Source organism: Falco biarmicus, chromosome 8 (assembly GCF_023638135.1).
Source record: "Falco biarmicus isolate bFalBia1 chromosome 8, bFalBia1.pri, whole genome shotgun sequence".
Lineage (NCBI taxonomy): Eukaryota > Metazoa > Chordata > Aves > Falconiformes > Falconidae > Falco > Falco biarmicus.
In genome coordinates this window covers 61883703-62011001 of record NC_079295.1, presented here as the reverse complement: position 1 = coordinate 62011001, position 127299 = coordinate 61883703, and the positions used below count along the sequence as shown (strand labels likewise).

Below are 127299 nucleotides of genomic sequence, written 5' to 3'. Positions count from 1 at the left end.
AGGAAGCTTTGTGAGCAGCAGCATGACACAGCCGGATGCCTTCCCAGGACCATCCTGTCTTCAGCTCTTTCCTCCCTAAACTGTTTTTGAGTTTAAACAAACTTTTCATCCTTTTTTTTAAAAAAAAAAAAAAAATTATTGGTTTTATTAGTCTGTAGGAAAAGCAGGAAGGCTTTGGGGGGCTGAGTCCTACAAATAGTATCTGCAGTCTTAAAGTTTCACATGCTTTAGCAAAAAGTTTGGTATAAACAGCTTCCTTGCAAATGTTACCAACTTTGCAAGAGGGGAAAAAAATACTACAAAAGACGCATGTGAATGTTGTAGTGGTGGGTGCATTTTCTCCCTGCACAGAAGCGTGGCCCCTGGCAGCCCCGTGGCATTCCGCTTGATGGCTCGGAGTCGAACTGGGTAGAGGTGGAGAAGGAAGGGCTCTGCCAGCATGGCTCCGTGGTGGCCAGGTGCTCACCCTCCACCTCCCTTGAGCCTGTGGGAGCGTTCCCCTGAGCCATCCGAGGTGTCCCTGGAGGTGGATGGGACGGTCACATCGATGGGACAGTCACCTCGCTGCTGGGAGGGGACAAATGGGCTGCCAGGTCAGCATCTCCATATGACCTTGTGCGCCTGGGGGTCTCTTCCCTGCAAACATGGGGTGCCCCCTCTGAGCCACCTCTTTCCACCCCTGCTTATATGCAGACGCAGAGCCAGAATCTTTATATTTATGTTTTCCTTTTTACTCCTACAAAATAGTATCTTTCATTCTTGGAAGTTTTCTCTTCTGCCCTGAAGGTGCAGTGGTTCAGCTCTGGGCTGGGGCCGTTGCTCGTGGTCACCGTCCAACCACTCGGTGCTGGGATGAATCTTCTGGGTATTTTACAGGTGGCGTGTGCTCGCACGCAGGCTCGGGAGCACACAGAACTCCTGCTTTTTGGCTGGCTGGCTGAAGCCGATTAGAAACTGATGAGAAGCCCTGAGAGTAAATCAGATGTGCTTTCTGCAGCTCTGTGTCTGGCTTCATCTTAAAAAGGGTAAATTGCCATATGTAATCCTTTAATTGCAAAAGAAGAGCTGATCCTTTCCCTTTTTTCTGCTTAGTTTGGAAGAGCATTTAAAGTCTTCAGTTCCTTGTAATTTTTCCTCATTAACTTATTTTAGTAGTTCCATTGTTTTTATTTGTTTTCTTTTTCTTTTTCTCTTTTCTCCCCCTTCCCCCAAGGTTTCCAGCATGTAGTGATTTTTGTCACTGTTTAGCATGCAAGGGTAGTGGTGCTGCAAGGGCAGACACAGAGCCCCTGACATGCCTGGAATTTAATAATAATAAACCTTTGAGTGTTGCAACTTCCTGGCGTGTTTGGAAGCTGGGTCAGCATCGCTGGCCCTGGTAGCATCATTGGGACAGTTCTGGGGCTGGAGGGCCTTTGCCTGCTCCTGTCTCACCCTCCCCTATAAGCACATTTTCCCCCAGCTAAGTGCAAGAGCAAGACATTTTCTCTTCACAGGTGCTGGAGACTCCTGGAGCCCCAGCTGACCCCAAGAAATTTATCGATGATCGTGGTGACTTGGTTCTGGCCTGAGCTTGGTCCAGTCTTGCCATGGTGTGAAATAAATAGCGGCATAGACTGCCCAGAGCTGCAAGAAGGGAGAGCAGAGCCTGGGACCCTCAGCACCGCACCGCTCTGCTGCTGCTCGCTGGGCTGGCAGGACCTTCAGCCAAGCTGCCACCAAACACGATGCAGTTCTTAGTGGGAGGGAATCTCTCGGGGTTCAGCCATGCTGTGAAAGGCTGGAGCCTTTCCCCATTTCCAGACTGGTAAATAATGCATGATCTCTCTCTTATATGCTTACACAACCCCTACCACGATAAATATCAACTGAGGGAAATGAAAGTGGAAAGAAACATTATCTTTCTCAGTAATGCAACCATTTACAATCTGCGTTATGATCCTTCTGCTCTTAGGAGTGAGCAGCAGTCGGGGGGATGTTTCTATTAGCAGACCAGAATGCAACAAATCATGGGCTGTAACTTTCCAGTGCCGCATAAAAGCAGCCTTAAAACCATATAAAGGAAGGAAAATAAAAATAATGTACAGAGATTATTTCCTTTTGTAATCACTCCAAAGGAAAATCCTTATTTCCAGGTGCTCAAGAATCAGATATTAAGGGCTATATTTTCAAATGCGTGGGCATAAGACCAGGCGCCTCAGCCGGGGATCTTGCCTTTGGTGCTTAAATATGGAGCTGATGCCTGAAGAAGTTGGCCCAAGTGCAGAGGCATCTTGCAAATATTTTGTTTTGAAGGAGCTTGTGTGTGCTATTTAAAACCAACTTCTAACATTAGGTTTCTTGGGGCATGTTTGCACCAGCTGAAGCAGAAGTATTTAGAAAGTTTCCAGAGAAGTCCGTGAAAAAGGGAACTTAGGTGCATTTTATCAGGTAGGGCTGCATCCCAGTCTGTCATTCTTCTCTGGGTTGTGAGGAGCATCACGATTGACCAAGGCATGCTGTATTGGAGGTCGGGGAATAAGCACCCTGGCACCCCGGTAAGCTTTACCGCTGCTCAAGTGGATGTAGGGAAATAATTTGGGCTGTTTGGTGAACATTGGCAGCATCCTAGCTTCCCTGCCCTCCCATCACCCATCTAGCATACTGCAGCAGCTTGACAGAGCCTCCAAGGGGTTTTGCAGTACTGGGAGCTTCACCCTCAGCAGAAAGCTTCGTGTTCTTGTGTGGTAGATATGTGGTTCCCTGTATGCTGAAAAAAAAATCCTTTTCACTTTGCAGTGGCTTGCTCGGTGTATGCGGAAGGGAAAGCATGGCTTGGTAAGAGTTTCACGCAGCACTGTGTGGGTGGGCATCCAGCGATGCTCCAGGGGATGCAGCATCAGTGCATCCACACATGTAGAACGTGAGCAGGAAGGTGTGTTGGAAGTAAGACTAAAAGGTGTAAGTGTAGAGAGCGGTTGTCTTTGGTACCCCCTTTACACTTAAACCGATTTCTGGTCATGAGGCACTGGTTTGTGAGCTGAGCTGGGTGCGAAAGGGGAGGAATAAGCTGTGCTGGGCTCTGCAACAGCCCAGCTCTGGGCAGGAGAAGGGCTTCTCCCAGGTCATCAGGTGTGTGTCAGCTCGATGCTCAGCAGACACGGGCTGTTGCTCTGTGGGCTGCCGAGATGTGTTAGATTGTGAGTGTAGAGTCCTGTCTTCAGCACACCGGTGCTGCCTGGGGCTGGTTCCTGGTCCTCCCCTGGTGCTACCCAGGGAGACACGTCCCAGAGCAGGTATGTGCACTGACAGGGCTGGGCGCTGTAGGCAGTGTCTGTAACTCCTAGCATACAACTCCAGTTGTTGAAGGTTGAATTTTAGTAAAGAAAAGAAGGGATGAAGTGTTCCAGCTCACTGCGAGGTTTTGGTTTTGAATACGTTTTGCTTCTGGTGCTAGCAATGCCTTACCAAACTGCGATATGAATAAAAGCAATTCTGCCCCATCCTGAATGTGCTCTCTGGGGATCAGAAGCCAATTTGGGGAGGCTGTGGGGGATCTGTGCTTTTCATCTCTCTCCTATTCATGTCTCTTCTCAAAGGGAATAAAATGAGTCTTTCTCCAGGCTGCTGCACAAAACGCATCCCACCTGCATATATAACCCTCCTGCCTGTTCAACCGGTAAGCTTTAAAACTTTGTGTTTAACCTTAATATTAGTTTCCTTGCGGGGAATTGAGATCAAGAGGGGCTGGGGGGTCCACGTCATCTTTTGAGAAAATGCTGAACACTCAGCTAGAAATTGCTCTGCTTCTCTCTGCCTTAATTTTCCCAGTACTGGGTGTTTAGGGTGAGACAAGGACTGTTTTGGAAGCTTCACAGATCACAGGGTTCTTTTATTAGCAGAGCCTGTCTTTATTTGTGGCTTCTTGCTTGTACAGCTCACCTGTCTGGTGTCAGAAGTTTTTCCTCCTTTCTTGCAGGCGTCTGGGCATGGTCTGTCAGTGATGGGAAGGTGTGACTGCGTCTATCAGACAGCAGATGACAGGCTGGGTAGACACAGTTCCCCTTTCTTTCCTGGTTATTGATTTTTGCTTTTTTTTTTTTTTTTTTAAGGTCTGTATTGACTGTGAATTTTCAAGGGAATCAACACCAGGTAATGAGGGTGAGTTATTAAACCTAGGTGATCCCCTAGACATGTGTATGGAAGTTTCTTTCAGAGACCAGGGGCACTCTGCCCCTCTGCATGCCTGCTAAGCCTGCACGTCTCTCTGATCAGGTTCTGTGCAACATGGTGATGACTTTGCAGCCTCCTTCCCTGTTTGAAAAATGGACTTGATAATGCTTCCTTACCCGGCAGGGGTCTGGAGGATTAATGGCTGAAGGTAGCAAGGTGCTCTGATGTGGTAAAAAGGACTAAAGAACCAGCTAAATCAGGGTGGCAGAGGGAGCTGAATAGGTTTCAGCACTGGAAGGGTAAACCTGTGTCCCGTTGCTCTAACACAGCACCTCTGCCCCAGCGAGCAGCATTTCAGTTTGCTGCCTGTGTGCTTCCCTGCTTGTGTGAGTTAATAAAGCAAATGTGTTGCTCACGGTGGGTTATTTATTACTGGTCTCGGTGTGAGCTCAGCTCTGCTTGCAGCGTGAGCTCAGAGAAAGAGCGATCATATAAACAGGGCTGCCTCACAGCTCCTTGGGTGCCCCGTGGGGAGAGGAACAGATCAGGTTAGAGACCGAGCAGCACACCACCCTTCTCAGACTGGGCATAAACTTCAGAGTTTTACATAAAATTTATTTGGGGAACTAGCAGACTCTCAGTGTGGCTGGCTGGCACTTTAAGGCATATTTTCATCAATGACTGCAAAAAAATTAAAGGAAAATTGAACACAGTGTTCCTCAGCAGGCCAGGGAATTGCGGAGGTTAATGGTTTGTGTGCTGCTTGATAAAGAAAAATGGTTTTGTGATTTCTGATTTGTCATTCATAACAGCTTGACTCAAGAAATCCCACTGCTCGTTGTTTTTAACTCAAAGGTAGTTTTGGTGTGAAGATAGAAACCTTCTGCAGAACACATGGAGCATCTCTGGAAGCGGGTGGCCTGCCCACGGCAGAGGGTGGTCAGTCCTCAGCAGAGCCAAGGTTTCCATCAGCTGAACTGTTGTCTCCTCAATGGAAGTTAGTTATCTGTACGATGGCAGAACAAAAGGATTTGTTTCAATTTTGTTGATTAAATCCTTTGTTAAGAAAAAACAGCTCTTCCCTTTTTTCTGCTCTCCAAAACCACCTGCAGATGTACAAGGAAAGGGTAAAGTTGTCGTTTCAATTCCTACAGCAGAGCTGGTCTGAAAGGCTGGCACTCTTCACTGAATGTATTTGTCCCAAAAAAGGGGAAAAAGGCTCACAGACCTGTACTTGTCAGGTTTCCATGCCTGTTTATTCCTTATTCTGTGGTGGCATCTGAGTCCTGGAGAAGGACTTGATACATATTGTCAGTGCTCTATATTTAAGTTCTGTTTAATTATATAGTGAATATGAAATGATCCCGCCTGGGGCAGACCCAGCCTTGAATCAGGTGAAATCAAAATCTTCTTTTGTTCCAGATTTCCAAGCCCTGCCACAAACCTAGAGGCACCCTCCCCTTGTTTCCCTGGGGCGTTGCTGGTCAGGCCTTTCTGGAAAGCAAGGTTTGCTTTAGGTTATTTGGGTGTTGGTATAAGCCAGGAGAAAGAGGAAAGCCCAGCTGCCAGGCAGGGTTGGGAAAAGGGATCTGTGAGTGGGAAAAGAGCTCTGCGAGCGGCAAGCCCCGCTGGCGGTGTCTACTGCAGGGGAAACCGCTCTTACTCATCTTCTGGGTTCTCCTGCCGGCATAACTTAACCTGTGAGTCCTCATTAACTGATTGCTCCATGTCTTTGGGTCTCATTGCCTAAGCCTGTAACTATTATTAGGCAAGGTTTGCCCACAGTTGCCAGATGGGATGGGACTACATCATGCTGGAGCATCCCTTACTTCAGGAAGCCTCGGAGGGATGCTCCATCATGGGGTGGGGGCTCGTCCATGGGCATGTAGCCACCGGCCACCACCCAGGGAAGCTGGAACATGCCCTCAGCAAAAATGGTCTGAAACTTGTGCTTATCGAATAAATTTAGAAAGAAAATCTATCAGCATGTGACAAGGGTTATTGTAATAATCTAAAATCTTATTGCTTCTGGAATATCTGCTCTTTCACGGAGCTAACAGATTGGTTTTAATTTCATTGCTCTAACTTCATGGAAATAAATTTGAGAAGCTCAATACCCAGTATCAGTTAGGGTAACAACATGTCTTTTCACATCTATAACAGTGCTCGCAAAAGGAAACCTGCATGAAATATAAAGCAAATGGGAGTACCTCCGATCGCAGCCCCTTGAAATATTTGCAGCTAATGCCTCCTCTCAGTGAAATGAAACTTCACCTGACTTCTAACTGTGCAGAGGAAAGCAGGGTTATCGAGTGCTGCTTCTGTTTGAGATGATGCAGAAAGATGTTGTTACTCAGGCATGCTCCTTGCCTAGAGAGAGGCAAATACATTCCCGATGTATTTTAATTAGTTCTCAGCCTATCCTGGTGAGGAATACAGTACGGTATTGTTATTAAAATTCGTGCTTTATGATCAGTACAGTTAGTATGGTCTCTGAGAACTGCAAGAGAAAGGACTTCGGTTAATAGTCAAATTATCTAACTCTTGCTATCATTTAACCCACTGCTAAATTTTTAAGTAGAGAGAAAGGTTGTGGCCATAAAGAGAAATTGTTCTGTTGAGATCATAAAGAGAAAGGTTGTGAACTTTCTCAAAGGCTACATCAGGCCAGCCATTAATTATGAATGCTCATTAATTATAACAGATTGTCTGCCATAAAAGCTTTTTAACTGAACTTTTGAACTGACTTTCAGTAGGGCAATTTTGACAAATATAGGAAGGACTTTCCCTTTTAAAATGCTGGGGGTTTGTCTGTTGTGGCATCCAAACTTAAAATTGAGCAAAAATGACTAATGGAGTTAAGAAACTCATTCTTTAGAAGATCAAAGTAATAAAATTCTGTTAATTCCCTGTAAGACAAAAGTATGAATTATAGCTAAGAGAAGGGTTCTTTTTCATCTGTAACTTTTTACTGCATTTTAAAACTCTCTAATTGTTCCCCAAGACAGTCTTCCTTTCTATTTTGCTGTAATTTGCTGAAGTGTCAGGAACCTAAAGAAAAAAAAATATCTGGGACAAACCCTATCATATATTCTTCTTAATATTCTTCTTAAGAACCAGAGTAACATCCTATTCCTCCTTAATAAAACCCAGGACAGGCTGTGTGCTTTAGCAGAGTGTGGTGCTGGTGGTACAGTACACACAATCCACTCTCCCGGAAAAGGGGGATAAATCTCGCTATTGTGTAGCGTTTATACTTCCCGTCTTCACCCGGAGCTGCCTCGGTCTTCTCTTTTTGTGGTTCAGGACTGTTTGCTGAATGTTTATAGGGTAAATTTCAGCTGAATTTCTTAAAATGAGCTTTCCCAAGTGGATTATTGTGTCCCCATTCCTTGCAGAGAGGGCTGGAGCCGTTTGGCTTTTGAACCTCGTGGGCACAGCCAGCGATAGCCACGTGGTTGCGATACAAAGAAATTTGGCTGAAGTTTTTATCTAGCTTTAACTGGAGTTTTTAACTCTTCCAATGCCAGGTTATTCCCGAGCCACTGTCATTGCTTTGCCCTATACGTTATTGCGTTTGGCTGCAACATCACATTTATGTGGTACCCACTCTGTAGCCTGGAGGTGCGCATCTTTTCATTTACTGGCAAATTTCTGTAGAACTATTTTTCCCTTTGATATTTGAGAAAAATCTCGTGGGATGAAAATGTTGCATCAATATTTTTAATGGTTATTTAGAGAGGAAAGTGTTTGGACATGCTTGAAAATACCGCTGGGCACCTATTTGCATGTGTAGGTGCCTAAATATCTGAGAGAAGCGACCATCTGGTGTCTCTGGACTTGGAGCCTCAGAAAAATATGTAGACTACTGAAATGAAGAGAATCTAGGCACATGCATTTCTTTTGATGATTTGTTCAACTCCTAATGTCCCTATCTCTAATGTGCAGGGGAAGCATATACAAAAGTCTTTGAAAGGCTCCGACACCTTTGTGCTGTCTGTGTGTGTTTTACAGATAATGTTATGGGGGATTGGCAGGAAAAAACCCATATATTTTTTACAAGTATTCTGCCATCGGCTTTTAACATCCCTTAGAGCTCTTAATTTATAAATGAAATAACTGCTTACCTGGTGCCTAAATAGCATTGCCAATTACTGCAAAGTCAATTAATTTCTGAAATAATTTTGAGCTACCTCAAACTGCTTCTCCTCCTTAAAGGTAGTTTTTTTTGTTTGGGGTGTTTTTCCTTCTATCCTTTTCTAATTTCAGATTTCTTCTTTTAATTTCTGTGAAACTTCTGGGTTGGTTATAAGAGAGGATTTGGCCTCAGCATGCCTGAATGCCAGCGGTTCTGATGTCAGAAATCCGTCCTGCTCTGTGCACGCCTTGACTTGGTGCAAAGGACAGAAGCGTTTGTGCCTCAGTGCAGGCTGCTCTGGTTCATGCGTGGTGTCACTGCTGCGGAGCGATGTGAAACCCTCTAATTCAGAGCAGAAGACCTTGTTTTGCCAGGTTTGGAGGGAAGTTCTCCCTGAGATCTGAGTAATATCCGAGTGGGTGACTGCCAGTATTTTGGGGGTTTTTATGTTTGGTCACTAAACTAAATGGATGCTCAGAAATGCTGGCAAAAAAGCACTCCTAAACCCAGTAGTTGTTCCAGCTTCTGCAGGGGGAAGCCTGGGACAGGGAATTAGTAAAATTGCTATTATTTTCATTGCTCACTCTTTAAATATAGGACAATGTATTGATTCTGAACCTGTTACATGACCATTTTCCTGCAGTGTTGGCAGTATTTACTGCCAAAATTAATTAGATACTCATTGATGCTGGGCCAATTCCCTGACTTGCACATTGTCAATCAGGCAGAAATCTAAATGTTCGCCCACTCTCTAAACCGTTTTATTTCTCTCTGACACCACCAGAAGCACATGACACATCTTGTAGATCATGTGGAAGAAAATCAGATATTCTCTCCTTTTCACTCTGATGGAAAAAAGCACCCCATGATTCTCAACTCTATAATCGTTTCCTATAAAATAAATTACTTTATCTGTCTTAATACTGTCACAGTTCTGTTCTCCAGTGATCTACTTCTTCCATCTGTGTGCATAACTGTAATCTGTTCGACACCTACTCTATGTACTCTCAAGTGTCAAAATCTAGGCTCAGTCATTCCAGTCATTAGTCTCTTGTGGCTGACGGGATAGCACCCGAATCGTCACGGTTCCTCAGGCCTCTTTGGCTCATTGCTGGGCTGGCTGTGCAGTTTACACGAGCTATCCGAAGAATGACATCACTGAGTTTTGTTTCGGTTTGGTTCTTGTTGCCTGAAACTTTCCACTTGTTACTCTCAAAACAACTGGGTATTTTTATTGTTCTGAGTGTCTTGTTTCCATCATGACTGCTGCTGCAGCTAGGCATAACTTCAGGAGATACCCACTTTACCCAAATCCTATGAAAGTTGACTTGCTGGGTTTTATTGAGGAATTCTGTGTGACTCATGCTTTGTTCTCCGACATAATTTTTTACACTCGTTTGCAGAATATTGTTCAGGCAATTGAGCTTGCTTACTCAAATCACCACCTTTTGTAGTGAGACAGTGCAATCACTTTCCTCTTTCACAAAGCTGTTGCAAGAACAATGGTGTGACCCATAAATTATGACCATCTTGTTTTCCTTAAAATACGGATTATACATGGCTAAACAAAGTAACTGCAGAAAAAAAAAAAACAACCAACCTCTTGGAAGCTTTGCATCTTCATAGCTGAATGTGACAACGTGCCGCTCCTGCTGAGCTGTGACCTACTTTGCTCACTAAATGCTTTCATTACCTTCCCCCAAACATGAGACTGTTGGAGTCTCAGGAATTCTTCACCTCGGGATCCGAAGTGTCAATCACTAATGAACGGTCCTGCAATGGTTTCTTTGTGGATCAGTGTGTCAGGCACTGCGCTGCTTATCAAGTCTCGTGTAAATAGCCCTTCTTCTGCTACTCCTGCTGTTTGTATAATTTCTTGTCTCTGCTCCAGATTCCAGACTGCCCTCAGCATCCATCCCCCAAATTCAGAGCTGTATAAATTTTGCCGTCTCTTGAGAGATAGTGATACTTTTCTGGACTGTTTTTTTATCAGCTCAATTAAAATGTTTTGCTCTGGTAGTTCAAAACTTTCCCCCTGCCTGCCCCTCCCTTCCTTTTTTATTATTGAAAAGGAATCTTTTTCCTCTACCCAATATATTATGTGCATCAAAACTTGGTAGGATGCCTGCTCATGGAGAAATAGGAGACAAGAGATTAAGTGTCAACAGCCGTGGGAATGACCTACAACATATGGGACATCTGGTAATTATCCAGCCTATATCATGTAGGACATAAAATCATGTAGCTCTGCTAAAACGTGTAACTAGAGAGAAGGAAAATTATGGCAAATGACTGCTCCTAAAGATGAAGATCCTTAACTGTATGGTCATATTTTTCAGCTCTTCAACAAATGTCTAAAATATGCTTGTTGAATTCATGTTCGTTGCAGTGCAAAGGCTTGGCTTTGAAAGGTGTTTATTGATAAAAGAAGAGATGTTTGCAGCATAAATATCCACAGCTAAGAATGATTTGCAAATGTGTGGCTGCAGGGAGTGGCTGTAAAAGGAAGCCTGAGTGGGTCTGACTGCTCCCATCGGAATCAGGGGAAAATTTCTGATGCGTGTCAGAAGATAAAAGAGTAAGCTGTGGACTTTCAAAAATCCTCCCACTCTCTCTGTGTGGCATTTTATGTCCAAATGAGGCAGGCACTTGTACTTCCAGAGGGGTGAAGTCATCGAAGTAGAGCAAACTTACAGCAAGGAGATCAGTAAAGTTGCGTACAGAATAGATCTCTTAGTGATGAAAAATCAGGACGTTTTGCCCTACTAACAGTCGATGTTGAGTTGGAGACTACGATACCATGAATGGGACGGGGCAGGTCTGCAGAAGACTTGACATGTAGCCATTTCCACTGTCACCAGTTTGGTCAGAATTTCTTTTCAAAGAACCTGATGGTTGCTGACCTCCTCTGACAATTTGCCCTGCAGCCCTCAAACACTTATTCAAATTCTTGCCTTAGTTAAGCCTCACAGTACCCTGGAGTTTGTCCATCGAGCCGTGCATTTGCAACTCACAACGGAAGGTCCCGATCACAGCGCTCGCGTCCCCGAGGGAATGCCAGGGGACGGGGCTCCCCGAGAGCACAGTGCAGCCTCCCCCCGGTTGTACCGGCAGTCTCGGTGCCTGTCTTGGTGCTAGGGGCAATAGCTGAGGCTGGTGGAAAGACCATCCACTCCTGCAGTTTCTATGGGGAATTGTTTCTACCCCAAATTGCTTAATGCTGTTGAACCGGGTAAGGCATTGGAAAAGCCATTTGCATGCATAGTGATTTAAGGACCCCAAATTAATTTACAAACTCCCTCTGGGGGCTGCTACAGTGTGTAATTTCCTCCCTGAAACTAGAACATTAGGTTACATTAAAAAGTCTTGTTGCACATTTATCAGCTTCAAATTTGGATACTGCTATATTGCTGGGAAGTAGAGCTACCGTACAGTAAGGTGTACCCTTTTTTAAAAAGGTGTGTCTTTGTAATTAAAGAAGATGTGTACAGAAGCGGCAGAGTGAAGTTCAAGGTATTATAGACCACGTTTAACAATACAGCCCAAAAGGTCAGTCCTGGAGCATTCTGTTACAACAAGGTAGAGCCTTCCATGTTTTAAATGATCAGAAGTCCCCTTTGCAGTAATTCTCAAACTCTTTACTTAGTACTTTTGTTTTGTGTTATGCTTTGCCTGCTTATGATGTTCCTTTCCTTGGATTTACAGAACTCATCCTTGCGTATAGAAGGAAGCTGTCTGCACTGCATCTTAGAATAAAAGGCTGTAATCTGCTGTACTTGGGCTAATAAATATTTTATCGTTCACAGTTTCAAATATTCTCCTGGTGAATCTCGGCAGCTGTACTTTCTGAATATAATGCCTGATTCAAGGATGAAAATTGTCCTCCAAGTGATGAGAAAGAAACACAACCCAGCGCTGCCCTTCCTCAAGGAACCCCCAAGCAATTGCCGGAGCATTGCTGCGTTCCTCTTCTCCCTGCGGTGTACTTCCACCCGTTGCCATGTATTCTATCGAGATAACTTTATTTGTAAGAAATAAGTGGCATGTAATAAATAACTGCTCTCTGAAAGCATCTTCCGTGGCAGCAGAGTGAAGTGGTGACATCCCGTGCTGTTCTCACCAAGGGATAATCGGGAGCTCCTTGGCCAGGAGGGAATTGCAGCGCCAGGATAGAGGGACAGTGACCCGGTCCCTCCCTGTCCCGCTGCTTTGGGCTCCCAGGTCGGCTGTGAGGGGTGAGAGAGGGTGCCACAGGAGGGGGTGTGGGGTAGAAGAGGAACTTCTTCCTAGCACCACCCAGGGCCATCTCGACCCTCAAGAAAAATAGTCCATCCAGCTGGGTTAAGACGTCTGATGTGATATACAGAAAAAAAAAAGGAGAGAGCGCTGGGTTGTAGCTCGAACCACAACCTACCGCGTGAGTTCATTTATCAACAGTGAGCCCGATGCTGCTTGCCTTCCTCGTTTCGAGCTGTTCCTTACTCTGCAGGTAAGTTCATTGATTCCATCAGGGCTACTCACACTATTTAGTAAAACTGATGCAAGTAAATGTGAAAGATTCATACCCTAATCCCTAAACTGTGTTTCAGACCTCTTTGTCCATCCCCTAACATTTTGATGCCATCTAATCAGAGTGAAAAAATGAATTGTGTCAAAAATCTTGGGCTTAGATAAAAGGCTTAAGTTGCTTTGTGTTTGGTTTTGTGTTTTGTTTTGTTTTGTTTTTTAAAAAAGATGAAACTACCTCCCAAAATGCTGCAGATTCACTTTTCAGATGTGCAATTTTCATTCTATTGAATTTTTTTGACATATGGTTATGTAAAGCATCTAATAGCAAACTCTATCCATTTAGACCTTCCAGAAGGCAGTAACTTCAGGAGTTAACATGGGATTATTTTTAGTATGTATTCAAGTTTATTCATGTTGAAAGGTGGTACTTATCTTTTGTAATTTTAGAGTAGTTATTTGAATAAATACATGAGTATAGTTCCATTTTAACTGCCATGTGACATTTGGGAGCTGGTTAAATCCTCTCCCAGGATGCGAAAACCTCTGCATTTTGTTCTTTTTTTTTTTTTTTTGCAACAGCTCAGCAGTATGCACAATAGCTGTGTATGTGTTTGGACCTATGTCGGTAAATGCATAAAATATGAGTAATCTCCTATATGCTAAGAGAGTATTATACCATAAACAATGAAAACATCCGTCGGCCAGAAGAAAATGCAGTTTTCAGTGTTCTTTGTAGGAAAAGCTTGTTGAAGTTCAATTACCGTTTTGACTCCAAATTCCATATTAAACTGTCACCAGAGAAGCTGCTAGATAAAAATCTGTGGCTGAGTATTTTCCCTAGAGCTGGGTAAATATTTCTGTTAGCCAAGTAACGGAGCCCTTTCTCGGTTCGTAGACTATCTGTGCAGAGGCTGCAAGTTTCTCATGTTTTGGGGTCACTGTTTGGACAAGCCTTTAGTTGTTGTTTCTGCTCTTTAATGGAACAGTGAAAAACAAGGGGTCTGCAAAATCAGCGTGTAATTTTGGTGGAAGGAGTTTGTTTGTCCAGAGGACATGCAGGGGTTTGGCGGGGGCAGACTAACATGAAGGCAACAGTGAAAGGTCAGCAAAACGTATTTTGCAAAATTTTCTTTGTTCCAAGTTTCATTTACAAGAAGAGGAATATAAACCTCTTATTTAGAGATAACTGCAGGTCTGACACTGGAAAAAGCTATGCAGTAAAAATAATAATTGAGTCATGATGATAATGAGGCTGAGTTATGCAATACCAAGTTATCCTTGTTTCCTTTGCAGACTGCATGATTGTACATTTTGATATTCAAGGTGATCCGCATTGCTCCTGCTTTGGGGCCTGTGTTGATGCCTCTGTGCAGCACCGTATTGCAGAAGAAAGTACAGCATAATGTCTTTCGCAGTCTCTTTGCCAAGCAAACGTACCATGAAAGCATTTGTGCTACTGGCTTCATCGACAGTAATGTTCAGAGAGGATTTGATGATGTATTTCTTCTCCCAGGTACCCACCTGTGCCCCTTGCTGGAAGCCCAGCACCCTGCCTGACTGCGGTGCCCGCAGCTCGGCTCCTGCAGCTGGAACAGCGGAGCTAAGCAGCGACCAAAGCATTATTTATTTGCCCCTGGGCCCTCCTTGTTTTGCTAATCTGTTCATTGAATTAGTAATTGATAAATTGAGGCCATCTCCTTGCTTCGCCTTCCACCCGCATCCTTCCTTTCCCTCAAGGGCTGCGTCACTGTTCCCACATCACCAGTCACAGAAATTGCTCAGCTCCTGCTGCTGGTCTCTGCGTTTGGGTTGTCTGTGTTTCTAAAGTGGAGTTGTGAGAGGAATTACCTAAATCTGGAGAAATACCACCATGAATCAGACCTATTAGTTCCCTGAATGCCTTATTCTTTTGTTCGACCCTCTTTAAAGTTATTTGGTGGGAAGTGCCAGGATGAGACAGATCCAAAGAGTCAATATCGAAACCTCCGCAGCTAAATTCCTGGTGCAGCATGTAAATTCACGCACGCTGGGGAACAGGCTCTCGCCTGCCCCTCTGCTCCTGGCTGCTGACAATTTAAAATCTGCCAGGAGTGGAAGCATGGCAGGAACTTGTTACAAAAGTCTCAATACAGAAATTCATGGCTTTGTCCTGGGTGGGCTGCAGGCACATGGCAGTGGCAGGAGCTGCTGGCAGCAGGTGAGTGCCAGCTCATGGGCTTTGGAGAGCTACAGCGCATGGTGCTTTGGTTTTGAGCTTCAAGAAAGCAGGAGAACAGCCCAACTCCTGCTTTTGCAGTGCGAATGATAGGAAGCTCCTGGCTGCAGTGCCAGGATGTTTCTAAATTGATTCTTCTTCCCTCTACCTTGTAAGTCTCATGAGAAATAAATCAGCATAATTTGTTTGTGGATTAACGTAAGGTGGCTATAGAGATATGAAAGGTTTAGTCCATTTACAACTTGTGAGCAAATAATTTAATTGGTGGGAAACATTTATACTAAGTGCATGCAAAGGCTGTTAACTAGATCTTATTCCAGGCTCTGCAGCAGCCCTGGAGACCCCAGCCTGGGCTGACACAGGGTGAAGGGCCATGGTTTGCAATGTGTCCAATGCTTCCACGGACACGTTCACTCCTGCTCCCTAATCTGGTGTCTGGTATGTTTGACAGCTCCATATTTCGAAGGTGGAAAGTGATTTTTATTGGTCTTTATGGCAGCATCTGCACTGCTCCACAGGAATGACCTGCCAGGCTGGGCTGATGGCTCAATTGCACGTTTTGGCTTCTCCAGGGATGCTCGGAGTTGGCCGATGGGTGGTCCCGGCTGGCGGGGAGGAGGATCTGCAGTTTGGGCTGGCCTCCTTGGCTCCAGCAAGCCAGGCTGGTTTCACAGGGGCCACTTGCATGTGGCTCACCCAGGGGCTGTGGGAGCTCAGGTCATGCTGGGCTGCTGGGGGTGGGTGGGTGCCTGGTGCCCCGGGACCCCCAGCCTCACCCGGTGCCCTCCTGCCTCTCGGCCATGTCTGGGATGTGGCAGGAGGGGTCTGAAAACAGCAAAGCAACTCTTTTCAGGTAGGGATTTTTCTTTCCTCTATAAAGAACCCAAACACCTCAGATGTTTTAGGGAAAACAGAGCTGATCACAGTGTTTATATGCCTCTCTCGTAAACTAAAAAAGAATGGCACACACCCCCCCACCCCCCCAGCTTTTGTGAGCATTTTTGGGGTTTTTTTCAGTCTCTCTATCTGGCTTTATTTATACAATCCATCAAGAGGTATCTCACCAACAACATTATTTAAGCTGAAATACGAGACTCACTATTAGTCTTGAAAATTCATAAGATAAACAGATTTTGACATCTAATTTGTTGTAGCCAGTGGAAGAATAAATTACTGAGCAAACATTGTGCAGAAAATATTTAAGCAAAGGAGAAATCAGTGTTCTTTGTATGGGGTTTTATACCAGGACCATATATTTTGCATGTCCTGTTTATTTTTGTATTGGGTAAGATGAAGTGTGCAGTTTGCATTGTTTGCTTAGGGAATAATTTAAACATAGCTAAGGATGGAGCATCTGTCGAACAACTCTTCAGTTAGTAAACAGTATAAGATATATTTTTATTAAACATACCCCAACCCTCTCCCTTTACATCCCTGCTGCTGAGAGCAGTAGGCACATGAATTATGTTCAGCAGAAGGCATCGGGCTTGCCTGTGCGGGAAGAAATGGATCCTTCATTTCAGAGCTACGCCTGCATCGAAACGATTTGCACTGCGAAGCAATGCAATGAGGGCTAGAGCTGAAGCAGCTGGGCTCCAGGAAAAATTATGAACGTCACATAAGTGGATGCCTGAGGTACCATCCTCCAAAAGAAAGCAGACAGTGGGATTGGGCTGGTGGATAATAGGTTTTCCGTAGTGTACCCAGGCCCACCGTCGCACTGAGCTGATGTAGGCAGGCCGATGATATTGGTACAAGGGCTGATGCATCTCCTTGGGAAATGTGCTGTGCACCCCTGTCTGCTGAATCCATGAATGGCAAATGCAAACAGAGCCCGTGCAGGACAGGTTATTCCCCAAGGGGGCACATGTGGAAGAAACTTAGGAAACGGCTGGATCTGGCATAAAATGGCAGTTTTGGGCTGTTGGGGCTTTGCCCTCAGCATCTGGCTGTGCTCGGAGCCGCCTGGCCCCAGCCCTGCCCTCACCTGCCCTGGCTTGGGGCGCTGGCTGTTCTGTGCCAGGAAACACCCTAGCCTCAGCATCTGTGACAAACCAGGCACCAGGGGCACGAATTTAAAAATCTTTTAATCTTTCCTTTGAAATCTCTAACTGTTAAGAAATTCTGTTTAAAAAAATAGGTAAGGCTGTTAGAGGTGAACATACTGCTTCTGATTTTTTTTTTTTAATTTTAATAGCTTCTGTTAGAAAACTGCACTCATAAAGGGTTGTTCAAGTGAACGCATGGTATAGACAATGGAGAAGCTTTTCCTGCCTCGCTGTTTTGCTCTCCTTTGTATTTATTCGTCTGCAGGTCTCGCCTACTCCTGACCTGCAGCGATGAGATCCTCGGGTGAGCTGCTGCTCCTAGCTACTTCTACTGTGCAAATAATAAATGCATTGAGAAGACATAGTCAAAAGATATTTACACACACAGCAGAGCTATTTTGATTATTTCTAATGATGCACATGGAACTCTCAAGTTTGGGTACCAATTAATTAATTAAGTTCTTTGTTTGCTCCGATGGGAACCGTGGTACAAACAAGGGAGATGAGGCTGGGGCTGAGCAGCCCTCGCTGCGAAGCAAATATGGAACAGCAGATGCTAGAGATTTTGCTGAGAGATTGCATTTGATTAACTCTTCTGCATTGTGAGTGCTATAAATTTGGGAGCTGGGTGGGCCAGACTGAAGAAGAGAGGTGACAGATGGGATGAGGGAAAGGTGATTAATAGAAATGTAAGCAAACAGCCTTGTATGAGCTCCTGCTGTGTGTTTTGAAGTGTGCGGACCGAAGATGGGAGTAGTAGGAGGTGGGGCAGGTGGGAAGAGAACTGGGAGAGATGCAAGCTAAAACCCCAAAAGGGCAAGTCCTCAGTGCCGTTGCTGTTGGGTCTGGTGGGAGGCAGGTCTGTGTCAAAGGCGCTGGCCGAGGGTGCAGCTCAGAGCAGAGCTGCCTTCTCGGTTTGGGTGTTGTGGTCTGGAAGGCGTAGTGCGAATGGAGCCTGAGTAGATGCTAAGGAGAGCTGAGGAAGAGTTTGCAGTGGTGTGCTCTGAAAAGTATTTGGCTTTAGTTCTTACACAGTGGAACAAGCAGGAGGGGTGTTGAGAGGAGCATCTCTGGTCTTGGAGCCGATCTGCTTCTGCGGTCACGTATCATGTGTTGGTGTTCAGAAGCACTTGACTGTCCTTGTTGCTTACAAAGTTGGGAAGTGAAGCAGCAAAGGAAATAAAATTAAAAAAAGAAAAAAAGAAAAAAAAAAGGGGGGGATAAACAGGAGCATAGTCCCCAACTCCCTGGAGCAGGCTGAGAAAGAGAGGCAGGGAAAGAGGAGCTGCAGCAGAAAAGCATTAGACAGACACCCAGACAGGCATAATGATAGAGACAAACTTTTAGATCAGTAAGAAAATGTGAGGACAAGCCCGTTCAATAAAAAACTGATGACAGGGAACCACAGGGACAGCATGCACTAAATGACATCATTTACCACTCTGCTTGTTACCACTCATTATACTGCATTATGCTGTAGATCCCATTATACGCTGCTTAATGCAAATCTGGCCTCTGCTGTGCCGGGCACAACACACAAAAGGAACAAAATCATTTCTTGCCCCAAGGAGCTCATGATGCAGAGTTAGGATTATTCCTATGAAAAATTGCATCGTCAGTTCTGTGTTGGAGGCTGTGGGAGATAGTGACAGGTGGGCAGCGTGTTTCTTGGAGTTCACAGTTCTGTGACAAAAGCAAATTATATATATAAAGTAGAAGCTGCTGTTGGCTGAGTAGATTGCAAAGAGAACCTTGGGAGGTATAGCAGTTTCAATTTGTTGAGGGGAAATGATTTATGTTAGTGATACAGAGATGCTGCAGATTTCACTTGATCTTAGATTTTAGTAGGCTACAAATCTTCACCCGTTCTAACTCAGATAAATCCTATGTGGTTTGGTGGTATTTGTGGCTTTCATTTGAAACTCGACAAGCCTTGGTAACTGCTTTTGCTTTGACATGGGGCCTTCTTCCAATGAAGAACCCAAAAAATTCAGCAGGTGATAAATGCCAGAAAAGAGAAGGATGCAGGCCAAGTCTTGTGGTCCAAAATGATCTCTATTTAAAGAGCTCCAGGAAACCTGTGTAACGAAACGGCAGCCTGAGACTGAGGGAGGAGCAGCAGCCAGCAAGGAGCGATGGCTGGGAGGGGGCTGCAGTCAGCCCAGCCCACCCTGGGGGTATCTGCACCAGTGGCACGTGCGGACCCCTCCAAAGGACCCTGAGAAGGACCCGTTTAAGGTAACAGGGCAAACAGCCACTGCCCCTGGTCTCAGCAAAGAACAGAGAATGTGCAAGAAACCAGCCACAGAGAGGTTAGCTGGGTTCAGGGTAAGCAAGAGACTTTTATTCACAGCCCTTGGTAGGAGGGAGCCTGAAGACATGCAGTTGGTTTGAAGCAAAAAATTGTTTGCTTTGGCTGGCAGGGAGCCTCACTTGCTAGTTGTTAATAGAGATGTATTTGATGATAGCAGGAAAGTGAATTTTCCATGAAGGAATGATTACTACCAGCTGGCTCACAGCTACAGAAGGATGCATCCCAAGCCTGAGGTGCCCTTAACTACCCCAGACAACCTGTACAGCACAAAATTATCCTGTGACCCAAGAGAGAGGAAGGTTCTTCTAAATTCATCTGCTGGGGGAAGTGGGGTTTGGGTACTCTTTGCAGGAATGGCAGGGTAAGATACGAAACTCAACAAATTTCAGGGTATAAATTAACCTGCATAAAGCCTTGTCACACTTCTCCATATATAAATGTATGGATAATTGATACATTTAATTGAGCAAGGCCAGGAACATGTAGCAGTGCAGGGCTACGCTGTCCTGGCCCTGGCAGGGACTCCCTGCTACAACCTCCTGAAGGCAAATCCAAGCCTTAGGCTCTGCCATTTGTATGCTAAAATATATGTTGGAGTCAACCATTGAATGGGTTCGAAAACAGAGCAAATAGTTCAGGGTAAAGGACTTTGATTGGAAATACATGCCAGCCCTGCAGGACCTGGCCAGGAGAAAATACCCACTCAGGAGACAGAGGCTGAGCCTAGAGTAAACCCAGCACTTAGTTCAGTCACAAGGAAATTGCTGTGACTCAGTTTCCTCAACTTAGGGTTAATTGGTTTTATTTTGAAGAATGGGCCTTATTGGACTTGCCCTATTCCATTCATTTCCATAAAGTCCCTATCAGCTGAAATTTCCTCTTTTGTTTCATTGCATTTGACAATAAAAGAGAAATTTCTTCTCAACTGGCAGAGTAACCATTATAGTTAGTGAAAAATACTGTCCAGCAGGGTTAAGTCATTCCACTTAGATGGCTTTGACTTTGCTCTGGCACTTATTAATTTTCATTAATTTCAAAATATGTTTTATGCTGATAAAGCTTCTTAAAGCGTTTCCTCTAAAGCTGTATTAAAGAAAGTGGCGCTTGCATGAGTCCTTTGGAATGCCTAATGTGCCACGGCTTCTGCTATAAAGATTCGCCAGTTCATTATTTTCGCGTAACTTCAGAAGTGGTTAGGTATTGATTATTTTACCAGTTACAGGAGAAGAGTCTTGGGTACTTGGATACAGTTTCAATAAGCTGGCAAAGCAATCTGCTGCTTTCAGGATGGCCAAGTGGGCAATTAGTTTCCTAGATCTCCTACCTTCTGTTTCCTCTTGAGTTTTTGTATTTTTCTCTTTTTATGTTGGAAATTAATTTGCTGCCTGTAAAAGGCACTTTACTGACAGGATTGACCCAGAAAACACTCTCCCCCACTGCCAAGTCTAGAAAGGTTTGTCACACCAGGGAAGAACTTTGAAAAATGTGAGTTTTTGGTGGGTGTTGTGGCTCCTGGCAGCTGGGTGAGAGTCGAGCTGCCCCACAGCAGATCCCTCCTCTGCGGGTACACCAGATTTAATGATGGAGCAACTTCTCGCACAATTTGCCCACATTGTCCTTGTTTATTTTTGTCTCTGACAGTCTCGCTTAAAATGCCTGCAGCCTCAGTGTGACACACGCTGGCCAAGCATCTGCAGCAGGCTGAGAGTCACTTTGGGGTCTTTGTCCGCACAGTGACATCCAACTTAAATATTCTGACTGCTAATTGATTCCCTGCTACTATCTCTAACAGGCCCAATAAAGCAAGGGAAGAGCCGTGAGACTGGTGTGCTTTAGGCACCTTGGAGCAAATGTAGCGTGCTGGCTGCTAATGAAACGGCTGTCAGCTGAAGGACGTCGCGCGCTGCACCGGTGACATGCCATCAGCTCTGGGGCAGTTTTGTTTGCTGCTTGGCTGTTTCCCCCTGTCATTTTTCACAGAGGAATAATTCCCAAGGTCTCATGTTCTGTTATAAAAGCATATAAAATCATCTTTCACTGACAAAAAAAGACCCAACACCATGCAGGGTCTTCTCACCTCCTCCGTGGTTCGGGAGGGTCACAGACATCCTGGGTGTGACCTCCAGTTAATCCTGAGATTTCAGAGAGGAATATTTCCCTTATTTCTGAATATCAGAAAGGAATTTGCTAATTAAGGAAAAACCGAGGTCTGTCACCATGGGGAACATCCTAAGACATCAGAAAAGTGTCATTCTTCTATGAGAAATGACACTTGGCAATGATAAAACACTGTTTCGTAGCAGCAGAGGTTATTTGCTGCTGGTGTTACAGAAGTCGCGAGCTTTGAAGGACTGCAAAATCTTGATATGCATTTTCAGCTTTGTAAGGGAAAAAGAGGAAAAAGTAAAACATGTGATTCATTACTTAAAATAAGATAGCGGGTGGGAAGTGAGGGAAGATGACTCTCCTACATCCAAATGGCAATATGTCCAAAGCCCCATCTGGAATGTCGGAAAGAGCAGGCAGAGCCCATACTGCCGAGTTGCAGCTTTTTACACTAATTTCCACCACAACACCTCTCCAAAGTTACCTCCATGTTGCTGAGCTCAGTTCAGTTTGGGAGCTGGGTTAGGCTGAACTGGGAGAAATTAATTTGAGAGGGGAGCAGGAGGATTTGATGTGAACGCTTGTGGCACTGATAATTCACATCCTGGATGTTTTGCCCTGATTTCTCGGTGGAGACAAGCCCTGGAGATCTGACTTTGATTATCTGAGTCAGGCAGCTCCAGATTACCTTAGCGTTGTGCTGACTTCATCTGGTCCGCTCGTGCAGGAAGGGTGCATTAACCACGCAGCCAAGTGTGGCCAGAGGCAGCCGAGATCGGATCAGCTCCAGGTGCTTGGTGAAATCCTGGGAAATTGCCTAGTCTGGTATGAAACTGCGCCAGAGGAGACTGCAACAGCAGCATTTGCTCATGATGGATGAGCTCTAATTTATTTCCGCTGTAAGTGGTTTTGGAGACAAGGTTGCCCTATAAATAATGTTTAAATTGTAATTTTGTTAAATAGCCTTCTCCTGCAGGAAAAAATAAATTGCTGCGTTCTTTCATTATTCCAGGTAATCAGTAACACATCCTCAGGTCTAATGCTATCATTTATTTTATACAATATATCTGTATTTTTTTATAATACATGTATGGACATGTCTGTGTGTGTATACATATGCACACACGTAACATATATATATTATATTTTATATATATGTTTATCAGGAGGAAGATAATTCATGGAGTGATGCTTGATCCAGCTAAGATCTTCACAGGTCCATCAGAGCCATGGACAGCCATCACAGCCGTACCTGCTGCAAGGTGACCCATGGCACCATCCCTGCGGGACAGCGTGTGGCATCTTTGGGAACGTGTCGTCATGGCATTTGCTTCTAAGAGGATTTCCTCTGGCTCATAAGAAGTGAGGAGATGCTTTCTTCCTGACAAACGATGGACAAAAAGTGACTGAAATCAGACATCAGAGACACCAGTGTGAGAGGGAAGGGGACAGCCCTGGACGTGTGTTCCTGTTTCCAGGGCAAGGTGCAGTGTCGGTGTGACATTAGCAGCATGCCAGGCTGCATGCTCGTGTTTGATGTGGCATGTGAAACACGTGAATTCCTGTCTGAACCTTTTCCTAGAAAGCCTCAAATATGTGTCTGGTCTGGTATGGAGCAGCAGGAATGTGGACAGATGACTTCCCATCCTGACTCCCTGATTCATTTTGATTCTCTCCACTGGGGGCATGGAGCAAATTCAAAATAGGGGCCGTTGCTGACAGATACTGTGGCATGTGCAGCACAGGGACTGCTGTTTCCCAGAGCTGCCTGTCATTTGTATTCTCTTTGTGCTGGTGATGTGTATGGCTTCATTACTAAGCGGCTGACCTTTACTGAGCAGCTTGTCAGAAGCAGAGGTTTCAGCCTCACAGTTGCTGGCTCTGAAATGTTACCTGGTGACTTGCTGGGAGAAAGGCAAGCGGCAAATGCAGCCCTTGGAGAGCCCCCACCTTGTTCTGGGGGTGTTTGCCTGAGTGGCTCTGAACTCTTCTCTGTTGATGCCTGAGAGTGACAAACGGTGGCTGTTTCTTTTGAATGTGCAATTATTGATGCAGGAGCTGGCCCTTAGGTTTCCCCAGCAAATGGATGGGACGTTATTGGGTTTGATTTAAAGGTTAGATTTTTAATAGAAATTTGGTGCTTGATGCTATCATATTGATTTTCAGGACAGCCCATTGCGACAAACCTGCATATATTTAAAAATAATTATTCTGCTGAAGAGCCTTACTCTCCTGCTGTATCCTCGTTACTCAGATGTGATTCCTAACAACAAACAAAACATTTCTGCTATCGTGCAGCAGTAGGACTTCAGCAGGTGAGCCTGCCTCAGTCCAGAGGGATGTGGCAGCCAGCAAAAGGCCAACTGATGTCTCAGATCCAGGCTTCTTCTCTTAAACAAGGAGAAACATTAACCTTGGATCAGGACACAGTTTGTCATCTAAAAGAAACATAGGTATTTGTTTAAGTCTGCCTTGAACAAATTCGTAGAGAGGTTAGAAACTTTTCTGTCTTTGAGCAGGTTTGCTGGAGACCGATGCCCGCTTGCAGCAGTCCTACGAAAGCAGCATCACTTGTTTCACAAGCGGGTGTATTGCAAACCCTGTCTGCAAGAACTGTTCTGAGGGGTATCATTTGGAGGCGGTTTGGCCAGGGTGACTACCCCAGGGTTATGTGGTGCAGGTTTAGCGACGAATCACAAAGCAACCCAGCTCGTTTGCTGGGTTCATCCCAGAGGCAGCTGCCAGGATCAGACGAGCCCACGCTGCCTGGGGTGGGTTGGCCCCGTTACCAATGCTCACCCCAGCATCTCTCCAGATCTGGCCTCTGCCAGGCTTGAAGGTAAGTCTGCAGGGTCATCTCCCCTGGGGAATTTCTAGCAGCTGCGGTACATGGTACCTTGCAGTGAAGCAAGTCTGTCTGCTTTCCCTTGCTCAGGTCTGTGTCTCCTCTTGGGTCAGATTCGGTCAGTGAACGCTGGTTCCCCCATGCCCTCAGAGACAGAGGCAGTGAGGGGCTGGGTGGGTATCTCCTGGTGATGCCCACCCTGGAACTTGCGTTAATAATCGCTCAGGGCCTCTCCTGGCAGCCTACCCAGTGCTCAGAGGACACAGAGGCACCGATGCTGCGATGTGCCAAAGGTCACTGATGGGGTTACTACATGACGATGGTAAAAGTCATGTAAAACACCCCAACTACTTACCTGCCACTGGGAGATTATACTAGTGTATTTGTCCAGGGAGTGGGGAAATGCAGGGTGCTGCTATTTATACCCCATAACTGGATGCTTGCTGTAGGAGATTGCTTCCATCTTTAGCCAAAAATAAAAAGTCCCTTTCCAAACAATCTAAAAACCTTTATAGGGAGGCCAAGGAATTACTGGTACTAAAAGAAGATGTTTGCAAAGGTTAAACAAGTGAGTTGTGCTGCCCTAGAGAGTCAGAGGCACTTCAGGTTGGGTCACAGCTGATTTTTGTGCATTGAGGAAGCCTGAGATGGACCCTGCCCTAGCCATGCCACTCAGAGGTGGGAGAAGGTTGTATCTGCACAGGGTCTAGGGGATCAAGCTCCCCAATTCCCTGCAGTTATCTAATGGGAAGACTAACCTGAAGGATGGGAAATAACCTTAATTGTCAATTCACTTGGCTTGAAAGTGCATTCTTGCCTCTCTGGGGTGCTGCTTCAGATGAGGGAGACTCACCAAGGAGCAAAGTGCAGAAGTTTGGAGCCAACAGGTCCCATTACTGCCAGGTTAGAAGCCTGCAAGGTCACAGGCTGCAGGAGCAGGCTGGCTTAGCCTTAACTACAGCTGTGCTGCCGTAATTGCGGGTGCTGTTTATATGCAGAGCCAAGTCTGTTGGGGGACTTTTTTTTGTTGGCTGGAATTAATGAAGGAATCCAGCAGCCCTGTTGACTGAGCAAATCAGCAGCCAGTTAAGTGCATCCTGTCAGCCGAAGGTGATTTTAATACTAGCCCAGTGGTCTTTCACTAATTAAAATAAACGTTTATTATTTGGTTTTGGGATTCTTTCCAAGAAGGAAAATACAGTTTGGAAAGGCTTTCAGAGCTGATTGCCTTCCACAGCCTGGGCTGTGCATGAGACCGACACGAGGAGGATCTGGGAGGGGGAAAGGAAAAGAAGAATGAGGAGGAACAAAAGGTGTTGAAAAGCTTGTATGAGCCTCAAAGCTGGAAAAGAAACAAATCAATGTCAAGTATTAGAGAAAGAATAGTCAGGGAGAGAATAGAAATAGGAACAGAACAAAACTGAAGAAGACAGACAAAACGTGATTGATTGGGAGGGAGGGTGGCAAAAGACAGCTGAGTGACTGGTGGGGGTAACGGTGTTGATGTGGAACTGGGGAAGTGGGTCTGGAGACATCGTCACTGGGATCAGTAAGGGTAGGCTGGAGAGACCTTTGCCAGGAGTGACGTTGGTGTGGTTGTTGCTCTTTGGGGTGGAGATGGGGGAGATGACCCCTGGAGGTCTCCTCCAGCTCTGGTTGGGGTTAGGTGTCCCACGGCCCCCACCCTCTGCCTTCATCCCACAGCAGCCTTCTCCCCTGAGGGGCTGCAGGTCTCAGAGACTTCACGGGTAATATCTTCTCCTGGGTATCTTGCCAGTCAACGCAGGAGGTAGCCAGCTGAGGTACAGGCTTGGAGACTTCTGCCTGGCCAGCAAACCGGCCAACACCATGGCCATACTAAGCACACATGCAGAGCCCGTGGCCAACACCAGCACGGGCTGCTCCTGTCCCACTGTGGTTGTCTGGCAGCAGAGAAACATCTTTCCTCTGGGAACAGGGAGGAGCTCCCCGGTATCTCCATCGTGAATAGAGTTGACAGTAAAAGAGCTGTCCATAAAATATCTGTGTGTGCAGGGGATGTGAGGGGAGTGCTCTGACCCCAAACCCACAGCCCTCGGGGGCTTCCCCAGCTGAGCAGATGAGCTTTCATGGTGGCTGCTTGTCCTGCAGGGACCTTGTGTCTTCTCCCACGGCTGTGCTAGAGACAAGCCTGCATTTAGCCAGTTTCTGCTCCCTGTTTAGTTCCCAGCAGAATAAAGAGTGGCTGCTCTGTTATGGGAGGTGTCGGGCAGATCTGAGGGCAGAGGGAGGAAAATGTAATAGCTCTTCACGCCATCTCTGTAGGAAGAAAGAATAAAGCAACTCAGTAAAATCACAGTTTTTCTTATTGCTGGATGCGACACCTATAGAAATCAGAGGAGAATCTACCATTCAAACCAGATTACATGCTGATATCAGCATTTTGGATTTGATGTTGTCCAATAACATCAAGCATCATCCAGGCTAGACCATAGGCAGGCAGTGCAAGGTCTGTAGGCAGAGATAATGTCTTTTTTTTTCAGATGATCTAATATTACTGGAAAATTAAGAGAGCTTTTCTTTGTGAATAGGAACAGCAGCCTTCAAAACTAAACAGTTGAGAACACTTGTTGAGAGTGTTATTGGACACATGCTCGTTGGACCACGATGGGAAGAAGCAGCAGGTGTAGCACTTGTGAGCAGCTGGAGAGACAACCTGTCTTGCGAAGGCTCCATGGCTCCTGTGTTTTCCTGAACGTGTCTCAGACTCCCACAGCCTTTGTGCCTGCTGCTGGCTGGCAGGGCCGGTCAAGGAATGGGGCATAAGCCTTGATTTCCCCTGAACCTCGGGCACCTCTGGACTAACCCAGAGCAGGCAATTCCAGGTATTTGGATGGGCACGGGACCGTGCATCGTGTGACCTGGTGGATGCAGGCTGTGGCTGCCAGCTGTCAGCTGTGGGCAGCTGCTCCTGCCTGGAGGTGGGCGGAAGATGTGCTGGGGCTCAGCACACTCAGGTGATGGGATGGCTGGAGGGCCTGTAACCAGGAGCAGATTTGGGTTTGGGACCCACAGCCCTGAAATGGTGGGATGCTTCACGCCTTCCGAGTTCCACCTGCTCATTCTTGTTCCTGGGAGCCCTGGGACCTTCGTGCCCAGGGAATCCTGTGGTGCGGACACATCCGTGTCACATCTGAATAAGTTTCCATAGTTTTCCACTGCTGGAGAAAAGCCCTCAAGGATCCCTTGGGATTTCCAGGTGAGTACAGACACAGGGAGAGCCTGAGCTCTGTGACCCACATGCCATTTGATAAATGTTTAGATGAATTCCTTAATGTTATTTAACTCCTATGGAATTTCTACTTTTTGCTGTTGAAGCTAATGGCCAGCAGTAGCAAGGAATCACCACGATATATTCAAACGTGAGATTAAAGGTGTGATGTGGCTTGTGTGCTGCAGACTAGTGACTATTCTCGTATTAAGGCATTTGCTCAAACCTCCTGTTGATGGGGGAATGTTTTCCTCCCTCCTGTAACTGTTTGACACTGTACGGAAATCAAAATCTGCTTTTGAAACAGCTACAGACACTGCCTATTTTTAATAGGGTGTTCGTGGAAAGGTGCTCACCACCTCCTACGTGGTTCTCTGCTCTCATTGAGCAGTCAGCACCGTGCAGGATGAGGCCCTGTGTTGGCATCAGTTACCGAGGAAACTGCCTCTATAAGAAATGGAGCATCTGTTTCTATTAGCAACAGCAGCTTCTGCGTTGAAGTGTGTGTAAGTGCATTTAAGCTCTTATTATTGGATTGTGTTTGTTTGTGAGCTTTTGCAAATTTGGGGGCTGCAGAGTGAGAAAGGGGTTGCCAGAGGAGAGCAGGTTACTCTCAGTGGGACAGATGGTGCGGGGGGAGAACACAATTCCTGCAGTCACCCATGTAAGAGCTGGGCATCTTCTTCAAACCCGCATGCAGACCTTCTATAAAACACGGCGCTCTGAGAGCCAGAGGTGAGGTGTGCCCGACGGTCTGCAGAGAGTGAGAGCAGAGGTGAGTGTGGCTGAGCACTGTGCCCTGCGCCACCAGGGAAGCCCAGGGCCCTTCCGTGTGTCCAGCGAGTTTCGCCCAGCCAGCGAGGACAGACGGACGCTTGGGATAGCAAAGGAGTGAGGTAACATGGGAAAGCTCTTGCGGGGCAGGTCTCTCAGAAACAACAGGATGCTGCCAGTATATTCCTGTAGCTATTCCCGTAGGTACACGGAGACGGAAACGATTTCCACCGTGATGACTAAAGCAGCTCATGGGGAACCGGCGCCTTTACTTTTCGCTGTTGATAGTGCCGGGCTCAAAGGTTGCGGGCGAGCCTGGGTGGGACTGAAGCCAAGCTGCTCAGCCGCTCCGGTGGGCTGGGGCGTCAAGCCCAGCATCTGCTCTGCCTCCCCAGGTACCCGCACATCGGCCGCCTTGCATCCATCTCAGGGCAGCATGGAGAGGCTGGATGTGGGAGGGTGAAACGCTGCAGAGCAGGAGCAATGTCAGCAAAGAGCCGCTCTGCGCTTTCGTTCCATGCACATAGAGCAGCCAAGAGGAAAGGCACAGCTTTCACTGCACAGCCGCCACAAAGCGCTGCTGAAAGTTTTTTCCTGTTTACCTGGAGGAGTTTTGTAGCGTACTCAAGGGGACTTTTACATGTCCTTTGGAAACCAGGCGGCAATCAGCTGGAGAAGTGGTGTGTGAAAAGACTAGGATGGGAGTCACCAGCGAGATGAACATCCCAAGTGAGCCCCAGACTATACGAGCACATTTAAAGATGTGAACATTTTGTTCTGCTGCGATAAAGCTTGTATCTGTAAAATAACAGTGTTTTCTTATTAATGAAAACAAATCCATGTAGCTCAGAGGGTGCATGAGATGAAAATACGTTGAGGTTCGTCTCAGGTTCTGACCTTTCCTTGCATTACAAGCATTACTCCTACAAAGTGGAACTATCACTTTCTGCAACAGAAAAACTAAATTCTTCTGACTCAAAAAATTGTGCTGGAATGACTAAAACTAATCAGGCAGGGGGTTTTGGTGGCTTATAGCAAGTCCTAAAAGCTGAGCCAAGCTTATAGCAATTCAGCTAAGTAGATTAACATGTATGAATCTCTGAAGCTGTCGATCCCTTGCAGAGGATTTGTGTCAGGCACTTTTGGACACTTCTGGTGAGTCCCTCCCTGCTGATGCTGCTTGCTCACCACCGGATTCACTAAGCATGCAAACCTTTCTTCTTGTGGTTTTGTATTTCAGTTTATTTCCCTGAGAAAGGGGAAAGGAAACACGTTTACACATTTACGTGTTGCCATGGTTGCAAAATCTGGCATCCCAAAGGCAAATCAGCTCCCTTTGTATGTTACTGGGTCAGCTGTGATGAAATGAGGGGCAAAGAATGTGTCTGATCCCTTCAGCTTTTGAATGTTCAATGAGAAAACCATTTAGAGGGTGCAGCCGGGAGGTCTGCTGTGATCTCGCTGAAACAGCTGCAGAAACTACCCCCACTTGATGTTTGCTCTAACTCCTCCGCTGATGATAACCACTGTCGTAGCCAAAGTTGACAAAAACTGCATAAGGGCTGGTATTTCTGCACAAAACCAGCTGGCTGATTTTAACAACCTTCGTTGGTACAATTAGTGAGCTGAGCTAGCAGGGAGGGCAGGGAGGTGTGCTGGGGGTACCTGCATCTCCAGGTGACAGCAAGCAGCCCTAGGCTGGAGTGGAAGGAGGGGATGCAAACAACACCTTAAATTCCTCCAGGCAAGTCTCCTGTGGAGGAGTCTGACAAAACAACAGTGCTTTTAACGTGTTTGAGCCAGCGTTTAAAAATGGCACACTACCTGCTGCTGTTGGGAAGCAGCCGGCAGCTGCCTCCTGCGGGTGTCCTGGTGCTGGTGTGCTGCCCAGGCCTGCTCAGGGAAGTTTCTGGTAGGGTTGCTGACAGAGCTTACTACTTTTGCATGGTGTTACAAAGGAGTTGAGAAAAATAGGAAAAGCTGCCGAGGCTGCTCATTGCAGTTCTCACCCACTCTTGCCTTGCTGTTGCTTGCTGTTCAAAACTGAGTGTTTGCTGGTTTTCTCTCCCAGTGCTAATATCGTACCTTAGTGCTGCCGTGTACGTGATTGTTATCAGCAGCCCCTCCAATGGATGCTGTTGATGCTCTGCCCAATGCAGCAGCTGGTAGTTGGGAAAATAAACTGCTGTGGGGTCCTGCTCCAGAAAAATACATCATGGGGCTGTACAGGTCCCCAGGGCCAGCAGTAAGGGCTGCCCTCGGTGGTGGCTGTCTTCAGCGTTCAATGAGGTTGGAAGAAAATGGGTTAGGCTGGGAGCAGAGCTGGCAGGGTCATTCCTCCCAGCTATCCATCTCTAATCGCCCTCCCCTTCTGCGGGGAGAAGACACTGTTGTTGAAACCTACCTGCCTGAAGCGAGCGTCTCCTGAGCAGCCTAATGCTCTGCATCCTGGGTGAATTATTATAAATGTGTTTATAATTATTTACTTAATTGCAAGTGCTTTCACAAATGATTTTGCTAGCACTTAATGGGACTAAAGCAACACCTGAAGCTATGGTAATGAAAATACAATGCAACTTGATAGCATGATAGCAACACCAAAAAGACTGATGTGAGTTGGATCAGTGTCTCTGGATCCCAGCCACAGGTGGGTAGTTAGGGCAGGCGGGGGCTCACGGTGGGGGAAGCTGCTCTAAAGACTGTGAACAGGCAAGGACGCGGGGAGAAGATGGTAGGGACATTGTAGAAAAGAGGAGAATGCAGGGCACCCGGAGATGAGGACCCTTTTTTAGAAGCATGGTCAGGCTGGGGGTCATGGGCACTGTCAGAAAGAAACCGTGAGTGAGTGGGTATTTGTCTTCATTGGGCAGGTTTCCTGCATTCATATTTTTCTTCCCCCCTCCCCGTGACAGGTGATCTGAATAAGACATCCTGGTATGCTTTGTCTTTTTTATCTACGATGATGTGAGAACTGGAGAGCAGATATTCCTGAATCAAGACAGTTTCAGTCTAGAACACAGAGTCCATAGAGGGGGATTATCCGGAGAAGGTACAGAGGAGCAGGGATCCAGCATGACCACCGCAGTGCAAAGCCCTTTGCAGGTGCCCATCCCCAGCAGGGAAGGCAGGGGGCTTATCCCCTTGTGGGATGAGTTCAGAGGGATGGTGGAAGGCGCAGGGGTGATGTTAACCAGGCAATGAGGATGCTCAGCCTCTGGCTGAGAGTACTTTTGTTTATAAATCCACTTCCCAGGAAAATATTTTTGATCTTGACTTCAGACATCCTCTCTCTGAGAACGGCCCAGCCTCCTGGCTTGCCCAGGAGACAATAGAAGGAAAACAAGCACAATAGGTGCATGTGCTAAACACTTTAATGAGCACTTCCACACCATTCTCCTGTATTTCCCCACATCCCCATGAGTCAATAAGCACCTCATGCAGCTTTCTAGATAGTGCGTAATAAACTGATACAGCTGTGTCCCAGCCCAAACATTAGTTCTCATTCACTGAATAACTGATAGAAATGTGAACTTACTTTGTTCCGTGTATATTGTCTCAGTATAATATTCCTTGTAATTTCTTGGCCTGTGTAAGCTTTCTACAATGAGATTATGCTTAAAATATTTCAGATACAGTTATGCAAGTCTGTGCAAAAGGCACTGTGACAAATTTTGCACATGTAGAAATACACAGTTATTTTATCTGCACCTGCAAGCAGAAGCAGGCCTTTGAATTTGTTGCCCTGTGGCTCTGGAGGATGTGTATCTCTGGGTGTCTCCGGTTCATTTTGAATAGCCAGTTAATGACAGTACACAAATTGCTGGTGATTACACTTGGGTTTCCATTGTCACCCAACATAATGTCCTTCTCCAGCAGCACTTTGTAATGTTGCTCTGTGATGCACGGAGTATTCAATAATAAGTGCTGTAAGTTCTGTATCAGAAATTCAGCATTTATAGTAGTTACAGGGGACAATTTTATCTCCTGGAGACATGCTTTTAAATTATGACTAATACTTTGCATTGTATCTGGGAGTCTTTCATCTCCAGCTCTCTCTCAGATATTTAGTCCAGATAGACTTACATTATTCCCAAACCACTCACTTTTTCTCTTCCAATTCACGCAAGAGAAATGTTTATGATTTATGTAAATGGAAAATTATCAGGTTTCAGAAAATGTTTTTATTTTTTAATATTGTTTATACACAACTAGTCAGAGGATCTGGAGCAAGGAATGTGCATCACAAAGCCTAGCAAAGAGAAAAAGGATGCAAATAGAAAGGACTTAGGTCTCGTTCTTTCAGACATTAATACATAAGAAATGTGCTGTTTTGGGGTGAAATTCTGCCTCCATGCCCAGTGATGTAAATCTGCTGAGGCCAGCTATTTCAGTAGAGCTGGTACGATTCTGAGCAAGGTGTTGGCTGCAGCAGCTCAGGAACTGTTCTGACAATTTCTCCCCCTCTGCTGACTGTCTCTGCCAGTTTATCACCAGCTTTGCAATCATCTGAGCCTGCGAAAGGCTCGTGCAAGGATCAGATCGCACTCAGTGCTTTCCACCCTGCTCTAGGTTGCACTAAACGCTCATTATCTTTGCATGTTTTTGGAAGTGTCTGACTTCAAATATAATTTAGGGTGAGAATCCATAATTAGGGATTGTTGGGAGTTTTTTAATGAAATAGCTCTGCAGAAGAAAAATTTTCTCCAACTGGGAGTGCACCACTAAAAGCAACATTTTGACTGGGAAAGGTGATTGCTCAGGGAGGGGGAGAGCGGGACAGGTTTTTCAAGCTGCCTTTTCCTCCAGAGAACAGCCTGACACCGCTTTTGCTAATCTGGGGTTAGTATCGCACCCAGCTGAATGTGTTGGAACAACTTTGATATTGAAATAGGGATTTGAGCCAGAACCTCTCAGTCTATGTCCGTGCTAATAAAATCAGCAATGCTTCCCAGCTCCCGGCTCTGGGCACCCCACCTCAGCAATGACCTTTCTCCTCCCCTCTGGGTGTTGGTTTTCTTGCAAAGGCTGCCCAAGACCATGAGGTAAGAGCTGTGACAGCATTTTTCTGACCTTGGTGAGTGCTGTGATGTAGTTGGTGCCCTTCTAAGCCATGCCCCAGAGCTGGCCGGGCCCTGCTGCTCATGACGCAGGGACCTTCCTTTCAGTTCTGTTTCAGATAAAGGAAAAACATTTTTAGGAAGTTCTTCACTTCACCCCTCTGCCAAACAAGAGTTTTCTGAGTGGTTTTTACAGCCAGAAGACTTTAGCAGAATGGGGCTATTCCTCGCTGTCCTTTATACTTTAATCATAGTTTTCCCTGTTGTTCACATGATGAACTCCAAACTGTAGCTTGTTTGGCAGCTCAGTATCTCTTTAAATAACTACTGGATTCTCTTATGACATTAATATTTTATTTATGTTGTATTACATTTTGCACCAGTCTCCATGCCAACAGTTCATGCCAGGAGCAATATCTGATAGAATAATTTAAATCCCCAGAGATACTAGCACTTTCTTTCTGGATAGTGTCATTAAGTCACATTTGTTTTGTCCTTTGTTTTGCAGTGTCAGAGAGCCAAGGCTGGCTGTGTTCCTCCCCTGCCCCATGCCCGCAGTGGTGGCCAGCGAGGACACCTCTTCAGGCAGCGAGAGTTCAGGAGTAACACTTGCTTAAGCCGGCACCAAGTGTCGTCTACAGCTGACACCAAATCTGCAGGGAAAGGCAGAGCCTTTCACTAGACCTGTGATAATTCTGGGAAAACACAAGGTTTTGAGCAGAAAGTCCCTTCCTCAGGACGCTTAAAGCTTTTGCTTGTGGAGTTGCACCATCCTGGGTACACCACCATTACTACTCTCATTCCCATGTAAGTACAAGCCATATAACGATTTTATGGTTTCCGTTTATATTGTTTATCTGAACTGTAAGTTCCTATCTCCTTCTGCTACTGTCAGGCAAATCCCTCTGATGCTGGGCTGGAGAAGAAGCCACTGAGAGGAAAGACAGAGGCCAGCTTAGCTCCTTCACAACCACAGACAGGATGGTCACAATTCTGATTTATGCTGCAGGTGTGCTGGAATTCATGTAAAGCACCTTCTAGCAGATTTATCTGATGTCTGCTGCTGAACATCCACTTGTCCTCAGAAGCCGTCTTTCTTCCCCTTTATCCTGCAGTGGTAACAGTCAGTTCCCAGCACATGAAGTCCTGCAGAATACAGGCAGCAAAATGATTTCTGCAAGGAATATTCTAACCCTGTGCTCGCTGCACTTCTCTGTTTTTCAGAACCAGGTGTGATAACTCCCTGCTGAGGAGCACACGGCTGGGGCGGGGCAGGGCAGGCTGATGGGTGCCTGGCCCTTGGCTGAGCCACACTGGGTCTTCCTCTGCCCACATCTCCCACCAACCCCACTTCTTTAGCTGCCTTTTGAATGTGTGTGTTACTCATCAGCATGATTGAGGATCACATCTGTTATTTCAGCCTTTAACTGATGTCCAGTTAAAAGCAAAGGGTGGTACTTGACCCCCCATGTCCTGTGAGAGGAGGTGGCTCTGCATTACTTCCACCCATGCTCTCTGGGATGCTCACACCAGTGTTAGAGAAATGCAAAGACCATTAAAAAGAAGTGAAAAGGTGAGTAGAAATAAAAAAGTAAGCTATTCAGATTTAAATGAAAGAAGAATAAGCAGGAGGGCACAGCCAAAAAAGGATAGGGTGTCAGGGGAAAGAGCAGCAAAAAGGCATGAGTGTTACTCTGTGTTCAATAAAAAATGGATAAAAGGAAATCCTAAAGGATTGTTATCTGAAATGCAAAGTCTGGATAAAATAATATATCAATGAGGATAATCTAATGCCATGTAGAAAAGATGTGATACCTAAAATACTTTGGTCTCCTGGGACCTGACAAATTCAGGTTTTCTCCGGCTATGTTCTTAAAGTCCTAAGCCTGCATGACTCGGGGAATGATATTAATCACAGGTGTAGCCAAAGGCAGAGATCCAGGAATCACAACTGCCTTCATAAGAGTCTGCACCAGAGGGGATTAAAGAAAAATGAGTTTAGTGGAGGAGCCGTGGAGTTAGCACATATCATCCCAAGCAGCAATTTGTCAGTATAGAGCACCTCTACGCAAGTGGGGGTGAAGGAAAAGACCTAGGCAACAACCTCAGATTATACACATGGCTGCATTCATTTTCCATGCCAATTAATGCCAGCTAAGAATACATCCCTGGAGACCACACAGCAAGAACTATTGGCAAAATTGCCTCGCTTGAGATTAGAGATGCCTTTGCAGACTCGTGGTATCTACCCTCCTTATTTGCTTCTGTTTCTTTTATTAAAAAAAAACACAGTGGGAAAGAACTGATGTGTTTTCCTGATGCTTGCAGTGTAGTTGAGGGAATATCTGTCTGTCTCAGCATGCCAAATGTATCCTGTCTTGTTATTTTTTTGTTTTGATCTTTGTGAAATATAATGGGTGGCCTTGCTTATTTTTCCCAACTAGCAATTCCTTTACAGATCAAATTGCAAGCAGACCTATAACTTTCTGACATGGCAGGATTATGAAAGACCTGCAGAAGTGTCATGTAGACTCTGCTGTGGAATCTGACAATTTAAAAGGTTTCATCCTGGACCCGACAGTGATGATTTTTGATACCTTTTAAAAATGCCCTGCTTTTTCTGCTCTGACAGGTATTGGAGAAATAAATGAAATCTGCACTCCGTTGTGCAGAAGGGAGGGCACAGATGATTCAGTGGCTTTGAGGGTGCTAGCAGCCATCCTTTACACGTCTTGAGTTGGTTTAATGGGTAGTTTGCAGCTGTGGAATCATTGCTTGATTTTGTAGTTTTGTTCTATTATTAGCTATTAAAGGAATATGAGACCACAGATAGCGCTGTATTAAACTACCAGTTCCTGTATTTATTGGCACCACCTGGGGATTAAAACAGATGCTGTCACTCTGCAGAGTTATCTTCAAAGCAGGGGCGATATAATGAATATGTGATCAAAGCACCCTTGCTTCGTCCCATTGTGCAGTAATTACAGATGGAAATGTTTCTAAACAGCATTAGCTGGGGGAAAGGAGCAGCACGGAGGCTTTGCCCTGTGCAGCAGGAGCCGGCACGGGAAAGGGAAGCCAGTCCCCAAAGCCTTGTGGTGCAGACATGGGAAATGCCTCACAGCCACAGCAGGGTCAGGGTGGGAAGGGACCTCCGGAGCTCACCCCATCCCCCCCCGCTGCAGCAGCTCTCCTAGAGCAGGACCCACCACGTCCAGGCGGGTTTGAATGTCTCCAGAGAAGGAGACCCCCCCGCCTCGCTGGGCAGCCTGTGCTAGGGCTCCGTCACCCGCAGGGCAGGGAAGTTCTTCCTCACGTGGAGCTGGAACTTCTCGTGGTGCGGTTTGTGCCCGTTGCCCCTTGTCCTGTCGCTGGGCACCACTGGAAAGAGCCCAGCCCCCTCCTCCTGGCACTCGCCCTGTAGATATTTGTAGCCATTGCTAAGGTCCCCTCTCAGCCTTCTCCTCTCCAGGCTGAACTCCCAGCTCTCCCAGCCCTTCCTCACCAGGGAGATGCTCCAGTCCCCCCATCATCTCCGTAGCCCTGCGCTGGCCCCTCTCCAGCAGCCCCCTGTCTCTCCTAAACTGGGGAGCCCAGCAGTGGATGCAGCACTCCAGGAGCCTCCCCAGGGCAGAGCAGAGGGGAGCATCACCTCCCTTGCCCTGCTGGCCACGCTCCTCCTGATGCCCCCCCAGGCCTTCTTGTCCCCAAGGGCACACCGCTGGTCCATGGGCAGCTTGCTGCCTCGCAGCACTCCCAGGTCCCTCTCCGCAGAGCTGCCCCCAGCAGGTCATCCCCAGCCTGTGCCGGTGCATGGGGTCATTCCTACCCAGGGCAGGACCCTACACTTGCCTTTGCTGAACTTCATCAAGTTCCTTTTGGTCATGACCTCTTCCAAGGAGAAAGCCGCTGCAGGAGAGTCCAGCAGCACCCTCTGGGACATGTAAATACCCTGTGGTTAGCAAGACAGCTGCTTATTCACAGTGTCCAGAACCACATTTATAATAATTTCAGCTCGTTCTGCTGTGGCTGCTGGGCATGTTCCTGCCTCTGCAGAGGCTGATTGGGACCTTTACACCCAAGTGGACCTCTGCACTTGAGGGAAAACATATTTACCTTGAAAAGAGCATGGTAATCTGTCCTATGGAGGAAAACTGGAAGAAGCCATGGGAGCTGGGATGTTGTATGTAATCTGTGGCAGAGCAATTAGCTCATGTTCTTTGAGTGTGTGGGCAAAAGGGACACAATGAATAATGTAGAAGTGCACAGTAAATCATTTATGTACCGTGAGGCTTGGCTGATACACGAGAGCCCCTCCTAAATTTATAGTGCCTCTCCCTTTTTGCATTGCAGGAGGCTGCAGCCGCTCAGACCGGTGTCGGTGGCATCCTGAGCTTGCCATTGCCACTCACGGCTCCCACTGCAGCAAGTGGTACACTGGAAGGCAACATTTCCACAAAGGTCTGGGTGAGTCACTGGGACATTGATTGGCATTAATGTGAAGTGCAGTTCTGTTCTTTGGCTGCAGCCCAGTGCAGGCAGGCGTGTGTGCTGGGGGTGTGGAAACTGCGACTCAGTGGATTTGTGGTGGGTCGTCTCTGCAGCCAGGTGGCCTTTATGGTGTTGCTGTTCAAAGTTTGATGATAAGAGTGTGTTGCGGTTAATGATGAATGTTATCTTCCTCCTTTAAAAAATATGGGAACTACTTAGTTAAACCTGAAGCTGGAGGCTGGTGAGAGAAAGGCAAGACACATCCAGGAGCTGCATCCCTGCAGCCCTCGTGTTCTGGAGGAGCCCTTGTAATAATTATGAATAAAGTACTGTTCTTCCAAATTACTTTCTAAAATAAACCATCCAGATGGCTGTAAGCAAAGACCTAGTCATCAAGCTTGAGTAATGCTTATTTTGAGTACATTAATGAAGAAATATGTACAGTTGTGCTGAATTACAACGCAACTCAGACACACATGTAGAAGCAGGAATACCGCAGGTCAGAGTGACGTTTGCATTGGCATTCTCATCCTGGTCTAAGGGACAGTCCTAAGAACTATTTAAGGGCATCTGACATGTAATGTGTAGAGAGGAAGAATGTTTTTTCCTCTCCTATAGCTTTATAGGTACTGGAATCACTCAGAAATACGTAACGTAACAGGAGGTAGTGCTAAACGGAGATAAATGTTGTCTCTTTTCTTTTTGAGAGGAGGTGGAGAGGCTGGAGAGATTTTCTTATAGTCTGTGAAAACAAGGTTATTTTGCTTTTCAGGCAATACTGCAGTTCTGTCCTCTCCTTTCCTCCAGGATGTCCAATTCAAACTTGGAAAAAATGAAATCTGAAAAGTGACACTATCAGAGGAAAGCAAACCCCAGGTGCTCGGCTAGGGCTGCCTATGTCTGTAGTGTAATAGAGTAAAATATAAATTCACAGCGATGCTTTCCAGCCGGCTCTGCCCAAACCAACACACTTGTTCAGTACTTGTACTGAAGTGGCTGGCAAGTGCAGAGAGGTGTGCTTGATTGCTTTTAATGGGCACGCTCAGCAGGATGGCTGTCAGTGGCATTTATGCCTGAGTGGGGAGGCATCCTTCCGAGGTCTGTCCAGCTGAGGAATACTGGAAGGGTCTTGTTGGCTACCACCCCTACTCTGTGTTTCGTGACTTCACTCCTCACACCCTGAGCAAAAAGCTTTCTGCAGGGAACACTTCCCATGGTGTTACGGAGGCTGCGGCAAAGTGCCCCTGGTGCCGGGAGAGGCAGGAGGGCTGTGCATCTGCGCTGCCCTGCTGCGTGCCTTGCACGGGGCCCTCCTGCACGTGGCAGGGGCTTTGGCTGAGAAAAATACCACGCAAAACCCTGTTCGGCCACTCCACACCAGTTTACATAGCGTAACATTGCACTAAAATACAGCCTGAGTAATAGCAATTACTTTGTTTACTTTCTTCCTGAATGCAATTTTTATTAGCTGTGAAATCAAGCCCTTTCCCTAGCTGGAAGTATGTGAGCATCTTTCATGTATCGGAAGATTACAGCGGCATAGCAGAAAAATAAAAGTATTAGAAGCTCTTGAGGCATAAATTCAAGCCCTCATTAATCTCTGTGGGCTGCATCTCAAATCTGAATTTTTATAGAACGTGGGTGGTATTTTCAAAGCCAGTTGCTGAAATGGGTTGGCTTGGAGGATTGACTTGGATGATAACAATATGTTTCTGAACCGCAGCCTTCTGCCTGAACAAGGCACGGGCTGTGGTTGATGCTGTGCGTCACTGACACGGGGTTGTGCCTGTGGCGTGGGGGTGGCTCCAGGTCCGTGGCTCAGGTGCTGCAGAGCAGAAGGGCTGTGGGGAGCACGGAGCCATGCAACTGCAACGGAGCTGCTGGCAGACTAGTTTTCATGTGTCTGATATTCACTAGTTCAGTCACGGCACACGTTTTGTGTGTCTTTGCTTTATTCTTTTTTTCAAGAACCAGTTGAACTTCCTTATCTGTGACAACTCAGCTTTTTTACTGTGAAACCCCAATTAAAATTGCAGAGTGTGGTGGATGCATCATCCCAATAATCCTGTATCGCTCCCGCCTTTCGCCCAGCCCTCGGGGGAGTCCCCTACCACCGACAGTGCATCTTGGTGTCACTGGAGACCTTGAGGTTTCTTTGTCTTCAGCACAGGAGAGGTGCACTTGACTCCTGAGATGTTGCTTGTCTCTGAATTGCTTTTGGGAGCATAAAGTTCATAATGTAAAGATTTCTGACTCACTGCTGCAAGAAGAATAGCAAGAAATAAATTACTGTACTTATGGAAGTTTAGGTTATGACTGGAGTGTTGTCTTTAATCAAGGTTAGACTTTGTGCCTGGAAAAAGTAAAAGCTAGGGGCTGAATTCCAGCTCCAAGAAGGATGCATGCTGGAGGGATTTTTCCCTATTAGAATTTGAAAAGAGCTGTGACTGTTCTGTTGCAAGTGTCTTGGTACCTCAGACCTAGGGATTTTCCACACTGTGTTAGAAACACTAAAATTTGAAGGATGGATGTAGAAAACCCTGCTTATTATGTGAGATGATAGCAAAAACGTGGTGGTGTTTTCAAGTTTAAAGCAGTCTGGGTTTGGCTTAGATAAGTACAGATTGGAGGAGAACCTGGTCCTCGTATTTTTAAAACAGGTATAAATAGACGTTTTGGGGAAGCAGCAGGTGGTGATGTGGCCACAGTAGTTCCTAAACACAAAATTCAGCTGAAAGGGAAATTTTGCTTACGGACCTTTTTATCTTTATTTTTTGCAGGTATGAATGAGTGTGAGATACTGAAAGATGGTCCCCTGGGAGCAAGGCAGACATTTACCAAAAAAAAAAAAAAAAAAAAAAAAAGAGAGTAGAAAGAAGAAAACAGATCTAAGTGTGTCAAAGTCAGCTGAAGCAAAATTGTCTTTCCTTCTAACATGAAAGCAGCAGTTCAGCATTTCTTTGGTTTAATAACACAGTTTAATAAGAGCCACATTCTTGTGGCTTTATGCGTTGTTAAAGCATGTAGGCAGGTTGCTATAACGAGCTGAAGAAAAACCCTGCAGAAAGAGGATTATTTTTTTTTCCCCTCTCCCGCAGCTCTGGTTTCGCAGGAGCGCATCAGGCAGAGCCGTGCATCCCTTGTTCGTGAGCGCAGCCTGCCGGCCCCGACCGCCACCAGCAGCGGCGGGCTGAGTCCTGCAGCCGCAGGAGCTTCTGCTGGAGTTTGGGAATGCTTTGTCCACTTGGGAAGCGTCCACTGAAGTCCCTAGAAGACGTGTGCACATGTCCACTGAAGTCCCTATAAGACACCCACAGCCTTTACTTCGAAGCGTGGAGAATATATAGGGAAACACCTTGCAGCTCTCCACAGGGGCAAGAGCTTTGAACTTTTATAGTTAAAAGGCAGAAAAAAACCTCCTGAAACAATGGAAAATAAATAGTTTCTCTCCTCTCAGACTTGGCTACTTAGGAGTCTTAGGGATTGCAGGGTTATTCCAGGCTGGCGTCAGCTGACATTTTCAGTCACAACTGATCCTGTTAGCTTATGATGCTCTCTCTGAGCTACACCCAGCATCTAGATTCAGGGCTGGCATTCAGCAGACTCTACAGGTGTATCCATGCCACGTTTGACCCCCGAGTTACCTCTGAGCTAGCTGGTGTGTCTGCACAGCTTGAAGGGAAGGTGTTCAGGGACAGCAGCTTGCGCTCTGGGGCTGCAGCTCCAGCCGAGGAAGGGTTATTTTAACTTCTGCCGGCTGTCACCCATCCATAACACTTTTTCCTTTCATTTCATTATACTTTAAGCTGCATCTTTCCCTCCTCATCATTTTCACCTTAGGAAGGCTGCAGAACATGAATCCCACAAACCTTTTCCTAAAGGATTTTTTTTAAAAAAGTAAACCCCAGAGTGCAAAGGCTATAATTTATGCAAACTGGCAATCAGGCACAGCCAGGTGATGCGCAGCGCAGCCTCCATGCTACAGCTCCGCTGCCGTGGGTGCAGATCTGCTGCCCTCATTCCCCTGTATCTCCTGCCTGCAGGCGCCTGCTCCCACCCTGCTCTGCTCTGAAAGCAAAACCTGCTGGAGGTTTGTGGTTCAGGTTCATAACGTCATCTGTCCTGTCCTGCCTTGTAGGAAAGCAGTTTGCTGCAGGACCCCCCGTTCCTCCCTGCAGCTCGTGTGCCTGTGATGGCCAGCACACAGCCACACCGTATCTCCCACCACGATACCTATTGCAGCAGAAATGGCAACTGGGGACCAGCATGAAAAATGTGGTTCTGGTGCAATGCCTAGAAAGTAGCAGGGACTGAGTCAGGTGGTTCTAGGGACATAACATATGGTTTAGAGTGTTTAATAAGTACAAAATTCTCTCTGAAGCTGTGCCTTTTTGCTTTGCAGTGAATATTGCTTCTGGTGAGGTATCTGTTATTTGCTCACTGTTGTACTTTAACCTCAGTAACTGCTTTGCAGAAATCAGATGCTGCCAGAAAGCCACGAGCTGGAGCACTGCTCTTGGATGTGCTTAGTGACTGCCCCTCAAACAAAACTGGTCGTCTCTCTTTAGCTAAAGGCTTGCCTAAGTGTTACTTCTACAGCCTTCAGGTCTGATGGCCCTGAGAGCTGTGACATGGATATGGTGTCGCTGTGGACTTTGGGGGGAAAAAAGACAAAAATAAAAGTCACTGAACTGTGAGCTCACTTGACTGGCTGCAAATGCAAAGCTGGGAAGATGAGTGTGGTCTTCTGAGCAGCTTGCTGTAGCACTGTCTGTCTGTCCTGGCTGGCTGCAGGAATGACTGATGAAATCAGGCAGTGCTGTTTCTACATGCACGTGCCCAGCAACCTTCTTTGTAGGATGAATTCACTTTTATTATTTGTGTTTGGGAATCATCAGGCAGATTTGGCCCTAAGCATGTTATTGTGCAGAGAATGCTTTTGCATAAAATCAGTTTTTTAATTTGATAGAAGATTTCATCTTCAGATGAAAACCTTGGAATGAGTTATCACAATCACTGTTCCACAATCCTTGCAATGAGAAGTGATGCCGGGTACCAGCATGAGAGCAGGAGAGTTGCTCCGAGGGGAGAGCACGGTGGCAGTGTGCGATGCTGCTGGTGTACAGGGACAGGTTTCCTTTCGGGGTTTGTTGGTTTGTTTTCAAAACCAACTTGCTATGGAGTCTGTGTGCCACCCATTTGGATGTACCTTCATCCTAAGGAAGATCTCTGCTGTCAGTGTCCTGCTTCCTGGACACGTGGGTGTGCTGTGACACAGAGCCCAGAGTCAGGTCAGCAACTGCCACACAAATTCATCTCAGCACCAGATCCCTCCCCCTCCTGCTGTGTAAGCCCTAATTAAACCCTTGCAGCAGAATAATTAATCATTAGTAAGGGAATTAAATATTAGTCTGTATTATAATAAACATTAGTTATATATTAACAAGCTTGTTAGCTATTCATTAACCTTTTAAGCCCTTCCACACCCCCTTTATCACACTGCAGATTAGTGTTAAATGTCTGTCTCAAGTGACCCTAAGTGAGTGCCCTTTTGCTTGCTGTTAAAGGCATTACAAATGCCAGAACCAGTTTAGTTATTTTGTCCCTTTGGTTATTATCTCTCTTTCTGTTTGGCATTATTTAAATTCACTTACAGTGAAAACTTATCTCGTTATTGATGGAGCCATTGGAACCTCCCAGAGACTGAGGGAATCACTTCCCACAGTGATGCAGGATACCTGAGGCAATGATTCCTTTTTCCTGTTGCTCTTGTGCTGATTGCATAGGGCACTGGCAGGTCTTAGCCTCCCACTGGAGTACGTGCCCTAAAAAACAGGCAGAACAGGGACCACGAGAAGGTGAAGCTAACGGGTATATATGCCCCCAAGTGTCAAAGCCACAGTCCCATTTTTGGACTTCCAGCTCATTGAGACAAATCCCTGAATTTCTCTGCCTCTCCCTTCCCTCACTGGAAGCCAGGGCTATTTCTCCTGTGCCCTCTCTATCTTCTTTTTACCAAAAATGTCAGTTACTTAAGGCCACAGTTTGTGCAAACACAAAGAGTTTGTGTGCAGCATCAGGCCTCCCACCTGCAGGGCTTACAGCCCAGCCACCGGCCAGGTAAAATGATGGGCATGACCCAAGTGAATGAAGAAGGGAGTGATGGGACCGGCTGGCCATAGCATCTGACTGTAGTGGTGAGCCATCTGTGGCGAAACAAAGGACAGAGCAGCTTCTGGGCATCAGGCTGGGTCAGAAGGAAAGTATTTATAATGTCTGGGTAGAGGAAACATCTACCCTTCCCATCTGAAAACCACCTTGCAGGACAGTCCTGGTAGCCTTGGCTCGAAGTTGTGGTTAGTTTCCCTCCTTGTTGGTTAGTCAGGGAAGCAAATGAAAGCTGAATTAGGAATGGAAAGACCCGTTTGCCAGGTTCCTGCTTTGGGTGTGAGAAGCAGCAGAGATGCTCTGCAGCGCAGTGCTGCCCACAGCCGGGAGTGATGCTGCATCCCCCTCCCCCCCCAGCGCGGAGCTGGAGGCAGGCAGAGATGTGCGCTCAGCTGGAGATGTTTCGAGATGTGCGTGAGACCCTGTCCGTGCTGCTCAGGTCTCTTGCGCTTGTGGTGATGGACTGTGTCCCGGCTTGTCCTGGCTGAGTGAGCCTTCATCTCTTACATCTTTTAATTAGGGTAATTTCTTTTGGCCTGCTGGAAATGCTTTTCTCAGGTAGATTAATTAAAAATAAAGCCTAGCTCTGACAATTTAATGTGCTGTGAACTCTGGTCAGGATGCAGGCAGCCTTCTAAGCCATTATTTATGACACCTTTCTTATTTACTTTTAAACTGTATTTTGTGGGGACTGGGGACAGTAGTTGTTAGTCATTCGCTGTAAAGTTACAGGCAGAAATAGTCCAGCTGTGAGAGCAAAGCTGTGCACCAGACATCACCTCCAGCCTGTGGGCTGCGAAGCCCATCCCATGCTGCTGGAAGCAGTGGCATGATGCCAGATGCCCTCGGGCAACCCCTTTCCCTTAGGATTTGCACCTCTGGTCAGCAGGGGTTCCTGCCTTAAAACCTGGTGGTTTTCAGTATTTCCAGTGACGTTAATGCTTTCTGCCCTTTGCAGCCTTTCTGCTAGCAGCAGCTGGCTGGTTTGGTCTTTGCAGGGCATGAAACAATTGTCTGAAGACTTGGGCAGTCAAGAAATCGATATTGGCTAATTAATGGCTTTGTGCTGATCTTCCTCAGGGTGTCTATTCAAGTTCTAGCTTGATTGGCCTGTGGGAGTTGCAGAGTTTAGGCAATCTCTTGGAGAATATTCACCCTTGTGCGGATGACTTCAGCTTAGTTTCATCTTTGTCTGACCCATCTCTAACGTATTCCCATGAAAAGTTATAATTCTGTATCTACAAAGAGTTTGGGCAAAGTTGCGTCCCTTTGCAGTAGGAATTTGTCCAAGGCATATTAAATCCTGTATTTCAAAGCCAAACGTAAGAGCCAGAAGTTACAGACTGGGTCAAATCTAACTCAGCAGGTGGGCTGATGTGACACTGGCCTGCCGTGAGGTCCCACCAGTGATGGGAGATTGGACAGGGGACCTGCACATCTCAGGTCTAACCCAACCTAACGCACCTACTTTGATTTTTCTTTTTTGAAGCCTTTAAGTTCTCCCAGGGATCTTTTAGTAAGCCTTCTTAATTTTAATTTCTTACAAACAGAGCTTGGAGAATAAACCATGAATTTAACATCAGTTCTGCTGATAGCACATCAATACACAGTGTGCAGCTTCCTTGGGTGTGTTCCTGGGACCAGATGAGAAAAGCACTCTGATGAAATGGAATTTTTGCTTGTCATGAATATTTATATAAGAAGTCTTCATGCTTTGATAGTTCTTGGAATGTAAATGGAAAAGGGGTGGAAGCAGATATATGTATATATTTTTTAAACAGCATTTTTAATACATCTTTTAGTCTACTTTTGAAGTCCTAGAAATTATTCTACTCTTTCATAGCAGATTCCTGAATGCAGAGAAGCATGCTAAGTAGCTGTGGTGGGGCTGCACTGCCTCGTACAGATGCTATAGGGGCAGCAGCTGACGGGGCACAGTGGTACTGCCGCCCGGGCTCATGTAATTCAGCAAAGCTATTCACGGCACGGTGTGATTTGTGCTGATCACAAGAGGCATTGCCTGTGATAATCAGCACCAGAAGAACATTTCTTTGGCACCGCTGGACTTTAGAACAGGTCTTTTCTTGAGCTGCATTTAAATGTGCAAAATGTAAGTGCGCCATAGTGCTTCCACTTACCTTTCTCATGCAGCTTGGCATGCAATATCATGAGAAGTGGAAATTATGGTGGTTATTGTGTGTTCTGCCTAGAATAATTCTGCTTAAATTCCTAGGTGATGCTGAAACACTGAATGGGAAGGGTAAATCAGTGCTTTGATCAGGAGCCAGGTGTAGAGCTGGAATGAAACAAATTTTTAAGACAGCGCTGTGGCAACAGAGCTGGTTTCCCAAACTGAAAAAAAGTTTTATACAGTAACTGGAAAGGGAGGGGGCGGTGGGAAGCAATATCACCATGATAGATATTCCTCCTCCTGGGGAAAACTGAGTATTATAAATCAGTATCATTTTTCTGGTTTAAGTGATGGAAGACAGCCCAAACCGATGAGCTACCATTCTTGCACAGTTACCCACAGTGCCTGCTTTCTTACAGTGGCACTTGGTACTCTGCTGAACGCTGGTGTTTAAGTGTTTCCCATGGCGCTCCATTGTGGGCAGTGCTGCCCGGTGCTGGAGCGCAGTGATGGGCAAAGGTGTTTCAGTTTTACCAGCTAAAGCCTGTAAACTTAGCGCTGCCCATCCGACTCGTGGTTGCACGCTCAGTACTAGCACTGCACTTGTCCAGAGCAGCTGAGCTGAATTTCTGTTCTTAGAAGGTAATTTTACAAACCCGTGACTAAGGAGACAGTAATTTCAAATCAAGCACCACAAATAAGACGTAATTTTTGCAGACTATAGCTAGTCACAGAACCTTTAATTTCTTAGCTGTATTCTTTCAAAATGTATTTTGGTTTAAGTTTGCTTTTTGACTCTTTTGGGCTTCAAATTTCTGTGGCAAAATTGCTTCATATAATGACTTCATTGTTCACATGTCGCAGAAAAGTGAAAAAATGTTCACGTATTGGATAGTCAAAAGATCAGGCAAATATTTCACTCGGTGTACAACAAAATATTATGAGGTAATTTTATTTTTTCCCCATTTTTAGGTAAAAATATTACAGTATACAAGATAATATTATTAAAGGTAAAAATACAGCGTTTTGCTTTTTCTCTAAACAGATCTACGTACAGTACACTTTATTATTTTCTTTTCTTTTTTCTTTTTTTTTTTTTTTTTTTTTTTGGTACAAATATAACTATTATTCTATTAGGTTATCTGTATTCTCGTCTGGCACTTAAGAACTGATTACAGGTCACCTTCTGGTTCTGCTTGTTTTTCTCAGCTGATACCTAAATGTAATGTTCATCTTATAGGTGTCTCTTGTAAACAAACAGTACAGTTCAGTGGTTCCCAAGTAGTAAGGTGTGCTTTAAGTAGTTGAAATCATGTAGTTAAATATAAAAACCCAAGCAATCCAAATTTGCAGTTGTGTTGCACAGACTCATTGACTTCCAGTTGTAAAAGTGCAATCCCAGTACTTGTATTACTGCAGGCTTTAAAAGAGTTTTAATCCCTTCCTTGTCCTTTGCAAGAGCCAAACACATAAGACAATAATTATTTCTACAATTATTTTTCCTTTATTTCTTTTTTTTTTTTTCCCACAGAATGTTCTTAGTTGAATTGAAGACTTTTTGTATTGATTTAAAGTTTTGAAACTGCTGGGCTATGCTCCTCATGATTTGTCTCACCCTGTGGCTTGCTGTTTGACATCTGGAATCTGAAAGCTGAGCTCAGCCGCATCACTGTCGCTGGATTAATGCTGTTCCTTGACCCGAACACATTAGCACAATGTATCTTATTTCTGGATATTCCTGGGAAGTGAGTTTCACATTATTATTGATATTTCAGTAGACTGTTGTTGAAGCTTGGATCCTCTAAGAATAAAAGAGAGGCTAGGTGTGTACAAACAGGCCATACCCTTTAGTGGATGAGCTAATACAGCTGGAAAAGGTGAAAAGGAGTTTTTGATTGAATCCTTTTGTCAGATTGTAGCAGAAGGGTGAAAGGACATTTTACACAACAACCTTGATTTTTTTTTTTCCAACACTGTCATCCAGTCTCAAATGCAGATGACCTCTACCTGCCGTACTTCACCTTGGTTGTTTCAGCAGATGATTTCTCATTTGATTTTCATTAACCACAGTGCTGTTCAAAGTTATCTTCATGGATGCCAGTGTAAACATAAAAGGAGAGTACACACCCAAGGATAGGAATTGTTTAAACTTTTCAAGGAATATGCTTGGCACATTTTTTCTTCAGACTTCACCCAATTCTGATCAGTACAGTCTCTGTTGGTATAAATGAGCACAGTTGCATTGTTTTCACTAGAGTCAGATGGGTGAAGATCTGGCTTTTTTGCCTTTAAATAGAGGTGCCTTCCATATGGTGCGTCTATTTCCAGCACCAAAGTGCACATATTTGTACCAGTAAGTCACCTTTGTATCAGAAAAGATTTAACTGGTAACTCACCTTGCACAGGAGCAATGCAAAATGCTCCTACCAATACTTGCTAGTTAGCAGAAGTTGAGAGTGCAGTTCCCACCTTTTACATGGTTTTTGCCCTCCTAAGATGCTGGTTGACACTGAAGAATGATTAGAAAACCAGTTGCCTTTCTCTGTGTTCACCATCAAATGTCCTTATTTAAGTCCTTCCCAAATTTGTCGCTCAGCTGCTGTATTAGTCTTGCCAGCTCACCAGTAGCTTGTGACTTTTCCTCTAAGAGTTCATAGCGGAGACTAGAAATATCTTGCTTAATCTCCTTAAGTTCTCCTAAAAGGAAGAAAATGTTCTTGTTAGGAATATTGAACCAAATAAGTAATCCCTGTGGTTTTAAGACCTGAGAGAGCATTAATTTTGGTGTGCTTGGTCATGAATGTGTGTGGAGCTCCATATGGTGTCCCCGCATTTATGCACTTAATATTGGTACTTTTAAGAAATAACCTGTACTTGCAGAGTAGTGGTACTGACAGCGATAGCAAGTATGTATGGAAAGCTAATTTTTTTTCTCATGTCTGTTCTCTCTCTGCATACTGATCTCTACCTACACAGGGCATTTGCAAGAGGGTAGCAGTTAAGAGGTGTTAGAAGAAGGTTCTTTCCCATCTGCATACAAATCCTATGTGACACCATGGCAATACGAATCCTTATCAAGCTCAAAAAAACCCATCCTTGGGGCAGGCATGGGCGGTAGAGTCATAAATTGTTTTACTTAGACACCAAGATAAGGTTGGGGGTTGGTAATGCCCTGGGTGTGGTAAAGCAAGAGGAGGCAGAGCTATGGGGCAGAGCAGCCCGAGGTAAAGATCCTGTGAGATATGTGTTCTGCAAAGGAAAATTAAGGACACAGAATTTCAAGAGCATAAAGGTGGCTCAGAGTCACCACAGCTCACCTTAGTGTAAACACGAGCATGCTCTCTCTCTACAGAGGATGCTATCTACGCTCAACCCTCTTACTGCCCAAATCAGTATATAAAAATCAGTTATAAAAATCTACTTGCCTTCATTGACCTCGTCATTTTCTCGGTCAACCTGAGCCTTCAGTACATACCGCTTAATCAGACGTTTCATTATTTTCTGAAAAGAGAACAGAAACACTTATCTTAATGTGAGTTTATCCATTTGTCTTAATTCTAGACTTATTATGAACAATTCAAACACTTGATTTCACTATGGATAAAACCATAAAACCATGGTTTCAGAGGATGCAAAGAGAATTTTTTTATCGACTTCCCATTGATTTTATACTTTATATTATGAACTTTGTACTACAATAGTTGATTGACAGCCATTCCATAATGAGCCTCCATATGAGGCACTTTGGGGTATTTTGTGGGATGCACGTGAATGTAGAGTATGTCCCACAGACAGAAAGAAAACACAGGTGATCCAACAGCAAGCTAAGAATGGGATCCAGAGCCTTCCTTTAGCATGTTGCTGTTTAATGTATCAATAAAAAATACTTTACAGGAAGAAATAAGTGGTTAATATGTTAGCAAACTCACTCATGATGATAAACTAAACATCTGACCCAAGGTTAACGAAAAAACTCCTTGCCTTGCAGTTGGGATTTTAGGAGGGAAAATAAATTTAATGAAGGACAGAAAAAAAGAGTTTGAACAGAAGTGGAGAACTTGGCTTAAATGAGAGAAGTTTCTTAGGGAAATGGCAGATTTTAAGGGACATGCACAGGGAAAAAAATAGAGGCATTGTAGACTTACAAAATGGGGGGTGATTGTTAGGAAGGAGCAGCGTATGTGGAAATAGTAGAAGATGGCTATGGATATGAGCTTGCAATGTGATATTGTTCCAAAAATGTATAAATTACATTTATCTCAAAGGAAAGTAACTTTGGCCGTCTTGGGCTACGCACTGGGTTACAGCTGAAGGCCTGCATCATTGCCACTCCTTCACTACAGACAAGATACGGATGGGGAAAAAAATCTCAACTATGATAAATGTAAAAAGGATTGCTCTATCAGAGGCAATGATTTAGGTGCATCCTCTGCAAACAGAGGAGAGCTCAGTGAGCACCCAAGAATACATATATAAATGTCTTTCATTGACCAGATGGTCACTGTTAAGGGAAAAGCCTCTCCCAGCATGGGCTCGCTTCTTCAGAGAGCGATCACAGGTCTCTGCTTTGAACACCACTGAAAAATGCTACAAAGAGTGTGAAATATGAATTAAGAGATCGGTACACCTGCTCTTTTTTCTTAGAAGTCAAATATGGATTATAGCAGTGCAAAAAGCATGTGAACATCAAAGAAGGATCCCGTTATTTATATATGTCCTGCAGTCATGGAATATGGGATGTCTAAGACTGTCCTTGTGTCAAAGAGGCATCTGGCTAACCAGCTGAGTCATTAAGGCAACAGAGGTGAGTCACAGCGCACGTACGGTGTGTTGAAGATGGCCAAGGTAGTAGAATCCAGAGGGAGGTAGGGTTGTCACCTGAGAAAACATAAATGAAGTAATGTTTGGGGAAAGTAGGGAAATCCTGGATCCAAAAATAAATTATTTTTTCAGAACAGACGACAGGAAATTTAGACTAAAACAAGGAATACCACACAGTGAATGCTCTTATTACCTGGAAAAATATGGTAACGTAATATCTATCTATTCCAGTTCTCATACAGCTTGTATTTTTGATGGATGCTACTCAAAAGCTATCCTGTATTAACCACTACATGTGATAGAAGTCACAAGCTTAAGGTGCCTAGTCTATCAAATATAAGTTGTAGTCAGATTTTTCTACAGAAACTAAATATTAAAAATGTGACTACTTTTTAACAAGAGTCTGCTTTGCCACTTAGTAGATTTTTCTGCCAATAGCTTTAGGAAAGTAAGTAATTTTTGCCTCAGTATTGCACTGTGACTTCTAAGCCTTGCTGCTTCTCCCCTTCCCTCTGGTACTCCTCCTTCTAGTGACAGTGAGTGAAATTGCCTGTTGGCAAAATAATCCTGGTTACTGCAGGGAAATAATGAACGAAACTCACAGGCAGCCTCTTGGTAATGAATGCTAAACTTGAAACAATTCAAATATATCTGATTTCCATGAAGTATTATTCCCCCATTCTCAAAAAGTTAATTGAGATTCTTCAGGTCTTGGAGCACTTTTATACTACACAACACTCAACTATTGATTGTTGGTCCTAAAACAGTCTTAAGAGAACAGGTTCTAGGAACAGGTCAGTCATTTGTGAATTATAACTCTGCACCGAATTAAATCGTTTTTGTGTATTTATTGGCACACCCTTCGGGCTCTATATTTGCCATCAGCTATCTGAGCACTTCTAGGCCTTCTAGCACAGAGGGAAATGAGAAGAAAAGGGCAGATTTGTGGCCAAGGCACTGACATAGGACTCATGAGATTTGGGGTTCAATTTCTAGTTCAAACTTTTTTAGTTTTTTAGGTCTGATAGGTCCTTGTCTTTAATGTGGAGGCCATGTCTTCCCACTTCACAATTTTTGCTGTTCTATTCTGGACTTGTATGCACTGCTGAAGATCACATTGTTGCAGACCTTAACGCTGCTGTTTCATTCACAGGTTTCCTCCTGACGCTGTGTTTGTAGGCACCACAGATGCCATTTGGCATGAGCATGGGAGGTCCCAGGGCAGCACTAACGGGAGGAAATGTTTGGTACCTTTATGTCCCTGGTCAAAATCAAATACAAGCCAGCAGTGGCCAGAGGGGATAACTGCTCACTGGGGCATCAGATCTCCAACCTGGTGATCTCAAAACCACGTTATCAGGCAGTAGAAGAGCTCGAGAATGAGGCAAGAAAGGAATTTGATCATTTTCACCTCTTTGTTATTTTGCCTCTCCAAACAGCAAAGAAACATACTGCTGAGCCTTTAAAAGTACAAATTATTCCTTCTATTTTTTCCCTTACAGATCCTTTCCTGAGTTTGTAGATAAAGACATTGTTGATGACATGACAGATGGCAGTGCTGGAAGCAAGAGAAACTGGGGAGCTTAGCACAGCGTTCTAGCAATGTTCCACCCTAGTGTCAGCTCAAGAGGGTTTGATAAAGGTATCGTTTTGCCTGGACTAGTTTATTCCCAGATCACGGCAGCTGTGTATTGACTTCTATTCCTACTTTTCAAATTATTGCATGTTAGGTTCTGTTCATTTTTGTATCCCTGCAGACCACTGTCTGCAGTCCAAGTACACAGACTGCAGGTACGTCACTTGCTAAATACCACTAAAGGAAACAGTTCAGCAAGAATCCACTGCTTCAGAGGTTTTCCCAGTTGTAGAAGAAAGCTTGTTGGCCAGATAATCAAACTGTTTGTTCTTTATAATGAGATAATCAAGACTATTGCACACTCTTTATACTATCTGGACCATTTCTTCCTGCAGCAACAGAAACTTTCTAAGATCATTTGAAGACAAAGCTAGAGGAGCATTACTGAAGCAAGATAACAGGTAGTTGTATTTTTCTATTTTTTACAGCTGCTTCTGGCTTTTCCAACTTTAGAAATAATGGTCTAATTTACCACAAACATTAGGCAGCCTCATTTAGACATAATAGCTACATGAAGAGAGCGAGTCTGGAAGAGGCTGACACATCTTTCCGTTACCTGTGGGTTTGAATGGACGGGGAAATGTCAGAAATGCTGAAATTTGGAGCAGGACACCATCATCTTCCCTTTGCCTTTGAGGGCGTCAAGCCAACTAACTCCAGATAGCAGAGCAAATGTATCCCATTTCTAACTTAGAATTTTAGATACTCTTCCTATCCTGGCACAAAAGCCTGAACAACTTTTAAACAAGTAGAAATTTCTTACTGGTCTGCCGTACAGCCTGGGAGCCCATTGTGCTGCAGCAATACAAGACAAACCACTTCTAGAATTGCCATTGCACATTTTATCCAACTTAACTTGTTGCTTTTCTCAACTCTCTTTAACGTAGATTCCTTCAGATATATCACTTGTCAGATTCTTTTTCCCTTTATGTTAAAAAATAAGGGAAAAAAATCCTGTGGGATATTTTCCTTACTGTGTTAACCTACTAGGCACGTTTGCACAAGAAATAATACATCTGCTGGCACGAACGCTCTAGCCAAGACAGACAGTTGTGTTGGTCCCTGTGATGGCTGGGTGCCCCCTGCCACCGCTGCAGCCACAGGTGTTTTTGAACCTTACCACATTGCAGGTGTAGCTCGGTGGGACAAGTCACGGCCAGAGAAAGCACATGCAAAAGTTAATGCAAAGGCTGGAGAGATGACTCTATGTCATGACAAATGAAATGCTGTCAATGCAAGGGTGGAAGGTTAAAGCTGGAATGATGTTTCTGGTATTAAATTAAATCCCCTTGAGCGGAATTCATCAGCATGACAAACGCTGACACTATGTGTGTTTCCAGGAGTGATGGGCTGTTTGTCTCTGAAGTGCCCCAGCCCAGTGCCATGCCCGTGCTAAGCCACAGCCTGGCACCTCGCAGGATGGCATCGCCTGGACAAAGGCAACCGTGACCCTTGCAGGTAAGAGCTGTTCACTGACAGATCTCTTCCCTGGCTCTTGCTTTCGTGCTGTGATTACCTGATATCTTGTAGGCTTGTTATAAGCATTCTTCCCAGAAAAAATTTCTGCATTTCGAGTGCTAGCGTGAAAACGAACTTTCTGAAATTATAAAACATCATGATATAATTAAATCAATGATAGTTTCTCATACCCAGGCAGTCCCAAACTAAACAGAGCTTTAGAAAGACAGTAGGAGATGGTTCAATATATGAGCAGAACAAAAGCCAGCACATTCAGGCCTAAAAAGTAAACTCTTGAAAGACAGAAAAGGGTCAAACCCCACAATCTACTGGAGAAAATTGGATTCCAAATTATCTAGATAAAAATGGTATTCTTACACAAGTTTTAGACAAGAAGATGTTAAGAGGCACAAAATACATTAAACAAAAATATATTGGTGATGATTAAGTTAAAACAGTTTAGGAAATGAAGAAAAATAAACACTGATGTTTAGAGATACGTCAATGTGGTACAAAAACAAATTCAGAAACAGAATTGATTTTCACTGGTCCTTTTAAAACAGCGGTACCATTTGCTACTTTTTTAGCTCAACAAAAAAAATGTACTTTTAAAAAACAGCAGTATTTTTTGAGCAGAGGACATCATAGCTACTAGTTTTGTACTCTGGAAGCTTCCAAAGAGACTTTTCTGGAGAATATGCACAATATTCTGTGACCCTCTTATCCACCTCTGAACTTTTTGGTCCAAATGTTAACAAAAAAAATATCACTTATTCAAAGGAATTAATGCATGTCATAGACCCAGAGGAGCCAATAAATATCACAGACGTCTGCACTTATACATAAGTGTATGTACAGGGAAGGCCCTGGTTAAGGGTTTCTCTTCCCTGACTGGACCAGAGATCCTATGCAATAGATTATGTTTTATTACCATTATTATTATTATTTTTAAAATCAGGATGTTGATAATGATTGGACTAAAAGTCTCAAGTAATCTCGTATTCTTATTTATTTATTTATTACTTCTCAGGTGCGCCATGGTCTTTAGACAGTTTTGAAGATGATCTGTGAACAAAATCAACAGGCAAGCAAGAAATGACTGATAATCTTAATCCTTTATGCTAAAGCCATGGAAACTATTAATTTGCATGGGTCCCATGAAAAAGGGCAAGCCAGACACTTTCACTCATGTGGCTTGGGGAAGGAGGGGCTTAATTTTATTACCATGGTTTATGCTTTGAAGCAGAAATTAGATTTCAAACAAAGTGAGCTTTGTGTGGTTAGATTCAAATAACATTTAAAAAATATTATCTTTTTAAATCATTATTTGACATAGTTAAAGGAGAAAATTTTTTTTTTATTTCAAGACTCCACTGTCATAGTGGGTTTTTCAGTAATCAATAATACTGTTAAATTAATTTATAGATTAAAATTCCCCCAAATGCTTGCCTATCTTGGCAATGATCACCATGTTGGGTATTTAAATTGTTTGATAACATGGAGTAGACCCCATGGATATACTTCTCCCTTCAATTTAGGCTCTGGAAGAGACTGAATAAACATCAGACCTGAGCAGTTCTCTTGAATTCATGGGAGCATGACCCCCCCCAAGGCTTTGCCCGGAGCTGGATGGCTCACCACGAGCTGCATTGCTCAGCTGTTTGCTCCTTCAAGGAGAGCCAAGAGATCCAAACAAAGCCCCAAAGCAGGCTGCACATTACAAAGGTCAACTCTGCAAAGCCTCCTCCAACCTTCCTTTCTTTCTCCTCCATCTCTCTTACTACGTATCTCCTCCCTTTTGCAAGGTTAAAGCCAAGGGCAGGCTGCCCATCTCGGCCGGAGAGTCCTGGTGTCACCCTGTTGTCCCCTCTCCTGTGCAGTGCCACACAGCCAGGGTTTTAAAGCCTGGATGGATGGGTCCGGGAGCAGGCTGAGGGAACGTCAACCTGTCCTAGAAAGGCTGGGCAGTCTGCCCAGGAGCCACACTGACCTCTCACATGCACTAAGAAATAAGAGAATACATTGTGGAGAGCTTTATTTTCCCCCAGAAATGAATTCCCGATGTTCTCCTGTTTCAAACCCAGCTTGAGCTGAGAAAATTAAATAAAGGTGAGGATGCTTTTAAGCAAAGATGCCTCCTTGCATCTTTGTATCCACTGAATTTAACGCCAGCAGCTGCGCAGCTGTGGCTGGACTCCTGTGAATGCTTTGGGCATTTTCTTCAGTGTAAAGCAAGTGGACTTGCCCTGTGAGTGGGATCCTGTTTGTTGTAAATTTATACGCTAGGAATGCTTCCTCCCAGTGATGCTCTGCACTGCTTTGCAGATACTAATTTCCATGGGTAACACAAATTTTCTCTGATTTCTCTGGCATTTCCCCTTGGAGGAGCAAAGCTAATTCTGTTGGGAAGGGGCTGGATGCTCAGCAGACCCCTACATGTCTCTCTTGCTTTATCACGCAGACACTAGTGCTGCTGTGTAGCCACTATTTCCACAGCAAATTGCTATTTCAGATGACCAAAGGGGCGGTGGCTGAGGCAGGACCTACCCAATTAGTGGCTACACATCACTGGGCAGTTGTAAGCAGAGAGGTTGTTAATTATAGCTTTAGGTATTTACAAGGTGTTATTAATCCCTGCTTGGAAACTTGTTCCCAAAGTTGGAATGGCTGTAAATGCTGTAATAACAGTAAAATTAATTTGGAAATCACTTAAAGGAAGGTGGATGTTTTGAAGAGGCATAGAAGCCTGTTGGGTAGATGAGGAGTCAGACAAGCTGGGAGCCTGTTTGTGCCTCTGCTTCTGCCCTTGGTCTTTGACCTTGCTTGTTTGGCCTTGGGAAACTCCTGTCTGAAACTGCCTGTTTTTATAAAAGTTGCTCTTTCCCTGCTGTCCAGACAGTGCCAAGTAGAACGAGGCCACAAGTCTGTGAGGACCCTCTAGGTGCAACGTAATAGAAGTAACACGCGAGGATGAGGCTGAGCACGAGGCTGTGCTGCCCCTGGTCCACCTGTGCACTGTGCAATGCCCCCGCCTCCCCCAAGGTCCCTGGCGTGAACCCTTTCTGCAAAGAAGTGGAAAAGTGAAGATATAACATACCCGTTGTTTGGAATTCAGCATCCCCATCTCAAGATCATTTTCACAGTTTTTGGCCTTAGATTTGCAGAGTTTTATGAGGCACATTTTTATTCTCAGTATGAGATAATAAAACGATTTAGGGCTTGGCACTAGATTAAAAGGAGCCGGTAAAGTCCTTCCTTCATCAAAGTAGGATAGCCAGAGCTTGGCACGTGCAAATTTCCACTCCACATCCGCATCCTCCTTGGGAAGGGAAGAGAAAAAACCCCACAAACACCCCCCCAAATGCATAATTAGTAAATAGGAAGGAACTTAGGTACGACAGGCGCTAACATACAGGTCAGATTTATCTAGAATCAGATTCTGTTTGCCAGACCAAGGCCCCCGCACAAAATGTGTCTTTGTAGGCTTCTCTGTGATATCTCAAAATAAGGAAAATGAAGTCATGCAAATATTAGACTATTTCCTACTTCCTCAGATATCCAATGGATTGTTTTTCAGTAACAATCTGGTGCTTGTGCTATGCTGATAAATACATATGCCAGAACGTATACAGAGTCATGGAAAGCAGAAGAAACTGTTATGTGCACAACAACAGCAAAGACTGTCTCTAACTGCAACATTATCTGTCAGCTGTTGTCATCACTGCATTGGCCAGGAATCCCCCACAGAAGAGGCTAAGGTCGCTTCTTTATTCTATTAGCTGATTTCCTCATAGATCCTGTTTGCATTCACCATCATGTACCCTCAGATGGATGCACCTTAATTCTCTTCTGATTCACCTCCTGCCACTGATGAAAGTGGAGAAAAAGTCCCTTGCTCAGTGCCTGTGAATCTCCTTTATGAGCTGTCAAGGTGGGCCAGGATCTCTTCCAAGCAACAAGGGCAAGGTTAGCACATACTTTATGGATCTGCTCAGCATTTGTATAGGAGGATGGTCAGGGCCACATATCAGGACCATTTATCAGGCAAAAGAGAGCATGAGATGCAGCTGCTCTACAGCTGTTTTCATGGTGGTTTATATGGAGGGCAGCAGCATCAATAAGAGCATGGGTCTGCCAGCAACCCGTACTCATGTGCATCTGTGTTCTGCTGATATTAATAACCTCTGATTACCCTGTACCTCTGAAACCCAGTCCAAAACTGGCATACGCTACTGAGATTATTTCTGTCACAGTTACAGCAATATGACTTTGCCAATGGAGCAGCAGCATTCCCTTCTGCCGTTTGGTCTCATTGTTTGGGGTTGCTCCTCACAGAAGCCTTAAGCTGAATTACAGTAGAAATCACTTGTGAACAGTTTTAAGGCTTCTCTGTTGAGCAGTTAAGAAGCTACTAATGGAAGTAGTTCTGGTTTCTGGCTGGAAAAAGGATTTCTTTCCTTCCATAAATGCAAAGTTGGCAGGAAGCGCTAATACTTGAGGCATAAACCGAAGAACAGAAGTAGCTGAAGAGAGACATTCGATGGAAAGCATGAGAATATGGTCTTGTCACTCGAGCTAACAGTAAAGCATCTCACCACTGACTAATGGAATTTAATTCCTACAAAATGACCATCCTCTGTCATTATTGGCATTGCTGACATCAGAGAAACACATCGGCAAAAGGGACTTTCTCTGCAGTCAGTGGGATCGAGTCACCATCCCTGGAGGCATTTAAAAGACATGTAGATGTCTTTTAAACCTGGGGACATGGTTTAGTGGTCAACTTGGCAGTGTTAGGTGAGTGGTTGGACTTTATGATCTTAAAGTTCTTTTCCAACCTAAATGATTCTATGAATCGATGACTGTCTTTACTCTCCCTGCTACTGAGGACTGACGAAATTAATTAGTATGAGATTTACTAGTATTTCCCAGTCCTCGGGTAGGACGATCTGAGCCAAATAGCTCACAGTTGTTTTGCTTGCTGATCGTTACAAGTAGTCTTTAACAAAGCTCTGAAAACTTCTGCGCAATCAGGAAGGATGATAAAGCATTATTCCAGGAGATGGTCATCACAAGGTTTAGACTAGAAAGTTAATATAGGCCACCTATTCAAGTATTTTTAGAGATTTTTCTTTGAAAACATTCAAGAGCATTGCTACCTACTACAATAAACTAGAAAATGCAGTAAGAGGCTGAGATCCTTTCAGACATAAATCGTCTCAGTAGAAAAGGATTCAGGAAGATGCTTGATCTTAAGTGATGAGAAACCTTTGGGGAAATGACTCTGCCTTCTGCATGTGGAAAAGCTTCTGGGGCAGAGAACATATGTAAGGTCTCCCTGACATTTAGACTTAGCTACAGCATGCACAAGATAGAGTTATATTTACACTACAGTACATGGATGAATCAGACCTTACAGTGAGAAAATATTTTCAGCTCTGGCCTTTTGCAGTGTCAGGTTGTGAGGGGAGATTAGAACAAATAATTAATACAAACCCAACTACAGAAGTTTGACATTTAACAAATTGGAAGAAAGAGGTGACTCAGCATTAGCATTATCCAAATACTATGTTTTTCTCTGTCTTCATTTACATTAGCAGGCAGTTGTTTATGTCCCAAGCATTCAGCAAATCCAGTCTGCTAACAGCCATGCTACCGAACAATGCTGGGTAAACCCTGCAAACACCTTTCTGCAGAAACCTATCCATATGCCTTGAGGGCTGTGTTCATATCCTTTAAAAATTACTTTTTGTGAATGTCCATGCAGTTATGTTTTGCAGACCTAGAATTTCCCCAAAAAATTCTGTATCAAGGTTGTATGCCTGGCATTTGGAAAATATGAAATTTTTAAATATGAGTACATGAGCTTCAGACCTATATGGGCTTGAGCGTTTAAGCAGTAGAGAACAGGGCAAGAAGCCAGATGAAATATTACTCTATCATAAAAAAAACAATGCCGCAAAAGGTAACACACATAGATAAATTATCATAACCAACACAGGGAATAAAAAATATCAGAAACCACTTTCATTAATACAAGTAAAGGAAATTTGGTTTACTCACAGATGGTCATTAAAAACAAGGAAGCTGAGGTTGTTCCAGAAATGATTCATTGTTAATTATTAATCCCATAATCTGGGGACAGGCACAGCCTTAACTCTTACATAGTGTAAGGTATGTGTTTCAACACCACTCTGATCTTGCATATGGAATAAGCTACAGCTTCCTTGGTTTTTTAACAGTTGCATTATCAGTGGTAATTAAGTTTGTAATATAATTTCTTATCTTACCTCAATTTCCTGATAGGAGTTGTTGATCATGGCTATTAGCATATTAAGCAGCACCACCACCATAGTCACGTTGTATACTCCATAGAGTACATATCCAATATTCTCAATGAATTTATGGTCGTACTTCAGCACCACAGATATCACTTCAGATAAGCCAAATATTGACCAGAATAAAGTTTTAAAACTTTCTTCTACCCTATAAAAAAAAAAAAAAAAAAAAAAAAAAAAAGAGCAAACCATCACTTTATACAGTTGAACCAGGTTAGCCAGGCCAAATGCTGTTAACAAAAGTGGCATTCCACCAATATAAATATGATGCCTTGGCACAGTTGTTGAAGCCATTATCTATCACCCAGGGATGTGCCAAATCATATTTCCTCATTTGATAAAGAAATATGGTTTTTGGTTAATACTATAAAATGACAGCATCCCCTTCTTTGCTCCATCTGCTCTTCTCAGGTACATTATTTGTCACTTGGATTTTGTGTCCATATAAAGGACGACTTCTCCATGGGCAACTTGCACCTTGAAACTTTTTGTGTAGGGCTTTTTACTTCTACTCACTTACTCTGTTCTCATCCAGAGAAGGCAGGCAGAGGTTATCTGGGAAAGGGAAGAAGGAGCTTAGTTTGACCTCCTTATAGGTGGTTTCCAGGGCACAAGAGAAGCATTACTTTTTACCCAGGAGAAGTGACCGGTAAGTTTTGATTTATGGCATTAAAATAAAGAATATAAAGTGTAAATATAGCCAGACCGTAGTCTGATTTTCTTCCCTTCCTGCTCTGGGACTGCAGACAAGTCAGATGCCTGAGCCTTTGTAGCATCTCTCTTTGCTGCTTCATCTGTTGTTATTTCAGGTCCGGTTTCTTCTTCTTAAATGAAGTAATTGTCTAGCTTTTGTGACACCGATGTTGGATGGCAATGAGTGGTGTCAGCAATTCAGTACGTTTTACTGCAGGTAGGATCTGGAGGAAGAAGAGGGATGGGCTACAGGAGCAATGGGGTGAAAGACAAATCCAGCCCACTAGCTTCATCACCCAAGGCAAGAATTTCTCTGTTCTGGGCCTGTATATAAGTAATTGTCTTATTCTTTCGACCCATTCACAGTGGTAGTTCAATTTTCGGTACACTAGACTCTCATGCACATATTTGTTAGTGTTTTATCTGTGTTCTGTTTCTCCCTCTTTTCAGGAAAAAAAGCCAGCAGTAACTTGACTGACAGGTCAAAAGGAGAGTCTGATTCAGAGGAGTCAGAGCCACAAGAGGCAGAAGGGGAGGAGCTACAGCTGAAAAGGAAGGGAGGGAGGAGGAGGAGGAGGACGGATGCTAGTACATTTTGGAAACAGCCTGCTTAATTTTTAGTTTAGCAGCAATTTTGCATTCACTGAACAATCCTTAGCATGTTAACAGTTAATTGCCTCCTCTCTCTCCCTGCCTGCCAGGAGGTAAACACCTTCTAAGAAAACAAAACCATTGATAAATTATTTTGATGAACTGTTTTTTACTAGGCTGGCAGCCTAATCCTGCTTTATCTGTATATAAAATCAGATTATAGACACAAACCATGAAATATCTTAAGGGAACAATATGATTTACATCAACTCCAGTATCAATTACACCATGCATAAAAGCAAGAGAAATTAATTCTGACCCTTTGAAAGGCTAGTGCAGACCATTGGGCAGTGTCTTTCTGCCAAAGCAAACTGGCATTTATCTCCCACCATAATTTATAGTATTCCATATCCCATTTACAAGTAATAGTAAGGCTGTAGTAAATAGGTATCATTGTCAGCTAGTATAATTGCATTGACTTGCAGGATGTAACCTCGAGTGCTGTTTCAAATAGGTGCTGCACAACTTCATTTAAAATGTGGCTTTGTCTTCAGTTGCCACGGTGCTGAGAGTTGCTTATCCTGTGTTCACTGCCCCTTGCTGCTTTGCACGAGGCTGGGCCACCATGCAAAGACACGCTTGAGGGATGAGCTATGACTGTGCTGCAAACAGCCCCGTCGCTTCTGCACTTGCTGGACGTTTGCTCTCCTGTACCACTCAGCTCTCTTCTCCTGCCCTCATCTGCAGCACAGGGCCACTGGCATGGACGTGCCAGACAGACCCTTCACTTTTATGGCAGCGATCTCTGGCCAGTGCTTATTCTGTAAGTGTGTTTTCCAGTTAAAGAACACATATAATAACACCAAAAATCTCTGGCTTTGAAACCCACCACCTAAGTCACTTATCAAACTAATAAAAACCATAACCCCAGCCTTGATCCCAGCTGCACCCTGCTATTAACCTTCCTTTTTTTAATTTGGAAATGTTCCCTTAGTTTTCCACCCTGCTGGCAGATTTTAATACAATGTGTCAACTCTGCTACTTTTCCACAGCTTAAGCATTAACCTTTGCTCTGGAGTGGTGCCAGATTGTCCTTGAAAAGTTAATTAAGGGCTGCGAGCAGCCTTGAGCACCCTGAGCACTGCAGAGGAGGCAGGGAAGGGCCAGGGCAAATGTCCATTGTCCTTATTCCCAGTGTCAGGTCAGAGACCAGTGCCCATGGTGGGGGGGACTGGGAAGGTGGTGTGAGAGGTGGACCTGACCTGTAGCACCCCAAAATGATGCTTAGCAATGCCTCCAAGCAGATACAGATCTCCCCCTTGTAGAGGAAACATTTCTAAGGAGACCTTGTACTGGTACATCCCTACCATCCAAAAAGGTTGGATGGCTCCTTCCTTTACTGCTGGATCACACGAGATTTGGCACAGGTCTCGGGGACATCGGTTAGCTTTGGGGTTTTTTGAGAACATCTTACTAAAACACGAGACAAAGACGTTTGGAGCCAAGTTCTCAAAGATTCCAAGGTGCTGATGTGTCTCATCACTGCCAGCTAAGCAATTTACCCCCTTCCTGCAAGGTCAGCGGGTGTTTTATCCTTCTCAAAGGCAGACAAATGAAGGAACGGAGCAAGTTGGGAGTCCTGCCCAGACTGACAGCTCCTGGCAGCAGGAGGATCTGGCAGTGGCAGATTGACTGATGCTGCTTGCAGAGAGAGGTATGCCGCAATCTCTCTCTCTGCTGTGGTAGAGCCAACTGTTGCAGTGGAGAGAAAGCAGAGATTTTTTTGTTTGTTTGTTTCAATACAGAGTCCTGTAAAACTTGAACAAAGACTTTGCATCAAGGAAGAAAACAGACCATAGGCAATCATCTAGTTGCATATTTTCCTCGCTTTTGTAAACAATAGCGTGCTTTTTATAAAAAAAAAATAAAAATCACCATAAGGCTGATTTTACGTCAGTCTTGTGTCCTCCTCTTTAAGAAAGCTTAAAGCATCCTTTCAGACTTATTTCCTTAAATTGATCCGTTGAGACTTAACAATGCCAAAAAAGCAACGCAGTCAATATAATCTACAACAATATCACATTTTGACAAAGCAAAATGAGAAGAAAAAAGCCTTCAAGCCTTGAAAGATCATTGGCACTGAGCAGTGAGTCACATTTCCCTTTGGGAAGAGGGAGACAGAAAACCTTGCGTTGTAGCCTTCAGCCTGATTTGTGATGCGGAAAGCAAGATGAAGACAATCATCAGCCTTGCCTCCATTTTCATTTTGTTTGCATAGCATGTTTTTAATTGCAGGCTGTTTCAAGAACTGTGTTCTGTACACAGCACACAATAAACAGATAAACATAGCTGGGGTCGGTTGCAACTGTTGTGGAAATGGTCTACTGTTCAGCATCGAAGAGCTTCAAAAAATTTTGAAAGTATACCACTGTTAGTTAATCTGCCTCTGTATTTAACTGTGTGAAGTCAAGTCCACTGCGTCTTTATTTCCTTTGCATCCAGAACATTAAAATGGAAGAAATGACAGAAACTTTGCACAACTCAGTTCAGAGGCCACTGGGATGCTACGTGCTTGCTTTGGTGATGGCAACACAAGCAAAACAGAGCACATGATTTCAGAAGTGCAATAGCAAGGGAAGGTGAAAGCTAAGTTACACCAAACGCTCACTGATGATTAACATCAGAACTAAGCAAGCAATTCCTTGTAAGTGTTATCTGGACAAATGTACACTATTTTTTTCTGTGCCTGCATACTTTTTTCTGCCTACATACTGTCCTGGGAAGCTGTGAAATCCAGTGTCTTTTTCTATCATAACTAGCCAAGTGATGTCTGAGAACTATGTCCCATAGCTGAACAGTCACATTTCTGGGTCTCAAACTTGCTTTCTGTAAAACGTCACCCATTCTCATTAGAATTTACAAACATGCCTGCCAGGAAATGCATTCAGTGACGTCTCTGCTGCCACAGAACAGTTCTGAGGACACCCAAGTAAGCATCACTCTTCCTTGCCCCAGTATATTTTCAGTGAATGAACAGCTGAGTTCCTTAGCTCTAATACTGAAACCTTCCTTCTTTCATGCAGAAGTTAACAGCAGCAGGAGCCCACCACCTTCAGCTAGGCCCACAGGCAGCTGATGAAAAATAGAGAAGGAAATATTGCTAGAGCTGGTGGCTGCCCATCTGCCAATATAACTGTCATTAGCTTATTAAAATTGTTTGAGACTGCATACCTCAGGGTCTCTAGCTTGTTGAATGAGGTGCCTGAGAAGGATTTTTGGGATGAATGTTAATCTATTCTCTTTGTTTCATATGATGAAAGGCCTTATTTTCACTGATCATCATTTGACGCTCCTGTGTGTTTAAATAACCAGAAGAAAGTAAGTCTATTTTAAATCTCCTCCAAATTCTTAAAAGGAAAATTTATGCTCATGGACAATTTGCTTATAATAACATGAAATCCCTCCGGGATAAGTAGTCACCAGGCTGAAGTTAAGGAGGGAGAGCACTGCCTTTTGACAAGACTCTTCCCAGTTCAGACATCCCTCAGGCATTTAGGCAATCTTAACTCCAGTGAGCAGTCATCATTTTAGTCAATGCTTGCTCCTTGTTTCCATCAAAAGATAGTACAACTGGAAGATCCACTTAGGTAACGAGTGCTAATGAGAGGGTTACTGGGCATTGCATCGGAGGCTGGAATCTGTCAAAGACTGTTCTCTAGCAATGTGCCTGGGGAATATGGTAACTGGGGGTTACTGTGGCACCAGGCAATCAACGATGGTATAGACTCAACTTCCCATTAAGTCCTGTGCTTCAAGGGCATCACCTTCTCTTCAAATGAGAAGCAAGTCACATCCCACATACTCCATTTTCTTCTACCTTACTACTAAGCACAGATAAATGTAATTGCATCTGGCCTCATAAATCCTTCCATTAAAATATATCTTGAGGTTACAGGAGAGGTCTAGAAGGCATATTGGGCTCAATTAGAGAAAGTAAACATCATGTTACAAGATACATGTCGCACAAGAGGGTGGTGTGGTAAAACTGGCTCCTAGGCATTTGGAAGGAAACAGCCACTTGCAGGAGAGAAATGATGCCGGAAAGGTAATTTCTCTTAGAAAAGCTACAAGCGAAGCCCCCAGCTCACCATGTGACATGTTAGAGAAATGGCACATCAAATGCCAGCTGCTGTCTGCTCTGCAGCTGGTCAGCACCGTGGGCTCAGGCATCACAAGCACAGCGTGATTGCCTGGAAGTGAGATCACAGCAAGGGGGAAACATTGTGCCAAGCTTTCCCCTTCCCTCACAGACGGGTGTGTGGGAAGAAAAGTCCCCACTGTGTCCCTAAGGCAAGTCACTGTCGTTTTGTGAGACACCAAGCTGACTGCCACGGTGCTGTGTTAGTGCCACATTGCAGTGCAAGGCAGGAGGCTTTCCTGTGGACGCATGGGACATGTTCTCTGGCACAGCAGGGCACCAGGCTGTCCCTTCCCCTGAAAGCTCCTTCAGGGCCTCAGCTGTCCCCCATGGGGCTGGGGCTTGGGTTCCCAGGGTCCCAGAGAATCGATTGCTTTTCGTCCTACCTCCAAAAGGCTGTAGCCTTTTCCCTCTCAAAAGCAGCCTCAGGCTGAACCTCATTCCAGAAGCGTTTGCCAACCTCTTTCTCTTCCCCCATCCCCGACAGGCTGCAGGCAGTACATGCAGCACGGCCACCTCCCCGGGCTATGCAGCCACCCCACCAGCATGACTCCAGCGACCCACTGCCCTGCATGGCCAGTAACCTGGCACGATGCTTGGTGCAGCTTTCACATGGCCTCTGCTGGGAAGTCCCCAGTCAGGATTTAAAAAACACAGCCTCGGCATCCTGGTTGGTTTAATTTTTTGAGCATCACGACTAGCAGCTGGCTCTGCAGATTGTGCCTAATAACGACAGCTGCCCTCAGGTGGTATCCTAAACCAGGTGTCAGATAAGCAAAATCCTCCCTTATTTTATATCCAGTTCGGCTTGCAGCTTTAAGAACAACAGTCTGGGTCTAACCTCTTCTCCACGGCTTCTCTTGACTCATTAATCTAAACATCTCAAAAGCCATTTTCCTGACCTGTTATTTTGATTTCCAGAAATAACCATATCTGAATTACACGTCAGCCTGCACTCAGGCCTGGAGCTAGCTGCCAGGGCAGGAGGCTGTGGCACAAGTTTCCCTGGAAAAATCTGGATGCGACTTCCCCACGCAGCTGGAGTAGAAACTATCAGAGCAGACCCTACAGCAGCAATGGCCCGGAATGGACTGAGCCCTGCAAGAGCAGCCACTTTCCCATAGGTACTCACGTTGTAAACGCAGGGTTGTATTTTGCACCAAGGTAGTAAGAGTAAAGGTTGAACATTCCGATCATGAAGGCCAGGAACACCATGATGAAGATGACCATGAACTTGAAGATATCCTTCACAGTCCTCCCCAAAGAGATCTGCAGGGGGCCGAAGCTTTCGTTGGCTGGAAGAATGTAAGCAATGCGGGAGAAGCTGAGTACCACAGCTATGGCATACAGTCCTTCTGAAATGATCTGAGGATCCGAGGGAAGCCACTTGTTCCTGGCTAAAACAATACATGTACACTAGGTATTAGTAACAAAAAGTGTTAGATGGAAGCCGTTATGATAAATGACCCCTTTTCAAGACTGAATCTTGGGTTTGGCCAGTAGTTAAAGTAAAAAGTTTTGGAACAACTGGTCACTGAAGTCCTCAGCATGCTGCACAAATACAGGTGAGAAGAATTAGTTGTATTTTTCACATGGCAAATATGAGAAATGAGCAAGTCACTGGGATTGACCAAAGACACACAGCAAAAAAATCATGTGGCTTTAAACAAATTTGATATTTTCTGTTTCCTAGTTGAACATCAACTACTCTGCTGTGCCTTTTCCATCTGAAGCTCCTGAGCTGGAGAACCAAAACCACGGCACAGTGGAGTCTGGCTATAGATTTGGATACATGGCACAGTGCCACTATTTGGAAAGGAAGCATTAGGAAGACAGAGATCTCTATCTACCATTAGATAAGAAAGTTAGAATTTGTTCAGATAAAGCAGATATAACCATCAATTATATCATTTTCATGTTATCTTTAAATTAAAACCGGTTCTTGCAGTCTAGTCACTCTAATATTCTTACTTTAAAAAGCTTCTTGTTGATACCAGATATGCATCATTTATTTAATCTACTGAAAATGTGAACATTTATATTAATATAGCTTATAAGTGTCCTTGCATCAACTGAGCTTCTTGATGAAAAGATTGTGACTCAGAGCTAAAACATGTGACATCTTTACGGACCGAGGAGTAAACTTAGGCATTATGTGCAGCGATCTGAACCAAAGGAAAAGCAGCAGATGGAGGAATTTGCAGGATCTGGTTGTGACATTCTTCTGTTCAGGACCCTTTGCACCTTTGTATCAGGAACTCACTTTAAATGGGTCAACAGCAAACCAGCACCATCTCAGGGGCCTCTTGCTTGCCTGGGCAGGGAGGGGGATGCTTACCTTTAGCGGGGACACCCCAGCCAAGAGGCTGAGCCTGTGTGACCAGCTCACGGACCAGCCAGCAAGCCTGTGGCTGTACACCCTGGTGTGGGGTCAGGGCACTGGTGCTGTGTGGTGTGCATCTACAGTGGATGAAGTCTGCTGCCCCAGATCTTCCTCTCCAGCCCAAGCATATTGCTAGAATAACTACCCTGCAACCCTAGGGAGCAAGTGGCACTCCTTTGTGGCCAGCTCTATAGTTCCTGCAACCCCTCCGCGAGCAAAAATCACCATGGGTTTTGCTCAGGGCTACATCTAAATCTTGCAGAGGCATGCAATGAACTCAGTCCCCACACTGGGGAGCAAAGCTCTATTCATTTGTGAGAAAAAAGCATTTCAGCCATCAAAAATAGCCTTGTCTAGGCTATACTTTGCTTGCATTTCCAAATGTTAGCACTTACAGATGATATAGGCTCTCCAAAAATAAAGTTTTTCTCTTGGAGGAGCAGCAGTTTATAGGTGTAATTGGTGTCTGTATTTCCATTATACAGGTGTTGGATGTAAAAGAGTGCACCAACAGTTAGAAATGCAACTCCATATCCTATGTTTGCTCACACATCTCCCTCCTCTCACATTTAGAAAACCAAGCAGGTTCATTCATCTTTAATTTAAATTATATTCCACTCACTCCCAGTTCCTGCTTATTTTTTGCTCAAGCTATTTTGTCAGAATGTGATTGACCTGAATATAACCTTAGCACAAGATCAGAGACTCAATGAGGCTCAGATCTCAATTCCTTTCTGTTTAGGAAGATGGCTGGAATGGGTAGATTTGAGAAGAATAATTTCGTTTATTTAGAAAAATCTACGTAAATATCACAAAAAGAAAGCCACTTTTTCAGCACTGCCACAATTAGCCCAAAAGAACAGGAAGCATTAGATAGCAAAAAGCATCTTACCATAAGTAAAGTAAGCAACTTCAGGGGGAAGGGTGACATTATTGAGGTCATCGTCTTGAACGTACTGATCTACGTACTGTTGTGCTTCAGTCGCTTTGAGAAAAGCCATGAACCTGGCAGTGAACGATGCCACGAAGATGGACAGCATCCCAAAGTCCAGCAGGTTCCAGAGATGCACCACATATTCCCGTGGACCCTCTTCCCAGATCTCCTTGCACTCTGACCATATCATGCCTGTGGAAAGGACAGAGCAGTTTAACTGTCAGACACAGAAGGGGATTTTTGTGTTCAGACACCTGTTTCCTGGAAAACAGTGGCTTCTAAGACCGAAGCAAGTAACTCTTCCATTAAGCTGAATTTCCTAAGTATGGTTGGTGTCATCTTTTCTTAAAAACTATTAAAAACTTTAAGCTTGATACATCTCTTTGTGCCTGTGAGGTCGTAAGAATTTCAAAATGTCACTGTACGAGTCAATGGTAAAGTAGATTTCTGGTGATGTCAGAGAAAGCGGTTCAGAAGTGCTGAAAACACTAGAAAATCCTACTGCTGATCTATTTGGAAAAAATGTAGATTTCCTCTCTTGTCCCCAAAATCTCTCCTTGCTAAACTGTGCCACTGAAGATGGTACTGCTTGCTCTGCTCATGTTTTTCTCCTTCCCTAGAACAGTGGCTGAGTCCATTTTGAGAATGGAAACATGTCTTTGCAAGAGAAAATCTGATTCAGGAGCAAATACAGTATGAATAGAGAAAAAATAAGACAGAAGTTCTGTCCTTGCAGTACTTTTCAGAAAGTTTTATGTATTAAATAATAATGAATTTCCATACATTAAAGTCTGGTCTGCCACTTTGAATACACCAAGGTTAGCCTGCATTTAGGATCTTTCTGACAATAGACTTACAGCTACACCTGAATGCCAAACCCAGAACATTCAAATGTTTTGGCATCCATATTCCACTGGGCAAAGTGAATTCAATGGGCAAAGTGGAGCTAAAAGTTCAGGTCAACTTCACCAACTTGCCCAACTTTCAATCACAGCAGGGTGCCAGGGCCAAAATCTTGCTTCTGAATAGCTAAAATATTGCAATATTTAACCCACTGAAAAGTATTTCCTGCACTCTACCCAATCCTGTTTCCATAGCAGCAGCAAAATTCACGTTTAATCAAGCAGGAGAAGCGCCTGCCAATTTCCATATGGCCTCCTGCAACCTCGTCCTTTCTGTGAACTCTTCTTCATCGGCTTTGCTGGAAGCTCTCGTGGCGTGGCATGTAAATGCATTCGCTTGGCTACTTCAGAGTCTCCTGGCAGCACCTGGTGTCCCAAGAGGTGCCGTCGTAGGGAAGGAAATGAGTAGGTGTGAATCTAGCCAGAGGGTGGAAGGATGAAGAAATGCCGCTGTCAGTCCTTGTGCATGGGGAAACATCTGAGAGGCAAAGGACTGCTAAGCTATCCATACCACCGGTGGCCGGGGCACTGCTAGCCTGTGACCCCCATCGCCCTGGAATCTGCAGGCAGGTTCTTGGAGGTGTACCCTGATATATTCTGCCCCATATAGATGTCTCATGAGAGCGAGCCTGAGGTCTGCTCCGTGCTGAGAAGAGCCGGAGGGAGGGCAGGAGAGGAGCCTCCCAGCTCTGCTCTTCAAGTCTGCATGTGCTTGGCTGGGTAAATGCAGGAACTTCCTCCCAAGCTGTCACTTACCATGAGTAAGATTTAATGATAAATAACCTAGAGAAGAAGGCAGAAGGATTGGTGCCTTAGGAACTGTCCCAGAGCAAGGATGAAATATTGAAGAAACATTTTGAGCTCAAAAAAAAAAAAAGTATCCCCGAAGTGATAGCTAGGAGGCATTAGCCCTACACATTACACCTGCATGTCGTATAAAGGTACTAAAGCACTTCAGGAAATATCCCACAGGTGGTAACATTGCCCACCAGAGCACTTGCTCACTGACGCCCAGAAATGTCTTTTCTGGTTTAAATATTAACTCACCCATCCAAATTTATTTCTAATCTTGGTCACTTAATATACCTAAGTCACAGATTAATGAAGTAAGAAATGTCTAAACCTAAGTAGACTGACTAAAATTAGAATCACTCCATGAACTTACCATACTATCGGCCTATAATTTACATCATTCTTTTTGCCAGTGGTGTGGCAATCATTTTTTATCCATACATATGGAAAAATGTCTGTTCAGGGCAAGTGGAAAAGTTACAGTAATTATTCAGTCAGTACTGCCTGGGTAATTGTATATACATTGTGAGAGAGTAATTCAAAGCTTCTCCTGATGTAAAAATACTGAGAAGATTAAAAAGCAGCTAAAATTCAGGGGATGGGACATAACATGGGATGTAAGAAATCAGGGAAGGCAGCTAGGTAAAGCAGGTTTGTCAGAATATGACCACACTTCGACATGGTGTTTCTGAGCACCCCAGTGGCTCCGGGAGAGACCGTTTCCCTGAGTTTGATGCAGGGAGAGGTGGGATACGAACAGCTTCAGCTTCTGCACGTCAGTTGTGCCTGTTTTCCCACAGTAGGGATAATCAGAAATGTCCTCTTGATGGACATTTCTGGTTTCAGCAGTGGAAGGAGAGTCAAGCTACAGGCATAGCCTGCCTGGAAGAAAAATGGAAGTGTGCAAGAAGTGCCATTCACCACCTGTGCACAAAAAGGAACAGTTTGTCAGGTTTTTATATCCACTGACCTGGCACATAAATCACGAGCAGCTGATGTTGCTGAGCTGCCTTTGAGCCTTCCTGGATCTGCCACAGGCTGTTGGATTAAGAGAGAGAGTTGTGCTCAGATTGTGTCTGCCCAGAGCTTAACTGATACCTCAGCTGCTTTTGCAGTGGGGATTTTGTCTCTCTAAACGAAACCTCCCTGCTTCCAGTGCTCAGCTTTGTCCGTATTGCTCAGGAGGAAAGACCCAGCCTTCCTCACCTGAAGGCAAGAGATGGGAAGACTCAGCCACAGTGGGAGAGGTAGCCAGGGCATACAATGAGCCACAGATGCAAGAGCTGAAATTGCCATGCCCCGTATATGAAGGGGCAAGTTCCCCTCTCAGAGCATTGTGGTATTGCTGTGCACTAACAGGTTTATAATCTGCAGGCCTTGGCTGCTCCTTTATAGCAAAGAGGAGACCAAAAAGGTGTACTCCTGCCTAAAACGCTCTCTGGCTGTTTACGAGGATGTTAAGTGGGCCACTAACACTACCTGGCTGAGCCAGGGATGCTCTACAGCCATTTCAGCGGTGCAGGCTAATGGAAAGTAAAGTCTCTGATATGGATTTTTGGAGTAGGATGAAGTGCTTGCCTGGCTGAAAGTCATTGCCTCTGCTCCGTTTACTCTATTACTTGCCTGCATTACAAATAGTTGGGAGCAGGAGATGGCAATGGTGCCTTTTTGCATTTGAAATTCTCCTACTTGTGTTTTTCCTTTAAAATATAGGCACACGGATCAATTTTCATATCTCTAGCAAGATTAATTGCAGGGACTGCTATCACAGGTTGTGCTCGCTCATGGCCGCACTATGCTATGCTAATGTATCACATTATCTTCGAATAATGCTATTCTGAACATGCGTCATAATTTTATGGTTCACAGCCAGATAACTCAGACAGCCAATTTTCTCCCCAAAAAAGAACCAAGATCAGGGACCTGTAAACTAATTTTTCAAAAATAGTCTGCTATGGTTGGAACAAGTAATGTGTCATCAGCATTCATCATTGCTGCCACAGTATGAAGGAGAAAAGAGAAAGAATAGAAACAGAAGGAAGGGATTTACAAGCTGACAATAAAAAAAAATACACTTTCCCATTCTACTACGAATGGAAATGTAGGTGGCACACCCAGACTGCTGAGTCTGAAGACAGCAACTGCAGGTGTTGCCAAATAGGATGTATAGTTATATATATTTGTATATGTATATTTAGTACACAAAAGTTAATTTTACCATACTTTAATACATATTTGCTGTCTACTTACATTGGTGTCTTTGGAAAAATATGTCTTAGCAACTTTACTTGTGATATTTAGCTACAGCATTTACTTTTGTTTAATTGTATTTCTATTTACATATATATATATACATATTTAGAATACCTATAAGATTTTCGTGCCAGAAGCCTGGGGTGTCCACTACCCTTAGTCCTTAATGTTCAGGGTCACATACAGGGCCAAACAAGTGCACAAGCCCCTGTGCCAGCTGCCTGCAGGCCATGGGCACCAAACTTTCACCTTAGGATCGCCGAAATGTTATTTGAAAGCTTTATGTAGGCAGACAGGTAAAATGGCCAGAGAAGATTGTCAGTGCTGATGTAGGCAGTCATTAGAAAATCTCATTATATTCAGAAGCCTGTACAATGAATCACCTTTCTTCTCCCAGAAAAGTGAAAACCTTCGCTTTAAATGAAATGTTTTCTGCTTCATCTCTCAGGAACTCACCAGGCAGACAGATACCTACTGCCTATAAGAAAAGAATACCTGGTCTAAAAATCTAATCATCTGGTCCAACTGCTTTAATATAATTTTAAAAATATATCTTACAGACTTACTCTATCCAGTCTGGCATCTATTCAGTATTTTCTAGCCTCATATCCTGTATGGGATTTTGATTATTGCAGGGACAGATAACAAAGAAATGGTGGCCAAGAAGTCATCAGATAGAGCAGCTCTATCCTATTTTTCAGGGGGGGTTCGTGCCATCAGTACTTATGGAACAGTGGAATTATTAGCTGCAAGAAAAAAATCAAAATCATGGTGGTGGCTAAAAATAGATGCAGAAGAGGTAGACAAAGATTCTGCAGAGTTGATAAATTCAATTTCCCAATAAATCCTTCTGAGCTTGTTTGGATTAGTTCAGGGTAGCTGACCTGCCAGGAATAAATTATGGCAGGAAAAGCAATACATCGGAATTTGCCTCAAACTCCCTGGAAGTTTAACCTGTGCATGTGACATACTTTTATATTTGAAGACTTCATCCACATGAATCCCTGGTTTATAATTGCTGTATGACTAACTTTTAAAAGATTTGAGTGCTGTGCTGTCCTCTCACCAGTAACAATTTCATATTATGAATTTCCTAAAATCCAACTCGTACCTACCTAGCAGTTTCCATCACTAGATCTGAGAGTGCCTTACAAAAAAAATGAATAACAATATACCCATTTAACAGATGAAGGAACTGAGGTTCAGTCAATTATAGCAAGATCTCATGGCAGGGTATTAAAACAGGCTGGTGGTCACCCACGTCCCAGTGGACACACTTCTTTCTGCTCACTTTAGATACAGTTTCACTATAGGACATTGCTCTAAGTTTTAATGACTGTATTACCTTCTTTAAAATGTAATGATTAAACCAACAGAGGCAAACAGACAACATCTATAGCATTCACCATAGAAAATCAGGAAACAGCAAATTTGCTAAGCAACATTCAATAGTTTCAAAAGCAGTGACCAAGGCTAAAGTCTTCTTTGACCCTATTTTAATAAAAAATATTACCATCAACCTCTGATTTAGCCTCATTGTGGTTTGCTGGGGGGTTTTGTTTGTTTATTTGTTTTGTTTTCCCTTTGTCTTCTCACTGTCTATCATGCTATTCCTAGTCATGTAGAATTTCCCTGGAGGATTTACAGACATTTCGGTTTTGCTTACCCAATACCCACTTCATGATCAGCAATTCTGTCCATGAGAACTGAGTCGTTTTGACTCTAAATATTTGTTTTGGATGATCCGTGATGGTCTCGTTGGGGAGATTTTTTACTCCTTCAAACCGATCTGAAGCATTCACTACTAACAGTCCAAGGAAGATTGTAAAAGAAACTGCATGTGCCACAAACTTCATGAAAGGACTTCGGAGGGTCCGTCCCAGCTGCAATGAAACATACACAAGACATAAGGGTTTTTTTCTCCCTTTTTGTTCCTATAAAAGTCTGAACCATTTGCCCAAGGTGAAAAGAATTCAGAAATAAATTCTAGATCATGACCTAAATGGGGTTTAGATTTGTTCAAGTTGTTCTTTGCTATTACTAGACATTATGCATTGCAGTTCGAATGACGCCCTTTGGAAAATTTTCTGTGCATGGTAGTATCTTATATTGCTCCTTTATACCCACATACCTAATTGTCCTGACCATACAGTAAGTAGGAAATGAGACAGAACATTTATATCAGACATGTTTGTGTGTATACATGTTATATGAATGTATCGTGTGTCAGTGTAAATCCTAATGATGTGCTCACTTCTCAGCCTTACATCACTGTTATATTTAACATCTTTTATTAATGCTGAATTCATGGTTCATTAACGATCTGTAGGAAATAGCCTTCTGTTTAAAGATTCTTTAGTAATGCTTTTAATATGCTTTGGTATGATAGTCTTCTCACATAATTCCTACAAAAGCTGGAGATTCGCTCCCCAGGTCACAAGGATTTATTTCAAGACAGTAAGCCAAGAATCAGAGCAGCAGATCTCTTTGCTAGAGCTAATATTTGTTCTATTCTTCTTGAAAGGCTTTCTTTGTTAATCAGTTTAAATAACACTTTTCATTTTTCCTTTTCTGTGATCTAAGACATTACTCCAGAAAGATGTCAGAACAGAAGCCTTTGTAGGAGCACAAGGACCGATGCCTGTGATGCTGGGCACAGCAGACAGCAGTGGATGTGCTGTCCTGTACGTGGCCTTTCCAAAGCCCCCTCCAAACAAATGGGACTTTTTTTGCCATATATTACTCATGGATTCTTTTCCCTTGATGACAAGGAATTCTTCAAATTTTCTTAATATCTACTGACTTGATTAAAAAAAATCATAGGAAATATAGAAAAAAGGAGTGAAAAAGGAACTTCCTTGTTTTCTTACTTATCTCCAAAAGCAGCTTTGTTCAAAGGAGCCCAGGTCTCTGGCCATTGCAGAGCAGGAAATATTTTAAAAGCAGGGCTCTTCGGGTCTAGCAGAAATTTAAAGGAAGCCTTATGATTCTGGTTCTTAGTTCTTTTTCTTCTTTGGATTTTTAAAAAGTCAATTAAATCTTTTATGAAATTGACAGAACAGTAAATCCTATTGGAAAATTTGCATGTTTTAAATCCCAGAAACACTTTCCAATAAAGGCAATAAAAAAAAAAATCTGCTCTATTCCTGAGCCCTTATGAACATGCTTGCTTTTTTCTGAGGTCAGTAAGGATGTGTTTAAGTGGGTAGATACTGCACTGAATCAAACCCCAAGTTTCTTTAATCTTGCCTAGGAATATTATGGCAGATGTAGGAGTAAATTAAGTGTGTTAAAACCAGCCTCAACGCTTGTGATGCTGGTTCACTCCTCTGCTGTAAACCTTGGTGCAGTGTTAGCTCTCAACAGCTTTTTATGGCCGGTGTTGGGTAGATTTACGCTTTGTAGCAGAGTTTATATTTCCAGTACAGACCTGATGGGGTGATGGGATATGTTTGAACAATGTCCTGTACAGTAATAATCCTGGATGTTTTCCTCATATGCCTTGTCTTTGAATTTGAGAGAGCTCAAATTCCAACAGTAATGTGGAACAACAACTAATGGGCATATGGGGCCTGACCAACAAAGTTTTAAGAAAGTGCATCTTGTACAAAACTCATTTCTACCCTGAATCCACCGAAAGAGAAAACACACTGTCTATTGAACCATGAATTCTCTCCAAATAATAAGACTACTTCTGCTGTCTATAGAAACATTAAAAAGAGAGACCTAAGATTAAAGTAGCACAGCCTTGGTTATCAGAGAAATAATCCTGTGTGTTACAGAACCAAGTGAATTTTATGGGTAGCTTCACTTAGATCTCTATTGATTTAACAAAAGTTGGCATTTAGTCAGTGTTACATCAGCGTTTTATCCCCTTTATTACTGCAGAAAGCTAACATTTTTTTTTCTTGAGCTGATGCTTTTCATATCTTCTCAGAAATCTGATTTTTAGCTAAGAGCTACAGAAGGTGCAAGTGTTGACTAGAATATTCTGTAAAAAAATAGTGAAAACATCATTAAAAAAAAAAAAGAAACATCAGTTCCTCCAGTCAGCCTAATGATTTATGACAATAAGGTATATTTTTCAAGCAACATGATATGGTTGAACTCAAGGTGTGTAACTACTGGGTTGTATCAATTTCTCAATTACTTTTTAAAATCAAAATATCACCTTTCATCAAATCAGGATTGCAGGGAAGTGCCTGGCTGTCACTGTTAAGACAGAAACACTGGCAGTGTGAGAATACAAAGGTTCATTCTTAAGAGAACAGCTCATTTCATAACTATCTTACCTGTATTATAGGAAAATAATGAAGCGTACAGACATGTCAGAATAAAAATACATAAAATGTGATCTTGAAACAAAATTTTCCAAATGCAAATTAATCTCTTCTCCAAGAGATAGGAACAAATAAAACATCAGGGAAAAAAAAAAAAAGCCATTACTATTTTCAGTACTATGCTCATAGCAGAAGCATGAAGAATACTGTAGTAATTTTATGTAGCTTAACTGGGGAGGAAAATACCCAGAGTAAAAAGGTAGGGGTGCAGCTTTAGGCAGAGTGAGCCATTAAAGTCCTAGTGCTTAAGTGATGCGGAGCCTGCCACAGCGGGAGCTACAGTCCATAAATCCCCAGCACGGCTACACGGAAGCCAAAGAACAACCCAGGCAATGAAAGCCACTTATACATGATGTCTGTAGTGTTGTGATATTGGAACATGCACTTCAACCGACCAGAGAAGAAAGAAAATAGTTCTTAAAGTTCTGCAGACAGTCCAAACAGTCCTGCTTGCTCCCTTTGTTATATTTTTGGGTAGCAGACTGTGCAATTTTTTCGTGCTGTGTCTTATCTTCTCTTTTGATCACCAGTGAAACAAATTTGGATGCTAACATACCAAGCCCAGTTCATCTCAGAGTCATGGCCTCCACGGGGTAGATGCATCAGCACAGATCTTTCAGGATAGGACGGGCTTACACTCCACAGGTCTTGCCAACAGCTTGTGCATCCAGAGGTGAATGAATGACTGACACTAAAACTGTTTTTAATGGGGACAATCTGTGCAACTGAATGCAAAAGAAGACTTAAGGCTTCAGTTACGAACTCCAGTTAATACCATTTACCAAATTCTTGAGGGTGGTATCTGGTATGGAATATTCCAACCCCCTAAGCTTTATTAATGAAAATTTTCTGTTAGGGTAAAAAGGGTTGAAAACATATTCCTTGCTAACATACACCAGTGAAGGAATTATTTTGAGCTATGAACTACTCTATTATCCTATGTGAAACTGCAGAATGTGACCAATACATCTTAAGAATGTGATATACCAGTATTGGCCAGGACAGCTCCTATAAACAATATTCCACATTACAGATATTTCCTTCATTTTTCTCACTTAGTCCAGAAATGAGACTCTGACTGATGTTTGGGCATCCATGCATCAGCCCGACTTGATTTAAGTCAAATAACTGATTGATACTATGGAAAAATGATTTCATTACTCAGTTGTGTAACATCAAGATTCTTTCCATAACTTAAAACCAATTAAGTTTACAAAAAATTGTAAAATTGACCAGGACAAAACTGGGCTGCCCAGAGCTTCTGTTAACACCACCATCCTTCCAGCAGGAATGCTGCCAGTGAAACTGTCTGCAATAACTCTATGTGAGGATACGAGGCCCTCAACCCTTCAACCTAGTAATGATGATTTTGGGTGGGGTACCAATTTGTGGGGGGAAAATGCATTCATTATTCAGATATTTCTACCACAGGCCCCAATCAAAAATCAAGACTGCATTGTTCTGATCAACGCAAACCCATGCACTGAAAGACAATTCCTGCCTGAAAGAACTTCCCATTTGACTTTCTGATAGGAGGTTACGTGTGGTTTTTCACAGCCTAAAGTGAGGTGAAAAGAAAGGGATGTGGAAAAATGAGAATGCACGAAAGGTTTAGTGTAATGAAATCACAGCTGATGAAAAGTTGTCCCCCTCCCTCTATTTTTAAAAAAAAATTAATACACCTACCTTAAGAAGTTAAAACCAAGTAACAACCTCAATAATTTTTTATTTCTGCTGTATTTTTTCTGGGTTTTTTTTCCCTCAGTTTTTCCCCCTTAGATTTTATGCTTTTCATTTAAATTCTCCACTTACTTTTAGTCTAATTGTTCTCCCCACCTAACGCTATGTTCGAATGCAACCTCTGTAATCCTGAGAGTACACTGCAAATGCTGCCGTTGGCTGGCGTGCCAGCTCCCCGCGCGTTCAACAGAGGTGAGGGAAATTAAACAGCTTCATAAATCCCTGCCAGTCTGAGGTCTGAAATAACAGAATTAATGCGGTAGTTCCACACATGAAATTCCCTCTATGACCCAACCGAAACCACCCGCAGCACAGCCCAGCTTTCACACGCACTTCCCCTGGGTGAAGCTCCGGAGTCTGCCCGGTTCACACCAGCTGTGGGGGTGTGTGTTGATACAGACCTCAAGAAAATGAAGTTACATTCTCAATTACTTTAAGAGAAAGTACATTTCTTGGAGATATTTTGGAGGAGACCTAGTTTAGACATGTCTTATTACCTCAGATGTTCTGGAAGACTGTTTTCAAAAGATTGGTCTGATTGCACTAACAGAAATCTTTTCAAATTATAGTCTTTCCTTAATACCCATCCATGGATCTTTAATTTCTTGGGCTTGACAAAATCACAGAGGATTCCTCATTGGCTTTGAAAGGAAATGGGAGAAGATGCTTTTGAGACAGAATACATTACCAGGGGTCATTTTTATAGAATTTAGGTACCTCTGATAAGCCTCCTGCTGAAGACCTCTATCTTGTAATGGATGATGTTGCTGGCTATTGCTGATTGTGAAATGATCCTTTCCCCTGCCACCCCTTTCTTCTGCAGCAAGAGTAGTGAGAAAGTGATTTGTCACTCAGCTGCACACCTGTTTATCTCCACTTGTTTGAGCAGACACTTTCAGGGTGGAAACCTCACTACAGTTTTCACATCACAGACAACTCAGGCTTTTACCTAAGCTAACTGTTGGCTCTGGTCCTTCGACCTCCAGGTCTTGGCAAAATTCTTCTGCTCCACCTGATGCTGTGAGACATAGCACAGCCGTATGTAGGTGTACCACAGACTTCCAAGTTTAATCATCTTTTCCCTCAAAACCATTCGGGTATGATTAGTCTAGTCTTCCCTGCAGCACTAAGCAGTCCCCTGGGGCATGCCAGTGTCAGGCACATGTGCCATAATAACACTCCACTAACTAAAAATACAAGATCAGAAAGAAGGAAGGGGAAGAAAGAAGCCCTGAAGAAGGGGGGAACCTGCAATAAAAAGTACATAAAAGGAACGAGGGTTTAAACCTCAGGGTTAACTAAAAGGGGAACACAGACCTTCTCCTTTAGTTATTTCCCATTCTGGTGGTTCTTCTGTTCTTTCTTCACCCTGCTCCCATGTTGTTATCTCCTACATCACCCTCTTCCCCCACCACCCCACCTGTTTTACCTATAAAGATGATCCTCAAACCATACCCGATAGCTCCGTTTGTGTATATCAAGCAACACCTCAAGCTTGCTCTCCTCTGGGGCAACCTCAGAGGATAGCATGAATCGCTTCCCAACAGCCTTACAGAAAAATACGTGACTTCATTCCAGGCCCTGGGTAGAAACAGCCATAAAAACCATCACCTGAATGAGCCTGTACCTTGCTGCAGGGAGCGATCCAGTAGGCTATGGCAAGGAAGGGCAGGCCAATGGAGACCCCAAAGACAGCCAAGAACTTCACAGCTATAGATTGCTGCCGTAAGCCTGAGAGGTTTTCATACCACATGGTGAGCAATTGCTGCTGGCAGTTGGGGTGAGCAACAAACTGTAAAAGAAACAGAAACAGAAGTATCAGTAGCGTTGCCTGACGAGGATGAGATGTTAGTGAATAACTTGCTGAACTTGTCAGTGGAACAAGTGTTTTAAAGAATCAGTTACCAATATTGGAGTGAGCGGAGGTTATCTTTATTTGGCAGCGTTGGGTGCATGGGGGATCGCTCCACCAAAGTCATGCACACCAAGGGAACCTTTCAGCCCCCTCTTTATACAAGTCGCTCATGTCTATTCATTAACTTTCTGGGAACTCATTAACATATCTCGCACCTGGACAATTAGCACATTCCCATTCAAGGACCTAGTATATCTTCAGGTTAACAACATTAACATATCTCATGCCTGGACAACTAGCACACTCCCATTCAAGGATTTAGTATATCTTCAAGTTAACAATATTAACATATCTTGTGCCTGGACAATTAGCAGACTCCCTATGTCACCCATTCAAGGGTTTAGTACATCCTCAAGTCAACAGTAAGGGTCTCCTCAGATAAACATGAGCACACTGTTCTTTAAATAAATCATATATGGCCCATTATTCACAAGACAGGGCGTATCTTTGTTGTCTAACACAGCTTATGGTGTCACAAAGGAAAAACTGCAAATTGGGCACCCAAAATCCCCAGGTACTGGCAGAACGTGTTTCACTTCTGCTTCTTGTCTCCTCTAGGTAAAAGGTTTGTTAGACAGAAGACCATCTAGACCAAAACCCAACACCCACCAGTGGCCAGCGCTGACAAAGTGCTTCTGTGGGCAAGTTCCCTCTTGAGGTACAACAGTCTACATTGCGATTCAGAAAAGAAACAGAGAGGCTCTTTGACAGCACCCTGAAAACCCCCTCCAATAACTTGCTGAAGACATAGGCCATTGAAAGAGTTGCCCAACACAGCACTAGTATTATATTGTTCTATTCACTATATGTGGACCCAAAGCGAACCCTTCTGCACGGTTCTCCTTCTCCTGTAAACTGTCAGAGCTCTGGGTGGCATTTTTCTATTTTTAAATGCTTTATCTCAGATTACCTCTCAAAAAATGACAGCTTGTTCTTTACTGATTGGACAAAAAGCGAAATGGAAAAGCCGAAGGAAAAGTCGTGGTGCTGTGGTAGGGGAAGTACATGTTCTGTGCCCTGTAACTGAGCCTCTCCAGCTCGTTGTTCAGAGGCAAAAGAAAAGGCAAGCAGTAGGCAACAGAAAAGGGCAATTTCTTAACGGTAAAATTACAGCACCACTGGATCCCCTAGAAGAGTTTTATAATAAAAGATTAAAGTTCTTTGTTTCATATTGTTCTTCAGGGTGATTGAATTCAGAACATGACCATCTTTCATTGCAAGATAATTAAAAGGCAAAATAACTGAAAGAAAAGATGAAAAATAAATACATTGCTAACGTCGCTGATCGCATTAGCAGAACTGAGTGGTTCATTTGTGAGTTTTGTGGCTGAATAAAGGTTCTTAGGAGGGAAATGTAAAACCCTCTGCTATTTCAAACCCCAGAACTTTCTGGAGGTGAGGGTGAGGATGAAGGGAGTAGAGAGAGACAGAAAGGAGGAAAGCAGAGGCTGCTAGGGGGCTTCGTGGCCGCTGTTGCCCCTGCCTGGCAGCATGGACATGGACCATTTCTGGCAGCTGCCCCTTGCTCTGCTTCAGCCCTTTGAGCTGCAGCCTGCTGGGGGGATGGCAGCTCTAGTCTGTGATGTTATCGGGACTGAGAAAGAGAAAATTCTAACTGCACTTTCATCTTCACTATCTATGAAACGATGATCAAATTGGGAATATAATGGACTCTTTTTCTAGATGTCTGCATAATAACAAAGCCGTTACTGTGAGTTTAAATGATCAGTTCATTGCTAGTGCAGAATGAAATACAGTTGCACAGTAATTAGGATTGCTGTAGAAAAGCACATTTCCTTCTTTAACAGCACATTAGCAGCTATTTAAAATGTGTTTCTTCTGATGAATTAGGCTTTGGGGTCTGCATTTCTCAAAAAGAAAAAAAAAATAGAAAATAAGGCTTTACCCCTTCTACTGAACAAATCAGAGTGAAGAAATTGGACAGGTACTTTTAACTTCTCCTGTCTTTAGAATTTTTTTCCTGGAAATATTAACAGTCGAACATGTTTTCTTTTAAGCTGGTTTCAAAAAAAAGAAAGCTTTCAAAAAGGATAGTCTATAAGTCACAAGTCCTACTTCTTCTGAGCATTTAAAGTTTGAAGTTAAGGCAATGACAGCAGTATTGCAGGGAGGCATTTCCTAACGCCCAGTGTTTGTTTGCGCTAATGCTGCTAGGGCTCATTATCTGTCTGGCACATGGACAGAAAGATGACATGGAAGGAAGCTAGGCAGAGAATTGATTCCCTTTGTAAATCTGGTTTTCAGATATGATGAATTCAACAACAATTGTAGCAAGTCGTGGAAAGGAAAAATGACACTGGTAGATGTGCAGACTTCTGAGATGAAGGGGCAAAGCAGCAGCCAGGCTTCCTCTTTCTCTTGTAATCGTTCACTGCATTATGAGAATTGATTCAGACAAAGAAATTCAGTTGTCCTTGGCAATGAGATGGTCAAAGACTTTTGCTGGTTGGAATTTGAGAGGATTCATCAGACATTATAATCTGTTGTTTTTTTCACTCTCTCTGGGAACAGCTACAATGAAAATACAAATACAGGAAAACTGAGAAGGACTTGCCATAAACCCCAGTTCATTGGAACAATTTATTTTGTACAAGGCAATAAAGATTGGCAGCATGCCATGGAATCTTGATGGTGTTCATCTTACTCTGATTATTACAAAAATGAGGGGAAAATAAGATCAGGATAAGAAAGATAAGAGCATGAATGAGTTCTGATCTGTTATTTGCTTACAGAAAGCAGTAGAGTTTCTCATTATGTTTGCTCCATCCAGATATTAATGAAACATGCAAAGATGCTTAGACAATGGCAACCCTCTCTCTATTAAAATTTCAGAAATTGAGCTTAGATCTCATCAGAGATGTTACAAAGCCATTTAACTTTCTCTCTTCTCTGGGAATGGGCACTGACACCAAGTTAAAGATTACACTGATGCTTTGCTTAGTGTCGTAGCCACAGAAAAAAGCAGAGTTTGAGACAAAAGCTTCAAGGCAGAATGCTTCAAAGTGTAATGAAAAATGGTTGAGTGTTATATTGAGTTTATGCCGCAACCAAAAAAAAAAAAAAAAAGCCGCAACATTTTTTCTAAGTTCCCATTAAATGATATTTTTCTTTCTTCCATACAAGAAAATGAGTCTAGGAGGCTTTTAGGGGCGAACAGTGGCTGCTCCTGTGCTGTATCTCAGAAGAGGAAGGCAGAAATCACTGCAACCAGACCAGCGTGGCCAGGGCTGCGCAGAAGGGCATGGTATTGCTGAGTGGGATGGAAGCACTGGCAGTGGAGAGGGTTGTGTGGGGCCAAAAAGAGCTCTTTAAAAGTGCTTTATCTAATGGGCAGAGAGAGTCCCTTCCAAACTGATAAAGGTAACACATCAGGATCTGGGAGCTCAAGCAAGATGTTTTCCAAGGCTTCTGCATTCAGAAACTGCAGTGGGAGCTTTTCTGGTCCCCTGGCACAGGGACCCCAGTAGATGGCAGTGGCTTTTCCTATACCGTGCATACCTCTCTGATTTAGAAAGAAAATTGTACTTCCCTCCAGCCTATCAGTGACACATTTTCTTCAGTTAAAGAAAAGGCTAAAAAAAAAATTTTTAGAAATCACACATCAATCTGAAAAGCCAGCTCAAATAATGAAGCTGCCAAAGTGGCATTTGTGAGAGCCACTTAAAGACACAGGAAAGTATTGACACCTCCAAAAGCCACTGTTCTGTGCTACAGGGGATTAAAAGAGAGGGATGAGTATTTGTCTGGAATAAGGAAAAAGATCTAGCAAAGCCTCCAATGGGAATTGAAAGGGCCCAAAGGAACTGTTTAACATGTAAAAATAAAGAGACCACTGTGGAAACCACATTGAATGATAACTTTTCCACATTGCTATCTAATTTGATGTATGACAGCTCTTTCCCGTAGCTTACCATGTATACGCATTGTGGGAAAGCACTTTACAGCTCTCATGACAGAGTGAGATTTTTTCCTCAGCATTCTTGTTCAAAAATGCATGAGTTTCTATGCAGACAATAAAGTACCTTTACATCTCTATAACTGTATAGGAAGTTACTTCTGTTAGAAAACACCGTAATAGAGAGTTTTGTGGTTTATATCCCGTTACATTGGACAGAGAAAGAGCCTGTGATGAGGACCCCAGTCATGACTGCTGTTCAGGATTAGTGCTGCAGATGCCTAAGCTGTCAGTGTTTGGGCACGGTTCAACCCCCCCATCCAAAACACCCCGCGGTCCCTGCTTGAAGGGCATCTCTCTTATCCTATGGCACACAGCAGATAAGCTACAGGCAGGTGACAAATCCCAGAAAATTCTTGAGAGTGTCAGACGATGCTCACACATCAAACAGAGAGCAGGAAAAAAAAAAAAATCATCTTGGACAGAAAAATGCTGTCAGCAGAAGTAAAGAAACTTATGGCAAGACAGGTAAAAGGCAGAGGTCAGCCTCAGATGATTGGAATTAATTGTGCAGAAAAAAACCCAGTATGTCTTTTATTACTGAAATAATTTTAATTCCCTTATGAGTGCAGAAATCTACCAGTGAGGCAAAAGAATTAACCACTCAGACAGGATCATCTCGCTTTGCTAATGCACGCTACGCTGAATAGCCAGGGGCTGAGGCAGGAAAGAAAAACTCATCAGTGAACCACTGAAAACCCTTTAAAAACCTGCGTGTCAAAACTAACAATGCAAACTTGTGACTTTACTGTTCTGCTTTCACAGAGACACTCCTGTCTGTCCTCTCCAGCTCGCCCCTTCGCTATAAGCCTTACAACAAACGCTGGCAAACCTCAGCAAACACAAGCTGCGGCTGGGGTGAGCAGCCATGTGTTTGATCAGGGAGTGAGAGCTAGAAAAGGAGCCGCTTGAACAGATTTTCAGGAGAACATTGGTAACGTCAAAAGACACGGGCAGAGATGAGCCGTTTTACTTTCCATCATGTCCTTTGAACAACTTTTCTGAGTTCATTATTAAACATTTGTCTTTTGACGTAGCTCATCACCCTCTGCAAGCCTACACTGATTAACATGTTTTAGACCATGGCACCTGCTCATGGGAACCCCTGGTTGGGTCTGTAATGCTTCAAATTCCAGAGATTCTAGCAAAAATGCCCAAACTGTTTTGCTGACGATGACTCGTTGGAATCAAGTGTCACTCTGTGCCTCTGAATTACAAGGGAAAACGAGGGGAGCAAGGATCAGGTGGGTTGTACACATGGCTTTTCCCATTTTGCCAGGCACGTCACCAGGGAGCACAGGAGCAGGGCTACTGCAGGCATCCACACACTGGAAAAACCAGGTGGGACGTGAACCACACGCATTGTGTGCTCTGAAATGAGGAAAGCACATAAGTATTCTTAAGAAGACTTGGTGACACACCTCACTGACAAACAGAGCCCGAGCTGAGCTTGCTGTGCTGGTGCTCCCAGCAGAAGGGGAAGCCAGCCCTGGTCTGGAAGGTGAGGTGGCATCTGCTTGAGCAAAACCAGAGGCAAGGAGGGATGGGAAGCCAGGCTTGCCCGTCTCTGCTGCTGTGTGGGCAATGTCATGTTTCTCACAGCAAAACCTTCATCAAAGGAGATATGAAATCATCCTTTTTCAGTGGGTTGCTGAAGATGCTGTGGGAGTATCAGCAAACATCGGCAGGGTGGGAGAAACTCCGGGAAAGGTCGAAGCAGGATATTACTGCTGTTCCCCTGAAGGGTAAAAAATATACTGCCATTTCACGAAAGAGGATCTGATGAATTAAGGGCTAAACATATGCCCACATGCACACGACAGAAAAAAAAGCAATGAAAATACTAAACCAAAACATAATTTCCTTGCTTTTAAGCCACTTTTCACTTTTGAAGATTTATTTGATATTTTAAGCATTTTTAAGACTCAAAGCCTGAATAAAGAGTCTGGATTTATACTGAATAAAAGATTTTCTTCAATGGAAATGCACTTTTTGGGAAAAAAAACCAACCAAGCCCAGACCTTGGAAAAAAGTGGAAAATGTGTCATAACAGGTTTTTTTATCTGGTAAAAGAGCCACCTACTTGCAGAGTCATTTCACCTGATCCCGAGTGGGAGATAACAGAGCTCAGTGGAAATTGCTGAAGCTTGCTAGGAAATACCCAGTGCGGGAAAAGAACAACATATGCACATGGCTTTTCTTATCTTCACCTTGTACTCTGTTCTGTGAACCTCCAAGTGAACAAAGAGCCCTTCCTTTGTCTTGAAGAGACTATTCTGAGGCAACCTAACAGAAACAGATGGGATATAATATAGTTATTTCATGATCCAGAATACAGGAAAAAAATCTGCCTCTAGCAAGTGCTTGTGCTATTAAACTATGACAAATGAGGTTGTCAGAGGGTAAATGTGGCTGGAAGTTGGCTCATTGTTTGCTGTTGTGCTTGATAAAGGTGCAAGTAAAGCTGTAGAACATTTAAGAAAAAAATAGAAAAACTACTTACCCTATAATTTATGAATTAAAAATAATATGTAAAGTTCCAATCCAAATACCCATGCTGTGAGACTGTGACCTTTTCACAGAAGAGACCTGCTCTAATTATAAATTCTATCCATGGCCACCGACCCAGTTTTTAAAACACTTTGCACCAGAGTAAGCTTGCAAGGGAGAGCAAATCAGCAGGTCCAAACTCCTTCATCCACATGCAACTAAAAAAATAATTCATGGAACCCCGTTCAGCTCGGATGAAAGAAAATTCAGCTGACCAAGACTCATCTCAATGGGAACTGACCACTGCATAAAAATAAACAGTACACAAGAAAAAGTCCTCTGAGATGCCACAGCTGCTGCAGACACACAGAGGGAACGTGAAGCAAGGAAACGTCCCTGCCCTGAGGATTTCTGCAGCTTTCCCTCCGTCCCTGGGGTTCATTTGACTGTCTAATGGCATCACACAAATATTCATGGGTTTCTTGTTCATCCTGTAGATGAGCTTTGTGACAGTCTGGGTGAATATTCAGACCTGATATCTGGAGTCTAACAGCAGCATTTATAAACCTGGTAGCAAAGGGAAAAGGTTTATATATTTGTAGGCAGAGCCCAGATGAGCTGGAATTACCGGGGAAAAAAACCCCAACCCAACAAATTGTGCAACCTTAGTCTCTGAGTCACTTTTAAGGCATAAACCTAGAAGCATTTAATATGGTTTCAGTGATAAATTACACATTTTGTAAAACCTTTCACATTCACCTTTCTGAACCAAAACATTTTTCTTATTAGATAGAACCATTTAGCATTGGAGAAATAGTTGCTTGCATCAAACCCCAAGGTAACTCAAATATTCCCCAGTTTTATGGAAATTCAATATCTGGGTCCACTTGCTGGTTGACTTATCTAATTCAAAATTCTGATTTTGAAGACTTGAAACTTTAGCACGGCTACAGTTTACAACCACATCCCTTTCCTGTGATTCAGCCTGCTCTATAAAAGCAAGCCTGTTGTTTAGGATAGATCTGCTCTCTGCTAAACCCATGAGTACATTAACAGGATCAGGATCTCACTTTACAAAGGCGACAAGATGACAGAACCAAGGCAGTGCAGGTCATCACAGCATCCCAATGCTTGTGTAATTGCCCCAAACCACCCATGTGGCACAGCTCTGTAAATGAGATGGCGCGGTCCCATCAGAGGGAGCAACGTGCTTGGGAACAGGATTTGACCAGGCACCAGATTGTTAAACAGGCACAAAATAAAACCCAATAAAACCAAATTACTTTAATAGAAGACTAAAGTAATGGGGTAAATAAAACTACCAGGACCATTTCAAATGCAGTTCACCCATTGACAGAAATGTTCTCTGCTGCTAAGTGAAAACACAAAATTAATAATCCTCTTAGTAGTGGAAGGAATGAAGGGGGATTTTTTTGTCGTTCTGCTACATTTTCAATTCATGCCATGTAAAATTAAGTCTGCTATATTTGAGGTGTATAACTAGAAAACATAGAGTTTACATAAATTCTTTAATTGGTTCAGTTTAAACCCTTTTCTGCCTAAAGTTTCCTTATAATTTCATTTTCCTGAAACAACGACAGATGCTTTTTTTGTGCTAAACATTCCTCTACAAGGGAGTGAATAAGGTGGCTGGCTCTTGAGAAAACTTCTGTTTCATATTCTAGTGGGCTGCATGTTTTCTGAAGAGATTCATTGCTAATGTCTGGTTTCTCCTCTTTTTACATGTATGAATAAATCTTATCACTGAATTATTTATCTGAAAATAAGCAAATGAATTGGAAGTCTCAGCCTCTAACATCCCAGGGTTTTCATATCTGTGCGGAATCAAAACCATTTGGAAATCCTTATTATTTAATTATTCATCTGAAAACATGCCACTATAAAAAGCTACCAAACCCCAAGCTCCCTTTGGTATCTAAAAAAACCTCAAAACCACCCCAACCATGGTGGGCACAGAAGGAGAAATGTAAAATGTGTTAGCCATTTCCTTCCCCAGGAGAGTCACTGAACTGTTTTCCCTTGGCTAGGTGGTGAGGAAGCTGGGCTAGTGCTCAAGCCCACGTGCCTCCAGCACAGATGGAGAGCAAGACTCACTCATAGGATGAGACTCCTCTCACCATGAGGTAGAGTCCCAAAAACATACTCAAACGTGGACAACCTACAGGTGTGTGACATGGATCTCACATGGGAGAGCCACACCCTGGGTCAGTACCCATGCTGACATCTGAATTTGAACATCACTTAGGAAAATTCCCTCAGTAACATGAAACACTGAATCTTATTTTTTTGAGGGGTTGTATCATCCCCATCTGACTTTCCATCTAAAATGCAGGTCTGCTGCCTATGGGAAGACAAATGAAGCCAAAACTGGGGGTAGCTAAGGTCAGGTTTATAGCAGACCATATTAACCGCTCTTTTCTAAGAGAACCTTATTATTAATAAAGGTAATTTTAAGTCCTTTCACCCGTGATGGACATCCATGCAATGGGTTTCATGTGCTCCTGTGCTGTCTTGTCAATGTCTTGACGGACATCTAAGACCCTGTGGTACTTTGCAAATGAAAGTAATTAAGTCTGCATATTACAATAAATTGGGAATACTGCAAACACCACTCAGGATGGAGAAATGATTCATTCAGGCCTTGAGAGGATGGATGTATGGGCAGGAAATAACAAAATGAGATTCATCTTGGAAAAGAAAAGAAATTAAAACATCTGGGCAAAAGGAAATCATCAAACCACAGATTTTAGTGGAGGAAGGAACCTTGCTAATGAAATACTCAGAGAGATAGAAAGACTTTCTGTGAAGAAGGGAAGTAACTCCTTCCCTTTCCAATCTCTGACAAAACGTCTCTAATATGTGATTAAAAATGTAAAAAGAAAAGATTACATGGATAAGCTTAAGAGTCCAGAATGACCACAGTGTTTCTACTGTTCTCATAGATATTAAATTACATTTGTACAGTATCAACTGGTTTTCCAGTGATGGAAAAGGGAGACACTTTTCTTCTCACCACCACAGTACAAGCCATCAACGATGTCACAAGAGTTTAGTTAAATATTCTTGAGACTAAAGGGTGGGAAAAAATTAACCAGGGATTACAGAAACAAAAGCAAAAAGCCAGCTTCCTGAAAGCCTTTTTTCCTGAGGAATTCTCCTCCTTGAGGATTCACATTTACATGGTAAAACATAACCCTGTCTCTTTCCAAGCTGTGTCTGTGCTTGTTACAACCATTGCAGTACAGAAAGATCAATGTCTGTCCCATGGGAAATTCCTAAACTTAATTCTGTTCCAAAGAAGGACAAACAGCCGCAGGAGAGATTTTCTGGGACCTGCCCAGCTCAGAAAGCTGTGGAGCTGAAACATTTCATCTGGGTTACCGAAATGTCATTTTCCATCAGTGTGGAGGCTAAGGCACCGGCTGTGCACGAGGCAGGGGCACTGTGCCCCGCTGTGCCCCCTCCCCGGGCATGGCACTGCGGGAATTTGCAGGATAACGGCAAACTGAGAGCGCACAGAGCTCGCAGAGCCATAGCTGCCCACCATGGCACACGGCACAGACCTGGTCCTTGCCCTCCAGAGTGAGGAGTTTCAGAGCTTCTGGTCACCCTTGGACTTCTGCCCTCTGTTCTCATGTGCTTCTCTTGCACACGCCAAGCTTTTCCAGTTACCCCTCCTAAGGATGTGCTGGCTGAGCTCAGCACCGGCTGTGCTGCAGGTTTTGTGGGGCAGAGCCATCCCTGCAGCAGGAGCAGAGCCGGTCCTTTTCCCCATTCAGGGACTAACCCTCTCCAGCCGCCATGCGAGGTGGAAACGCTGCAGGTGGGACCCCAGTTAATGGTGAGAGGGACCCTGGCAAGCATTTTGTGCACAAGATATTGTGCAGGGTAAAACTGCATCCTCTGAGCAAATTGCAGCAGTTGATAAAAGCTGGGACTTCTCCTGCCCTTGAGTATCTGAGTCGCGTGACCAATGCAGTGAAAAATTATAATCTAACGCAGCCATGAGTATTCTGTTCGGAGCATCCTCCATATGTTAATTATTAATAATACAGCCATGAGAAAAGTTCCTGTTCCAACTCTCTATTAGATAGGATTTACACAGCCATCTGGTGTTCTGTTTAATTCTTATTAATATTTTTTTTTCAAACCCAATTTGTGTGTCTTACTGTTAATTAAATTAAAACTCGTGAAAGAAATATGTGCTCTGGCTTTGTGATGGCTATGAACTGAGCTGCTGAGAGAACAGAGGGCACTCGACATTTGCAATTAAAAGTATACAGCAATGATAATTCTGACATTGGGAAAGAAGGAGAATGAATGTCACCTCCTACAGAGAAGCAACAGCTTTAGACCTAAAAGTAAATGTCAACATATAAGACCCCTGCCAACATTAAAGGATGACAAGAAAGGAGCATAGTAGGACAGACAAAAATGAGAACAAAAAATACGAATGGCTCTGTAAAGCTGATATACACCAGTAAAATGGTTTTGTTGTGGTACCTCAAAACTGTATTTTCCCTCTATGGGTTGCCCAAGGGAAGAATCCAAGACAGAGTTGTCCCAGCCTCTGTATCTATGCCTCTCACAGGTAGAAATTACACTCTGACTCAATTAGAAATGAGTTCGCATGCACACAAAACCTGTGCTACCCTTACTTTTCCCGTATCTGATTAAAAACAAAATTGCTTGTTTCAAAAAGAAAAAACATTATTTTGCAATTTTCAGTCAAGAACACAAAGTAAACTCCTACTTAGATGCTGTAAGCCTGCATGAACAGCTGAGAGCATCCTTGGCTCAAGAAGCTCAGGATCAGTTTTATTTTTTTTCCTTGGGACCAGAACTCCAATTTAGCAGCCCAAGCCACTTTTGGCTATTATCCACCAGAACCATCCACCCTAAATTAATTCCTCTTTCACCTTAATGCTGTTTTTAATTTTGCCATTTCCCTGAATAGCTGCTGGACTCCGCCACAGTCTTTGCTGTCACACTGTGACTGTTTCCCCAGCCCTCTCCTACAATATCCAAAGGAACGACCTGGATGGTCTTACTACAGCATCAGCAGGGTGCTCTGCTGGGAGACAATAGTAAACTTGCAACAATCTCTTAACATGGGCTAAAAGTCCCTTTCTTGGAGAGGATCCAGTACTCAGTAAATACTCAAATGTTTGCAAATTGTTTGTTTTGCACTTGACAAACCGTTCCCGTTGTTACAGCTCTGAGGAACCATGAATCATTAAGACAGCTAATTTGAAGGGTAAATGGCTCTGGAAAACTTGATGGGACCACATTTGAGTGCAGTTTTCCAAGAATTCCGGGGTGCAGGGTGATTATTTAGTTCTTTCAGGAAGGGTAAAGAATTGGTGTAATACAGTGTTTTTAAAGACCACTTTGTAATCTACTATTATTTTAGCCTTCTCCGTGCTGTGAAATATGCACAAGCATAGTTTCTTAATTCTTCAGTGACCTTCTATATAAAGTTCTTCAATTATATTAGAGCCTTGAACTTGCTTTCTTGCCAGTGTCTCATATGTGCTTTGCAGAAGAAAAGGGTGGGGTGGGGGTGGGGAAGTCAAGTGAAGTCTGGAACTTTTGATGTTTTCTTGAATGACTTTCCAAGATTCATCTCAAATTTTGTAAATTAGGAAAAAAGGGTAAGCATGAATAAGTTTGCGTCCTTTCAGTTGAACAGAGAACTGATTTTTTTGGAGTAACAAAGGGGTGAGGTGACAGGGAACTCTAATGGGAAGTACAAAGGAAAAAGTGCAAAGAAAGATCATTTAGGGCCTGGACAAAAACCTGTTGTAGGTACCAGCTGCGGGTTTACTGAGGAGGTAAGAAGGCTTCAGTCCCCTTTTCAGCCCTGATGTGCAGGAAAACCTTGTATGCACCGGGAAAGCGTGGTCAGTGAGCAGGTCTGTGAACGTCCAGCTCAAGGGCAGGTTGCTCCCGGACCTGGTGGTTTTCAAGCAGGGCTTTGCCCTTCAGAAAAAGAGAGGAACAGAAGCACATGGTTTGGGCTAAAAGCTCCCCAAAGGCTGATGGCTGAGCTCCCTGCTCTGTGGGCACAACACACGTGCACTGTACACGCAAGAGAGTCACAGCCTCGACCTCCAACCCGGTGTGATTTATTGGGGATCGCAATTGCTGAAGTCAAGAGCAAGAAGATACTGTGTTGGAACCAAAATCAAGACTCAATAGTTAAACTGTGTATGTAGCATCAACTGCACCCCTAAAATTTTCAGCTGGGGACATAGGAAGAAAAGGACAAAAGATTACAGAGTTGATTTAAACCCATAAAATGCAATATGATGCCACTCAGTTTCAAAATTCTGCTCTCTCAAATGCTGTGAGCTGGGCAGGGGGTGGGAGAAGCTGGTAGACCAGCTGCTACTACTACAGAAAAATACCACTCTTAAGACACTGTGGCTGTAGGAGGGCTACGAAGTAACAGGAATTTAAAAGAACAAGGAGGATTTTAAAAGTTTGTGCAAAGGCCTGATGAAGCTCTACAGATGTAATTCCTGCCTAAGGATGTGAGCCCTTGATATATTTCTCAGACTCTGGAAATAAAAGTGTGATAAAATGCAGACTGCAGCACCAGCTGTAAAAGTAAAATTATGGATATTAAATAATAATTTTCAATATGAGTTGTTCTCTGCAAATTTTCATCAAATAAAGCCTACTGTAGGCACTTAGAGTATAATATGGAAATGTGAATTAAGAAGCTAATAGTAGAAATAGATTTTTTTAAACATCAAATATTTCTTAAAGTTTCAGATGCAAATGCAAATATCTAAATATTTAATCTGGATACTAACCTAATGAGAAAATGGCCAAAACATAACAACTAACACCTCTTTTATTTTGTTTTCTCAAATGATTCTGAAGTCCCTAAAGCTGTCTTGTCTAGGATTCTTGCTGTTCATGGCAAAGAACAAATATAACATACTTAGGAGCTCTAAGTAAAAGCATCTTTGTTTCCCTGGTTTATCTAGAGCTTGCTGAGCTGAAGAATGCAAAACTGACCACCTGAATATTGATGCCAATGGCAGAGGTGGGGAGCAGGGGTGGCATGCACAGATGTAGCCCCTTCATTAATCTTATCCTGCCAAATAAACTTCCGGGGGGGGTGGGGCCGTCACTTATGCCTGTGAGTCATTGCATTAGCTTTAAAAAAGTGGCTTGATATTTATAAAATCTGTCCAAGAATTGATCTATTAAATATGTATAATAATTCCCCCCTCCCCCATTTCACCCCTGTCTATTAAAGGACTTTCTTAAAATGAAAATAGATTTCAAAGCACAGGCTTTGTATGCATAAGCCTAAATATTTCTCATCTGGATAAAAACCTTGTACCTGAAATCTATTGCCTCTTGAGGAAATCATTACTGTGTTACCGTAACACAATCTCTTTGTTCAGCAAGTGTGATAAATATCAGTCTATTATCATAAGTCACTGCCAATAACCAAAGCCATTTATCTGAATGTGTCTCTGCATCCCACAAATGGAACTATCTTACTTTTGAAGTAGCAGTTAAATGCTCGTCTTACACACAGACATATACTGCCTGCTGAAAAGGATATTCTGAAAAGTGCTAACCTGAGAGTCAACATGAGGTTGGCGAACGTTCGTGTTTGTGTTCTGTAATTAGCGTAACAGTTATTACCGGTCAGCAACAAGTTGCTGTGATCCAGGAAGGATGCTCAGATTTCCTGAGTGTAAGAAGATATTTATACAGAAAAAGACCAACTGTACATCACCTACTGCAGATGCTTCAGGTCATTTCATGCACTATGAAAAGGTGCGTGTATATACAACATAAGAATCAGAGGAAACGATCCTCTGAAACCAATCAAGCTAGGAAGAGTGTGCTCAAAGCAGCACAGTAACTAGCAGCAATTTAGCTCTGGCTAATGGTCCTGGTATCTAAAGGATGACACAAATATTTAGAAGAATATACAAGCAAAATATCACAGAAGTCTGTGCTTTGAAAAGGCTCAAGGTTCTGACCAACTTCATGGTAAGTCTCAGATCACAAGTCACTGGGGCTAGTCCTTGATAAGGTGTTATCAGTGTCTTAGATTAGCTCATTTTCAGAAAGCAAGCAAGTTTGGCTCCCTGTTACCAAAGCAACAGCTTCAACAACTAACCTGGACCCAGCTTCTTGAAAGGCATCTCCCTAAGAGTGAACTGAGATGTTATGCTCAGTTTTGGTGATGGAACGATAACATAGACACAACATCCTAGGAGGAAATATTTAGGTCCATGCTATGTGCTCCTGCAGGAAAGCAATTCATTTCAAATAAGAGTTTTAAGATTCTCTTTAATTAATGGCTTTCATAACAGGAAAAGACCTTCTCTATCCAGCACAGCAGCACAGTCAAGAGGCAAACTGAAGCAGGTGGTGGGTTTGGGAGGGGAAAGAGAGAGCAGATGTTAGCTTGAAATTTTGGAAAGCTCTTTGAGTCGCATAGCAGGAGCCCAGTTTCCATCAATGCATATTGTAGCAGCAATTAATTGGGACCACCCAGGCCTAGGGTTTGCCAGAATCAAATTTTCCATTCACACAACATACTTCCGTAAAGCTGAATGTTTGTTTAAAATACTTCTAAAAGTCATTCAGTTTTCATGTTTTTCCTTAAAATATATGTCTTCCTTCTGTTTTGTACATTTGGGGAAATCTGAACTCTTAGAATACAGAGCCAGAGCTTTGGGAGAGTGGAAGCTGGGAATCTGTCACTTTTTATCAATATTTATCACTTTCACATGCTTTCAAAAAAATCAAAATTCCAAGTTAATCAGAAATTTATTTTTGAGGTTTTGATATAATTCTGAGTAAAAATTACAAAACTTTTTTAAAATTGAAATTCCACTTTCCATCACACTGCAGTAAAGAGTCTTGACTATGGCAAAATTGCTACTTTTTGTGTACGCTCTTTCTATAACAGTACAGAAAAGGTAATATTTTTGATAGTTGCAACATTTGCAGATTAACTAACAGGGGATGTGGACCAGCGCTAAGACGTCAGGGAGCATTGAGAGCAGACAAGGAGACTTGGTCTGCTGACTTCAACCAGGCTGCAGAGTCCATCTGCCTGAGTCAAAGCAGAAGATCTAGTTTTGAACCAAAGGCAGATGGTTTGGAAATGGTGAGGATCTGGACTAAGTTCTCTGATCTTATAATTTGTGGGCAAAGATGCCAGAGCTGCTGGCTAGGTTCATCCCTTCCAACCATGTAAGTCACAGTGAAGGAAGGAAGACCTTCGGTTTGGTATAGCAACAACTTTTGGTCCCTGCTGAGGTCTTCAGAGATTCAGAGTCACAACCTGCACAAGAAGCGCTGTGCCCTATAGGCAGTCCCTCAGACCAGCTATACGTCCATGTCTATCACATTCAAATAAATGCCATACCTGCTACAGCATGTCCTTTGCGAATAACCTTCTCCATACGAAAGTATGTGAGAAAATGCAAATCAAGCCATAAACCACAAAAATTCTAGGGATAGTCCTGATCCCACTGAAATCTATCTTTCATATATTATTTTTCAGGTGACATCAAGGCAGCATAACTTAGATGTGGAGACATTACCCAGGCACCCAAAGAAATAGCTTACCTTCTTGACCTCATATTTAATAGCAAGTTTAATCCTGCTCAGACTTGGCCGGTGGTGCTCAGGGCACAACTGTATGTTCACATCTCCATTCAGAATGGCCTCTACTTCTTCTGTGTCTCTGCACAGGTCCAGCACCCCCACGACAAAGTCCTTGCATTGCATAGATAGCTTCCTGTAGTCGTTCTAAGGGAAAACAGAGAAAAACGAGTTAGTTAATTGTGCACTTGAAAGCATGCCTCAAACAAACAAAGCAAGCAAGCAAGGGAGAGAGCAGTTGTCAGCAGGGTTACTCCTGCAAAACTACTGTCTGGAATAGTAAGAAAGACTTGATTTCACCTACGGTGTAGCCAGCTTTTCACAAATACACATCAACTCCTCCAGACTGAATTAGCAATGTTTCTCTCAGCAGCACAGTTTGCATTGCAATAGAGCATGCTCTACAGAACAACAAGTAAATGATTTATAGAGACATTTTGATTTCAAGCAATCATTTCATCTCTCCTCTCTGTGTAGCATATCTTCTAGGAACGTGAAAAGATAGCCAACTAAAGTCCTGCTAACAGGTCAGAATTTACAGCAATTTTACAGTTTAGATTCTTTCTTTAATAACTGTCAAGAAGTTTTGGACTGGTACAACAAGCTGCAGCACCCCACACAGATGTATTCAAATAAATTATACAGTTACAATACCATATTCGGTTTCAAATTTGTTACCTAACAATTTGGTTAGCCAGCCTTGGAAGAGCATCCAGAAGATCATTTTTGTCCTAACACTTCTCCAGGAAATAGGACTTCAGGAACTCAACAGGATTTCCTGGAAATAATTTCACCTTGCAAACCCAAATTACACTTACGTGAAAAGAGATAGTATGTAGCTGACTTGGTAGAGGGCTAGAAGAGCCATGTCAGTGCCTTAAATTAAATTGTGATTGATTTTCACATGCTGACACTTAAAAAATGAGGAAAATGCCACCATCTGAGTAAATGCAGCAAATTAGAACACAATTAAGGCTACCATTAATATCCTAACAAAATGGTGGTATTAAAGACTCGGTGCAACAAATAGAAATAATAAGCATAAGACAAGCTCTTACTGACTTGAGAGATCATTTCAAATTAGGTTTGATGAGTTAATTAAATTCAGCAGCTTATCTAATTAAGCCAGCAGCCAAAAAAAGAAGATCGTTAAACCTGGCTTTGATGAAATGATATGAGTAACCTGGCTTTATATGCCTATATTTTCTAGATTATTAATTCGAACATTTACACATAGCAACATATTAGCCTTCCTTGTTAGGCAAAGATCTCAAAGCACTGTGCAAACATTCATTAATTAGGCAGAACAGCACTGTCAAAAATATGATGTTATTAGAGGTGGCTAAATTTCTTACGACAGTTTTTCCCCTTCAGAATTGAGATGTCCTTGATAATGATTTTTTTTTAATAGGTTTAGTTTAATGGCTTTGCCGTAAGTTTGACTTTGCTTGTGATGTGTATGTGTCCCCCAGCTTTGCTTACTGTGCTGCCCTGTGTGCTGAAGGCTATGAAGAGCTATTTCACTCAGGACAGAAAAATTCAGTTGTCACAGGGAACCAGAAAGCCCTCCAGGGCTGGGATTAGAAAATTCTGGCAGAAAGGGGAAGATGCCATTTCTGATAGAGGTTTAGGAGAAAGGGAGGAGGAGGAGAGCTGAAGAACAGCCTGTATTTTAGTGATGATACCTTCTGCAAGGTGGAACTTGTATGTTTACATCCTCTTGTCTACCAAAAAGGTCGGAATCTGGGTTTCCCTTTTCCTTCTTGAGTGCTGTAATCAGACCTCGTGTTCTTATTGGGGTGTTCATAAATGAAGATCAGCCAGAACGTCAAATCTTAGTTAAAGGGAGATACAACAACAAGCAGCGGTTTATCTCTGGTAAAGCAGGTGCATGCCCCGTTGCAGAAATGGGGAAGACTTCTAGAAATGTGCCAGTTCAGTGCACTAAGATTTAATATGTCCTCAAGGTTCGGGCGGAAAATGATTGTACATTCACATTTAAATGTAGTACCTAAGTATCTGGTGGTGATAGGGTTTGTAGAACGAATGTTATCATGTATGGGGTGAAGTAAGGTCTGAAATGTAAATGAAAGACAGATTGTACTTTATGGATCCAAAGCACTCTAATCAATTCCGTGCTTTAATCTTCACCATACCAAAATGAATTTCAATAAATAGAAAGCTTGTCTGTTCACTGGCAGAATAGATGCCCAAACAAAAATATCAGCCTGGAAGTAACTACAGGAATTGTAACAGGACGGCAGACATAGATAGATCTGAAGATAGATGTAGGTGTGGGATGGAATGCCTGGCTGCCCCAGGTAATGGAGACACTTAATTAGCCCAGCAGGTTAGAATAAACAAGGTGAGAACTCTGCTTAACTTTAGTTCCATTCTCTATGTACTGTTTGCAAAGTTCACAATGTTATCTCTTAGCCAGCACATTTTAGGTAATTCCCATCACCGTTTCCACATCATCTGAACAACTAGTATGTATTAGCTCAGATTATTTTTCCTTTTCTGCTTTCTTTAAGGAAAGCAGCTTAGTTAGCAATTAGGAAAGTGCTTCTAAAGCAAGTGTAAATGGCAGGCTCCCAGCTGGCAACTCCATCAAGACCCAACTTTATTCACATCTCCAAGCCTAATGTTTTTACTGGTTCCATACATTTGCAAAGACTATGAATGATTTTTCTGCTCAAAACTATTTTTAAGTTACTCCAATTTTTAAGTAGAGACAAGCAGCAACATAACCTACCCAGGATACAGGCTGTATGAAGAAAAATAAAATAAAGTAAAATAAAGTAAAATAAAGTAAAATAAAGTAAAATAAAGTAAAATAAAGTAAAATAAAGTAAAATAAAGTAAAATAAAGTAAAATAAAGTAAAATAAAGTAAAATAAAGTAAAATAAAGTAAAATAAAGTAAAATAAAACCTTCCAGCCAACCCGCAGCCAGGAAAGAGAGCAGCTTACTGCTCTCAGGAGACTTTGTTCATGTTTTAAGACAAGCCTCAATGATCACGGAACCTGCTGTGTTTTTCTGACAATCCCTTTTACAAAAGCATTTGTCATCGTTCTTTGTTCTGGCTTCCTTAACGCTCACAGTCAGCACAGAAAGTCCTGTTCAGTCTGACAGTGAGAACACAGCCACTCAGTGACTCTCATGCCAGTGTCTTTCCCTTTGCAAGCACAGTTTATTGGCTTCATCTTTACTAAAAACTGAGATTAGTAGGAGACTGACAGCCAAGCTTCTCCTGACCCTGGCTTGTATAATGTAGCTTTGATGACACAAGCAGAAATTACCTACCTGCATATAAAATACGGAATCGCAAGTCATGAGGCACAGTAAAAAAAAATCAAGGATTCCAAGATTTCCAAGCAGCATGCAAGCTATGTTGGTGCATGTGCCAGTGCCGTATAAATTGCCTGTATTTCACACATTTGGAAGCTTCTGAGATCCTGCACACCCTGCACAAAGGAGTGCTGTGGTGGTGCTGGGGCTTGCTTTTGTGTAGGACAGAAGGCTGCAGCCCCAGGGCAAGGTTTAGCGAGGGGAGGAAGAGTCAGGAGGAGGAGGTGAAGGAGAAGCAGGACACATTTCCAGTTACTTTTGTTACACCAAGGTTTGTGAAGATCTGAGTCCTGAGGACTTCTGGTGACTGCCAGCAGACAGAGGGGCAGACAGCCAGTGGGTCTTGGGGTGCAAAGGGCCAGTCCCCACTTCACCACTGCCTCTGCCAGCTGGGTTTGACCCCTAAACCATGCAATTCATGGCCCTCCTGGTCCAAATGTGTTGCTGGGGGCAGCTATCATGGTCGCAAACCTGGCCAGGCGGTGGGCTGCAAGTGGGGGTCCTCTCTCCCACTGCAACAAGCAGCTCCTGGTTGGAGACATGAAATTCAGCTCAGTCCTCCCAGCAGCATTGCGGAAACAGAACTGGCAATGAAAATAACCCAAACCCTCCTGAGTGCTCCGATTAGTTACTCCGTTACAGAAATCTGAGGATTATGAGGTTCATAAAACAGATGGATCTTTGCAGTAATGAAAACCGCAAATCATACATGAGGGATGCTGAGGCCTCATCTTGACAAGCTGAGCACTGTCAAGCCTCAGGGAGGAAGATGAAGGATACAACTAAATGCACGAGAGAGCCAGTCTGCTTCAAATAACACATGAAACAGTGTTTTATTTCCTATAAAGACAGCAGAGAAGGATCAGAATAATGCTTGAGAACATTACAATATCATTTTTAAAAAACTAGAACATAATAAAAGCATTCCAAATTAGTCATTTCCTGCTTCTAACAGTGTTGTGCATGTGGAGTTAAAAATGTCTAATTTTGCTGTTTTGAAAAGGCTGATGGTACTTGTCATTCACTGCAATTTCTCTGAGTACCCTATTATTATCTGTTGATTATGTTCTAAATGAACTCTGTCATGTCTCCACATCTGTTCAAAACCACCCAGATTTCTTCAGAAAAGAGCTGTTTCAGGTCAGGGGGATGCAGCCTGAGTAAAAAAGTTAAGTGAAATGAGAAAAAAGTAAGACTGGCAATCCACCTTGGATAGTTAATGAAAAAAATCCTATTTGGAAAGCAATCACAGTCAAGGCTGAAAAGGAACGTCACTGATGGGAGCCTACCTCTGCAAGGCCAGCACTGCAGGTGCAGTTTGGATGGCACATGGAGAAGTCTGGTGTCGATGCTGCAATATATTGTGAGAAGATCTGAGATTTGTTGAACCCCCTCAGTGCAGGTGAGATTTCACCAGAAACTGGAGTGGGACCAAGGGGTCAGAAACTAAGGTCAAACAACTTTATGTGCAATTCCAAACTACCTTCCCAGTCCCAGATTCACCAACACACTTGGGTTTAAGTCCTGTTGATGTCAATGAAATGCTGGCAAACGTGTTTCAGTGCACTGAAGCAATCTTTCAGGCATCAGGAATTTCAAAGTGGGATGAGTCTGTCAATCAACCTGCAGTTTTTTGGTTGTAATCATTGTAGATTATTCACTGCACAGTTGTTACTGGAAATGGGGCCACAGACTCACAGGAGAGTGCATGACATGCAAATACGGAATGACTCGTACAAGTGCACTGTTTGTGAAAAATCACTCCCTGTGTCAGCATCTAGGACATTTAATTAAATTCACTCTTAACAGTTGCTTCCCAGTAACGTGTAAAGAACAGGGTAGGAACCACAACCCATCATCAGATATTCTAACAGGGATAATTCTAAGATCCAGTTTTTACTGCTATCCTGCATATGCCTAATTGTTCTGCTAGCCTATACTAAAGCTTCAGGGTCAGACTTCTGATTAGTATCACAGATGAGTTTCTCTTTGAATAAAGAACCACATATCTGGCTCAGAATGATTTAATCTATAGACCTTTTTCTAGAAAAAAAGCAACTTAATGCTGCTTATCTGTACACACACAACACCCCCCCCCAGTAAAAGGAGGAAAAGAGGAACAGAGGCAGGATGATGGCTATATATCTATATATGAAAGCTACCATTTCTCAAGGGCACTGCCCATAGTATATTGTCTCATAAATCTATTCCACCAGAATCTGGGGGCTTCCACACAAATTCAAGACTTCTGGAACTAATTGACATGAACATCCAGCATCTGTGACTGGAGCACCAGAAGCCCCTGTGTGCTCTCAGTGCGTTCACAGATTGACTGCGTGACACAAACCTACTGAATCCAACCTCCTGTCTGCGAGCAGCGCAGGAGCTGTGTACTCGGCAGTAAATCTGTCATTTCTGGGTAGCATTAAATTTGCTGTGCAAATGAAAGCTGCAGACACATTGCACAGAGCCTCCCTTTATGTTTCCTTGAAGCTCTTGGCTCTTTATATTTAATCTACATCACATATACACATATATCACAGAGGGAAATACTGCATTGCTTAGATTAGCATTTTGAGAAGCAGCAGCAGAAAAAAATATGGAGAAGTAATTCTGTAAACATAAACAGAAAACTCCCCCAAATAAAAATGTTTGGAGAAAGAACACAGAGGTGAGTCAAAGGAGGGGGGCAGAAAGCCAGTAATATTACATGCTAGATTTGAAATGAGATCTTTAAATAAACCATCATGTCAAGTATTCAAAATGCTTATAAATATTTACCAATTAGATATCACATGAAATACGCACAAGCCAGTTTAGAAGCTGTTGGACAAATTTCCTTCTGGGTATTTACACTGCCTGGGACTGGCCATATGTTTAGGAATGAAAAAATGCACAAGGCCAGTGGGAGGGAAGGTGATGAGAGGAGGTGCAAGGAAAGGACCCTGCACTGATCCTGCTGATGGAGCCATTATCTTCTGAAGTGTGCTGAGCACCACTTCCTAAGAGCTCTGTTGACTGTGCACATAACTGCTGGCAGGTTCAAATACAGCTGAGTGCATTTCTATTGTTTCCAGGCTAAATGCCTACACACATAAACTGCGCCAAGGCTGCGCAGTTAATTTTCCAGAAAACGCAACATCAAGTTGGGTTTATGTTCTTTTGCTTCTTAAGTGGCAGCACATCAGCGATTTTTTGCAGCTTTGGGTGTACCATGTCATATTCAGTGGGCATGTCTCTGAAAATACAGCCCAGTGCTCATTCAAAACATTTCATTACTCAGGTGTGTGTTGCTCAGTGTGGCTGGAGGTAGCAACAGATGCCGCTGGTTCATTTTTTCAGTGATCCAGACTTTGACTTTTTCACCTCCAGTGAGCATAATATAATAAGCAATCTGTTCAGATACAAGAGTTTGATATTTCAGAAGTGTGTCTTCTCTGGTGCTTTCCAAGTAATTTGTACCGTTCTAAATGGAGCCAAGATAAACATGGCAACGGTTTGCTCTCCGAAGGATGCCAGGCTGCAGCGCGGTGGAGCCGAGGGGCAGTGGCTCCAGGCATAGGGGGGGGTGGGGGTGGGGGTAAATCTGGTGAGGGAGTGTCAGGAGACACCAAGAGATGTGTCCAAAAAAAAAGCCCAAGGATAAAACAGACAGTGCTGTCTGTGTTGACATTATTTTTGGCTGAAGAAGTCCAGAAAACAATAGTGTGCTTTGACTAAGGACCGAAAATTGTGTGACTTCCAATAAGCCATGAAAGTAGCATCCCTTCCATCATTACAAGGATTTCATTGGTGGTTGCATTGACTGATTTACCATCAGAAAATTTTTTATAATGCGTCTTTTTTTTTTCTTTAATAAGTTGGGCTTTTTAGCTGCAATTCATCTTTCCATATGCACTGCAGAAGCTGATCTCTGAAACAGCATATTCCTTCAACAAGGGGATAGAGGAGGAAGAAATCAATCAAAACACTGCCTTTGGATTTGACCTTATACCTATTGACGAGTAGATATATCATATCCTTACAGAAGCTAACCAAGATGGTGTTAATGATTTCTGTGATGGAGTTAGAAAATCCCTTTAAATTTGTTACTGTACTTTTACAACATCCTTCACAGATCCAGGCATAGGTATAACCTTCAACAATCACGTTCCAAGAACTTTGAAGCAGGAACTGTCAAAAGCACCAGAAGGGATAGGTTTGCACCACCCTCTTTGTTTCTACTCTTTTGTGCTCTAACTGTTATGTATCTAAAAACTGTAATGTATCTACAAACTGTACATAATCGCTTCTGGGAAATCGTTAGTTTTTGTGAAAACACAGCTTCTGTGGGACCAAAACCAATGAATAAATTTTGCAAGCTCTTTCCATCAATAAAAAACATTGGAAAATGCAAAATACTTCACATTGATATTCCCTTGAAACAATTATTTATAATGCTGGGGTTTTTTTCTTTTTTAATCTAAAATTAATGGATGGATTATTTGGGGAATAAGTCAGGGATCCATTCATATAATCCCAAGAGAAAGCCAAGGACTGAGACTGAACACAATTCCTGACTCTTTAGCCAGGTTTTAGATTCCCCAGTATAACAAAATTCTGAATCAGTCCACTCACAACTTTTTTATTACTTATATAGATCTTTTTCTATTTGAAACGTAAAATAACTTTCCTCTACATGTGAACTCTTTCTGCACCAAAATTAGTGGATCACTTGACTTATTTGAAGTTCTCTCCCTGAACAGAGTACAATCCTTTTTAAAATATGCATCTAAGAAGCTGTCAAAAGAAAACCACCATCTCCTGTACTCCTTTCCCACAATGTCACCTTCTTCCTGACAAGTACCATTACAGAGCATCTTGGTGGCATGTGTATGTGCAGAAACCAGTGCTATTCAGTGCAGAGCTAACATTCTGTTCCAACTCTCTGAAGATACTTAAATATACTTCAACAGAAATTGTATTAGTTAATAATTTTTTTAAGTTACAGTATTTCAAATCTCAAGGTTGGCATAGCAGCTTTTCAGCATAAGATGGCATTTGATGCTTGATGCACTTCTCTTTCATATTGTCTCAGCTGGTTTTCAAACCCATGTCACAAATAAGCCATACGCTTTTGATTCCTCAACTGATTAAAAGGTGGGGTTTTACCTTCTTTCAGATTTTCACAGGCTCGTTTGAATGTTTATGCCGAAACACCTGTTTTCAGAAGAGCTGTTGAGTCCCTGGATGTCACATGGACAGGACAGGCTATACAAAGGTATTAACTAAATGCTTTGGCATGCAAAATGCAAGGAATACACATGTTCAGGGAAGGAAAGCATCTGTCTCCCTGTGTCCTATCAACAGCTTCTGTTTATTAAATACAAGCCACACATTTCAAAGTAATACTTTGCTAATTCTCTTGGTAAAGAAGACTTTAGGATCTGTTAATGTGAACAGCAAAATCAAGCTTATGATGATGCAGTGCAAGACTCCAAATCCTGCTGCATTATTTTCAAATATTTGCTTACTCCATGTGGCAACACAACACTGAGAAATGGCTTTTCTTATTATTAAAAATACAAACGCCCTTTGCATTAGAGGGACTTTTATCTCAACCTTGCTTTTATCATTATGCAGAAAGAATTCTTCTTTTACCCCCAGATGCATTTCACAAGGGCAGAAGTCCAAGGCAGTGCTGGGGTTAGTTTCTTTTTCTTGCCACCTATTCTGTTTTCAACAGAGCACTTACACACAAGGCAACAGGCAGAAAATCTGCAGCTCTCATGCCATAGATGTATCAAAGCACAAAAGATACCTCTGGGCCCAGCTCCTCATTTCACATGCCATCCATACTTTTTGTCTCTGGCATTTCCCCATGTTTATTATATTCCTGGTCTGTCTGTTATGAGCTCCATTGGGGAAGATGTACATTTCCTATACAATCTGAGACTGAATAGTGTTTCCTTGTGCTAAATGCATTAGCTGCTCTCCTTCAATTGTGTGGCTTTTTTCAGCTCAGCTGCTTGAAAACCCTATGTTTCCTAAAAACCAGATGGGAAAAACAGGGAGAAAATAATGGATTTAAATATAAAGCAATTATTTGCTTAACACAGCTACGTTTATCCACTAAGCCAAGCTAAATTTGTCACTTTCAGCTTACTTACAGAACACAGTTATATGTTCAGATGTGCTATGGGTCCCATCTCTCACGGGAATTTTGGCTACAAACTGCACATGCTTATCAGGAAGACGACTCCTTATAAATCCAGCTTGCAAGTGAATGCTGGTTTAACTGAGAGCCACGATGCAACTTACTGACATCAATAACTAAAAATAATCATATGTCTTCCAGATCTCAGACAACCATCTACCACAGTTCCCCATCTGCTCCTTGGAAAACTAGTCACAAGTGTCAGAGTTGATGAAGTTCTGGTGCCCACAGCACCTAAGCAGAAACCGAGCACCTCAGGAAAATGCGACCCCAGCTGCAGAGTCCTGGCACAGAGCACTCCTGACCATATGGACATCATCCTCTTTCTAGGAAAAGCAGACTTAGGAGTGATGCTGCAGCACTTTCTTAAGCAGAAATATGAATATAAAAAGGGTATAATTACATTTTTCTCTGTTCTGAAATCAGTCCAGATCCTTGGGCTTGGGTAGTAACAATGAAATGACACACTTGGCAATGAGTAATTTCCACACTGCACTGGTGTAAAGTTCCCTGCAACAAATTATATTCCAGGAAATCGCCATTTTTGATCATGGAAATGCCAAAAAACCATAGACACTGAAGTACCTAGCACCATTTTGTGGCAATGTAAAATTGTTTGTATACCATTCCTGTTTATCCACAATTCAGTGGATAGTCTGCCTAGAAGCAGTGAGGATGAGTTCATTATAATTATCTACAATAACAACAATTAAGAACACAATGGGAATAAACTAAATCACTTCCCATCTGTATCCTCTTTAATGTTGGACTTGAGATCCTCAGAATGTGTTACTTCATTTACATTCATTAATACAATATTAATTCCCTACAGTGCCTTTGATAAATGTACAGTTTGATGGAGTCAGGTAGACTCCATTCTCCCATCTGCTGATCTAATATTGTTATTCTATTCAGAGCAATAGTCCTAATTATGCTCATTTGTAGTTCCAGTAGATATCGTGGCCCAATGTGAATAATGAGCAGCAGTCTTTGGAAACGAGTCATTTTGCTCATAACAAACTGCCCAGCTCCTAGCTATTCCCTAAAAAACAACACTGGTATTAGCCGAATGCTTGGGCATTTGGCGTTACTAATTAAACACAAAGCTTACCGATATTGTATTGCGCTGATATTACAATAGTGATAGCATCATTTTCCATCTGTTTTCCTCACCAATAATTTGATTTTGTCCTTCTGAAAAATATTTTTGTCTTTGGTGCTTCTTGGTACCATTCATTGCCGAGGAGAGGAGGAAGGGTAACGGTGTTACTGTGGAATTTTACATCAAGTCCACTGAGAAAACTCTGAGATGAATGGCAGGTGTGTTTGTAAGGGCAAGCTCAAAGTCAGGCAAGCTCTGTACTCGTTGCAGAGGATCCAGTGACTGGGATGGAAAGGGCCAGTGTGTCTTTCCCCTCCGAACAGCCTGCGGCAGGTGGCAGGAGCCCTCTCTGCACTACCACGAGTAGCTGCGCTGGTGCGGACACCAGGACTCATCCTGTCTTGCACACTCGGTAGGCAAGAACAGAAAGCACTCCATCACTGTAAACTAAATGCAGGCACCCGGCCAAATCATCCCCCCTATTGCTCACAGTGCCATCAGCAGCTGGCAGCAAACCTGGCAGAGGAACGCTAGGTGCCCCTGCCACAGTGGCAAGGAGGGCCTGGCCGGGTGCAGCCCGGATGGATTAGTTTGCTGTGTTGGATCTCTTAATTCAAGATGCAATCCATTATTCCTCATTTAGATAAAGACAGGAATCCATGAGCAGTGGTCAGCCTTGGATCAGACCCACCCGTCAGTCCAACAGCTTCACTGTACAAATTTCTTTCAAAGGGTGAGGAGAAATAGTTTCAACAAATCCAAAGATGATATGATGGTCAAATGAGCCATAATATTGCCAACTATAGGGGCTTTCCTCCCATGTTAAAGCTGCTATAAAATACAAAATGTGAAACTAATAACATTGTGGTAAGCTGAAGTTTTTATGCGTAATTAAATTCTGAAAGTATTTCTGAACTATTTGTTGCGTGTCTGCTGGGTTTGTGACTGTTGTTGTCTCTGCCAGACACAGCCTTCTAAGCACCTGTACTCAAAAAGTAGTTGCAGAGTTGTGCTTGCACACCAAAGTCTAACACAATGCAGGCAGATCATCACTAAAAGTCGTCTCTAAAACCAAACAATTTTCTTACCTCCTTGTCTCTGCAAAGCAGAAACAGGGTGAGGAACTGGTACCACAGCTTCACTGTCACTAAAAGAGCTCCCAAAAGCCAGTTAAATGCCACTTAAATCTTCACACCAGCTACTCACTGCCCTTTGCTATATGGTGTGTATGACTCCACAACACCCATGGGCCCTATCTTAATTTAATTTAACCTTATTTCACTTGCTTTTAATCATGGTAACCTTAACTTAACATAACCCCGTATTTAACCTTGTCTTCATACAAATCCCCTCTACACACAACAGATTATCTCAAAATGTCCGTTGTTTTTTTTCTTCTACTTAGTCAAAACACTTTACCTTCCTGATTAACATGTTACAGGCTTCACCCTGACTACAAAATATTCAGAGATTGCCTGGATTAAAGGTAAATGACTCTTCCCTTGTATTCACTGTCAAAAGTTCAGGTTCAAAAAGGATGAAGAGGAGATCTCTCCACTCTAGAAACCTTTCCTCTAAATATATTCCATATGCTCCGAGTAACTGTATGTAAGACGTCACACACACAAATAGATTTCCTGAAAATCATGGCTCAGCAAAATCAGTTGCCACTAAGCCTTGGCAGTTCAGAAGGATTTATAAAAGTCACCTTACATAATGAAATTTAATTTTTTAATTCCTTCATATCCAAGGTTTAAGAATGAAAAAACTGGACTTAATATAATTACTACGGAGGGCTACAAGAAGAAGAGAAAAGTCACCAGGCATTTATGCAGAGAGAAGGCACATTGACAGATCCAGTGTAACCCATTTACTGGAGCATCAAAGCTTCACATTCAGAAATTTAATATCAGATGTTTCTGGCAGGAGGAATATTCCAGGAATTTTACTGGAATTTCCCTTCTTTCGCTACAGATTCATCCCAGGATTATTTTATGCATAAGGGAGTTAACTGCACAGCACCCTCACCAACTCCTGCTCTCAAGGTCCCTTAAAAACGTGCTCATTAATAGGGATTTTTCAGCTTGACAGAAGTGCACTCTTGGTGCAGGATGAATTGCTTATTTGAAAGGAAACACTGACATCCCAGGAGCAAAATGACCTTAAAGCAACTGAAATAGTCTCACTTCGAACAGATTCCAGATTTTGCGCTTATCTCTCTACCTGGCTAAAATGTCCCATTGTTTGGCTTAGAATTCATCTACGTGAAAATGCTTCTGAGAGGCTTGGCAGTGGCAAGGCAGCTGCTGTGCTGCTTCGCCTGTGAACCATTTCCATTGCGCTCCCCTTCCCACCCAGCTGGGGAATCCATCTATTGTTTCCTATCAATGCTCATAAGAGGACTCCAGGTTATTTTAGTGTTTTTATGATCATGTCTGTTGCTCACCTAAACTGGTACCCTGCTCTAGTGTTAGGGCTGTTATGTGCAATCAGACTGGAAGCAGTGAGCTTTAAGTGCCGCAGTTGCACTGCTGCTCATCCTTAATCGAGTAGGACTAGAAATTGGTTCCCAAGGAGCTGTAAAGGGTAATAAGCATTGCACTGATGGTGTGCAGACGGGCACTGCCAAGCATCTCACTTGCAGTAGCACCACAGGAAACAAAAGTATCCCAGCTGTACTCTCTGGGAGATTCAAATATTTCCAGGGTTCCTTCTGCCCTGCCATCTCCAAATGCCAGAAGTTTCCTCTGAACAATTTTTTGAAGGGAGCAAAACCCTTAAGGCATTAATTAAAATATTAAATTTTCTTACACCGGTGCATTGTCTCTGATTTGATGTGTTGAAAGGGTCTTTTTTCCCCCTTCACTCTTTCAAGAGAGAGACATGGGCTTGCTCCTCTGTGAAGAGAATGTTTTTTCCCAGAAAGTATTTTGTCAACTTTTAAAGACGTTTTCTTTTTCTTTTTTTTTTTTTTTTTTAAAAAAAAACTTTAGCTGGGAGATTTTATCAGTAACAACACTCAATCATCCCTCAAGTAGGCTAAATAACCTTGTAGGCAGTGACCAGGATCCCATTTTAGGTAGCCGCTCAGTGGCTAGTACTGTCGCTAGAGTTACAACTTCCATGAATAATGGCCTTATTTTTTCCAGGATCAGGCGTGGGTTGTAGATGGCTGACTTATACCCTTCACTATGAATCACAGCATCTACTACTCCATTTTACTGTGAATAGACACAGACAGATGCTGACATACCTTCACATTTGCAGATACAAACATCTTTTTTTCAAGACAGCTCCAGGCACCACAGCTTTGGCATCGGTTCTAAACCACTCTGAAGAGCTTTGGCGATTTTCTTCTCATGCAACATTTTAAAACCATTTTGCTTGGGCAATGTGCCAAGCAGAAAATTATTTAATCACAGAACATAGAAAGAGCACTTACAATAACAGCTCTCAAAGTATAGAGGATATTTCTTAATCTATAAACATTTAAAGAGAAGAATACAAGAGCCACAAATTTGGTGGTTTTTTAAGGTCAGAAGGGTTCTCTACATCCATTTTCCACAGTCTCTGCAAGACTTCCATGCAAAACACATCTGCAATTAATTAATTTACCTCTCAAGACAAACTCAATGTGACATCTGTTATTAGTGAATTTATCTCTGAAAAAGAACAGCATGGAGAATGAGTTCCTTATGTACAAAGAGAGTCCCACTCAGTGAGCCAAACACAAATTACACTGCAAAGCGTAAATATATTCTCCTTCTCTCATGTTCTTTCCGTGATCATTTTTAATTTCCTCTCTTATTTTAATATCTCATTTGTTCCAACAATAAGTTAAAAATTTGATAATAGGTAATTTGTTTTCCTGCATTACTAGGACTTGATTCTTTCCTGTATTATGAGTTGGGTAATTGGTTGTATCAGCTTATGCATTTGCTATGCACAAGTGAAAATTGAAAAAAAAAAAAATTGTAGCTTCTAAACATACATTTTTTTCAAGGCAGTAGAGAAAATTGGCTTTTAAGTGAGAAGGGAAAAAAGAACAAACTGTTCCTTTTTAAAGCTAAAAAATACCAGACCACATCCCTAACACCATTTCTATGCAAAAGTAAGTTCTTATTAAAGACCTGGAAAAGTTAATATCTGAAAAACTTTAAAAAAAGATTATAGATTACCAGCATGTCTTTAGAAATAGCAGTTTGCATCACTTCAACAGAAGCGCACAACTCTTTTGACTGTGCACTAGCAATGCAAATGTATGGAGCAATATATACATTTCTGTTCTTTCTCAGGTATCATGCATATTTAGGTAAAAAAAAAAAATCAAAAAGTGAGTCACCTTTTTAACTTTGAATATCAAGATGGTTCCAAAGGCAGCAGAGATCTCCCTTAGAGAAGCCGATGGTACTGAAGTAACACAAAGCCAACAGGAGAAGCAGGTAACGAGCTAATTAGAACATTAATTGCAACACAAGAAGGGTCTGAAAGAGATGCTCTGGCTCAGCTAAATCAAAGTCCAGTATCATCAGGTATTAATTTGGAATAAATTCAAATAACCTAGTGACCTGCTCTCTCAATTAGAAATTTAGCAATGAGAGGCAGAAGAGGTAGCTGAGGAAAGGGGTACAATGGGAGGAGGCACTTCGCACTCCTGAGCAGCTGCTTTTTGGGGTGGTTGGCAGAAAACTTGCAGGAGGAGAAACAGCAGTTGCTCCACAGCTGTGTGCAGGACCTGGTGTGAGAGGCAGCTGCTTGGGAATAGTGACGGTTCATGTACTCAAAAGTGTGTACAATGGCAATGCTTGATTTTTAAAACAGGAACTACATAATACTGATTATACTTGTGCAGGAGAAAATAAAACCAGCAGAAAAAGGGAGTGCTTATATTCTCTCTACCAGGCCAGATTTCTGAACTTCCCTTTGTCTTCCCTTCCTAAAACCCAGCAAAGTGAAACAGCAGGAAAAAAGTCGCACAAGTGAAATGACAGCTTTTTAAAAAAATGCAAGTCCTGTCTGGAAATAAAAAAGAAAAGAACAGAAATTCTGGAAAATTAAATGAAAGCTTAAAGAAAGGCCAGATACAAAACACTAAAGCCTTGAAGAGCATCTTGCTGAAATAATAAATATGAGTCAAAAAATGTGTTCCCAAACATATCAGGAGCATGAAGTCTGCCAGAGAGTATGTTGAGGCAGAGGTTGTGAAGGGATCACTCCAGGAAGAGTGGGTCAGAGCCCAAAACCTGATTGATTTACAAGAGCGTTAATGAGGCTACTTAGGGAGGTTCCCACAACAATCTTTTTTTTTTTTTTTTTTTTTTTCTTTTTTAATGAAAGATGAGTTTCAGGGGCTGCCTCCAATCAGTCAGTCCTGAGAGCACACAACTCTAAGAGTTTGTTTAGTTTGGGTAGGAAGCAGAGTGTCTAAGCCAGCCTTGCTGGTTTACAGCCCGAGGGGTTTAATGAGTTTTTCTTTTTCCAAGTCCACTGCTATCCTCCATTCTCACAAAATACTTCCCTTTCCAACTATTCTGCTTCCCCAAATTTTCTGCTCCTTCCTATTTTTTTTATCACTTCTTTCAGAAAGCAATAGCTTAATAATGATTTTTTCCCCCTCCATGCAGTATGTATTTTTCATGCTACAATGCTTCCGGGGGGGGGGGGGGCGCGTGTGGTGACACACACCAGAGTTCAAGTTTTGCAGTCAGCTCGCTTTTCCAATTTTTCTTAGGTTTTCAGATATTTTTTTGTATCTTCTTTTCTCTATATTTATTACCATCCCACCTTATTTTCTTACAAATTTTAGAATAACCCCGCCCTATTTATTTTTCATTTGAAGAGACGGACTTTCATTAAGTCAAATTTCACCAAGTTGAGCAATCAAAAAGGTGAAAGGAAGCAATTCACAATCTCTGAGGTACTTAACCCCAGCAATGCCCATGATTCGCAGATGGCCTGAGAAATGAAGAGGTTGGGAGGCGTTCAGTGTTGCAGAGCCACAAATCTCAAAAAAGCTGCAGCTTCTCAGCAAGATATAACCAGACATGGCAGTCCTTACTACTCTGCAACAGCAGTACGGTGTCATCCTCAAAGTGCAGGATCTGCTCCCAGTTTCTTATTTGCAGAGATAAAGTCAGAAACACTAAGAAAATTTGCAAGGTCATTTCTCTTGAGAAGCTTAGGCGAAGCACACCCTGTGAAGTTAACAATTTCTATTTAGGTAGGAAAGAGGTGGGGCTGACATCCTGGAGCAAGAGCTGTGCTGCAGGAAAGCCAGATGATCCCTAACTGATACAAGTCACTGAGTCTCCAGGGCTGTTTTGCCACTCTTCCAGCATCATGTGAATTTAGGGATTTGGGCCTCAGCTGTTGAACATTACTGCAGCCCCAATAAAACAAGAAGCAGTTCCTAACAGGTGCATCTCTGCAGGCATCTCCACACTTGACTTGCCGCTGCACAAGCCCTCACTCTCCACAAATTACATCGCAGCCAGCTGCAGTCCACCAGCCAGCTGAGCTGGACACGATGCTCACTTGCACACCAGAGCAGGCTTACAGCTAGGATCTGCTTTCTGATCCCAACGTTTTTTAGAGAAAGGACAACAGTTAAAGGAAAAGTGACAGCAAGAGGCATATAATTTAGAAACAAGCTACGCTGTAGTAAATGAACTGACAATGTTGGTAGGATCAGTAAACAAAGACCACGCACCATATGTCTTCCAGGTGGTGGTTTTCACCATGCCTTTGGTATCATTTTAATCAACAGGAGCTGAGATCTTATTTAACACTTATGGTTGGTGAGATCTTTTCTTAGCCCCCTTTGCGATTCTATAATTTAATTTGTCTGGATTGCTAAATGGAATGAATTGGCTGATTGTCACCACCACAAGGATGTTTCCTGCCGTAGACAAGCATGTAGTCTAATCTGAAAGCATGCAAGGCTGTAGACGGGGCGTAGAGTGGGATCTCACCAGACACAGCAGTGTGCAGTCATAGCTTTAAAAAAGTAAACAGAGCTGTTCTGTGTTCCACTCGCTGTTTCTAGGATGTAGACAGTAATATTGAGCCTAACACTGCTGTTAAAGGCAGCTGCAAATCCTGCAGACTGTTCGCTAGAAATGTAATCTCCTGAAGGGTTCAATGAACATACACAAATGTTCCTGTTGACTCTGCTTTTAATATTCCAGTCCTAGAAATTAGTTGCCTAGCTGTGGACAGCTGGCACCTGTGAAGACATCTGCATATGGTTTTACACCAAGATGACACGGCGAAGATCGATTTCTCTGCACCAAGGAGGAGAGCAGTTCTCGGCAGCCTGGCTCGTGGGTGATGATGTGCTCGTACGGACAAATCCTGGCTCTGTCAGTCATACTGGAAGTGACCTCAAGCTTACTTACATGGGCAAAACAAACAGAATGCACTGGTAGATGAGAGAAGGATTATTTGCTTTATGACTCAGGCCCAGGGTCTGTCAACTTTGAAAGAAATGGGAGTGTACACAGTTTTTTTTCAATTTGAGTAAAAGAGAGTGAAAAAGAGGGGAAAGTCCTCCTTATGTGGACTAGAGGGATCCTAGCTCTGCGAGGCTGACATTATGTTTGCTCTCTCAAAACAGCTTCATATTTTAATCACTGGCTGTTTTCCACCTTTCATGGAAAACTACAAAGCACATTAACTTTGTCCTATATTTATGTTTTAATTTTACTTTCAATTTTTAATTAAATAAACCCCTCAGTTTCCCGCTGCTAGGAACCCTCTAGTCCACACAGGGAGGAAGGCTCTCCTCTCCTCCTCTCTCTTTTCAATGTCAATACAGTGGACTAAATCAGGCCCCCAATCTGTATTGCCCTTGCTCCAGTAGATGTTGATTTTATTTTTCCTTTGTAAACAGAAAATGAAAACTGGGAAGAAGGAGAATGTGAAACCAGTACTTAATTTTGAGCTTGCAAATGGGATATACAAAAATGGCAAAGTACAGAATTCAGATTGTTTTTCCAACTTGGGCTGCCTCCACTATGGAAGGGTACTTTTGCATAAAGACCTGCAAACATACACAGTGACTCTGACATTTACTTCTTTCTTTTCTGAAATTTCAAGAATCCACCTCTGAGGGGTTTCCTACGCACCCTATTTCTAGGCTAACTGCCAGGACATTTAATGCAATTACATTCCTAGTATTTTTGGTAGGAACAACCCGTTCAATATTCTTCATCTTATATTGGAGAAGGGGGATTATTTATTTCTAGACTCATGGACTACATGTTTCAAAGCAATTTGTTTTCTCCCATTAATATGAAAACTTTTGTGCAACATTTTGACACTAGAAAATGTAAGGGAAAAACAAAATTACTCCTCCCCCCACCCCCCCCCCCGCCCCGCCTTCCCCAATGAGCATTGCAAAAGCTGACATTTGCTTGAAATAATAGAACATCAACATTGATCCAAATTTTACATTTGTTTTAAATACTGGACAGATTCTTATTTTCTGTGGCCTCATCTAAGCTTCAGTGAAAACGCACTGATTTACTCCAGGAGAGTATCTGCTCCAGTAAGACAATTGCATTGACTGGCTCTGTGAGCTTCCCTGTTTCTTCCAGCTCCAAGTCTCCACTGTTATTATTCTTTTCAGCATGTGGGAAAACATATAGTAGCTGACTGTCTTGACCTTGATTTGGAGCCAAATTCAAGACATCAAGAAAGGAGCTCAACAGGGCAGTATATCCACTCCAGACTGATAGCCAGAACATCTACTCTTGCTTTAAAGACCTATTGATTGGTCAACAGAAAGGCCAGCAGTGTGATCTAGCATATGTCCAGACCCCTATTGTCACCTTAATAACACTCTCATATTACCTTGCGATGTGTGATGCTTACGCAAAGACGAGTTGTAAGACAGTGTATGACTGAATTTTAGCAACTTTGGGTGAGAACAATCTACTCAGCTTCTGCCACTGTGAAAACTAATGGATAAAATTATTTTCACCTAGTAATCTTCATTGGAGTCTCTCTGAAACCGTGGCCAACCGCAGTTAATGCAAATTGTCTCCTTTAAAGTGGTTCAGGTGGCTGTTTTGTTTCACCTTTTGTACCTGTTCAAAGAGGCAGCTCACCTAAAAAATTTCATGTTCTCTAAAAACACAGTGCATGTTCTGGCTCTTCAGTCTGATGCGCTGATTAGTGCTATTGCATAACAGATTTAGGGCGGCAAGCAGCAGGTGAGAAGCACTGCATCTATATTTTAATTAGCTCATGCTAGGAGTTCCTTCAGTTACTTAATTACTATTTGTCCACCCACATTATTAAAATCTTACTCATGTCCTTCCGTTTCAAGGACTTTTTGTACCTCCTGAAAACTGTATTGCTAAGATTGCATATAAATAACTGTTCTGAAATAATCCCAAGCAATAATTTTCTAAATCTGTTGAGCACCAATTAAATTACAGAACTTTAGAAATAAAAAATTATATTTCTAGGAAAGTGTTATTTTAGGCACAAAAAAGTCCTCTGGAGCTTGTCTGGTTTCATAATTTTTTCATTATCTATGGGCTTCTTAAATACATTTTCAGCAATTGTGTTCTTCTCTATAAATGAATTCTCAAAACGTCATATTCTGTGAAAATAAACCTTACTGTTTTAATACCCTGTTCCACATCACACTTACTATGTTAATAAGAATAAATGCTTTTGCATAAACGCATACACCTGATTTTTTGTCTACAGTGAGAAGACATTATAATCTTGAGAAGTTCCTTATTTCTGGAAGTATTAAAATACTAAAGGAATGTGACAACTTTGAAGTAAACTAGGGGTATGGGTACTTCTGAGTTACTTCACTAACCTACATAGATGTTGCACAGAACCTTCCTACAAGGCAACGAAATCTGAAAGCCTTCCTGGAAATCCAGCAATTTGGCAAAGGGCTTCTAATGTTTTTTCCAGTATTGATTTACTCGCATCAGTTTGCCAGTGCTGGAGAGATGTTACTGCCATGAGACTATTTAAACATTTGATTCCTTCTTTGCTCCTGGAGGATTCATGTACCTGCCAGTGCCGGTCTAGACAACGCTGGCAGTTCTGCGAACAAAAGGAGGGATTCTGGTAGAAATGGATTTGCTTTTCTGCAGCAAGATACTTATCAGAACTGACAGGTATGTAATACTGGGGCTGTCTATACTCCACACAATATATCTTTTTCTACTGGAAAGAAGCTGGAACATTAATGAGATATGAATCTTGTTAACTGTGGGTGTGAGCCCACTGTGCTTTCACGCTGGAGTAACTCTCATTCAAGCAGCCGGATTCACAGAACACAGTGAGGTTACTTCACTAGGGCTCAATGTGATGCAAGTAAAAAATCCCTTTTAAATTATTGTGTCCTTGCAAATCTGATTCACATGTGTAAAAGAGTTTGCAGGATTTTGCCCTAATTCTATTGCCAAAAAAGCTCAGTGATTCGGGTACTTTTTCCTGTTAGAGACTTACTACAGAGTTTCAAAAGTAACAGCCTAAGAACATGCTTTCTTCTCACTTTTAAACTGAAGAGCATAGAATCGTTTAGGTTGGAAAAGACCTTTCAGATCATCAAGTCTGACTGTTAACCCAGCACTGCCAAGTGCATCACTAAACCATGTCCCTGAGTACCACATCTACACATCTTGTAAATACCCCCAGGGATGGTGACTCCACCACCTCCCTGGGCAGCCTGTTCCAGTGCTCGACCACCCTTTCTGTGAAGAAATTTTTCCTAATCTCCAACCTAAACCTCCCCGGCACAACTTGAGGCCATTTCTTCTTGTCCTATTGCTTGTCACCTGGGAGAAGGGACCGACCCCCCCTGCCTACACCCCCCTGTCAGGCAGCTGTGGGGAGCGAGAAGGTCACCCCTGAGCCTCCTTTTCTGCAGGCTGAGCACCCCCAGCTACCCCCGCCACCCCCCATCAGGCTGGTGCCCCAGCCCCTTCCCCAGCCCCCTGCCCATCCCTGGACACGCTCCAGCCCCTCAGCATCCCTCTGGGAGTGAGGGGCCCAACACTGACCCCAGGGGTCACAGTGTGGCCCCCACCAGTGCCCAGCACAGGGGGGACAACCACTGCCCTGGTCCTTTGCAGCCTATAACTACAAATCTGGAAATTGATGCTTTAAGACTTGAATAGTTTTCTAAATTAAAAGTAACGGCTTCCTGGCAAGCATCCTACTCCAGTTCACTCACAACATAGATTTTATTACCCTAGTGTCACTGATCACAGCTGCACAATAGTGGTAAGTCAGAAAACAGTCTTATGTTGATGACTGAGCCACTGAAAATTATTTTTTTCATGACTAATTTATTTTTGAAAGGGAGACATTGCTATTTATGTCATGGAAATTACTTAGAGAAATAATGCAAATGGCATTGGGCATTTACAAACTCATTATGATAATGGCAATCTTGAATAACTTGTAAGAATGTTCTGCAAGTCCCACTGTTATGTTTGCATGATGATAAATTTTATAACAATCTCTTGATCATTTCTCTCCTCCTTTCTCATGAAATCCATCATATAAAGATGCACTACCAAACCATTAAGATGAAATGCAATTTAAATTATTTTACACGGAACCAAAATTGCTTAGTTTATACCCTTTATCATTGAAACAGAACTAGGTGTACTGGATTCTTAAGCCGTTAAACCAACCTCTAGAGCTCTGCCTCTAAATAGATTGCTCAATTAAAAAGACTTACCTTTCTTACAAAAAATGAGTCTCCATCTTTGTAATAATCTAATTTTTATTCCTGCTGCAAACTAAAGAGTCTAAGCAATCACAGTGTGCAACGTAAGAACTCCAGGTAAGGATGTCTCTGCTATAATATGCAATGTTCAGTTCCATGTATTTATTAACTGGGGGATGCACAGTGATCTAAATCTATGTGTAGTTAACACACCTGGCAGTTTCTGCAGCTTCTGTTTCCTCCCCCACCCCCTCCAACGGAAAACCAAGACTTGATCAACCATATAAAGCACACAGCACCCTGAATACATTCAGCCCAAGGAAAAAGGCACAGTGGTGAATTACCTTAAATTCAGTTTCAATGTTCGCTAGTCTGGCCAATTCATTGCTTAGCTCTAAAGCAGTAAGGACAGGGTCTTCACTGGAAAGAGACAAATAAGCAGCACTGGCTAATCCTTTGTAGGCATTCATTCTTGATCGAGAGTGACTAAAGGAATCTTTCCTCTGTTTCTCAATACATTCATTGCACTTGCAAAAATAGTCATGTGGCCTTTCAATCCGCGCGCCTTTTAGAAGTAAGATGTGAACAATTTCATACTCCTGGCAGTGGGCAGCAAGTATGATAGGGGTAATGTCATGGGAGAACCGAGTTCCATCTTCATCATAAGCATAAAAATCATCATCTCTCAGTTCCTGCTCAAGGGGGCTGAGTGTGAGACGCTGTCCTTGTGCAAAGGCTGGGTGGTTCAATATTGCTTCCACAATGCGCACGTATCCTTTACTGATGGCTAACAAAAGCGCATCTCCGACTCGAGCGAGATTCTCCTTTTTGAGGAGGAGCTCTGTCACTTCCAGGTGCTCATTCCCTACAGCTAACTGAAGAGCGTTTTGTCCCATATAATCGACACAATTGAAGTTCAAGGTTTTGGATTCCTCCAGCATTTTTCGCACAACAGGAATGTTGCCATATTCTGCAGAATCGAGAAAACGTTCCTCTTCTGCAGTCAGGCTGGTGCCTTTCTCATTGAACATGTAGGCTGGGCCCCGGATGGCCTGCCTCCGGCCCTTCTCCCGAAGGGTTGTGTGCCTTCGATGCATGTTTTTATAATTGCTGTTTCTCAACCTGCAGAATACCAGAAAGGAAGGTTGGTTATATTCTCAGAGAGTCATGGTCTCACATAACCTGAAATAAGGATAAAAATATCTCATTATGATCGGATCTCGCTAGCTTTATGATCTGGGCCAGTTGTTTAAAATCATTTAAGATACATGTGGAATAAAGAAGATTAGCTTTATGAACAACAGACAAGTTTTCTTCCAACTTGTACACCCTTCTGGATATCAACAAGGATACACAGCACGTTAACTCGAGAAATAGAAAAAAAAAAAAGAAAAAAAGATAGTATGAACATATTGGTTTTCATTTTATTGTTTAGAACTTCATTACACAGTATTTAGGAGTGATATCTACACCATAATATTTCTCTGACTTACTCTTTTTGAATTTTATCCTTGAGGACATGAGCCCTAAAGAAAGTTAGTAGGACTATGTCAATAGACCTTGGATCAGGCCAACAAGCTATGTTCCATAAAGTTAAAAATCATGCCTCTAATTTTGAACACACAGTAACAAGGGTAGAGATGTTGCATGTTCTGTTAAGATTCAGCTGGTACAAGTAAACCACCTATTAATTCACTGCTTTTTTCATGCTACATAATACCATTTTTCTGTTTCCTGATCTAGAGCCGTTTAATGAATAACCGTCTGAATTTTTTCACTGAAATATAGTTTGCAGCTACTCTAAATACAAGTACCCAAATCCTGGGGCCAGTCTTGAAAAACAGGAATAACTCCTGATTTGGTGTCACATCACTCCCCAGTACGCATCTTTCAGAGTGCCACTGCAGAAAGAAGAGAACACAGTTATCTGACCACAAACAGAGGGCAGATCAAAAATGGTCATGAGTTTCCCCACTGATTATGTGGCTGAAATGCCTTCACTTGCAGTTGGTGGGATGGACACAAACTGTTCTTATTCTACCTTCTCTGGAACCCCTGACGAAAACTATGCCACATGCAAATGGACTCAAAGGGGAGTAAACCGTTGTATGAATTTAACTAAAATCCTAAATCTATCTGTGGTTTTAAAATGTTCACACTTTGCATTCAGTGCCATCTCATAGTTTTTTAATTTCATTGCAGTAGCATCTTAACGAAATCATAGTCCCTCTTTTAGAGCCTAAGCATGCGGTGTTAATTTCCATCCTAAGCCTACAGAACGTGCAGCCTGAGTAAAAAGGTATAAACAACACTGCTTCCACAAAAAGCATTTGCACTCAGTCCCATAGCAAGTCCTAAATCATTTGGATAAAATTTGCAGGAGCTTCTAAGCTGCAGTGGGCAGATGTAAAAAGTAAGCAGGTGTTAATGCTCAGTGGGTGGCGAAGGTTCATCCTTCCACACTCCATCTGTTCCTCAAGGCAGATTTGACCTTCAGTCAATGAAAAGTTCATGTGGTGCTCTGAAAAATACTACTGGAGTTTGGAAGTGCTGTCATGAATGACGAAAGGGAAAGGTGCCAGGAAACAGAGTGGAGTAGATATATTGCCTTCAGTAATACGTAATGAAATAACGTATGTAATAACATAGTAATGGAATTAAGTAAAAGCCCGGGAAAACAAAAGGCGTCAGAATCCCCAAATACCTAAAATATCAGGACACAAATTCTCAAGGTAGCTGTTCCCATGCAACTAACATATACATGTGCAGCTATCATCTTAATTCATCACTTTTTTACTGATCTAGAATAGAAAGCTAATACTGGAGAGTTTCAAACAAATTTTACGGAAAATTTTTAGCAGTTACATTAAAATTTTAACAAATCCTAAGAAAGCAATTTTGTGACCATACGCAGTTGAAAGAGAGGTTCATAGTTAAGAACCTGTTTCCCTAAGCTTTGATGCATCCATATAACAACTTACTAAAAGCTGGAAGAAACTAAACATATCATCCTATGCTCCACTGAGAGATGAAGTGTTATACGAACCTTAAAACTAAGGTTGTGAAAGAAAGTTTAAGGACACAGACATGAGGAACATAAGAATAACGAAGGAGATACGGTTACGTAAAATTAATACCCAAGACTGAATGAAGTTTTCTATAAGAGAAAACAATAACAGTAAAAAAAAATAAAAAATACCATTAACATATCTAACACTGACAAGGAGACAGAAGTCTCTAAAGCAGCAAAATGCCTGGGGTAACACCGAGGCCCCTTTGAAGTCAACCATTCAAGATCCATTGAGTTCAGTGGAGTCCAAATTTTGCAAACACATATGCACATGCACACACACATACACAATGTCCCCAACAATTAGCTTTCATCTTAGAAGCAGCCCCAGTGAGATCAAGAGGACTAACATGTGCTTAAAACGAAGTAATGAACCATATGCAGAAGTGCTTATCTAAACTGGAGGGCATGTCCTTAGCTGTTCAGGACAACATTTAAGTTTTAAACCTGCACTGAAGTCTTACTGAGTTCACGTAAGGACTATACATACCAATAAACACTTCTGAATTCTGACTTTGTTAGATAGAGACTTAAGGTACCAGGAAGCACTTTACACATTTGCAGTCGTGGGCTTTCCTGGATGTTAAATTAAACATCTTAAAATGTTAAGCAACTTAAAAGGATGAGCTGGTGATGGCTTAAGCAACTGTGGCTGGGATTGACTGGAAAGCAATCCAGCTCCTGCAGCTGCTCAGTGATGACCTGTGGGTGCAGCAGGATTGCACACGCCTAAATATCTTAGGGCTGTTAATTGCAATAGCTGCTTCAAGCTGGAGGAATTCCACTGGGCTTTTCTGATGTTCAAAAACCATGTAGGGCAAGATATTTGGCAACCTTGTTTGTTGTTATATTTAATGGTCAGTACTGGAAGCAGCTCAACTATATGGATCATTTCCAGCAGTGAGGAATTTATTAGGTATTTTGCCTGATGTCCAAGTATAATTCTTGATACTTAATTCTTCTTTTCTTAGAAAAACTTTTCTGTTCTGGTATGTTATGACTTCTAAAGGAGAAGCCAGATAACTTTATAATCACACCCAAAATAAACATAAAGCTACATAAAATATTACCATTGGCCCAGTTCTAAAATTTTTGCCTGAGAGGTTAGAGTCTGTCCTAGAGCTAATTAGCACCGGTTTGTTGTATATGAAGTAACATGCCAAAAAAAAGGACCTTCATTTCACTTTCTTCAATTCAGAGTGAACGCTGGTTTCTTATGCTGTTTCTAACAGCAAAATTTGCATCAAAGAAAGAGGAAACAGAAAAGCATGCCTGCCCTCCAGAGAGAGAATTCCTACAGAACATTTGTCTTGCAATAAATGTTCTGCTGGGATGTCCCTGCAGCACAGAGTTGGTCTCTACTGCCTGCAGGTAAGGGCAAGAGTACCATCATTCAGAGGGCTTCACCTCAGATGAATTATGCCCCCCAGCCTTGCTCATGAGCAGAAAAGATCAATATCTCAGCTATTGCACTTTGTCATCTTTATAGAGGACAAGAGATGAATAAAAAATTACACTTTTAACTTTGAATAATTTCATGAGAAATGCTTAGCTATCAACTGTTCTGAAAAGAAAGTTATAATTATGTTTGACCTGAGAACTGAATCGTGATAAAAAAGTGGTAGTGCAAGAAGTAATATATGCTGTAGCTGAAGATCTTGGAAACTGAGCCCTACTGTGGTGTCATGACTATACTCGGCACCTTTTTCTATTCTGCATTTCAGTTATGTGCAGGCAGGTTTAGAACTAATCGTATTTACTGAGTATGTGTAATGTTCCCTCTTAAAAAAAAGTAATTGTAACTTGATTGCATTTATCTTGCCATTTTTGTTTAAAGGTGCTTTGCATTGAAATTACTCTGTATTTGCATATTTTATTGAGACAGCTAGTGATCAAACTCGTCAGGCACTGCAATTAAATATTGTGTTTTTCTAGGAAAGAATGTCAATGTATGCAGTGTTGTTGGAGAGAAAACGGTCTGGGAAAAGAAAACCAAAATTTCAGGGCTTAAGTACTGTTTGCAGCAAAGCACATGCAGCTTTACACAGCTGAGGGAGCCATAAGATGGCTGGACTCATGTGGTGAGTGGAGAAGAGTAGCAGTTTCTGAAAGGTGATTAAGCTCTTAATAAAACCTCCCCAGGACCCTCTGAGTTTCTAGTTAAATGGCTAAGAATAGGTCCTTCCACCTTGCACGGACGTACTGGGCACCGAGACACTAAATATCTGAGAAGGGAACAGGGCATAACATGAGATTTGTTCTTAATGTGATATCACTGAAAACACTGTTGAAGCTGAAACTCTCCTTTTTTGGAGCCACACTCTCCTAACTGGTCTGAGTTCCAGACATGTAGGTCAAGGTGGACTTAGGAAGGAAGCTAGGCTGCCTCATACGGAGTTTACCTCAGCAAATGCCTTTTCTCCTTGATCCTCCAGACTATGCCATGCAGGACCTTCTGCTGCCTCTCTAGGCCCAAACAAGAACCTATGGAGGGGCAGGGCTATCATCTAGAGCTAAGGCTTGGGGAAAATATTCAAAGTTCTAAATTTCTTAAGAGGCTAAAATGGAGTTTTTAATGTGCTGTTGAGCCAGAACTTTACAAGCATGTAGTGCAGGCTGAGTAGTATCTGCTTACATTTGTAAAACATCTAAAGTCTGACTAGGTATTGAAATCAATGGGTATTAGGTACTGCAGCAATTTTGGAATTCTCAGGTGATGTCAACCTTTACTTGTCTTAGAGCCTAAAAGTTGAGCAAGGCATTTATGAAGGCAGCTTTAGGAACTTACAGTCTCTGACTGCACTTTGGGTTTGCTTTCATTCAGTGGAGAGAGGCTGGCAGGAGTCTCCCTGTGCCCTTTCAATGACCCCCTTTGTCCAGAAACTACAGAAGAAACTTAGGCTATGTAACCATTACTGTGCCCCATGTTGGATAAAGCAGCCATAGAGTAGGCTTTGATGAGACATTGAGTCCATCTTCTTCAAAAAGAAATTTAAGTTTCCAAAAGCCATTTTGAACACATCACTTTTGGTTCCTGCAGAGTCTCAGAAACTGTCAGATTGACACTTTACTTATTATTTTTCTTTCTACTTACATCAATATTTCTGAAAAGAATAAGGGCATATAAAGGCTGCAGACTCCCTGAGGCCTCTTTGGAATTGACACAGCTCTTATACATCAAATGGACCATTTTCCTCTATTAACCCTTGCTTCCACACAGGAAACCTGATCTAAGACATGCTATAAACATGAACAAAAATTAAGGAAATTAAGTTTTACAAGCAGATGCAAATTGGTATAGAAATGAATCAATTTAAAAGAGTAAGTCAATTTGTTCAGAGCAAAAATGTAGGATGTTGCATCTTTTAGTTAAAAAAATTACAACATGTTTTACAGCAGAGTCCAGACTTCAGGTCAGGAGTGCAGGTTGAACACAGCTGCATGCATTTAATATCCTACGTGCAATAGGCTACTCTGGCTTTCCAAATGCTGCATAGGTATGTATTACTAGAGCTTTCCGATACCCTTTTTCTCTCTAATATCTTAAATAGCCTTCTAAATCTTACCTTAAGTCAAGATGTAATCCTTCAAGATGAAAATTTTAAGTATCCTTTTTCACATATTGCTAATTTACTATGTAACAGACTCAGTATCGTTTGGGGTGGTTGCTTTTGATTAACAGCAGCTTATTCCAAAGTTTTCTATGCTTTCAAATGTTTAAGTGCCATTTTATTTAATCTTGGGATATCCAAAACACAAATTCAATACTGTTAGCAACATGGTCATTCTCCTACATGAAAAGTTGCATACGTATCTAGGGACAATTAATAGATTATTTTTTTTTAGCTCTGTTCAAGCAGATACTAATTTACTTGCAGAGCAGTCCTACAAAGCAGTTGCAGGAAGTAATGTCCCCTCCAACCATTTCCACTGCTCATATAGATAGAAGAATATGATATTTCAAGGTCAAACTTTGAAAAGAGGCCTCTCTCCTTGTGGAAGTACAGATGCAGTCAGCAAAACCACACCTTTTCAAATCCCTTAAAGAAATGGCAGCACTAGATACGTTCAGGAAGACAAACCAGGCCTCTCATGTCATTAAAGGATGCTGATGAATGATGCACACTAACATTCCCAACACCTTCTTGTCATGAAGCATAAGGTCTGAGGTCAATAACCTAGAAACATTGAGGACAGACCACCAAATCTTTACCAGCATCTATGTTTTCATGTCCTCCCTGATGTGTGTTAGAAAGGAGGCAGCTCTGCCTGGTGGTTTGAAAAAAGGAATTGGAATTTGGCTTTCTACCAGCTATCTTTCAGAAAACCCCATCCTCTGTTTCTGAGTTGTCTCACCCTCCCCCCTTTTTTTAAAGTAAGCATCAGCATTTTCTTTCCCATTCCAAAGCAATCTCATGCACCAATACAAGACTTTTACAGCTGGAGAGACTGTAATCACTTTGTTTCTCGAATTCAGTTTCTTCTTGTGTTATATGTACTGGGGATTTTTTTCCTTCCTTCCTTGCTTCCCCTTAAT

General features: G+C 42.8%; 1 protein-coding gene across 5 annotated transcripts; it reads right to left on the bottom strand.

The window, feature by feature from the left end:
* Positions 1-47691: 47691 nt before the first annotated feature.
* Positions 47692-120807, bottom strand: TRPC7 (transient receptor potential cation channel subfamily C member 7). 5 transcript variants are annotated; one of them, XM_056350431.1, is made up of 11 exons: positions 120037-120807; positions 97298-97480; positions 80905-81069; positions 74864-75080; positions 69209-69442; positions 67066-67330; positions 60404-60599; positions 57211-57432; positions 54172-54252; positions 49624-49699; positions 47692-48895 (listed from the first exon to the last, which is right to left on the bottom strand). In XM_056350431.1, exons 1-11 carry the CDS (start codon positions 120787-120789, stop codon positions 48753-48755), a joined length of 2535 nt encoding a protein of 844 aa, XP_056206406.1. In that variant the 5' UTR covers positions 120790-120807; the 3' UTR covers positions 47692-48752. The 5 variants fall into 5 exon arrangements, with proteins under 5 accessions (XP_056206406.1, XP_056206407.1, XP_056206409.1 ...); XM_056350432.1 differs by lacking the exon at positions 54172-54252; XM_056350434.1 differs by lacking the exon at positions 80905-81069.
* Between the last annotated feature and the right edge of the window lie 6492 nt (positions 120808-127299).

What these genes read in the sequence shown, in the direction of transcription:
- TRPC7 (XM_056350431.1), bottom strand. Translation starts at nt 120,789, where the DNA reads ATGCATCGAAGGCACACAACCCTTCGGGAGAAGGGCCGGAGGCAGGCC. An exon ending in TTAAATATGAGGTCAAGAAG is followed by an intron (nt 81,070 to 97,297) that starts GTAAGCTATTTC and finishes TTTCTTTTACAG; the next exon opens with TTTGTTGCTCACCCCAACTG. An exon ending in TACAACCCTGCGTTTACAAC is followed by an intron (nt 60,600 to 67,065) that starts GTGAGTACCTAT and finishes TTTTTTTTATAG; the next exon opens with GGTAGAAGAAAGTTTTAAAA.